The sequence below is a fragment of the Rhopalosiphum maidis genome, chromosome 2 (genome assembly GCF_003676215.2).
Source record: "Rhopalosiphum maidis isolate BTI-1 chromosome 2, ASM367621v3, whole genome shotgun sequence".
Classification (NCBI taxonomy): Eukaryota; Metazoa; Arthropoda; class Insecta; order Hemiptera; family Aphididae; genus Rhopalosiphum; species Rhopalosiphum maidis.
The window spans coordinates 71,290,743-71,434,921 of record NC_040878.1 but is presented as its reverse complement, the minus strand read 5'-3'; the positions used below and the strand labels follow the sequence as shown (position 1 = coordinate 71,434,921).

Sequence of the window (144,179 nt, the reverse complement as noted above, 5' to 3'; positions counted from 1 at the left end):
ATAATAGGAATAACAGAATAAGTATATATTTTATAAACCTAAAAATCATAATTATTTGTATCGAAATGGAAAAGCTTCATTATTGTAATCAAATTATTTATTACACAAATTTTCAATATAGGTATGTATATTTAATCATTATAATTTATTAATAATTTACTAATAATATAAGTAATATTAAAACAATTAAATTTCTACACTTTGAAATTCTAAGTTTAACAGTAATAATTAATATAATGTAATACTGTTTTACAGTGAAGATATGATAAAATATGTTAATTCATTGGAAAAAGTATACATTCGTGGGGGATACATTTTTAACAAAAAGGCAAAAACGAAGTAATAAAATAAATATGATCTACATTTAAAATTCTAACGACTAAAACAGAGTAACTGGTTATTAGGCTCTTATCTTGCGGCGCTCACCTCGAAATAGAATGATAGTGATCTGTTTTGATATTAAATTGCAAAGCAATAATAAATCATCACATTAGAAAAATGAATCCAAGCTCGGCTAAAACCACACTTGCTGACATTTTTCAATAATTTTTGTCGCTTATTGTTTCAAGTGATTGTTCATGCTAACAGAAACTTTTGAAACAATTGAAAAATTATCTGCAAAGTACCATCTACGCTCGATTTCCGATCAATAAAACCATTTTATAAAACTTTTGAGCACTCAGAAAAACATAGGTAATTAAATTATTTAAAATAAAAACATATAATACACTAATACCAAATGCATTACTTGTTTTATACAAAACCTAAAGTGACACATTAATATAATGCATATTTTTGAAAGTTTTGAACATCCATAATATTTTGGGTTACATAGATAGGATACAAATTTAAAATCAATACTCGCAATATCATATTATAAAAGTACTACATTTAAACATTGTTTATAAATAACTTAAAAGATATTTAAAACTTTATATGATTTAAAAATTATGATAATTCTGGTTTTTAAAATTTTAATGAAAAAAAAAAGTTAAAATAGATAATCACTCTGTGGAATAATATGTAATGAATGCACGATGCACCTACCTCATAATAATTGAGCAGTAAGTAAATATGATGTATATGTTAAATTTGAATTAAATGTTAAATCATTGCACATGAAAAACAATTCTTAGCGAAGATGGTCTATCAGCTTATATTAAGAATGTCGTATAATATATTTACATTGATATGCGTAATTTAATTTACTATTAGTAAATAATAGTACAAAATGTGTAATTTTTTTAACGTCTATAAAAAGACAAAAAGAGTCAAAATATTTTGAAAAGTTTACAATGTATAAAAATGATAATATAAATATTAAGTTAACATTTGAACTATCCATTGTTTTGTCAAATACTAGTTTTGGGTAAAAAATTCCATTTTCTTTCATTTTTATTTTTGTTTTTCCTGGTTATTTTGAAAAGTACTGATCGCTTAAAGTACCAACTAAATCCAATTTTCTATCAGAAACAAAAACACACACAATGATAAAATCACAACATACATAATTCGCTCAGAATTTAAAAAAAAAACAATTACTTCATTTGGCTGTATCAACTACTCAATATTTCAAAATTTACCAGTCATTTCCCATTAAAATAATTTTCTAAGAGAATAATTATATTTTTTTAAACATTTTTTTTCCCCAAAAACGTTTTACAAATATTTATTGAATATTTTATTACTATAGTACTATAGTAACTTAATAAAAAAAATGTGTTACACAGTTTAAAAAAATAAACAAATCCATATGTTTGAGGTTATTGAATACTATGGAATGAATTCGATGAAAGTTTAATTTATAACAATAATCATTTTTAGAGACTATTTTATACTAAAACCCAATAATTTTTAATTATATTATGATAATATTAGTTTATCATTATACTATATAGATAAGAGTCTTATCATAAGACTTGGTCAGTCAAAAGACTATCAATAAATAGATACTTTAGTCATATATTGGTTGTACTACGATTACTTCATTATAATAATTGATATTTCTAATAAGCGTAAAACTAAAGCATAATATTATAAACAATTGTAACAAGTTATAATATATAATAGAATAAACATAAAAAAAAAACATTTATCAGCCTACTTAGAAATTTAGAATTGATTAAATTGAATAAAAATAAATAGATAAACACAAAACTTTTTTTTATAAATTCGACAACATCTGGTATACGAAAAAACTAAATTAGTTTTCACAGCATAATGAAAACTGAAGAAAATAAGAGTCGTCTTATGTGAGTACCAGTTTTTGCACTTCCGCAGTATTCTTTTTTTCCATTATAACATACGAGTATACACGTCAAATGATTAGATAATATTCTGTAGGCTTTATGATAAAAATGTACTGATAATATAATTGTATACGCTATTGTGTTAATTATCCGTGAGGTGTAGTTTCCTCTGCAGTTGTCCCATAATATAGTTATACGTGTGATCAAAACTAAAAAGCATTTACAAATAAATGAAACACAACAGGTGATTTTGTGTTAGTATACAACAAACACAGACAACTAAAGGATAAAAAGAAATTGGAAATAAATTCAACAAAAATTTTAACAATCAATAAAAAAAGTAGGTATCGCTCTAGTATACAATAAGTGTCGAGTGGGTCACTGTAATGCATGTGTTAGAATTGAAATCAATGATAAACCATATTGTCCATTGTAAATGAAAAACGATTATAAACAAAGACGATCTATTAAATTATATAATTAAGTACATTGCATGTTTTTTTAATATTTTTATTAAAGTAAGTAATTAATTTTAGTATTGACTATTGAGTAGTATTACTATAAATTAATTTAATTTTTACCAAGAACATTGTATTTATTATATTAGGATAATAATGTATAATTATAGCAAAATATATTATTGTTATTAATTTTTGTGATAATACTAATCAAAATTTTAAAGAATTTTGACGTGTTTATATTTTTAATTGACATTTATAGAAAAAAAAATAATATATATCTCAATTGTCTAATTGTCTATGAATAACTTAAAAATATCAATATAAAATTAAATCATAAATTCAAAAAAGTACTTGGATTTTTACTTTTGACCCTTGGGGTATGAATTAGATCCAAATTTCTACCAGAAACTTTTACCAAAGTTAAAAAACCAGGCACTTTTTCTATCCCAAAAGGTGATGAATTGATGACAAACACAAAAACATACACACACACGCACATCATCACACTCATAATTTTCATAATAATTATTTATATTTATATTATGATAATCAGATACTATTTTAAACAGTTTATACCCATTTGTAATTACAATTACAAATCCTATAACTGCTATTATAAAACAGCAATTCAATTTAAAAAAAATTTGATCGATTATAATTCTGAAATTTTTATGCAAATTGTATTAGATATATAACTTTATTATAAATATGAATATGTTAACAACAAATATTATGATATTTCAATAATATAAATAAACTCATATTTTCTCATAAAAGATTTTTTAGAATTACGATTAAATATTCATTTTTATTTTTATTGATAAAAGACCCTTCAGCAACGTAGACGATGGGCAAAAATTATATAAATATGTAAATTAACGTTTAATATATTAACTAAATGTTACATATACGATATATTGTATGTTATATATGTATTGTGTAATAAGAGGTTTTCATATTTTGGTATAAAGTTTGGCAGCAGTGATGGAATTAATGATGTTGAAAATTGACTGAAGATAACTTTTTAGTATTTCAGTAACTGATTTGGAAATATTGGAGTTAATTCTGATGTTGAGATATACTTGGCATTTAGTAAGTATGTGTTTATTTGATGGCAACCTGGACACCTTAGAATTATAAAATAAAAAAACTATAGAAGATTATTCTTAGATGTTAGAAGCTGTGAGAGATTTGAATGTAACCATCTATGAATCTTGTTATGATAACTTAAAATAGGCTATGTATCTTAATAGCTTATTCTGTGTTATAGGTCCAATAAAATTATCGATGTTATGTATAATATTACTGAATTTAGTGGTATATCCATTTCTAATGCTATCTAATTGGCATTATTATTGGCATTCATACAACACTTATTTAAGTGATTGCAGTTTTGGCTGCAAGGTCAGTGAGTTCACTTTCTTTTATATTGGAATTTCCAAAAAAGTATTATTTTGTAGAATGTACATTGTATTTTGAATATGTAATACACATTACTATATTAATAATCTTATTGACATCGATACTATTTTAATATTGTTGAGTCTATTATTTTTTTTTAGGATAAATTTTAAATACTTTTTACTGGTAATAATTTATTATTAAGAAGTAGCCTCATAAACTTGTAACCACAAAATATATTATTTAAAATAAATTTTACTCATTATAATGATATTAAAAATATCGCCAGTTCACCTTATCTAAAATGTTAATTACTGTAAGTAACGTAAAAAAATTTCTATAATATATACAATGTTAATTTGAGAAACTCAAGACCTAATCAACCAAAATGGGGGAGGGGCAACTGCACAATCCTAGTCTGTTTAGTGTATATTTACATTATTTTAAAGTAATTTATAAATAACGCCCCTTTTTTCAAATAATCTTCAACACTGTTCATCCAGTATCTTAACGCTACTTATAGAATTTTTTGAAATACTTAATTATACTTCACAAAAATATTAATTCTTAACTTCATTTTTATTAATAATACGCCCTGATTAGAGTTCGATTTTTTTTAAATACGCGCCTGAGTGTTTTTATTAATAAACCATTGACAAGTATTAATTATATGAATATTAAAATTAAAAAAAATATAATCTTTTTTTTATTAAAACATTAGCTTAGATGCATTAACGATATTAACCTACAGGAACACATTAATATCATATTTAATTTTACGCATATGTTTCTGGTTTCATTTTTTGGTGGAAAATATTTCAATGACTTCATCAAAGTTGTTGAAGTAATATCATATCAAATGAAAATTAGAAACGATTCATATGAAAATAATTGGGGGCATGGGCAATAATTCTGAGGGCCATGTTAGGCCAGTACATTTTTGGAGTCAAATTTACGTACACCGTCTGTACTTCTAGACAATAGTTGAGGACACAAAAACTAGCGTATTACCGCCGCAATCCTAGTGGTAAAATTATATATAGGAATTATAGAACTATGAACTCAAAATGCACATTTTTTGCACATATCTTACACATAACTTGCTTGCGAGCGAACAATGCCACTGGTTGAGAACCCTTGTTATAGACTAGATGTGTATCACGATACAAGGGGAGGTCACACTCCAGTTTTCGTGTCCCCGGCTATAACGTTAAGTTAGGCCTGAAAAACATCTATCTAGTTAGAGTGTATAGAAAGTAAAACATTAACAAGTCATGGGTATTACAAATATAAGTTTATTAACGACAGATCATTTAAAATCTGTGCTCAAATTGAAATTGAAGCAAAATATTTACTTTTAGTAAGTAGGTCAATTTAATTAGCTAGTTATTTGACGAAGTTGAAATAACCGTAAAAGTATGCAGTAGAAATTAACATAAATTAAATTTATAATACTTCAATACTCAAGAATACTGATAAACTTATAAATATATAGTTCTGAAAGTTTTCCTGATTTAAAAATCGGGTATTTCGAATTTTGAAATGGATACTATTTATTTACTTTGATATAAGTATGTGTACATAAAGTATGAATAATACACACTATAGAGCGTGATTCACCAAGCATGCTTATTCCATTTTTCTTCTTCAATAATGTAGATATTATTTTATATCTATTTTTTTGAAATTTTTATGTTTATTTAAAGAAAATATTTTAAAATTCTTAAGATTTTTTTAACTATTTAAGTAGTACTCGTGGTAATATAAACATGTTTCTCAATTGAAAAACCAGCTTAAATACAGTAAATCATTTGGTAAAAAACTTTTCTAAAATATTGAAATATTAAAATTAAAATTCGAAGAATAGTATTAGAATTAATAAACTTAATGTACAAAGAACAATAGATTCGTGATATCGTATTTAGAAAAAAAGGAATGATGGTAGTAATTTGAAAATTTTAGTAATTTATAATAATTTATAAAAATGGTCCAAGTATAATAAATGCTAAATCCTATATTACATATAGATTATTTCTATATTTTATCAAATACCTATAATAAATATCTTGGTTGGATTATTGTGAATCGAATTATTTTTTTTTTTTAGGCACGACAATAATTATTTATTTATACACACTTAATTCTAATAGTGAAACCTTTACAATTTTGTAAATTTTACTAGGAAAAATTCTATACTTAAAAAAATAAGACTAAAACTAACGACTTTACTCGAATAAGATCTTTGAGTTGATATTATTTATTGTAGTAATGATATTTTTATAACTAATTTATTCATATCAATAAAAAGCAAGTAATTATTTAAAATTTGAATAATCAAAAAATAAATTTACCTATTACTACAAAAAAAAAAAAATAAGTTTGAAAATATGATGCTAAATAAAATGTTACCACGGGTTGTAACTTTTCTCAATACGCTTCTGGACTTCTGATTATATGGTTCATACAACTTCATCTATCCTAAAAATATAAACTCTTTTGAATTTAAATATTTTTTTCTGGTTTAAAATTCAATATAAGATAATATTGTTGTATTATTATCTAATTTATCAAGTCAATTAAAATTGGATTAAACGTATGTTAATAATTCAGTGTATTGACAACAAGTGTTTAAAAAATTTAATTTATAATAATAAATTGATGATATATTTAAATTACACATATTCAATGACTATATGATTACAATGGTATATAGTAAAGACGATTACAGCCACTGTGGTAGTAGATGGAATTGTTTCATTCACTCGGGAGTAGTTGTTTTCCTTTTCCGGTTTGGCCATTGTATTCGAACAGTTCCCTTCTCTTTTCCTAATTGACACGGGTCACACTTCTTTTTGTTGTCATCCACCCCGGACACCTTCTCACACACGTTTGTGCAATATATTTTTGTTTAAAAATAAGTATAAATGCGTTTTCCCCTCAGCCCCGTGGGAATGACTGTGGGTGGTGTGAATACGTGTGCGTGCGCGTGGGGCACAAGCGAAGAGAAAAGCTCTTTCGGTTATGTTTTCTCACCCTCGAACCATTCCCACACTATTTGTCTGGGTCTTTTTTTTATTACTCTCCCAACCCAAATCGACAGTGCACGCGATCACAACATGCGCATCAATCTTGTTATTTTCGCCTTCTCCTTTATATTTACCTATATTCCACCCCTCCATGAAAAATAAACGATGAGATGTGACACAACAGATATCTGGCCAAACCTATAGGTAACTACATATATAATGGAGTCAGTCACTAAGGTTCTTGTGCAGACGTACCAATTATAAAATATCATATAATAACTTCGTAGAATAAAATATATATCATTATATAAATAAACGATTATTTAAATACACGAATAACCTAAAAACTATTCCTTACAAAGAATTATTAAAATAATTTAACAAAATGGATAAAGATTAAAAAAAAATTTTAATTAGTTAAATAATATTTCATCCATTTAACTACTTATTCCGGAACTATTTAAGTATACAATTTAAGAATATATATTTAAAATTAAAAAGCATATTTTAGGTACATTTTATAATCAAATAAATACTGCAATCAAATGATAATCGTTAACTGGTATTAATGATAATGTATTTATGTATTAGTGAATGACATAACAGCCATATCATAGAGTCTAGGGGTCACCAGTTAATATTGTTGAAGAGCCACATTAGGAATCTGAAAACTTTTAGTGGGCCATCAAAATTCTAAGTACATATTTACATTATTTAAAAACCAATAATGTTTAACAAAAATAATAATTTATAACAATAACACATATTATGTTGTCTTAATATGCGTTATTTATTTTTTGTCTGCGGGTCAGATAAAATTTATTCGCGGACTGTACGACCAATGATTTTTAACCTTTTTAACAATGCGACATACTTAATATCCTATACAATTTTTGTAGCGTATAAATCCATGTAATATATAAAATATTAGAAACACGGCACACATTAAGAATACTAGCGCTCGCTGGTTGGCTATCACTAGCGTATAAACTATGGTGTATGGTCTATACAACACTTAAATACAAAAACTTAAAATAATTAATACTAATGAAGTCTACAAATCATTATTAAAAATATTTACCTAAATGTACTAGAGGTATATAATTATAATATGTAAATAAGAACTATTGAGCTAATAGTATATTATAACCTGAATAATAATTTTTTTCTAACAATGTGCATTATTTAAAAAGCTTATAATTGTTTTTAAAATAATTTCCAGTCGAAATAAAACAAAATCAAAACTAAAAATAAAACTTAAATAATTATAACAATGATATATATTTAAAAATATAATTTTTTTAATTGTTTTTTTTTGAATGACAACATATATTTTAAATTTCATAGCAGAATATTTTTTCAATTATTTATTGATAAAAATTGAAACTAAGACCAGAAGATTATGAGTTATAAGTATTTAAATTTTATGTAAGCAAAGTGGAAAGGTACGGAGATACCCGCAAAATTTTAGTCTACTACTCAGTTTACTTAAATATTAAATACTTATAACTAGTTACAACTCATAAACTACTTGTCCTGTGAATTTCGATTTGAATGTATCAAGATGAAAATACTCCGAAAAATATTCTGATTTAGAATATAAAATTAATAGTGTATAATGTCATTCAAAAAAGTGAAAAACTTAAAATTATAACGATAAATTTTTTATTATTATATTTAATCTTTTTAAATAATGTTTTATTTTGACTGGAAATTATATAAAAACATATTTTTGAAAAATTTATCAGATAATGAAATAATGAGTGTTGTTTGATAATAGAATCACCCTAAGGTTAGTTTAGGTTAAGTATGTGTAATATCAGGCAGCTAAAATATCGTAACCATAGACACCCACTAAACCACCGTGAATAGCACAGCCTCAGAAGCTACGGCTGCAAACGCTCAGTATAACCAAAGACGAGATAAAGCACCAACTTAACCGTCGACAATCACACCTGCAAATCATCGGAGGTATCACCGACCACATACTTTATCTTTACCTCCACGGGACACCACGAAAGGACGACGATTATAGCAACGAAAACGCATGAAAAATCCAAGACGACGGGCTACGGCTGGCCCGAGAAAGTCAATACAAACGACTAAGACGAAGTAACTTAATTGTGAGGGAGTAAAACGGGTTATATTGCGTTTACCTTCATTAAAAACTAAATATTTGTTTATGTTCATATATTGTTATCAATAAACAATGGCGGCCAGTAATGCAAAAGTAGTTCCTGTGGCATCGTCGGTTCAAACTAGAAAAAAAAGAAGGTATATATTATTATATATGTATAATATTATATACTATATATTTTGACAAATTTCCTAAACATACACAAGTATGATTATTTAAACTATGTATTTTAACAACTTTTAAAAAAATGTACTTTTACTTGTTATATACAATATTTAATTTTAGTTTTGAAAACCCAAGTTTTGACACCAAATATTCAAAATCTATTCTAAAAAAAAGTTAGAATAGTTTTTTACATCAATATCATTAATTACAATAATGCTATATGATATATTTGCAACAGCTTACTACCAAAAATAACGAAATGCATAAGTGATCAGTGATCACCAATGGCTTTTAATATAAGTATTGTGTAGTTGGAGAAACTAGGTTACCATGGTTCAAATCCATTATAAGCTATAATTTTACACATTTATACATATCAAATGTAATTTTGTATATTGATAATCATAACAATAGAATATTATGATACATAGTGTTAGTGATCAGATGAATTATTTGGTAGATAATGTCAATAATAGGAATTCTATGAAGCGTTTGCATTTATAGTGTCGACCTAAAGTTCATTCGATGTGACAGGTGGCAAAATATTAAACTCTCTATAATTGTTTCAAACTATCAATGTCAATTATTTATCATTTTGTAACAACATAGATCATGTATTCATATTATCAATCTATATGTAAAAATACAAATGAGTATTTTTAATCAAAAATCTGTAAAATATGAACAAATTATTTAACCAAACTAATTAAGTGTACTATAAGTTGTAATATTTGAAGGACTAAAAAATGATTTGTTTTAATATCAAATAAATAAATAAATTATTATGCTGAATAACATAAATTAAATGTAAAAATAAAATAAATGCAAATAGTTACTTCCAAAAATATTAACTTAAACTAAACTTTGAACAAATCGAGTAAGTGGTAATTTCCATTACTTATAACACATGATAAATCATTTAAAAATAAACAATGAATAATTAATTCAATAAAATAATATAAATAAAAGGTATCAGAATATTTTTAAATTACTTTCAGTTCGTACTTACTATAGCCAAAAATAACTATTTTTATAAAAATTAGTAAATGTCATAGTAAAACTGTATTATAATTTTTATTTATTTTTTAAATTGCCAATGAAAAGTTCACTTAATATAATATTAATAATTCATCATTATCACTATGATATATTAAGTATTAACATACTCATAATTAGTTTGAAATTTAAGTCCATTACTAATAATAAAAAAAAAAGTTATCAATAAATAATTGAAACGAAATAAATTTAAATACTTTAAATTGATAAACTTTATAGTAATTTAATGTATTTAGGTATATAAACTATTTTTCATAACATTTTGATGGATATTTAAATCAGAAAAATATGAGAAGTATAGTAAATTTAATTTAATACTATTAGTCATTAGTCATTACTAATCAAAAATTGTGAACAGTTTTAGATATACCTATGTATAGTCTTTTTTTATTCAAAAAATTAAAAATAATAGTAATAAAATATGTCGTATAGGTACATATTTGAATCAAATTTAACATTTGATATCAATATGACACCAATCTACTGTTTTGATCACAATATAAAAAAATATATTTTAATCATTGTCTAGAAAACCATTAATTTTATTACAAGCACGTTCATTATAAATTGAAATGTCATTTGCTTAAAACAAACTATAATATTATAGCTTTATAATATTAATCATTCATCTTATATATCTTTTTATATAAAATAAGACATATACCTACATCAAATAAATATTGAACAAGACAAATGAATAAAAAAATAAAAATACCCAATAAGTACTTATACTATAATAGGTGTTAGATACTATTCATTCATCTCGAGACAAAATAATAATGTATACTACCAATTATTTTTAATTCCATAAATAAAAATACTTTTATTACAGAATGAAATACATTTCATACAAAATCATTACATTTGATTCAGAAAGCAAATCTTAACGTAGGTTGCACTAATATAAGGTTATAAAAACTTTTAACAGTAATTCATAATAATTTTAAATGCTAAAAATTATTCATAAGTTTAGGTTCTATCTAATTCAATGACTACTAAATTAAATTATTCAATACTTATTTAAATTTCACTTTTTTAAATATTTTTAACATATTATTTAATATTTATGACACTAGCCCAAATCATGATAGGTACATCAATATTTAAATTAAAATAATGAACTGATCATAAATATATTAGGTAGTATATTTTTTTTATTTATTTATTAAATTAGTAATGATTGTTTTAAAATTTAATTTCATCTTTAGCTAAACAAATGATTCGTATGAAATCAGTACATTATAACCACATGGTAACAATAATTGGTGGAGCAGAAAGGTAATTTGTAACTTAATAAGTAACAAAAAAGTGAATAGTACGACTTAAAAATCTAAAACTAATACTATCCAACAAGACTACAGAAGCAGTAACGTATTTAAGTGAGTTAGTGGATAAGCTCGATGAGCACTTTTCAGAAACAGAAATCATATTGTATAAATCGTGATACTTGATTTAATAAAAACATTTTATTTTATTATTTTGTTTCATAATGCTAGCTTATTAGTTATTATTAATTGAGACATTTTGTATATAATTATTCGTTACAATAATATAATATTTATAATAACCTATTTATAAATATATAAGGATTAGAGATTAAAAAGTGTAAAATTGTTCGAAAACGTTTAATGTTTATAGGTATTGTTATAAAATATGTAACAAAGACAAGGTTAGATTAGTTTAAGTACGGAAATGACATACGAATCAATAACACGATAAATCTGGATAAGAAACTTAAATAATTATAAGCACGCTTCCACTCAGAAAAGTTGACCGAATCTAAATGGAATACAACTATAAAATAATAATAGTCAGGATCATTTGTTTTTATTATCATTTTTCTATTTTTTTGGAAAAGTTCTTGAAACTAAAAAAATATACATCACTGCATTTTAAAATGAATTAAAAACAAGAAATACTAGTTTTAAATATTTTTGATAAAGAGTATCAATGGCAGAAATAATCTATTATTCTAAGCATTCATTTTGTCACAATTATTATAATATTATTTCCAAGTTATAATTGTAATTACTTCTGTTATTTTAACTTTATTTGTTGAGTTCTATAATTATATCACTGAATGATCTTCCTTATAATATTATATGATTGTTATTTTTTATTATATATAATACATATTTTAAAAATATCGTATTTGCTCATTTTGCTGAAGCATAAATTACAAATATTAATTCATGTAATAAATAAAATAAAAATAAACTTTACTTAATTAATTTAACCTCAATCAGATCTCAGGATCTAAAACTACTTTAATTAATTTTGTTTGTTTATTCTATATTATTTAAATAATTACTTTATTATAGTCAATAAAACTCATCTAAAAGAATCGTATTGTGTGGGAGATAAAACAAACAGAAATATATGGCGTTACTGAACACCAAATACTTCACTATTCATCCTATTTTATTTTATTTTTAATCACTTGTTTATCTTTATCCTATTTATATATTTTAAATAACAATAATTTGCTACTAAATTAAACTAAAGGCTATACAATACACAATTATTTAAAATAAATTATTCGATGCTAATCTAACTCCATATGCCACTCGATCTTACTTATTATTTTGAGGGAATTTTAATAGGAGCTAAAAAATAAGCGGCGAGAATTACAAATGGAAAATAAAAATAAATTGTGACTATGTATTTTAAATATAACTGTATAATAATATCTATAAAAACAACTTATGTGGAATCTTATATTAATCAAGCAACAAAAAATTGCAAATTGAAAATGTCTATAAATAACTCAAAAAAAACCAAAATATCATTTTATAAATCATTTCAAATAACAACGTATATAACCTCAATAGTAAACAATATACCTACCTACTATAATATCAATTTATATATTATGTAGAAATCATTTATAATAATACTAATCACGTACTAAATTATGATATTTTAAATTAATTAGTCAATACGTAGCCTGGGGTCTGTACGAATATCATTTGTTTTATGGAAAAAAATGATTTACTTCTAAATATTAATAAATTTTAAGTAATTTATTTTACCCCCTAAAACTGATTCAGTTTTATAACAACATATAATCAATGAATGTTTTTTTATCGAGATTGAATTCGATTAAAGATTTAAGAATTTATTTTTTAAATGATCCTGGTATTGAAATTAATCATAAAATAATTCTCAACAAATCATATAAAATGGTAGGTTTAATTAATATAAATGTAAAAGAATTCAGAAATCCTCTATGCATAAAAAAAACACTGTATACTGCGTTAGTGAGATCTAAGCTTGAATTTGGTAACTTGTTTGGTCTCAAAATCTGTCCACTTATTATTCTGAACTGGGTAATGTTCAAGATAAGTTTTTGAAAATGTTATCTTATAAATTAAATTGTTCTTTCTCTAGAAACTAAATTAATTGGGAACATGTAAACTTCACCAGTAGTATACCATAAAATATATATAATTTACATATGCCAATAAGGTAATCCAAAAACTTAATTACTCTTAATTATTACATCATCATGGAAATTACTGTTTTTAGGTATTACGAGGATAAAATTATTTTTAAATTAAACGATACATTAAACTAATATCAACTTTTGTAATTTCGATGTACTATATCATCGTAACGGATGTTAATGTATTTAATGTGGGAGGGCCTTAACACTGGCTGATTTTCCATTCACCCATTTCAAGTAAGAAAATAAAACTGGCAAAGTTTACATAAGACCTTTTCATTACATTTTACAATCGCCCCAATAAATCTATTACAGGGATCCATGGGTCATGACAGTCTCTCCTAAAGACGGAATCTGGCAGATATAATGTTTATTTTTGATATTCTAAATGGGTATATTCTTTATCCTCATTTATTAGCGATGATAGGTTTCTGAATTCCTCGTTTATATACGCGCAATCTTGATTTATTTGTTATTCCATATTATAGGACAAATAGTGGAGCATGGCTCTCTTTTCTTCCCAGAGCTCTTCGATTAGCCATTAACATCTTCTACTCAATTGATTTTTTTCAAAAACGTGATAATTTTAAATTTAATACTTTATTATTTCTAAAAAAATCTTATTAGTTCAGTTATCATTATACTCTATTTTTTAGTCTTATTGAATTCAATTACAAATCTATTACACTCATTACCTACTGTACAGCAGAGCAGTTACAAATTATACTTGTTTACTTGTATATATATTATTATTCCAGATAACTATTAAATTAAGTATTTAAAAATTACATATGAAAACATATTTTAATTTAATAACATTCTACGTTGAAAGTATAATAATATTATTATTACATTGTCCAACATGGTTTCTTATTCATATTTTTACATGAATATTTTATTATCGTGATTATGGATTCTAAATTACCACTAAATTGTAAATTTTAATATATTTTCAAAACTTTCAGTGAGTACAAACCATACAGTACCAACTAACTTCACATACTTGATAATTGTTAAACGTAACCTTGATTAGAATTTAATTGTGACAGGGGTTAGGTCATGCAAAATTGAGGTTAAAATTAAACTGTAACAGAAAATCTCCCACACATCCTTTTTATAATTTATAAAAGTCTTATATGAAATGTCAAACGTAAAATATAAGTAATAAATAATAATATACTACTTGTCTACGTATTGACCATATGAAAACAAAATATTCAAAAATATAATATAATTATTAATTATTAACAAAACGACTTCAATGAATGGATATTTAAAGATAATACATATTAGTACGCAACCGTTTTTTGAGATGCATTGAAAAATAAAATCGTGTTGTAAAGAACTTTTGACTTGGTTAAACAGTATAATGTGATAATTGGACAATAAATAAAAATAATCATTTTAGACTTTAGTAACATTATAAGACTAATGACTATAGTATGAGTTATGACATATTTACTCATAAAATTATAAACGTTTTCTATAATAATATTTTACAGTCTATATTTCGAGGACGATTGAAGTAAATAATTATTGTAATAACTATAAAAACTGCTAATGCAAAAAATAAATATTATAAAATATTAGATTCTGAGCGAAACTCAATAAATGTATTCTCCTGATAATTACGGGGACTTAGTAAAATTACAAATGAACTAAGAAAATATTTATGTATCTTTAGCTAATGTTACGCCATTCACACTGGTATGTGTATTGCAACTTATAATATATGATTAACTTGGTTTTAATAGTAAATTGTTTGAAACAATACATTCATTTACTAGTCATATTTATTATCATACCTACATAAATTAATATGATAAAAATAAACTTGTATTACTATTTAATAATTTAATAATGAAGTATATGCAATGTACTGTATATGATAGGAACAAGTATATACAGTATATCGAGAAAAAGCCAAATTTCATATTCAATTTTTGATCATAGTACTACAGGAAAATTAAACTTTAACTATTATGGTACATAATAGTAGTATATTGTGTTCTCGTGTAAGCTATAACTAATAATCATTGTTAGAAATTGTTTATATATTAATATACTATATAAATTATATTTATGAGAAAAAAAATATAATAATAGTTATACTATAACTTATAACTTAAATACAATTACTTTTCATCTAAAACTGCACAGACCGGTTACAGATATATAATTTCAAACAACACAATAGCTCAGAGACCTTATAATGAACAATATTTGTATATACCGTGGAACATAGTAATATTTTTTAAAACGGGATAAAAAAGCTTCGGCAGTAAGAAAATCGCAAAGTTATCCGGAACATAAAAATTTGATTATTTTAACGTATTATTAAACCAGAACAAAACGCTTTTAATTTGCAGTTAGACATTAATAACCTTATTTTGTGGTGTAATGAGAATAATCTATTTTTAAATATACAAAAATGTAAATTTATGAAATTTTACCTAATTAAAAATCCCGTTAACTCTCAATACTCAATTTCTGGCACAAATGTCGAGCTTGTTAATCAATTTAAAGATTTGGTTATAGTTTTTGATCGTAAATTAAATTTTTCTCTACATACTGAAATGATTAAAAATAAAGCTTTTCGTAACTTAGGGTTTATTAAACGTACTTGTGCTGCATTTTCAGATCCTATTCCCTTAAAAATCCTCTACTTCTCTCTTGTCCGTTCTAATCTAGAGTACTGCCCTTCATCTGGATAAATAGTACGTCAAAACAAGTTCTTACGCTGGAATCTGTTCAAAATAATTTTTTACGTTTTATCTCTTTTAAATTTAACAGACCTGTCCACGGCACATATAATAATGTTTTAAATTTTCTTAATATTTCTTTACTCTCTGACCGTCGTACACTTTTACTCTCTAAATTTTTACAAAAACCAATATTAGGTTCAATAAATTGTCCTGAAATTTTCTCTTTAATCCGTTTTAAAATTAATTACCATAATTCTAGAAATCCAAAACCCTTTTATCCACTTTCTTCAACAAAAAATTATAGCTTGAACTCTCCTGCTAGCCTTTTTATGACTGCAGGTAATACTTTTGTCTTTGATTATATTTGATTAATAATTTCTATATTTGATTTGTATTCTATATCTACTTTAGCATTATTATCTTATTCATTCTCTGATGTTTTAATTAGAAACTATAAATTATGTTTTACGTATTAATGTGTTATTTCACACACAATGTTAATGTTAATATTATTATGTTTTAGGACTCACGTCCATTTATATTAAATAAATAAATAAATAAATAAGTATGTATTCGATGAATATGGCAATCAGAATTTTACCAAACATTTATTTATCGTATTTTACAGTAACTCAGTCCTCAGTCCTTAAATTTTTATATTTAATCACCACCACTGAATAATGAATACGAATTTTATCTTCTATCGTTTAGTCGTATTGTAATAATTTATAATATTATAATAGTGGAGAACGACGCATTTGTCGTTGTCGTGTATAGTAAACGCTCGTTTTTCTTTCATCTCGTCGCGAAAGGAGTAAAAGAACAAAGGTACCGGATAGCTCTTACCTAATCACACCACCGTGTGTTTTTACAGGTGATGACATTCGATCCATCAACACCGTTGACAGTGTATTATTAATATAGGTAAGTCATATTATTATTATTATATTTTAATTCGAACACGACCTAAAGAGTTTCACCTGTCTGCAGTGAATACTATTCTAAATAGTAAAAATAGGTATAACTCGTACATAATATATAGAATACCCAACACGAATCTTATGGAGATTGTGTTTTATACATGTTTTCATTTCATTATTAATCATGATGCGTGTAAAACTTCGTGTCTACTAGGATTATTGTTCTAACCTCAGAGTACAAAAATTAAAATTAGGTGCGCATGAAGTATGATCAAATATACAAAATAATGACGATGGACAAACTTTTTTTCATGTATATACGATATCCTCAAAGTTCCAAAAAGGTTTTTTTATATAAAGCAAAAGCAGTGTCTGAAATATGGTGATTAAAATCAATACAACAATACAGATATGAGACATTAATAACTAGATTTGTTCTCTAAATTGTATTGAACACGATAGTTAACTAACTATAATACACATGTTTTAGATATTATAACCACTAGAGACGTTTTATTTTACACGATTCGATACAGGATAACCTAATATTATTTATTTTATAATCTTATAATATAACCATACTCAATATTGATCTTAAAATATTTTAATTTAAATTATATGATTGTGTATAAATATCCTCAATTATATTCTCTAGGGATGGTCCAGTATCCGCAGTTAAAGTATGACGTAATACACATTTGTCATGACATTTTATTGTATAACTAGGTAAAATACTCGTCTCCAGAAAATGTTGTATGGTATACTGGTATGCACTTTGGGATGCCAGATCTAAAGGGACTAGAATTGACATTTTTATTATTTATATTTACTGAGAATGTTAAGAAATGAAAATAGACCAAAGATTTGAACAAATGGTCTTGGACACATTTCACGTTTCCACACAGACATTAATCTATATTGAAAGGAGAAAAAATAGTGTTTGGTTTACGAATACTAGATAAAACCTGGTAACATATTTAAGAATACTTAGTTCCGTTGGTTAGATTTATATATGTTATAGTTTATTTAATAAATAATATATAAAAAAAAAACTAATAATATACGTAATTTAATTTATATAATTTTAACGAAATTAATTATAGGTAAGTATCATATAAACATAGTCTAACGTGTGTGACGAATGTTACAATTTATATAATACATAAATTTTGATTTTAATTTTAGTTTAGATATAATATATAAACAATTACAATAAAATGTTTAACGCATATTATCTCTCAAACTTATCATGGATTATTTGATAACTTAACTATAAACGTATTCATTTGCAGAAAATAGGTAGGTACACAATTTTAATTTTGCCATCAAAGTTCAATTGTTATTAAAAACACTGAACACATAGACAATTATTCGTATCTATTTATAGACCACTAATTTAATTTAAATGTTAGAGAATTAACTAATAAGTAATCATATATATTCATATACCTGAAAACTACCAATTTTTATGTCCATTCATTTATTTTAAAATCAAATTTTTATACTTATGAGGAAGCTACACTCACATGTGTTGTCTCCATATCACAGACGTACAACATTGTAACAATCATTTCACGCGGGCAAAAACCACTATAAGGTTGTATTGCCTGTATTCCAATTTAAACAGCCCAATTTTCACACTATAAAAAGGAAAACATTAACTATACAACATAATTTTTAATTTTTTGATATCACATATATGAAAAAACTTCTTATTTTTTCAAAATCCATTATTCTTGTTATTTTTTGTTATTTTTGTAAAAATTTGTTTGCTTAACTTGGACTACAGCCTGAGTGGTCCTTGCCTACGTGAAACGAGTCTTACTATGCAGTACATTTTTAAGACGGAGACATCGCCTGCGAATGAAGCGTCCTCTTATATTTCGATAATTCATACTTAATATAAATTATTAATTCATAAATCATAAAGGTGCTTATTGGCATTATTTATCAATCTATTAATTATATTTATCTATTAAATTATAATATGTATAATAAAATACTGAATAAGTATATAATATATTATGTAAATATATTTTTATAAAATGTTTTATTATTTCATAGTAAAATGTTAAAACGGTTTAGCCATTAGCACTTTGGTAGTAATTAGGTTTATATTATTAAAAGGAATACTTTTTTTACATTTTTAATTTAGAATTAAAATCAAATGAAAATTATTTTTAATGATTTTAGTCATTATCAAAATAAAAAAGTATGTATATAAAATACCATTTTACTACTGCAAGTATTCTTATGTTTATTTTAAAGTTTTTTTGGTAAATTTCCGTCGTTATTCTTCAATTAAATTTGATTCTTCAAAAATATACAACATTATTATTATCGTATAACTTTAATTTAGTCAGGGATTTAATCTAATAACTATATTTAAGCAATCGTAAATAATATTATAATTAAACAACATTTTATAATTTTTCAAAATTATTGAAAAATTACTATAGATTTTGAATGAGGAAAATATAAATTAGTTTTATTATAATTAAGTGATATAACATATAGATGTACTTTTTGTTGGTATGAAAACAAAGTTATGAGCAAAAAGAGGTATAAAAAATTCATAAGTTTAATAGTGTTTTCGATAAAAGAACAATATTTTCAAAATAATAATTAATTAATCTAACTTAAGTTTAAATTAAAAAAACATTTTCCATCAGGTATCTCACCTTAAAAAAAAGTATTCTTTTTATTAATATTATTATCATACTAGCTACATGCATTTTATATTATAACTTTATAAAAAATATTTTATATTAATAGCTAATAGAGATACGTATACTTAAAAATTATTTATTATATAGCATATAGTTATATTATAACTAGTAAAGAAAAATAGTATATTAATAAATTCCATAGCATTCCAAATGTTAATTTTTTAATTTTCAATCCAATCGCTTGTCCATAAAGTAAAGATTTTTTGTCAACTAAAATGTATTTAGTTCATTTTTATTACAGAAAGCCAGAAAATGAAAATAAAACTATTCTATCAATTGGATCAAAAATAACATTTTTCTATAAATATTTTAATGTTAAATCGATCATTTTTTAAAACTTATAAATACTATGAAACAACTTAAAATTTCAATATCTTAATAAAAACCATTTATAAATACTATAGAAGTATAGAAGTAAAATAAATAAACCATCAATATTAAAAGTTTTTATTAGTATAAAAATGTATTAATTTATTTATTTCCAAATTGTCCAAAATATTGGATCGATGTATTTTTTAAAAATTACACCACAACTATCCAACTATAGAATAAAAACATTTATCAATGTTTATCTCTTTATTTGCATGCTGTATGTCAATTTTTTTTTATTTTCTATATATATGTACATTTTTTGTTAGTTAAGTATTTGAATTAATTCTTAAAAAGGTACTCAAGTACTCATATCTAAGGTAGGATGATAGAAAAGTCCAAACATTTCATATCACATTGTTTATTTATTTATTCACAACTTTTAATTTTCTTTGAAACTTCTTTAAATGACTGTAGTTTGTAAACCACTAATTAAATTATATTATGATGTAAGTACACTAAAATATTTACAAAGAATAATATAAACTAAATATTTAAATTAACAATTTAAACCTCCAATAACGTTTTTTATTTTAGTATTCATAATATTATTAAAAAATAACAATAACAAACCATTTTATATGTTATAGTTGTTATGTTATTTACATATGTCTACTAGTAAATTTCTTTTCAAACATAATATTTATTGCCAAATTAGTATTAATTAAATTAAAAAAAAATCTTAATTGGAAAGTTTGTTACTGGATTATTCATATATTTTCATAAATTCAATTCAATAAGTCAAAATATAATACAATATATTATATACATTTTGTATTGCAAATTAATATAATATGATATCTAAAAAATTGAAGCTATTATCACTAATTATATATGTATGCTATAAACTATTTATATTTATTGTTACATCAATAAATTTAAATTTAAGACGTAATTATTTATTACAATATTGTTTTCATCAAATATTTCTCATCGATTTCATTAAAATTATTATTAATTATTTTTTTTTATCAATTGTAAATGTATTATAATAAAAAATTAAATTCTTAGGATACTTATATCTTCCAGAATTTCATATCCCGGGGTACAAAGGGGTTTGTCCTATGAAAATTGTGTACCCGATAATACATTTTTTAAATACTTATATCCCTTGGATCATCCAAGTTAGATGATATTTTGGAAGGTATATGTAGATACCTTAAGAATAAACGGTGGTATAATTTGCCGGATTCGGTCATAGAATATTGTAACATCTATATGGATCGTATAAATATGTTATCACTTAATACTATGATCTATAATCATGATGTACTTATAAATATAATTTATTGACAGTCTACAGTTACTGCACACGCTTTATAAGTTATAATCACCCAGCACTTATAGACAGCCAACGGATGATTTTTGTGATAAATTATAAACTTTAAATGGTTATAACTTTGGTATGAAGTACGAACTCTGAACGAAAATTTCCAATTACAACATTGTTCTCAGTAAAATAAATACATAAGTTCCAAAAATTTTTTTTAAATTTCCTGAGAGGCATAGTAAAGTAAACTTTAGCCAATACTATTTTATTTGATATACTCACTAATAATCTAAGAACGTCGAATAAGGTCTGTTTCACAGTCACGAGTAGCACGAGTGTGCTCATGGCTGTGAAACCTGACTATTTTATCGAGGGTTGTATTTGGATTGTATAATATACATTATACTTTTATGGATTTGTACATAATAATATGTATCAATAATGGCATCAATTTAATAGTTGTGTGTAAACTATCTATTCCTCCAAAAGACAATGCGAATAATATAAATGACATGATTTGCAACTCACCTTAACACGTCGACCTCGGCTTGTCAAACTCGGGAAATAGGCGACGCGGTTCGTTGAAAAGGAAATGATGCAGTTCGAAAATATTTAATGATATAATATATAAAATAAAAAATAATACATACATGACTTTTCCAGATTAAATTTCTTTGCGCTACAACAAAATATGGTACTATATAACGCATATAATAAGTACTTGTGGACGTCGACACGGATACAGTTTGATTGATTCTCACTCAGATTTTATACCATGGTCATGGTGGCAGATTTAATTTTATACCACTGTCCATGTAGTTTACGTTATTCGCAATCTGATAATCTTATTATTTTACGTTGGTCCAATATAAAATGGTAGCCATCAAATGTTTTTTTATTTATCTCCGAGCTCATCGCGTCGTCTGATTATCAAGGATTCTCGATCAAACCTTTTTCACATTGCGTTCACGAAACTATAAACTATATGAAGTATTGTACAATGCGATTATATTCTAATGAAACAAGTTTTACGTACTATGTTGTTTATATTTGTAACTCTGCGAGCCTAATCACACTCGGTCCGGCGAAACGCGTCCCTTCAGTTTCCAGATGATTACGAATCAATGGCGGCGTTATAAAGTAAGGTGCACATCAGTCATCTATGAATCTTATTCGTCGTACTGGGATGAATGTGCATCTATATTTAAAATAGGTATACTATAATATTACACAACGTATAAATACGTAATACAAATGTATAGGTTTGTAAAATTCAAATAAAACACCGTGATAAAATAGTCGAATGATCGCTTATTTCATCCTTAAATGCCGTAAAAAATTATATTTTTAAAGTGATTCAACGATTTTGAAATTCTAATATATGATTATTAATATAATTATTTAGCGTTCTTAAAAAATCATCCAGTAAACATACAAAACTATTCAACATAGTAACCCAAAACGCATTTAGGTGGTGGGGGGAGAGTGTTCGTACTAATTTGATACATGGGAATATTTGCATTTATATATTTTTATAATACACGCTGTTGGAAAATTATTATTTTTTTTTAATAATAATGTAATTAAAATATGCCTGGTGTTATTATATACAGGTTTTTACAGTGGTCATTGTGAACCTTTCCAACTCTATAAGTTATAAGTTTATAACATAATATTATGATGTAGGTATCTCTGTAGAAATTCGATACAATCCAATACAATTATCTTAATCTATCCCAAGAGAAGATATGTCTATGAGACTAAAGAGAAAACAAAACCGTTCTTATAAAATAACTGTATTTCTTTTATATAAAAATTATTCAGGTTGCCATGTTGCAATCATTTTTATTTAAGGTACTTTATGACAAAAGTAATTTTATTATATTAAGGCACAAAGTGTTAAATTTCCTTGTAATATAGGATTTGTATAAAAGATTATTTATTTTATTTTAAATGAAAACTTCGTAAATAAATTAATTTAACTAAAATACTGTTATAATATTAGTGTAATAATATTGATATGTATAAATTATTATTATGATACGTACACGGAGAGAAAATGTTGATGTAACAACTATGATTATTAGGGCTGTGAATTTAATGCACTAAAAAACCTTAAAATATGCACTTAAAATGGCAAAAATTGTAGTATAAAATGCACTTGAAATGGATTTTAAATTAATTTTTATAATTATATAGATATTAGTATATTATATGCATAAACATTTATTTATTTAATAAAAAAAATTGATTCAATAATTTGGTGTACTCTGACGCAGATTCTCATTAAATGGTTGATACATATTTTTCTAAGTTATAAATTAGCCAATTATTTAAATATGGGTCTCCTATTCATCCAAATAATAATAAATGTAACTTTGTACGTGGATCAACATAAGAGTGCAAAGCTACTATAAAAATCGCTAGTTGTTAAAAAAATTATAAAACCAAAACAAACTTGAAAGAATTAATTTTATAAATTCCAGTTCAACCAAAAATTATAACATAATATCGAATTATAAGTAAATTAATAACTTAATATAATTCAATATTAATTATATAACTATAATAATAATCTAATTATACATAATCTGAATGAAAAAACGTTAACATACATATAATAGTAATAATCGATTATTCTTATAATCTCAAATATAGACTTAATTTTAAATTTTAAATTTCAGTTGTTCAATTTAATAATTAAATAAGGATTTTTAAATACTTAAATTTAAATTGTTTTGTATTAGTACTATTATACTTTAAAAAATAAAAACGTGCGTTCAATTTTAAACTTCAATTCAAAACGTCAAATTCTAAGGTATTTTTAGTTCTCAATTCACAGCCAATATTCACTGTCTTTATTAACAACAAAAACGATATTTAAATTTCCAAAAACGTTCAAATTTAACTTGTGCAGACAATTTTTACATTTCTCAATGACGCAATGAAATTATTTAGCTATTACCTAAATGTGTGGTAGAAATTGTATCTTATTACGATTTAAGTCAACAATTAATGTCAATTAAAATAAAATCCAATTTACTGATCATATTATTAATTAATAATAACCAATATTTTACACAAAAAATAATACTATTTATTAAGTACCTATTTAATTTAGTTTAGTTTACCAATAAAAAATGTAAATTATGTATTTTGTTATAGGGGATTTTACACCTATATATTTTAACCTAATCTAACTTAAAAGGATTCAAAGCCAGTTCATATAAGCAATTTTTATAGCGTATTGTAGGGGCTGTGAAATGCGTGCTTAGTAAGTAATTATTATCTGTTTGTGTGTATAACTGGTTGTAAAAGAAATAGCGGAATGCTCCTGCAGTGCACGTACACTGCAGCATCGCGTACATGAACGGTAAGTAATGTAGGAATAGTAGCTATACATATTTGTATGTAGGTATGTATTTATTTTTTGTCAATCCTATCGATGTATCTTAAAAATGGAATTACACTTCTGAAAACTGATTGAACATCGTTAATATGTCTATGTTTATCTACTTTAGACTACATTTTAAATTTTTTAATTAAAATTCCAAATAATCAAAATGTTAAATATCATACATTTTAAATATTCAAACCAAATTTTTTAAGAGTTGAAAAACCAAATTTTAAAAAGTGACCAGATTAAACTTAAGTAGATTGCACTTTTGTTGAAAAAATTGATCATTTGCTAACTTTTTTACTTTTTAGTTCTTCGATGATCCTTATTAATTTATGTTGGGGAGGCTTATAATTATGATATAAGGTTTATTTTTATTTTTATTTTTTAACAAAAGCACTGCTGTTAACCTGTTTATTGAGAGTTTAATAAATATGTCATGGTAGGTACATAAGTCAATAAATCTTTGTATAATATCGGCTTTGGGTGGTAGTTTCTGTCTTTTGAAAGGTTATAAAAATACTGAAAAGATAAAGTTTTCCCTCGACGAGTTCCAAAGGGATTTGCTAGTGGTGGCAGAGGAGACGGACGTGCCATTAATTTATTTGTTTAAGATGAACGATAAGAAGCCTGGGGAAAGACATATATGGAAAACTGATGTACAAATAACTCGGTATTTTCTCATTACTTCGTGGCTCTTTGTGTATGTGTGTGTGTATTTCTACCTAAATAACCCACTAAGAAACATTTTATTTACACACTATTGCAGTCAGATAAAGCAAACTTCTGCGTATGCTGAAATAAATTGTATGTCCTAGCACTCCTCCATGCGTCTCAATTTAAGATCCACTTAACGATCTAAAACGCGGGTGATAGACATTAAGGCAATCTCAAACAGTATATTTATGTCTATGAATGTTTTATTTTACTTGGATAAGTGTGATAACTTATGATATATCTAATGATAACAAAGAACTTAAATTTAAATTTCCATTGCACAATATAAATTAAATGAAAGGATTCGCGTAATTAAATTACAAAATACGTATATAGGCACTGATAATCTGTAATCCTAAAAATGTTGGAAATTAAATAAATACATTTATATTACAATATTTAGAATATGAAATTTTTAAATTATGATTATTACTTTATTCCTCAAGATTTTTTTAAATCATGATTGTAACAACTATATTATGTTTAAATATTTTATACTTCGATAAAGTAAATACCAAATAGACTATTACACTGTAATATTTTACATGTATTTAAAAACATTTAAGTTACTTCGAACAAAAGACAAATATTAATGTTATGTAATATATATATTTTTTCAATAACAATTCTTCAGTTATAAATAAATACAATGATTTAAGTATACATAAACAAAACACGCAAACGCAATTTATGCCATATTTATTAATATATGTTTTCATTAGTATTTGTCAATTTCGTTATTTTTCTCAAATACAAACTCATAAATTTAAAATTATCAAAGGAAGCCGGGAATTATTTTTTTTTTTTAATTCAAGGATTTGAATTAGAGTAATAAAGGACATCCCTTTTTATATCTCATATATTAATCATTATTTTGGATAACAGTATAATAAATCTAGATCTTATATAATTTAATGTTAACTATACCATTACATTTAAATATTGAATGATATTCATTATTATTTCATACTATAATAATGGTTATTTATAATTATAATACAATACCTAAAATATGCTTACTTGTTTTTTATTATATTTTATATTTTAATAAAATTTTATTTTAATGAGTAATTAATAAATAAATGAAATAGTCATTTTATCATTATCTTCTATCTTATATAAAAAAATATTATACATAATAACATCAAAATTATCATAAGACTATAAAAATAGTAGGCTATAATAAAATTTAATAAAACCTGATGGAAATACAAGGTTGTTTCTTTTGAAAATTCTATATGAAAAACACGAATTTTCAGTAGTTGTCATTTACAAAGTTTTGAAAGTTTCTGTAATTAGTTGACTATTTTGACTAAAAGTTTTTAATGAAGTTAAAACTAAAGGTATTGAAAAATTTAAAACACTTCTATATTTAAAAAAATACTTTTATCTAGGTTTTTACGAGTATGTAAGATATAAGTGATACTTCATTTTAATGTATGTAGAAATAATTAAAATTTTAAACTGTTATAAACCTAAACTGGAAAAAATACTCATAACTTATTTTATTTTATAAAAGAAATATCGTTATTATCTTGTAAGAAAAGATGTCAATTTCAGAATAATATAATATTATTAATCAATACAATGTCAAATAATTAAAAATAAATCAGATATCCTCAGCAATCAGCACTCTTCAAAAAGTAAAGCAATGACTTAAACATTTTTTTTTTAAATAACTAAATTACTTTATAATATACATAGTTCATACCAATTTTATGATTAATAGTTTAAAATTTGTCTATAAAATCGGTAAAATGTAAAATAACTTAATTAGTGATTTAGAATTAAAGACTTAAGGAAATTGCTTTTAAAAATGGTATTATGTACACTATAATCTAAAGTGCCTAACCACCCTAACCTATAAATATAATTTGTAAGCTTATATTATAGTTATTCATTTTTTAAAATGTAATATCTAGTTTTTGTCCATCTATTATTTTTGTATTATACTGTAACATTCATTACACACTATATATATATATATATATATATATTACAATAAACACACACTATAGAATTGACTAATATAAAATATACACACTAGGCACTTTCCGACACGTCCAAATTATTACTAAATATATTCATTTTTTTATATTTACGTAGTATATTAAAATGACACACGGCAGACAGTTAGACACTAACCATCGACACGAGCAAACTCAACAATACACTTGTTAACAGCCATCTTCCAAGACAGTAAAAATGCTATTTTAAATATAATAATTACTAATTAGGTACTATAGATTTATAAACCAAACATGTTTTATTATTGATAAAAAAAAAACCCCATATATAATAATCTAACCCCCAGCTATGGAAAACTAATCCATAAGGAATAGAAAACCTTCTCTGTATAATTAATATCATAACAAGGTTCCCTGATCACGTTACAATACAAATCAATATTATTTAGTTTAAAATAATTAAAGTTTTATTACAATTAATACTTTTTATGAAAAATCACTTTTATACACATGATTTTATTATGTTTTAAGAGATCCGATTTTTGATATACATAAGCATATAACTTTGTATCAATATATGTAATATTGCATATTGTATATTCTTAATATTATAATAAACCTATATTATATACGTAAAAATAGTCATTAAAATAGTTTAAATTTACGTTCCCAATTTGTGCAAGTTCATTTAATTATAAAAAAATATTGTCGGTTATATTTTTTAAAAGTTGTATACAAACCATATTGTAAGATTGATCTACAAATATGCCAGAGACATTTTTAAAAAATCTTTCTTGAACAGGTAATGTTCTTGGATTATAAGCACAAACGGGTTCCCCAAAAGATTGCAGTATAATGACAATATTATAGGATATTATCTCAAGTAACTTAAAATTTATCAGCCAAAAACACAACTTCCAATAGAATTACCGATGGATACATGTGTTTTAAAATAAATACAAATAAATTAACTTCTTAAAATAAAATGGATACAACTTTCTTGCTACAACTTACAACCTAATACTTTAATGCAATATAATCAAATATACATGTTTCCCAAATAAATAAAAATACAAAAAATTCAACATACATTTAAAAAATTAAAAACTTCAGAGTGTAACCTCAATAATCCATGGTCTCTGTTCCTATTATTTGACATAAATGATCTGTGATAGTTTTGAGAGTAGTTTGGATATCATTTATAGGAGGGTGAAAAATAACACGTTGCTTTGTAGGGCATTATTTAAACACGACGAGTTTCTCAGATTAATTGAATGTGGAATGTCATTTGGGGTTAAAATGCATTATTATTATTATTATTATTATTTTGAATGTGAGGGGAACAACACTGAGGACGACTTTTATACAAACACACTGTAGATTTGTGTTATCGGTTAGTCGTTGTGTTAAAGCCATTATGATAATGGCAGACATAATAATAATAAAAAATATATATAACAATACAACTAGTTGTATGGTAAAACGTTTGATTTTAACAGATGGTAAGGGGTTCTACATTTTTAGTAAAACGCGCATATGCATCAAAAAGATCCTAACAAACGCTTAGCGTAAGCAAAATTAAATTATATTTGACTTATACAAGTAAAATAAAACAATTCTATGCCCTCTTTATGACTAAAATATTAAACACCTACTTCTACTCTATGTATATGTGTAATTATTAATTTATGTATAATAATCATGAACTAAGATATATCTCAGTTCATGAAAATAATTAAGGCATTATTCAACTATCAAAAATATAAAAGCTTATTATTATTTTATTTATTACAATTAATGTAATCTATTTTAATATATAAATTAATATTATAATTTGTATATAACATACCCACGCAAAAGTGACTTATTCATTGGAAAGTTTCTTCACTTATGTATGTATAAAAACTACTTAATTCTCATACAACACTTACAACTCTTGTAAAAATGTATTTATAGATTGTATAATAAAAAATTAATTTAAAAAAAATATGAAAATATAATACACAGTGCATTAATAATGTATTATCTGCTAAAATAAGTTATTAAATGTGTATATTTGTTATACATTTTTCTGAACTATTATATTTTTTTTAAACATACTTAAATTTTTAATTTTTCTTTTTCAAAAAATCAAAAATATCATTACTCCTAATTTTAAGTGATTACTTAACTATTGTCTATGTAACAGATTTATAACTTCATAATATTAGTTATATTATAAAATAAAGGGTTTTTCAAAAAACATATTTTTGAGACTATTTTTATATATTTTTAGTAATATTATCATATAATTTAATAAAATACTTATTTTTAATGTTATAGTTTAGTTATTTTAATATTACTATACACATAGTATAATACAATATCAATACTAAATCTCATATTATATTATAATACCTATTTATGATAGTCAAAGAACAATTCGATAAAATATCTGTCAAAATATTACGTGGAACTAATTTTTAGTATTTAAATTAGTTCCTCATCTTATTTTTAAAAGAAATATTCAGAAAATCGATACTTTTAAATATTTGTTTTGTTAGGCTTGATTCAAAATTTGTCAATCATTATAATATGTGTTGAAACATTTTTTGTTGTATATACTATACATACAACACCTATAGATTCTTCAAATCACCAAAGAAAAGAAAGTTTACATTATATGCATTTGCATTTAATTAAATCATAGTAATTATACAATTAATTATTTATAATAAAATAATACTATACTACTAATATCTATTAATATGAGTTAACTGTAATCTTTACTCATTATCCATTAGTTATTAATAACTAATAATATACAGTATATTATTCGTGTATAATATTATGACGATCAAACTTGTCTATTAAAAGTTAAATATTTAGTATTTAAGTTATTAAACATTTACCGTGAAAATTAATATTATTTATTGATCAAGTCAACATAGAATTTAAATATTGAAAAATCATTATTTATTCTTTGTTTATACTTTATACTTAAATAAATATCTACAATCTACAATAAACAATTTTTTTAACTTAACATGTAACTTATAGCTAAAAGTAAATATAAGCTAAAAAAAATACATTATACGTTAATCTGTATACAAATAAACTTGATATTTATCTTAAAAACTTTCTGAAAAAGGTGAGCATTTGTATAATATACTATAATATTAATATGATTATATAAGGAAATAATGTTTTATTTTTTATAAATTACATACAAAATCAGATATCATAACTAAGTGTACACTTTAATATAATTTTATGTAATACGTTGAAATATATTTAATATCCGTTTAAACATCATGTACATATTTATAGTATGTATATTGTATACAATTAACTTACCATTATTGTTTTATCCAAAATTTCAAAACATTTTATGAATAAGTACCTATTATTTCTAATAAATATATGAATAGCTAAACAAATTAAAATAGTACTATTATGACATAGCATAATAAATTAGAGGAAAAATCCTTTGTTAAAAATTTTTTTTCATAAATTACGTCTTAATCAACTTTAATTACTATGAAGTATCTAATTATATATTTAAAGGCACACTCGCATACTACATAATATATATAGTTATGCACTATTTTATTTAAAAGTATTATTATATATTTTTTAACTTAGTTACTCATAAGCCACGAGTAATTTTTTTGTTGTCTAACAGTTAAATTAGTATTATTGAGAATTTAACCAGGACAATACACATACATTTATTAAAATTACTATAGGTACTAATGTTATTAAAACGTAACAATAATTGTATTAGGTACCATGTAAGCCTACCTGGCTACCTACATTTACCAACATGATTATATTTTCTTCTGTACAAATACCTATATCGGCTATACCAATGGACTAACAACAAGTTGAATGCATTTTAATTTTAATTTTTTTTTTAAATTAAGCAATGTACTTGAGCAAAGTTTGAGGGGGTATTTTCATTGAATAAAACAAATGTGAAATCGTTTTCCGGAAATAAGTTTATTATGTTTCATAAAATTGCATTAAAAGCACTACTGCCTTAAGCCTTCCGACAACATTCATTATTATACACGACAGCAACGAGCGGCAGAAAGAGTTTATTGTGGCAACGTTGTTTTTATTTTATTAGTAGTAATACCTATATAATAATATAAACATGAATAAAATATAACTATATTTTAATATATATACACATATCAGAAGTATAATATAAGTATAATATATGCTCCACAGACCACAGTATATCATACATTGCATACAATATGAACTATACTGCAGTCTAGGCCTTTATATGTGACCTATTATGACGTATACTACACTGTGATTAATTTAATAAGCATTTTCAAGGGGAAAAGTATAGTTATACAATTAATATACATGTAACAGATAACAGACTCAAACCGGAATACAGTTGTAGTAGGTATGTATTTTAATTGCAATTTTAATTTGAAATATCGGGACATCATATATGTTTTCAATGTATGAATTATACACTGATATAATATTACAATGTACAATAATTATACTATACATGCGTAAGTAGTCATTATCATATATATTAGTACCTATCGAAAAAATGATAAAGGTGTTGCCACCCAAATTGTCTCTGCGTTTTATATATATAGTCTATACTAATCTATTATGTTATTATATGTTATAGATGTTTTTCTTTACGGTACATAGAAAAATATATAATTTAATTTTTAATTTTAATTTATATATATTACACAACTCTGTAATTGAAGAAAAATCCTTGACACATCCTGTAAGATAAAGGATATTATATTCTTATATTCTCACATTATCTGGATGGTTCTAAGAAAAAACTGTCGTTAAGTTAGTTGTTTTTTAATTGTTTTTTTTTTTTTTTGTAATTGCTTGATATGGAGATATTAGGCTTAGTATTTTATTGTGACGTAAATTTCCTCAATCACCTAAAACTTTATTTCACTTATCTACAAATACATTTAATGATAATATTATCCCTATCTTGTCTGTTTAATTTATTAATCTATCTCTCATACAAAGCAAACATATAGTTTATTAAATTATTCTATTAATATTTTATACAATTCAAATAATTTTAATTTTATTGGTATTTATCAAGTTATTCAATGTACTATTTGCTATTAGTAACACTTACTATAAACTAAGACCTTTTATAGTATATATTTACAATCTTTACACAAAGTATGATAAATAAGATTTATAATTAAAATTAAGTAATTCATAACTTACTGTTTACAAATGTAATCTTAATTTTATAATTGGTACCTGGCCAGTAACACCCAATAATTTCTAAAAACTAAAATTAAAATATTAATCATTTTTTTTACATATTTAATTAAAGGTTGAATGTTTTAGAAACTTTTGAATAGTTTTCATAACTATATAAGCACGCCAGGCTCGTCATGTCACGCGTTGTGTAAAACCACCATAAGTTTTAGTTCCTTCCACATTATTTTAATACGTCAAATCTAATTTTATCTATACAGAAAAGTTAACTTTCTAATTACCACAATGTTTATTAAACATCAATATAAATACTGAATAGGTAGCTAAACAAAAAATTAAATTTTGCTTGCAACATTATTCATAATACCTTAACTTTTGTTCTCCCATTGTTTTCACATTGGTCAGTTAACTGTTATGCTAGGTATACCTATAGAATAAATGTGTAACTAGCAAGTACATTTTAATATCAGTGGTGGATCTAGGATATTTTTTTTGAGGGGAGGGGCAAAATTTTCCATATTGATATATATCATACCATATGATTACATGTTTAAATTTATTGCTCTACTTTGTCATACGAAATATATATATCATATAATTTTGTAAACATAATATTTAAGATTTGACGTTAGGTCTAATAAATATAATAAAATTGTTTTGAATCCGCCACTATTAATAATCATAAAACTTGTACTTTTATTATACATTATATTTAAATAGAATTTCGTACAACATAATATTTGAAAAAATTGAGATTTATAAACTTTAATATAGCATCACAAAGTTAGTGGCGGATTTAACGGAACAAAATACATAGACATTTTTGGACATGACTCTTACCCACGAGAGTTCCTAGACTTGGCCTTTAACAATTATTTTAACTATACAAATAACAGAAAGGCAAATAATTAACTCAATATTTCCAGGAATGATGTATCATAAGTGCATCGACTGTGATAATAACTAATAATTACAGCTCAAACGCGTACTCGCATATTGACAATCTATACACACATATTTATTTTCAAGTATAATTTATTGTCCACGATTATATTTACTACAAATAATACTAAAATAGAAAATTTAGAAGAATAAAAAGCAAAGAGAAGCTTTACGACCGATTACTTATACTTATTAGTATCTACATAACTTTTTCTTTATATCCGCATATTTTTTTTAAAAGTTTTATTTCAATATGAATAAAGTAATTTTTTTATTTTGCTCAAATAAAAATATTTATAGTTTCAATGATGGTGTTGTATTTTATAAATAGGTGCCTCATTAATTCATAGTATTTATTATTAAATTATAGTTAAAATAATTGAACATATTTATTGAATAATGAAAATGTTGCCCTACATCTGAATAATATTTTATCGGATTCTTTGTATATTCTTTATAATGTTTGCGAGCTAAGTATTTATCCTAAGTTTAACACTGTATAAAGTATGTCACATAAAACAGTTTATCTAAAATTAAGAATTATAATAACATAAAGGATTCGGCATAAATCAAAACCTAGGGTACAAAAATATATAGAAACAGATATTGTGTTCCATACTTGTGCTGGTGATACCTATACATGCATTAGTGGTTAACTAGTTATATAATTTAATAAATCAGTAATCACTATTATTATTAAGAGTGATCTGCAGATTTTTGTATGCCATGATGATTATGAAAATTGATATGCTATAGTAATATACGTATTGTTGACTTTTGTATTATCGACATACTTTGAACCGAAATTCTTAGTACAATGTTGTAAGTAATTTTATTTTATTATTTATAGATAAATAACTTTAGAATTTTGTTTGTTAATAACTAATTTTATTTAATTTATTATTTATTTTTGAATAGAATAGGTATTTATACTAATCAACCAGCCATTATCTTTACTTTTTATTGTTACTACGTTTATGTATTTATTTATGATCATTGCTGTATGGTAAACTGCTGTTTGTACATTATAATATCCATATTATATTTGTATCAAATATAAGAATTAAATTAAATAATATAAAATCAAATAATTAAAAAAAAAAATACCAATGAAAAAAAAAAGAAAGATCAAAAATATTTGCCAAACTTTTCAACCACGAAAATATATAATCACGTACGCAAATTATTCAAGAAAATGTTGAAGAAAAGTTATAGGGAACCTTGTGCTGGAGTTTTTAACCTAAGGTATAAATTATAAAAATTTTATGAATTTTTAACTTCAAAATTCCTTTTCAAAAATTCCCGCAAATTTTCCCGAATTTGACATATTTCGTAAACATTTGAACTTTAAATACTTATAAATAAAAATCGTTGGTCACGATTTTTTATTTTTTTTTATTACGATAAGTAAAACTTATAATAAACCTTGTATTAAATTTTAAAGATTTTTTTGGAAAGCCAAAATTTTTTTAACGACATTTCAAGAAAAAAAATTTATAAAAATTGAAATTTTCAATTGTCTGCAAATAGCTTAAAAAAAGTCAAAATATTTTGAAAATTTAATTGTAAATAGATAACGCTAATATAAACATTTAGTGAACATTTCAAGTATTTACAATGATTAGTTTTTTTATCGAAAACTGATTACCCGTTTTCCCATTACTTTTTAGGGTTTTCCCTGATGTATTTGAAAAATTACTAAACATTTTTTACTTTTGACCTCCCCCCCAACAAAAAAAAAGTATCAACTAGATTAATTTTCCTTTTCAAATATAGGCTGAAGTTAAAAATCAAAGCACTATTACTACTTTATCACTCCGTTCAGAATCTAAAACAAATAAAAATATAAATCAATCTTGATTTATTTTGTATATTATAAATGTATACTTATCAGTTATTATTTTTGACAGATAAATAATTCATAAAAACATAACTTAAGGTAAATATTAGATACTAATTATGCAATTCTTCAATAGTATTTAAAGTAAATAATGTATTAAACTTTAAACTGAATTTTCTTAATGATAAAAGTATAGTACTTAGTACTTACTAATTTAGTATTTTATCTAGTATTATATAATATTTCACTAATTACTATTTTTATATTTTAACTACAATAAAAATAATAAATCTAGTAGGTATTTAACCCTTAAAATGAATTAAAAATTTTCAAATAAAAGAAGTATTAATTTTGTTTACAAAAATCCTTTCTATATTAATAATATTCCTTGAAATGCGCATCTAATCCTTGTTTTATTAGTTCCTATATAATCCAGCGTTATCTTATTTTATACTTTATAATAATTTATTAGACAGAGGATGTTAATTATTAAACTATAAGTTATACATATTATTATTACGTAAATATAAATTATTGATAACCCTTCAAATTATAATAGAATCTACAAAATTATAAATATTTTTTTATGGATACATCATTCAAAATAAATTATACGCTCAGTTCAGCATACGTACTTAATACTTATAATTTATATTACAAACTGTCTATACTTAAACTATGAGCAAAAAGGAATAATATTCAATGCAAATACTTATTATTTCGTGATTAAATTATTTTCAAATTATTTGATTTAACTTGAACCGATAATCAACAGTCATAAAATTACTACAAAGTTACTTCATAAAATCACGTTCAGGATCTCTCTATATTTGAACATAAGAATGTATATTTAAACAAAGGTACATTTACAGTAAAAATATATTTCGAATAACTTTTTAACTACTGTAGACAAGCAAATAAAAATTACGAAATTAGTATAGGTTTTTTTATTTATTCTATTCAGACATTAACAACCACATTAATGTAAAATTTCACGTCAGAAGTACTTTTGATAAATTTTGTTTAAAAATGTTTCCAGGATTTTTTTATATTCTATGTATGGACTATATGGGCCAATTTAGAATAGAAGAGATTTTTTTTTACTTTCTACGTGTACAAACATCGTTTACGCACAAAGGTGATCAAAGACTGTTCTTTTATGTTGCTTCGTTTATGCTTAGAACTTTTTGTTTTCGTTTTATTTTTTAACCTCTCACTGTTTTTTTTTTTTTTTGCAATTACGATGCGTGACAGTTTAGGGGAAATCGTTAGGCAAACGAAACGTGAATAAGGAGTTAACAAACAAATTATTATTATTATTTTCTTTTTTAAGTCCAAAAAATATAAAATAAAAAGCTTACAATAAAGGTGTAAAAGAATAAAACATATGAAAATAACAATTTAGTGTTAGATTCTTTTATTTCTTTATTTTAGACCGACACTCCATAGGGTCCTGTAGTCCTCTAATGTTTTTATCCCTTCCATTTTCTATTTTGAACAAGAAAAAAATCTCTATGAAATAAGTAAAATCCACTTTAAAGTGTAAACATAACCTTTGTAACCGTAAGTATATAACTAGATATTGTATAACATATTGTATACAATCTTTACTATATAGTAATATATTTGTTCTTATCATATTTACCCATTTGTTATAAATCCGAGATTTATTATTTTTTTAACAAAATATTACATGCAATCAAATATTAAAAACTGCAAAATATAAGTGGTTATAATATTTATTTACACCACTTAATATCTATAATGATCGATTATTATTATTTTCATCGTTAAAATATAATATTTTTACGATATTATCACTGTATCTATTTAACAAATTACTTATTATCGTTTGCTATTAATTAATTTTCAATTATTTTTAAATTAGGGTTGATAACAAAAATGTGGTTATTTAATCCTTTAAAAATTGTCAAAATTGGAAAACACCCCTAATTTTCATGTTTTCTTAATTTTTGAGAAAAAGAAATATTTACCCAACATACCCATATATTATATAGATTATACGCAGTAAGTATTTCACAAAATCAATATAAGTGGTATTTTTAATTAAAAAAAGATAATCGTAGAATTCAAATATTTAGATAAAACTATTAAGAAAAACTATTAAAAAGTAATGTTTAAATAAATATTTTGAAGACATATTGAACAGTTTTGATTTGATAAGCTATACTACGTTTAGAATATTTTTTTTAACACAGAGTTTTTTCATTGATTTTAAATTTATAATATATACATTACATTTTATATATATGTGTACAAAACAAAATATTTGTTAATGAGCTATCTAGCTCTGAGATAAACGAAGTAAAACAAGTTCAAACATGCGGTTACTTTATTTAGCTTTATATGGATAAATACATTAAAATGTCTAATTTTCAATTAGCATACACTACTTTTTATATGATATCTTTTTTTGTTCACAGTTTAATATGAAATTACATATTAGGTTGATAAACAAATAAATAATTATAAGATATAGGTATAAAAAAAATATACAAATAGACTCATATTATTATAACTATCGCAAAAATAAAAAAATCTTGACCTTAAAAGGTATTAAACACTAAAAAATGTATAGATATAAATAACAAATTTTTGTTTTCCGTACCTAAAATATAATTTCACTCAAATTTACTGAATTTCAAACATTTTGTTTTTGAATAATTACAATTTGAAATTCATAATTTTTCTATAATGATTTATAAGCCACATAAAAATAAATAATTTTACAAAACCACTTAAATTTAGAAGTATATCATAGAAATAATCTCTTTTTATTTGTCAAATTTATAAAATATATTAAATACAATATAATATTATTCCTACATTAAATACATAATATTAAATTAGTATTATATTTTATTATATTATGTATTATTTATAGAAGGTTATTACCTATATAATATTATGTATTATTAGTTGTTGTACTATAATATATTTTTTATTTGTTATAAATATGTATTTATGTATTAAAAATCAGATGTGTATCTATTACATATCTATAGAAAATATTTTTAATTGTAGCTATTATTTTTTTGAAAACCTAAATGTTTTTTATTCTTTGTAATGAATTTTCAAATTGGTTACTATGGATAAACAGTTACATTTTCCAGTTATCTGTGATAACTAAATAGATACAATACTAATATCACTACAATTTATGTATATGAAATACAACTTATACAACTATACATTTTTTTGGTTCTTAAATGATTCTAATTTCTTTATTTTTAAAATTTCAATTAAGTTGCCTATATAAGCCCCTTAAAATATTTTTATTTTGTATTATTGATAAATAGGTTGTTAATATAAAATGCATATATAATTATATTAATTAATAACATTTCATACATTATTTTAATATTTTACATAAATTATTTACGTGCAATAAAAAAATATGTTTAGTTTACCTACGATTATATTTTAATAATTTAAGTGTACTTAATATAACTTCTGTGATAACATACTCTTTACTCTTTAAAAATATATCTTTATAATCATCAATATAATTTATTTATGTTTACATTTAATCATTTAAGGTATTTAATAAAGGAAACACTGTATTAATTTTACAATTATATTTATTATTTTTTTATTTTGTCGATCTTCGTATTCTATCCTACTTATTAAATTTATATTTAGTATTTTTTTTTAATTTGCATTGACATTTTGAATTGTTTTGTGTGTGTAAGTATGGTGAAAGACGTGAACTACTTTTTATACATTTTACGTAGCAGGTTGTAGTATTAATTTATGCAGGTCCTATTTTTTGTTTACTCTTTTGTAATTGTGTTTACTATTTTTTTTCTTATTAAAAATGGGTTAAGATATGATGGATTTACACATGTGAAAATTATGTAAGTACATATTTTTTTTTTTTTTTTTGTAAACATATCTATATTTGTTATATCAATCAATCCACTAAGTCTTGTTTATCTTATCGACTGTATACTTGGAAATATTTCCACTGTATCTACTTCTTTATTTTTATTTATTAAATTAACTAATGACCATTTACTATTTTTTTTAAATATTTAATATAACTAAACACTTATTTACTTTAACTAGAAAAAAATGGTAAGAGCAATTTGGGTAAATTTGACTGTTTTTGAGATTTTTTATTATTTTATTGTCAATACAATAATTAAGTTTTCAGTTGCATATATTCCTAATATAGTTCCTAATATTTAAAATGTATTATAATTATATCATTTATATCTGCTATTTAAAGGTTGAAACTTTTATAAATATTTTATTTCAAAATTATTTAAATGATTTAATATTTATTTTTTATTTACATTAGAATATTATAAATTATAACTTAAGCAATAATTTATATCGGGATGAGAAATAGTTTTCAATTGTCTTAAAATATTAGTGTACCTCTTAATTAGAAAAAAACAAATTACAAAGATTCACCATAATATTAAGCTTTTATTTGCTTAACCTAAACACCGAATAATATTAATTTTAAAATATATTTCACCATTTGTTTTATACGATATAAAGAAAATGAAATTACTTTAAAACATTTAATAACTTCATTCTTGATATGATGATGAATTGATGTAGGTAATGTCTTCAGATAACAATATACTATTATGATTACCCAATTTGTCCTTGACACTCAATGCGATGACAATAGTCTACAGCTATGTTAATATGTTATAGTTTTAAAGTTGTAAAATTTGAATAACCAAGTGCTATAAGTTATAACTTATTACTTCATGTTGTATAAAATAGAAATCGATGACATTGTGATGACGTTTTTTGTTAAACTCGTGGTGGTAGGATAAATAACAGCAGCGGAATGGCGTAACAAAAAAAGACGTATTGGCGTCTGCGTTGAAGTATCCTAAAATTAATCGTAATTATTAATGTCCCTTTTGAAGTTCGTAACTGTCTGAAGGGTTGTATATTCAAATTCAAGTGTCGGTAAACGTTTCGGAAACACATGGCTCTCGACGGTTTGCTTTAGAAGTGCTCTGCTATTATATGCATAATATTTCGAAATGGTGCCATTCCACGTGACCAATGATTCGGTATAAAATGTATATTTGTATATATTGTATATGTATACACATGCATATTGCGCATTATAATACCTATGACTGGGGCCAGATTTATAAGAGGGTGTCATGTATAATCCAGGGCCTGATTTAAACCCTTTAAAATATTGAAATACCTGGGCCTCTATAGACATTTTTTCTCTTCGCTAAGAAACATTTCATAAATTTTTTTTTGTACATCAAAATATTTTATTTTTAAATTTGTTAGTTTTAACAATAACAAATTGAGGAGACATCCCACTAACCCAGTGGAAATACTTCGTTAAGAGATAATAGTCTTTATTTAATATTTACATACTTTTATATATATATTTTTTTAGTAAATTAAATAATCAAATAATCAGTGACATACATTGATTAATGGCTTGTATTGATATTATTTTAATGTCGTTGTTTCAACATAAATATGTTATAATAATAAAATCGGTTTTTACTACGAAGTAATTATACTATTTTTGTACCTGTCTTAGCAATCTATAGTAGTTAGTCAAAATTTATTTTCAAAGCGATGAGATAAATAATAAATAAAGAATATATATTAGACTTAAAATAATATGTGTAAATATAATAGTATACATTTTTACTATCTTTGACGATCTCCGTTTTAGAGTCCCTGTTTGTATTTTTATAATATCCACTGAAAAAACATTCCGTCAAATTTTCATTGTGTAGACGGAGTGTTTTTATATTTTATTTAATATTTATCTATTGTATTTTACTAATCGTATATTTTTAAAACACTAAAATCCGATATAGTTCTATAAATTAATCTAAAATATATTATATCGTATTATATTATAAGTAATATTATCATATTAAACACGCTACACTTGGCACATAAATAAAAGGTTACTGGTCATACACTTGTATAAATATTTTAAATATTTTAGTTTAAAATATCTAATGAAAACAGCACCTACTACAAAATTATTCTTTCATTTCAATAACTATTGTTTTTAATAAACATAATGTTTAACTGTTTATAAAATTGAATAACATAAATACATATATTACATAGTATACTAAATGTTTATTTCCATTATGATTAGCTTAAAACATAATGACAATTGTATTATTATAAACTATAACTAGCTTTTCACTTTACTCGCTCTGCTTGTCAATTTTTATTACTAAAATATAAATATTAGAGTATTAATATTTGTTAAATTTTTCAATAGTTATAGCCTTGACTGTCATTTATTTTAAATTATTATTCATTAATTTAGTTGACAATTATACTTACTGAAATAAACACAATTATTTATAATACTTAGTATTGACCACGGGCGTATGTAAATATTTACAATACTTTTATATGATAGAGAGATAATAATTATAACTTATATACTTAAATGTACAGGTACTAAGGAAATGACTTATATATATAATAAAAATTATTCTATATCGAATAACCCAGGGACCTTCGCATTGGTAAATTCAGACCTGTATACCTGAGTGATTTTCCAACCATGCTCAGACCCAATTTTTCTTAGTAGTAATTTATTTGTTCAAATTCAGATTTTTGAAATTTTTAAACACAATTAATGATCACATTTTCAATTTCTCGAGTACTACTTAATGAATATCCTATAGTAATACAAATCCCAAATGAGAATTATCCCTAATCATCTCTTTTTACTGTAAATTATTTAAAAGATAATATTTGAAAAATGTTTGTGTTAACACAAACAAAAAATAAAAAAAAGCACACACACACACACATCATTCTAAAATCAATTTATCTATAGCTCCTATTAGAATCTAATACATAACAATAGGTATAGTATAAAAAAATAGTATAATTTATAAAATATATAGGGAACTTGTAAATTAATCATATACCCGTATAGAGAATAGAAATCATCTTAATAATTAATTATAATTAAACACCATTATAAAAAAAATGAAACTAAACACACCGAGACCCATTGTTAATAACCAAATAAAATAGATTCGATGTGCACTCTCAATAGTCAATACAACTATCGAGAGGTACCTGTATTAAATTCGATTAAATTCGATTCATTCAGAAACGTATTCCGAATTTGATTATATTTATCATTGCTTTCGAATTAAAAAACACCGTCCCAAGTGTCCCACCCAACTTGTATACTTATTTTCATACCCGATTAACTCTCTATGAATTTTGTCCTTTGATCAAATGTTTTGTTTATTTCAACATTTTTTTCACCTCCTACCCCTTCATTGTCTAACATTAAAATATTAAATCAATAGTTTGCGATCAAATTTCAAACAATATTGACTTCATACTTGGTAGTATTTCAAAATTTTATAATTATATATTATACAGCAATAAACAACAAGTAGGTTTAATGGCTTTTATCTAATTTGGTAATATAATACATTATAATGTGTTGCATAACATTTGGGTACATTTTATTATTACTATTTTATCATAGCGGCTGCTATTATTGCCTATATTGGAGAGTTTAGGCTACTCGATAATTTTCTTTAGTCGACTGTATATTATTATAATGCTTTGAATGTTTTAGTATTTTTTTTTTTTTTTTTACAAAATATTTCATTTCTATAAGAATAATAATAAAATAATATGACCAAAATACTCAAAATCGTGTACCACACAGAGAACATAACATTACTCGCATTTGAACATTTCTTCATAAGCTGACAACGTTATTGACTACATGGTTAGCATTTTATTATGTCTGTTGATAAGATTATCAAACAAAATGGTTACATAATTTTCTCTATTCGTTTCTTATCGCAAAATTGTATTTTAGAACATAAAATATAAAAATATAGGATTATTTGGGTATTTAACAGTGATAAACATTTCCAGACAAATTAGTTCAGAACTCCTGATTGTAACCTGTAGTAACCATAAAATGTTTTTAATTTTACAAAAATATAATATGTATTATGTATAACGTTATATATATATTATATTATAATTATTAACCAGTGATGTATTCACGCTAGGACCTTCAAACCCCTAAGCTGACTCCGAATCCCCCAGGGCCCAGATACGTCCAAGTTAGGTAGCCTCATTTTTATCATACCATTAAAAATTATTTTATATGAGTAAACAAAAATTCAAAAAGTTAATTTGATGTATACAATTTTAAATATATTTATAAATGCATTAAACGATATTATTATCATTATTGTAATATATTTTTATTAGCTCTAACATTAAATTCTTTCTAGCATCGCTATTTAATAATTTAATTTCTGTATTTAAAGGGACTCTGCTTTTCTAGGACCACCAAATTTTACACTACACCACTGTTATTCATATTTTTATTTTGTAAATCTAATGTTAGTTTTTTTATAACATTTTTCGTTCATCTTGATTCGTCAAACAGCTGTAAAATGGTCAAAAAAAGAAAGTTATTTCTTTGCGGAACAGCTATGTAATGTTGATAAATCAGAAATAAAACTACTACGTCAAATCAGAAAACCAAAAATATTTTTTATTCACACGCGTTACGCAGTTACGATAAATGTTAGCATTAGCCATTAAGAAACTAAATTTAACACTGATACATTTTATAAGGACAACAAAGAAGACAGGGATAACTATAATAGTTTTTATACAAGAATAAAATAGAAACATTTATTTTTATCGTAATAATTAATATTTAATAATATAACTACCACACCATGTTTTACTGGTATAAAATAACATCAGTTTTATACCATAATAATATTTTTATTTTACAAGTAGTGTATATTAATATCTAGTACTTATTATTTTATTTTTAAACTGGTTGCATACTTACGTTACTTTAGATGTTTTCAAATTTAAAAACCATTAGTTGGTAATAGTAAAAATGTACACTGTACAATGTACATTGCTCACTTATTAGTAAAGTTATTACTTATTAATTATTAGTTTATTACTATATAAAATTATTTTATTATGTAGAGTTTATTATTGAAGTTATAATATAATATGTACTGTACTTACATTTTAACTATAAAAATAATATTTAAGTATTATTCAAAACCTATAATATTAGTTAATTTAAATAAGTTTATAATGTTATAGATACCAATTTAATTCAAAGACTTTTCATTCTATAACTTTACTATTGATTATTTCTAATGAACAAAAAATATATAATAAAGCCAATATCGATTAGTAATTAAAAATAAATATATTGTTAATTTATAATTGATGTATTATTAACTATTGTTCTAACTTATTTATAATATGTTGTAATGTTCTGTAATCATTATTGCATTTTACACAAATTATATTTTTTACTATAGTTAGTATTCATAATAATCTTCTTTTACCTACTTGATTTTTAATTTTTGTGTAGGTACTAGGTACCAGTCATGTTCATATTTAATATTATTACAATAATTGTTACAGTTTTTAATGTATGGCTACTTGCCTACTTATTTTTCATGATTTCTGGAGTAGATAATAAAAAAAAATTATAAATATTTTGATGTTCAGTTATAACATATAACTGAATCAAATTATTTTATAAAGATATAAATAAAGATATTTATAATAATAATAAAGAAAGTATAGGTACAATACTTGATAATTATAACACATACTATATAGGTATACGATAACTAATATATTTATAACCAATTTATCAATATTTCATATTAATAAGATACGTATAAAAAACGCGTGAGTTGCTTTGAAACCCACTATTTGTAGACTGTAAGTATTAAAGTAGGTATACAACAACAAATATTGTTTTCAACTGATTATATTCATTCCAATACACATAAAATACTAGCATTACCAGCAACTTTTCCTGTGGTGACGTCATTGCGTCAATAGCCAATAGGATGACGTATATAATAGTATATCGTTAGGTAGTCAATAAATGTTTCCGTTAAAGCCAGTTTACTAACCTAATGACTGTGTAATATAAGTATACATTCACTGTATGCACAATGCACTAACACAACAGATGATTCAGACACAATTTAAAATGCATTACATTATTACTCATTAACGTATTGCATAATATATCTATAAACCTATTGAAATTTAGGGTTTAGGATTTATTATCCTATAATAGTAATATAGTTGTAGAGGTAGGTAAACGCACGAAGCACGATAGTGATTCGCATTCTACATAATATAGACAATCATTTGTGAGCTGACCACGGATTCGAGAAACAATAGTTTAATGCACTTCATGTTGAAACGAAACGATTCATTGTAAACACATACATAAATATTTAGCCTACTCACAAGCCACAATATGCTGATAACTCGCATTATAATTTATAATACACAATATAATATGTATCACTGTTTAAATTTATATACTAAGTATAAATTATGAAAATTTAATAATTAATTATGAATACACCTTTTCATTGACCATTCATGCATGTATCACAATTCTTATAACAAATAAATAGGTTTAACTGTACAAGATATAAATGACTGTAAATATATAATTAAAACAATGTACAATATTATAATATAATATGTATATCTTAAGATGGTATTTATATAATAAAATAAACAACAAATTTGTATTCGGTAGTTTAAAAAACAGTAATAGGTATAACTAATTTATTTTTAAAAGTTTGCATGTTATGACTAAATTTAGATTAGAAGCTTACATATATTTTAATGGCGTATAATGTTGTTATTTATTTTAAAAAAAAGTTATTACCTTTTAACAAGTTGTTTAGTCGTATATAACTGGTAACGCCCTAATTTCCGTACATAACTTACTATGTTTTGTTATCTATATAATATATATTATGAATTTATGACAAACATAAATTGTACTATTCGAAATTAAGAAAAAATAGTTTTCTTTTATGCTAGTCGATAAATTTTAAAATAACTTATGGGATATTTTATTTTCTTGAAAATATTTAAATTCATTGGTTATTACTGTACGTCTGTATCTAAGACTTTTTCTTGAAAAACTACTATTTTAAATACACTCGTTTAATTCAAATGTTTGTAAATGAATTATAAAACTGATTTTATAGTATAAATCTGTATGACATTAGTTTATAAATGTTATAATTTTTTATATAATAATTATTTACATCCCATAAACCATAATAGAAACAGTCACTTGTTCCGAATAGATCTTGACATATTATACAAATAATTATTTATAAATATAATAATTGTTGACGGTTATACCAAACAAGACAGAACCATGAAAAAATTAAGATTCTAAGTACAAATCTAAAACAAAGAATATAATACTTATGCATAAAAAGTTTTGAAGTAAATACTTTGGGTTAGGTTTAAAATATAAACTAATAAAAATATTTATGTACATTTTGCCAATAGTTGTTTAAGATATTGAAAAAAAAAACATCTATGTTTAATATTTACCTGAGAACCTAATATTGACATATCATATATCTACAGACTATATACTATACTATAGTATACTTACTAATCATAAACATTTAATATTATAACACTACTTAAAAAAAAAATGTATAAGCAAAATTTGTGTATTTCAAATAGTAAATTAAACGTTATGTATGGTTAACTTAAATAATTTATTTACTAACTTAATAGTTTGAAGAATTTGTATTCAAATATCTTACATTAAAATTTTAATTATTCTAATAATATATTATTAATAATTCTTGAGAAAAATAATATTATTTTATTATGGCACTAATGCAAATCGTTCATAATTCTTTAATTTTATTTCAAATATTGTCTTATAAAGTTACAACAGTTTTCGTCACTCGTCAGATATATTCACGTTTACTACAAAAAAAAAATAATAATAATAATAATAATAATAATAAAAACGGGACTTCCGTCAATTGAATGACTCAGAAAGTGACTGTGCGTTTATTCACAGATTTAGATGTTGTTTTTTACCTACTACCTAGAACAAAGTGTGCAAGTAACCTATTTCTTTAAAATTGGTAAAAATCAATTTTTATCATCGAATTGGATTATTTAAATTAAACGTAAATACTTTCTATTATTATGTATAAACTACCTAATATATAAGTAAAATATATTAAGAACGGATGTAATTCTGAAACTGAAATTATCAAATCAAGTTATTGATACGAACGAATTGCAAAAATAAAAAATATTTATACAATTAATATTATGATTCCCTTAATAAACAGTAAACACTTGTATTATTTTATACGTATTAAATATTTATTTATAAAAGAATACAATTTAAAAAAAATACATTATAAAACTATATGCAGACATATAACTACTATAAATTATTCGATAATATACTTTTATAATAATTAAATATTGTTTTAATAAATTATAATGCATAAGTACATTTATTCTCTTTACATACTAAGAAACAAAAAAGAAAGAAACAAAAATCATAACATTAAACATTTGATAAAAATGCAGTTTTTGTTTAGATTAAAATATAATACTTAACATTACTTACACACTAAACATGCTAGTACATTTAAATTTAGGAATAAAACGTTTATGGAATTTTTATGTAGGAATATAAATAATTCCTTTATTTTTCGAAAATATTGTAAATATTATGCATCATTTTTCAAATATGAAACGATCGAACTGTACTTTGTACAGACGTACAGTCTATAAACAGTATAAAGTTTATACTAAAAACGAATAGACGTATGTGTATATTGTCAAAGTATACACTGTCGATGTACCTATTACAATACAAAATTTATAAATTTATAATTTTAAATTGATTTATTAAAACAAAATTCAATTCAAATTACACTATAATACCTATAAACATACATCTATTCATTATACAATACAATTCTGATAAGTTAAATCGAATGTCGCGTATTGTCACACGCACGTATTTCGAATTTTTAATTGAGTAATCCGGAATACCATATTATTATAAAATAATATAATATTATGTAGATACAGTACTCATTATTCTACACGGGAAATTCGCGTCGGCTTACTGAAATAGTTGAGGGCATCAAAGAATTCTGTGCGTACATCGACAAAAGTTTTATAATTAACGTTATGAAAGTTTGTGTTCGATGTCGAACGATCACGGAGTTTTACACTGCGAGACCACACTGCACAGTGCACGGTGTTCTGGTTGTGCGATCGAACGGGGGTGTAATTTATTGTCATCGCCGAACCACGGACGAGAAACATTTACCGGAATACTAACGGTTTTAAGTCCACGGGATCCAACCGACAGCCGATCGAGATTCATTACGGCAGAAACACGTCACCGCTACACGGAAAGTATCAACACAAATTATTAATAATAGTATTTAATTATTGTATTATACAATGCCAATTCATACACATACACATATTATGTATGGTCAATTGTACACAATATGTTTTTAAGTTATTTCAAATAATATGTATAGGCACATTTTTGTAATAGGCTATTAACCACAGTTCAATGTGGTTACACGACTATTACTACTATATCATAAACAATCGTCCATGTGGTAGGTATATGGATGATATTATAAGTTCCAATATGCAATATGCCGTGTATGAGAGGATAAGGAGAAGAAGCAGTTATTACAAGTAGAAATGTTTTGAAGGCAAAATAATAGAAACATTTTGAAATTTTCTAATTTACAATAATTTTTACTATTAGCAACTGATAAATATGCATAATGCCTATATATTTTTTGTGTTGGAAATTTCATTGAGGCAATATTGTCTCCATGGCAGTGGCAATAATATAATAAGTATGTATAAAGTGTTTTTATATCATCAATCGTAATTTGTAGTGGGTAAATGGAAAAAAATCTAATTAAGAAAAAACCAAGAAAAATAGGTAGTAAGTACGTTTACAGAGAAAAAATGAATTATTGAACTATTATTATTGAATTATACACAATAATATACAGTATCTAAATAGTGCAGTACTATATTATATATTTGTATATTATAACACATCGCAAACCATAATGATGATATTAATTTTATAAACTTAATTGTGGGTTTTTCGACTAATATCAGATATAGGTTACAATAAATAAAAGTATTAACATTGATTATAAACACTAGTATTTTTAATCAATGGTATTAGTCAGAAATTCAAAAAAAATTAAATGTTTAACATTATTTTGGTTTTATCCCTACAACTACATACCAATACCGCGACAGCGTGTGTAATTCTTGCAAAATCTATAGCGCGCTTGGATAATATTATTGTATTTATACTTTCGTTCCTAATAATATTATCGAATATATAATGGTATGTATATGACATCTGTGTTAGTGTGTTTCATTATATATTGTAAATCGAATTAATGAAATTTATTGGACAACAGTTATTAGTTATCATTTATTATTTAAACATTACCTAGAATATTATTTTAGTACACTTTTAGACGAGTTCATACCTAGAAAACAATAATTGCCGAGACAATGCTGGAGTAACCAAACCGTCATCCAAGACCGATTAACTATAAAAAAAATTAAATGATGCCAATCTAGAATTGATGAAAAAAATATTTTTTTAGAAGGGTAGGTAGTAATAAAGGACCTAATTTTAACGTCTGATTTCAGGCGGCTTCTTTGTTGATTGTATACAAATTTAATATTTTTAGAATAATAATTCGAAAACATAATTTTTAATTTATATGTTATAACAAAATACAATATAGTCAAGACAAATATTTTAAATTTAACTATAATACGTTGTGCAGGAGGAATACGTGGGTAATATTATTTATCGTTATATTTACCTTTTCTTTATTAAAACTATTACAAATAATATATATTCTCGTAGCGTTTATCTTATTATAGACACCGATAATATTAAACTTCGAGATGGGTTTATTCGAACGATGGAGTCGTGGAGACTGGAGATTTTTAATTTGTAGTGCATTTTACAACACATTTATTATGAAGTGTAATATTTGAATAATAGTCACTAAATTGTGAATAGTGTCTTAAGGCCCGCGATTGTTTTAATATCTAATACTAGAAATATTTTAGTTTCTCATCTAAATCAGTAATTATATAAATGTTCAACACGTTTTCAGAAAACTGAATAAACAATACATGTTATATATACAATCATTCAAATGTCAGTCACGGGGGGGGGTAAGAAGTATAATAAATAATACAGGTACTATACAATATACATATTATAGTTTATATAAGATAAAATAATTATTGACATTTGACCTTGTGTTATTATAACTACGTCCAAAATCAACAATTCAGAACGTTACAAGACGATTGTAGTTCGGACTCGCGGGAACTCATTGAGCGACAAATATTTAGTCTGCGAACTTTGTTGACTTTAGTGAATAACCACACCTTGATTATTTTTCAAAATATAGACATTTTATTTATACCCACAATGTTTCTATAGTGAATGTAACAATTTTAATTTTAATCATAGTCCACGGTGATTTGACTCAAAATAGAATTTTTTGAAATCAAGTAGGTATATACTTTTATTGTATTATATACTGTTGTACTTGTTTTTCTAATATTGTTGCTATTTGTAATATCATAATGGTTATTACTGATTAGTAACATTTGTTTTAGAAACACTCTGTAAATTAAATTACAGACATGCAGTTTTTAATTTTTGACATTGTGGTATGTTATATACATAATAGTTGTCACTATATAAATATATACATGGGCTTCCTGCTCCGATATAACATAAACTGCAATAATTTCTTAAAATCTTACTAAACCTAATATTTTAAAAGCAATCTAGGCGTTCATTAGAATGACTTTAATTTCACTTTATTTCATCTTTTTATGTTTTAATATCGTTTAATGGATATTTTTCTTAGATGCTGCAATAGTACAGAGCAACATAAATGAGCAAAAACTCGTATAAAACATTTAACTAAATATTAAATAGATTTCAATATCTTTTTTACATTTAATTAATGTAATATTAGATATGCATTTTGTTTAAACAAAACCTAATTTCTAAAATAAAAATCTTATATATTATTTTTAATACAATTATTAAAAATATCAGTTCAGTTCATATTTAATCATTATTACTTCGTTCAGATTTAGTTAACATATACAAACAAAATATTAATATTATTTTTTCTTCGATTAATTATTGGTTTAATATTTTTTTATATTGAATAATTTATACATAGTTAAAATTTTATATTTGAGATATTTCTGGTATTGTCTGAAAAATGTAAATGAGATTTACAATTTAACGGGAATAAAATGTTTAAAATTTAACTTAGATGACAAATTATTTGTATGTCAAAGAAATGCAAATATTTTGCGTTTCTTAGATTATGAACAGTTTACAATTAAATTTAATTAGCATATTTCATATTTGGTACTTAAGTGCAAATTGTATTATATTTACTGAGCATGATTACGTTTAATATGGTATACACACAATTGTTATAATTTGTAATTCATTATATGACTATAAACAATAAAATATCAATTTTATATACAGACACAAATACTGAAATACCTATAGAATAACTCACTAGTTATGGCTGAGTGACCTCGTTGAGTCATTCCTGGCTAATTGCATGTACCTACATGAGTGGTGTTCTCACGTGGATACCCCACATGCATAAATCCCATTAAAATATATTGAATTTGACATCAAATGACCAAGCTTAATGTAGTAAAATTTAAATTATTTAACCTCTTAAAATTTTAGTTTTGCGAACATCATATTATTATTATGTATACTGTATACACAATACGATATAATATTATATTGAAAAAATAATGGTGATTAAAATGTTTAATTAATTGAATAATAGTTATTAAGCTTGATTGCAAAATGTTAATCTTAGGTTTATTTACATTCATCTCATCATTTTAATTTGTACGGTCAAATGTAACAATAGCTTATGATAAATAAAATTGTGTTGATTAACGACAAGAATTAGCATCGTTATTAAAATTAAAACAATTAGTTTTTATGAAATCTACTTGTGACCTTTGAAAACGTGCGCTCGAAACCAAATTAGTATTCTATGGGGATACTTACCAATAAGGCAATCAGTGTTTAAATGTGTGTTATGTTCAAATTATAATTATTTTATTATTAAAGTAATGAACTAATAAACAATTATAAATGATGTGTATATAAGTTGAAAAAATGTAATAAATGTTTGTATATAAGTAATTAGTAATTATATCTACAAGTTAAAACCTATTCTAAAAAAATTAAATGGTAGTGCATAATGTTCAGTAGAAAAGAAAAAAAACGAACAGATAGGTACGATTTATTTCTTTTTCCCCTATTCAGCTGATATAATATAATAAAATATTATATGGTACCAGTGGCGTGGTGAATATGGTGAGATCATTTCGAGCCCTCCAGGATAAAGTATTTCGAATAATACGAAAATATCCACCCTCTCGTAGACAGTCTATGCTTTGTATACAATATAATAATGTGTTAGCAGCTGCGTAATTCGAAGTTTCCATGTCTGGGACACCGTGTTTTGGTCGAATTAAATAGTAAAAAAAATAAAAATGGCATGAATATTTATCACGTCCGGTAACTGCATATATGATAATATAGTGTTGCACAAATCCGTAAATAAACGACGAAAAAAAAATTATACCCATTACAACGCACAAACACCAGCATAATATAATAATAAATACGGTGTCGGTACGTCACAGAGACGCGATAGTTGGCTTGTCGAGTCTTGTCACAGTCCGCGACGGCGGACAAACGAACGTACACCGGAAGATGACCGTCGTCCAGACTCGCGTCGTGACATTATTACTCACCACTCGCTCACGAGTAAAAACCCGCGTGAGGTGCCGCGGCAATTGTGGTGAATGACGAGTGTATGAAATTCTTGTAAATGATATAACGAGTAACGACGACAATATTATTATGTATCGGCACGACCGTACGAGCGATCGTCGTTCGACACCGGTCGCCGACCGTCGGTTTTTGTCGGTTTAACGGTTTTCGACGCGCACCGCCGCCGCGTCACCGCGCGCGGCACAAGGCACGTCGTCGTCAGTGCGCCCGCCCGTCAGTCGGCATTTCAGCTTCGCACGTTTGGTTCGTGTCGTTCGCGTTGCGTTTTCGCGTTTCCGTGCGCGTCTTCGCCGCGTTGTTTGCAAACCGAAAATAATCATAATCTGGCACGACTCGAGCCGGTGACTTTAGTTTCGGTTTGTTTTAATTTTTCAATTTTATTTTTGCGGATTTTTGGTTCGCGTTTTCCGCCAAAGTGCGACTCGTGTCATGACTGCGTCGGCGGGATTTTCGTAGCCCGCGGACCGCGATTGTTTTCCGTTTTTCGTTAATTTGGTGTTCGCAGTTTTTGCCGTCGCCCGTCTCAATCGGCATTCGCAGACTTCGCTAGTCCAGCAATGCGGTGGAAGGCCCGCAGGTCGCAGTCGGCGCCGGCCCTCATCGCCCTGCTCGTAGCCACCGCCCTGATAACTGCGGTTGTAACATTACCAGAGGGATCACAACCGCAGCAGCAACAGCAACAGCAACAGGAACAAGCATCAGGTAAGACCGCCGCCGCCGCCGCACGACATATATCCCGAGGAGATTTTTTACTTTCCGCAACCTGCAACACTGTCTTACGCGCGCCGTGCGCGCAGCCGACTCGCGACGACGGCCACAACCGGTTTTCCGTGCGTGTGCGTCTACCTGCAGCTCTTTGTTCTGTCGGTGCTTGGCGACCGGTGTAGAGAGGTGTTTCTTCTTTCGTTGCTCCCCCCTTCCTTCGTAACTCTTCCCAGCCATCCACGCCATCGCTTGGTAATAATAATAATAATAATTATTATTCCCGCGCCCCCTCCACCCAAACATTTGCCGCCGCTGATGCAGCAGGTGTTCGCTCCCCCACCCTCCTACCATCAGCCCGTGAAACCACCGGTGTGCTGCCGTTGCTCCGCGGTCGGATAGCTCCGACGACAATAGACTGACACGCTGAACCGCTGTCGTTTTCTTATTTACAATGATATTATTATGATTATTATTACTATTATTATATTCCTTGATACACTTGCCCCAAGGGGGTTGGGCGGAGGTGATTGAGGCATAGAAAATAATTCAAAAACGAGTACTTAGATTAGGTTTTGTAAGTTGGTAGGTAGAAAGTAGAAAAGTAAATTTCAACGACCTATATTATTGTGTGCATTATAATACGTAGTTGCCTACTTATATTGTTTTGTGTCGTGTTTGTTGGTTGAATCCACGTTGTCCTCGTGTGGGACGCAATCGTACAAGATCCGACGCTGTTCGTCGTACCTAGGTTTTTCTTATTTTACCCATAAAATAATAAAACCGTGTACTAGGCGGTGGTTTATCTTTATCACCCTCCCTTAAATGATTTTTTTTTTAATAATACATTTTATTTGTGTATTGTGTACGACTTGCGACGCATACGATACGCTTACTGACCTAAAGTAAATAATTGCAATATTATATAGGTACTCAGATAAAAATGTTGGAAGACATCTGCTACATTCGTACGTTTTACTAACCATCGTGTTCATTTGTCTAATAGGTATGTTCACTATGTCTTTCATCCATATTTTTTTTAAATTCTAAAATTCATCAAATTTGCCGATAAATTTGTTTTTAGAAAAATACCAAGGTATTTTGTTATCATTTGAGCTTTTCTCCCATCAAGTTGGCTAAAGTGTTATAAGGTTCCTGATTTTCGAAATGTATCTATGTATGTGGGTAGGTACTATATACTTCGTCTAATAATGGTATTCACAATAATAGTTAATAACATGTTTTTTTTGTTTAAAAACCTAAATTTGAAAAATAATTCTTGAAATATTACTAACACATATTTTTTGAATAAGATAAATTATGATGTGAAAAAACGAGGAAAAAAGTAGTACCCTTTTAAGAACCCTCCTTCCAATGAATTTTTTTTCTGTGCGTGCTCAATCGTGTATAATATAAATTATAGATAGGAAATAGGAATATAATAGTAGCCCCGTTTATTTTTTCGACCGTCGCTGTGTAATATAAGCTATATTGCGTACTCTTCGACCGTACTACGACATATCGTGATTATTACTATGGAAAGGGCATGGCAATTCATCGTTTGTACTGTTCAAACGAACTCACTGTAAAGAATTTACCACGTGTATGGAAAAAACTATTCCTTGTTTTAAAACTGAGCATTTCTCTGTTATATCAATGAGGTCGTCACACAGTTCTCAGAATTTGTGTTTTAAGCTATGTTTGTCGTTCTGTAAGTCGGTCGATATTTTGAAAAAAAATAAAACCTTGGCAGTTTGTACGATAAAAAAATCTTAGTTTTGATTTCCTCGTTATAATAGAATTTTGTGTATACTGTTAAATAACAAAACCTATTATACAACCAAGAAAAACTGTTAGTTTGCATATTGCTGAACCAAACTCATCATGTTTATTATTCTCAAAATAATGTTGATAAATGTAAAATTATACATTTCGAAAATAACGTGTAAATTCAATATTTCTGCTTAAATTGAAAATTTTAAGACTGATAATAAAAATGTTTCTATTTAAACGTAATTAATTTTTATAAAAGTTATTAATACATTCACCAAAATTATAACAATAATATAATTTATATATATATATATATATATTATTGAATTTCCGTTCGCTCATGATAATTTTATTTGTCGGCGTTTCATATTCTTTGTATTGCTATCCAATATTTGTATGTCCTTCGGGTTATGAATTGAATATCTGTCGTGTATCATATGAAATTTTTGATGTAAAAACTAAATGCGTCGTTTTTCGTCACTTGCATAGCTTAACTCAAGTTTAAAATTTGGAGTTAACGTTGTTATTACGTTAGCGTTTGTTCACCAAAATTACGGCTCGTCGGCGTTTTCCGCTGTAGATGAAAACTCGGTGGATTCCCTGTGGATTACGTTCGTCGCGTTGTGTATTGTGTATAGCAACTTAAATGCAAAATAATAAAAATAAACACCGTGTATCACTTCAGTGACTTTGTAAATTGGAGATATTGTTTATAATTCTCTAATAATTTATATTATTATTTAATAGTCTGTAAAAATGTACCACATTGTATAAGATAATAACTTATCAGTAAACATGTAGGTATGTTAATGTGTAATCACGAAGTAAAAAGTATAAAATACACTGGTATTAATAAAAACAATATAATATCTATTAAAGTTAAAAATATTAACTATTCCTGAATGAATTGTTATAAATGGTAGAGTTATGAGTGTTCATGACTACATAAGTCAGCAAACTGTTGTCGCCGTTGTTATGTGTCAACAAGTGTCTTGGAGCGATAACGAATTCTTATTGTGCATTGCATCATTGATAAAAATAATTATATTGTTATTATCATGACTTCATGACTCATTTGTAATAGTAGGTAATCGTTAATCACTGAGTATTCTGGTTATACTATACCATTTACACTGCAAGATCAATTTTATATTTTGAATTAGTTTCAATAATATCATTTATGTAAGATTAACACTTAGAATATTGGTTTTTATCGAATTTATAATTTTATTTAATAAATACTTGTGTATTTTTATAGCTAAAACATCGATATAGGTTATTGGTAGTTTATTTTTTTTCTATATAAAGAAAATCTATAATACGTTACTAAAATGGTTTTCTGCATTTTTGCTGTACGGTGATATGATCATATTTTGGCGGTAGAGCAAACAAATATAAAATCAAATACTAAGGAAAATTACAGTGAAATAATTCCATTAAGTATCATATTTTTTTTTTTATAAAATTTACAATTTGAAATGTTAGTTTGATTGTGATAATGGTAAGTATGAAGTACGTATTCAATAATTATATCTCGAATTATATTATGTGGAGGTTAATTTCTCAATACTCAAGTTTCAAATAAAATCTTAAAACATTTACAGAACATTAATGTCACGATAGTTTTTTAGTAAATGATTTAGTAACAATTTAAGGCATTCGAATGTATCTAATAATCTTTTAAATTAAACATTTGATTACTGTATTAGCATAAACTGATAAATTCCATTAAAAGATAATTTATTAGGTACCATTAACCTACCTTGGATAAGCGTTGAGCTCTCGGTAAGCTTTTCTCCTGATATAACAGTAGTGGGCTCAGATGTAAGTATTTAGCTCGGCATTTAGTTATTCTAACTTACATTGGCATGGTAAAATGAAAATGAATGATAAATTGTACTTAATTAAGTACCCATTTAAGTATGTATTTTACAAAAAAAAATTAGTGAATATTTAAAGTAAATATTATAATTATAATATTGTATTAGTACAACTGATATGATACCTTAAATACGTTTGTGTGCAGCTATTCTACACTTATTCTATATACTACTACTCAAGCTTATTATTGTCATCAGAGAACATTTCCCTCAAGCTAATGTATGCATTGTTTACTATTCTTTTTACTGTTTGAACAAATTTTTATGTGTTAATTTTCGCATTATTCTATTACTATTGAGTATATTCACTTGGATGCAATACACGAATGATTTTTATGTTGTAAGTTTTTTTATTTATCTTTAAAATTTTTTGTATATATTTTATTTCTGCCGTACATTTCAGTAAATTTGTGTTTATAAATAAAATAAATTAGTTATTTTTAATAATAGTTATGCAAATAAAGCATAATATTGTTCAAATGGTAACGTTTTGTGGAAGTGGATAATTATTAATTGTGCAGATATTTGTATACGAACAGTGTTTGTCGAACACATAATATTAAGGTATGTGTTCTATATCTTGTTCAACGTTTACTAGTTCTGTGTAAATCAATTGAGTATTTTAAAATCTCTAGAATATTTTATTTTATACTTTTTTATTATATTAAAATAGCATAATAATAATTGATAAATATGATTATTATTAATTGTTTTTTTTTATTATTATTTTTTAATATTAGGTTTTTATTATGCAATATATTATTTTTGTTTTTCCATGCACACTATTAGTGTATAGCTTTGCATTGTTCTAAAACTGGATAAAAAACAAAATACAATTATTTTGTTAACTTATATCTGAATTCAAACGTGCGAGACGATTGGTACAAAAGTTTTTCATCTTGTTATTAACTTTCTTGGTCTACAATAATGAATAGTGTAATTATCGTGTCTAATTAAACAAAACGAAAGTTATGAGAAATGTTTTCTAAACAAAATTCACACGTTTTCTTAAGCTGGACTATAATTTAAAATTAAAATAGTGTTACAATTTTGTTTTTTATTCGTTAAATTTGTTATGTTGATTACTTATGTAATTATAGATACGCCTTTAACTGTATTTTTAAATAAATATATAACATTACTAGATTCCAATATTTATAATTACAAGGGGGATAAAAGATTATATTTATATTTTTTGTTTTACTAACTGCGAAAAAAGAAAAGTTTATATTAAATCATGTGTATGTTACAAAGTAATTAGTAGTAATTAAATAGCTCCGTTATCTGTTTTACGCATGTATTGGAATAGGTTAAATGGACTGTAAAATATTGATATATATTAATGAATAATGAGTAATGATATATATATAATAATTTTAATTATTTCGATGATTTTTGTAAGAAATTATAAAATGATCTGCTTAATTTTGACAAGTGGTCATTATAATTCGTTGGATATCAATGTTCGCACAAATCTTGACACAAATGTTCACAAATTATATCTTTACTAAATGTAAAAATCCAATGATTTTTAATTATTTTAGTATGAACAAAAAAATAAAAATAAAATCTCATATCAAGGACCTTAGCATAACTTTCTAGGACTTTATCCAATAACTTAACGTTCAATGATCACATTAAACTGATTTGCAACAAATGAGTAAATATTTGGTTTCTTAAAACGTAACTGTCGAGAATTTAACAGCATCTTAGTTGTTTGAAAACGTTTTATTACTCTTTGATACGTTCTCTATGGTTCTATAAAATGGAGTCCTTATCAATCTGGCCATATTAAACACATTGAAAAAATAAAAAAATGTTTTCTTTGTATAATGGGTTACAAATTAGGGAAGTTGGACACTAAATCTAATATAATAGCTAAAGAACTAAACCTTATATCTCTTTAAGAGGATGCCAGCATAGTATTTGTTATCTCTTTCTAACCCACGCGCAACATAGCAAATTTTACGTTCACAAAAATGATTATAACCATATTAATTTCTCAAATTATAGTGAAATGACCTATTAGAAAATTTAAAGTTAAGAACATTACCTAGGGCACCTCATAGGCGTTTTATTATATTTTTATTTAAAGCGAGTTATGAGTTTTTTAAGTTGTATAAAAAATTTACAATTTTAAAATATGCCAGCGTAGTATTTGTTATCCTTCTCTAACCCACGCGCAACAAGCGAATAATATTTTCATCTTTTGTTTTGTCCAATTATTTCACGTGTTTCGATTGCTTGTATATTATTATATGTTTCTAATAATTACTGTTCTATTTGCCCTTATGTAATTATTACTATTACTATATGGATAAAAACTATTTATTAAGATACTTACTGCTTAATTAAATAACCTATCTATTATTCTAACCCATTCCATGTTAAAATTGCGCTGTTGTAATTATGTTTAATGTACCTATGCATATTAAATATTTTATAATTATCAACAATCGAATCTGAGTCGAAAATTGACCAAAACTCTTCTCCTTGATGAATGATATAATTTAGAAATGCTTCATAATATTTAAGTAAGCATTCTGTAATCCGGAATTTCCGGTATGCATATTTTATTTAGGTACACAGCTAAGACATAGTTGAGTATGAGCATGAAGGTGGACCAATTTACCGGTAACCACTGTGGCCACGCTGTATCGTACCAGCGACGGTGGCGTAGGGAAAGGAAACCGTTATATGGTCTCTTTATTTATTATTATTTTTGCATTGTGTCACGTACATTACGCACATGCAGGATTGCCCAAACTAAGTTGTTTAAATAATGAATAATATATACATGCGTCTTGATAAATATAAAATTATTGTTTTAAATCTTATTTCTTATATCGAATTATCCGTAACAATTTATATTACAATAGTGCTTAATTTTAAAAACTATATTAAATTTGTAAATACTTAAACATTGACATTTTAAATATAACTATAAGGTATATTTATTTCTAATTCTACTATGTTAGACAGTGACATACATTCGATTTTCAATTAAAGAGGCTATAATAGAGATTAATTTCATATTCGATGCCGTTACAAAATTACACTCGTACTCAAACACACCCACTGGCCAAATCACAAAGACAATTTATCATATTGATAAATACTATTTTTTAATATATTTACAAAAATAGTTTTTATGTCAATAAACTTCTATTCATCTTCTGTTCATCTCCTTTGGATGAAAATTTATATTTTCTTGATTCTTTCATAATTAATAAGTACTTTATTTTATAAGTTTAAATTTTGATTATTACATGTATATTTTTCATTTTAATCATTTGAAAACTGAATTTTTTATTATTTTTTTAATGAGGTTAAGTATAGTTAGTTAAAAAGTGGAAGAAACTTAAAAAAAATTTCTTGTTTACTTGGGCTAACAGTGTTACTTTTTGTGTGATTTTTGTTTTAACATAATATTTATCAAAAAAAAATTGATATAGGTAGTATTAAGATATGAAAATTAATGTAGGTACCTATTCATAAGATAGAGACTTATGAGTATGGTTAATTTTTAATTTTTTTGTCAGGGTCTTAATTAAATCACAAACGTTTTATCTGATTTAAAATAATAATAAACGTCACTATAGAAGAAGAAAAGAATACCTAAAATTAATTTTTTCATTTTAGTAATTAATAATTATTTTTGAGACTATCTGTGTCCTTCAACCTAACTCAATAATTAATTTAGTTTTTTTCTCTTATTTCTTTAAAAAGTGACAAATATCTTATTGATAAAAAAATTCAAGTAGAAAATTAATAATTATACATTTATTTTGAAACATTTTTTTTCATAGTTGTTATATTATTATTATGTTTACTTTGTTTAACATTTAGTTAAAATACTAAAGTGAAGCGTGTGTGGACTTATATTGATCATGTAAAAACAAAATTTCTTCACGATTCTTTTACGATGTTCTTTCGTTATTGTAGTGTAAAAATATACCTAATTTTCTAATTTTATTGTTCTATCTATATAAGATATTTATTTAAAAAAAAATGTTTGATTGTAATTTATATTTTAGTTTTCGTTTTTAAACATAAAATACACGTATACTATTATTTTATTAATGTTTACTTATTTATTAACTATTTCTTGTATTATTTTTGGATTCTTTTCGCCATTTTTTTTCATGTTATATATTCAATAACCGTTAATTAGGTATTAGTGGTTAATGATTGGTTTGTTTATTAAACGTTTTTATTATTTTATTATTATAACTTTTTTAAATTTAAGATTGAAAATAACTTTTAATTTACAACAAATGTATTTGTTTTTGTAGGTATTGGGTATAGTTAAATCAATTGTAGACCTTTGAGATGTCTGTTTCACTAACCATCGTACGGACGCGTACTTGTATCTAAAATTGATATAATGTGTACTAATTGCCATCTATCGTCTTTTATTTTAATTTCAAATTGTTCTCGCGAGTGATAAATCAGTTATTCCTAAGTTAATATATTAATTATGTATAATTGTTATTACTTAACGAATTTTAGTCATGGTACTAAAAATCGAACTAAAAATAATATTTCAAGTTATAAATAACTAAACGAGAAAGTTTAAAGCAAAACATGCAATACAAAATAATATAGTTGAAATTTCGGTTAAAATTAATTATATTGTCTGTTATATTTTTTATTAAAAATGCACCGATCATAATAGATTATGTAATGAAAAATACACTATGATAATATACATTTTTTCATGTTTTCTTAATCTCATATCGTATTTTATAATTGACCTTTCGTTAACTTCTAATTTTTTTTTATTTATCGATTCAAGTTACAATAAATCTTTTATATTAGATGAATAGTTACTTAATAATTAAATAAAAATAATTTGTGATATTTTTCACGAAATGTTATATCTTCAGTATTTTTTTTAATCTATTGAAAATGTAAAACTATATTTATATATTTATATTTAAGTTCATATAATTACGCATACCTATCATAGGTTTTCTGCTGGTTATAAAATCCTATGCTTGATTATTAATACATGATTAACATATGATGGTTTCCTCAATATAAATCATGCACAGTGCTAGAATTGGTAAACAATTCTTTTATTTATTATGATTTACTTGCAGAGTACACTAAAATATTTTGAAAAAAAGAAGAGAAGTCTATCCTCTTGTTATCTTCAATTAAAGAATTGCTGATATGAGACCTATCTTGTATTATAATATTAAGATATAATTTATAATTGTTTACAATTTATTTGAAGACAAATGTATATATTATATAATAATACTGTCCATGCTAACATTGCATATAAGTTTCTAATGACTCATTACATACTCATCATATGCATAGTTTTTAAAAAGTATAATGATCATATACTCATTTCGATCGGCATATTCAACGTTTTTATTTATTGCCTATTAATAAAACGAGTTATCTGTTTTCAACTAATTATTCATGTATAGTATTCACTTTATTAATATTTAATGTCTAACTGGTTACTGAAATCTATACGTATATTTATATTATATTATTTTCGAGATTATTTTGTTTTCTTTTTTTTTAAGTGTGAAAATTAAAGTGGATACACATTTGTATTGCTAAAATTTTTTTACGGTGTAATTTTAATATTTTATTTTATATGATAAAAATAATAAATTGAAATCTAAGAAAAATTTTGTTGAATATATTTTATAATTGATTTTGAAATTTACTCTATTAATGGGTATTATTGATCATAAATGAATGCCCATCATCAAGAATTTATTTTAATACCATAAAGTATAAAGTAAATATGGATAACTACGGGGCATTTTATAAATCTGTGTGTTTTATAAATTATTTAAATCTGATGATTTTGTTTTAAAAAATGTTTCATAAATTCTGTTTTTCTATGTTTTTCTTTTGTACCTCCTTCTTTGCTGCTACTATCGTCGTTGTTGTCATCATTATTATAATAATATTATAAATTAATATCGACCCTCCAATCATTTTAAAATAAGTCGTTTTGCGTACTTAGTATGTGAAGATAATAGGCCTACATATGGGGCGTCTGTGGGAATAGGTAAGAGCGGAAAATAACGAACGTATTGAATTCCGTCTAGTAGTGTATAGTTGTATCTTCCTGCAGATTACTGTTGATCTTCAACGAGGCAGTAAGACGAAAAGTATGTGTTCGAAGATAGTTGTCCAATGAGTCATCCTTATTTCCTATAATGTGTGGGCCTGAGTGAAATATCAGGAGAAATGTGCGGTCCTCTTGTCCGGATGGTGTGCAATAAAATTAATAATATTAGGTCCATGAGTATCGCAATCATAATGTCGGTATTTAACCGGAAATCATTGTTCGCTGAAAAACAAAATAAATATATTTAATATACATTTTATATCGGAAATAGTGCTATTGTATAGCTATTACTGTTTGTCATTAGATACCGTGTATAATTCCGGACACGTGAATTTCGGTCAAGTACGTGTTGTTTCATGACGATCAGAGTTCATACGCTCTGCTAATATATATGAGTCGGTGTGATGTGATAGAAATATATCAAATGTATATATATATAAAAAAAAAAACAAATACAACTCGACAAAATAGCACAATATTGGTTATACCACTTAATTAAAAATTTATCAAATGTAAAATGACAAATATCCATTAAAACATAAAAATATAAAAAACTAAAATAAAATTTAAAAAAACTTCACATCATTTAGTAAAATACAAGTTATGATAAAGTAATAATAGGTACCTACCTATAATATTTATATTTTATGTGTAGATAAAAAATTAAAGTATTTGTTGGCTATACTTCAGTTTTAACTCATGACATGTTTCTAATTTTAATTAATTAAGACCATTAAAATCTATCGATTAAAATTATTTACTATAGATATAATATTATTGATGTAAATACGTATACATAGTTTATGAAAGCTATTTATAAATGTTTTAATTTATACTTAAGTATAATTTATTATATAATAAAATATCATCTTAATAGGTCATTATATAATAATAAAAAACAATTTATATATGATATTCCTCAGAAATAGTAGTAACCTCGTGGGACTAGAAACACACCAAATCTAGGTCAGTTTAAACTTGAAAGCTCGTGTGAATCAAGGTATAAATAAGCATTTATTTTCCAGTGTTTTCAATCCCACGATGAACTGTTCAATACAGCATAATATAGATATTCTTATTTTTACTTTGAACAAGTGATTATTATAGTATTTTATTTTTATTTTAGTTGAATTTCAGTTTGTTTAATTTATGTTATACTTTTAAATATTTGTTAGTTATAATTTTTCAATTTCTATACATTTGTTTTAATTTTGGAACTAGGTATGTATATAGTTGTAAAAAAATAGTTATATAATCTACAAATATCCCTTCTACAATTCTACGTGTTATTTATTATTATATTTTAAATAACGTTTTATTTACCTGCTAACTAGTATCAAATATTATAATCATTTTTTTTATAATATAAATATTATAAATAAATTAATGGTATTTGAATAACGGATTTTTTACTTATTCAAATTTCAATATTATTCATATTTTTAACTCGTAAAACGAATGTTTTTTGTATTTTTAGTTTATTAGTTAAATTTTAATTTGACTAGTTAAAATAAGAACAAATTCTTGTCAAAACATTTATGTTAAGAATCAATGGGCGTTGGTTAAAAACGATAGAGGGTCAAATGGGATAATACTTAAAGCTAAGTGATTGTATATCCCGTGATTATGGAATTATAAACGGGCACAAACGCGAGCGCAATGTTTAAACTTTTAAAACATTTCAGTTGTGCAGGAACTTAACAAAAGCCACCACGTTAAAACGTTACGAACTTTCAAATAAATATTTCACGATGGTTGTGACGGTTTTCTGTTATATTATATTTTACGGTCTAATTTGAAGTCACAGTTGATGTAAACGTAGTATGTCATAAACATGAATTCAAATACCGTAACAAGGTTTATCACCACTGAAAGCAATTCTAAATTTGGTTACCAACAGATTTGAATAATCGAATAATAATTACTTGACATTAAAAATAAATGATGAATGTATCTTGTTATTAAAAATATGCCTTTGACGATAAAAAATAATTAGAAAAAAAATTTGGAATTTTAAAATAAATAATTAAGTATTAAGTATATTGATTTATGATATAATAATAATTTTTGATAATTCCTTAAAAATTTTGATTTTAATAATATATTTTAAGATTCTCGTGGATTTATTGATTATATAGCATAAGTAGAATGTAGTTTAAAGGTCCAATTGTTTTAGGTAAATTTTTCTATTTGTGTCAAGTCTGAATAATAACAACACTGATAATATGAGTGACGCAACTGTAGGTATTTTAAACATGAGTGGAATAAGTCACGATTTTCAATAAGTAATGCAAAATGTTATGGCGCAACACAGTGCAACCACGAGTCATTGCATAAATAGGTATCTTAGAATTTTTGTACAGAAATTAAAACAACCATAATATATATAATATATATCACTAATTACAAATTTAAACACTGGTTTGTAATATACATATTTTTATTAATAAAAATATTTAAAATCAATGCATATGTGTATCTAGTTTGTACACTGACGGTATTTTAGTGATTTTATTGTTTATTAATTGTACATTAGAAATCGACAGCAGAATGATCGTGGGCGTAGGTCGTGTATGAATATGAATGGTGTTTATGCTTTAATAATTTATTTATCTAGGTACTGGTTTTATTATAAAGGAAAAAATAGTCTTATAAAGTCCTATATTTCCCCATTTAATAATATTATTTGACCTTATTCAGTATAATATACTATAGTATGTATTAACAGAAGGCCATTCAAAAATTATAAATAGGATTTTTCCTAACTTTCCTTGTTTCATATTTTTTTGTAATTTACAATGATCTTACAAATCTAAAGTATAAACTGATTTATGGATTGTATGTAATTGAGTTGTTTTCAAATAGTACTTTGAGGAAGTAAAATTGCATTGGATGTAACACATAAATTAATAAAATAGATTGGAAATTAAACGTAGGTACGTACACCTAAGTTATGTTAATTTAGGGAAATAATTTTTGATTTTTGAAATAAGTACTTAATAAAAAGTAACTCTTTGCTTAACTGCAAAAAACAATTGAATTCACGGTATATATTTTGTTGTGTATACAAATCTTGAAAATGATTATATCATTTGTGTTCTGTTCAAAACTGTTTTTCAGATGCACTAATTTAGGTACTTATTATGTTTAAAAAATATAAAACACAACCTTGGATTTTAACGTTAATGCAAATGGACTTGATGTATCGTGTTCGTATATCTACTTTCTTTTAAGACCGTATCTCAATAAGTGCTGAAAATGTATATTTTGTTTAAATTTATATTGCAATATTTATTCATCTAGGACTAGCTTTTGATTAACGTACATTATTATTTTAGATTTATTATTTTAAATTTATATAAATATTAATATAATCATAGCAATGAGTATACCTAAAATCTTAAAAAACTATATAAGTAAACCTTTAAAATATAATATAACATATAATAACTAACATAATTAGATATACAAAGATAATATAAAACAATATAATTATTATCACTTAATAATATTTAACTTTTATTATCGATCTTAAGATAATTATTTGTCATTTATTTTAATTGTATTAATCTCAATAGTTAAGCAGTATGAATAATTTATTTAGAGCTCATGTAGCTTAATGGTTTGTATTAAGTTTGATCAAAACTTTTCAGACCACTGTGTATACATTATATAGGAATATTTTAATCTTGAGTCGTGTCAGTTGATCTAAATGCATTTATTTTTACTTTTACCAACAGTTTGATTGTATATCATATATTCATACTAAGTTAAATTAACTCTAGCCTATTTCTGCCCCTCCTAACTATTTAAAAGAACCGGAAATTAATAACTCTTTTACCATACACTTCTCCCATAAATACAATGGTCTGTAAAGGGTATTAACGGATTGTCTTCATCATATAAGTTACAAAATATTGCCGCTGAGGAAGGGATCTGGAAGTGATATTCTCTTTCTATACAGTATAATAGTAGGTATATTCTAATCTACTCAGCAACTGTATTTCTGTGTCAAAGCACACTCGATAAATATCATAGGAAGGACATATAAGTTCAAGGGATAGTCTCCCTTTTGTCCTTAATCTTTAAATAATATGAAATCTTATGATTTTCTATACTTTATTTTAATCGTTCATTCCAGAAAATTATGTTATGTATATAATAGGATTATAGGAAACTTTTGACTACGTATAAAAATGTATTTTACCATTCAACATTTTGAGGAAAAACAAAATATAATGATTTATTAAATATAGTTATTAAGTAGGTAGAAAGATAACTGTAAATTAAATTTTCCTAAAAAAAATTAGGCGATGATGTTGAATAAAAGATTGTACTTTTATCTAGTGTTTATTACATTTATTTAGTAGATATATATTACTTGTAAATAGTTATAAAATAACAATCTTTAAACAGAATAATTATTTTATTATATATATCGAATAGCATGTATACTTAATGCATTACGTCCATATCTTAATGAATTTATTGTTTCTCTACAATCCCTGCATTTATTTTATAATTCTTAAACGCTTGTAATAAATTAGTGACAAATGTACTACCTGTAGTATACTAAATTGAAGTAATGTAATTTTAATTAAAAATGTGTTCGAATTAAAAATAATTTAAAAAATAATATTGCATCTACTATAATAAACAACCTACTTAATATTGTAAGTAAAATAAATTTTATTAACAGCTTTTAGTATTAATTTAATGTTGATACAAATATATTTTAATGCTAACGTTAATATTTAGTCATAGTTTTTAAAATGTTAATTAAAATTCAATTTATTGAACGTTTTGTCCTTAGTTTATCCTTTATATGGTCTAACCTATTTGGGCGTTACGTATACTTCGATTAGCGGGGTCTTATGTCATTCATTAACCCACTGCAACAGATGAGATTTGTTTACCCTTTTGCTCCCTATGTATAGTAAAAGCGCCACCTTCTCCCCCTCCGTATACCCACAAACTCACCCACTCATTCATACATTTATAACGGCACTTGTATAGAAAAATGTCTACTGTGAGGATATTGAGTGAATGCATTTTTAATTTAGGCACTATAATTTTTTATTTAAATATTAACTTTACCAGTTGGTTTTGGACTATGCCTTAGACGATTATTTTGAATCGTAAAAAGAAACAAAAACATTAAAAAGTGTTCAACGGTCGTTAGAAATTTGAAATAGTAACCAATTATAAGAAGTCACGTTAATATATTTAAAAAAATAGTGCTGTCTACATTTAACTGTTTTGTGACGTCGCGCGTTCAGTCCTCGTCATCAACTACGAAAGACAAATGTATTAATACATGTAAAATAACATTAAACGTCGGCACGATTAAATTATTCTTTTTATTCCAATTAAGTACATATTATAACGATTAAAAATAATTTAACGTGTTTAGATAATTGTTTTATTTTAAAAAATGTGTATAGCATAAAACGAACTATAAACTATTAAGTAATAAACTTACTTGAATAATGTATTATTTGAAAATACCTGAGAATTCTTCAATATTATTAATGGTTTAAGAATATTTAGAATTCTAAATGTGTATACTCACCAGTATTTCATTTTACTTTGGATTCATTGATGGGCCAAAAGAATCACTTGTGACATCGGGGTTTTTAATATACGGTTTTTAGATATCTGACAATAAAATAAAGTCTGGAATTTCAAAAACGCAACAAAGCACCATGCGGCGGTAAAGAAACATTATAGGGTAGGGTGACCGCGAGCTATTATCACGTACTACATTCATTGTTAGGAAATCGCGTATGGTTGTTTATTTCGTTTAAAACACAACAGGTGTCCATGTTAGGTATAGTATATTATTATATAATAAGAGGTGTTTTTTTTCCCCAGGAGATACTATTTAAACGACTCGGCGTTTAACATGATGTATGTAATAAATCTTCATTTCGAGTATAAAATGATTTAAACATTTTAAACTGTTTAGTATTACAAAATTTTATTTATTTATAAAACTAATTTTTTTCTTCCAAAAACGTTTTAATATAGTATTTTAAATTTTGTATTAAATAACATTAGGCTTTACTTACTGTATGTATTTATATTAAACATGTTAAGAAGTTGTAGGTCAGTTAAGTATTTAAACTATAAAGTTAGTTTTGATTTAACTAATAACTGTAATTGACGTAAAAATAAATAAATATTTTTTGTTGTCATAGACATTTACCCATCGTTTTTTGGTTGATTCTGGATACATATGAGGTCGATGTATGAGTAATCGCCATAATTTATATTTTTCGTTCCAAAATCTGTCAAGGTCTTATTTTTTACACCGTGACCGATAACTATTGTGTATGCCCGAGAAGACCACGTCGTTAAATGACGTCATCAATCGTTTGAGAATAATCAAAAAACTTTAAATAAATACACACATTATTTGAAATTAATTTTAAATTTCTATTAAATATAAGACAGCCATTATGTTCATTATAGAAATGTGATGCAGTCATTTTTTTTAACTTTTGAAAGTAGTGTGTTGTGACAAATTTGGTTGTGGTGTGGCTTGATTATGTGTTAGTTGGTATTTAATTTTAAACGTTTTTCATCAGTTTTTACTTTTAAATTCTTTTTGAAACTGAAATAAAAAGTTTAGGGTTGTGTAGTATTTATCATAAATAAGGTCAATCTGTAATTATTTTCTTCATTTATTACTAGATCTTTCATCTGTCTTATTAGTTAATACTGACGAATATGAATTAATCTATCTGAAAACTATTTAAATGATCCATAAAAAAAATTAAATTTTCTGTGTAGAGCTTCTTAATACTTTATTAAAGCAACTTCTAGTTTAAAAAGTTTTGATTTTTATTTCGTGTGTTTTGAATTAAAATTAATTCAACAGTTTTCAATTGACTGCAGTAATTAGTTTATAAAAATGTTGTCTAATATTACTCAGTTGTCGTCTGACTCAAAACTAATTAAAAAAAAAAAAAATTATTTTAGTTTCGGTTATAATTTGATTAACTTGCGAGTATGGTGGAGTGAAGTTTAAAATATCTATTCAACAAACTTAATATTTTTCTCGGATCTTTTTCATTGGTTTGTTCTATATGTATTTATGGTAGTATAGAACTAACAATTATTTTTGAATCTTAAAACAGTATCTAAGTTTATAAATTACAATACTGTATAGTATATCAGATATTTTATTGTTTACGTCAAGTATTTTCTTGTATGGTGGATGATTTGCCTAAATCGTCATTATGCACTTACGACCTGATATTCATCTTGTAAGCAGTTTTTGGCTACCAATTATTGCAATATAGGGTTAGATTGAGGGTCATTTAATCTATATTTACTTAGACATTTTCGATTTTCTCGGACTGACTGACGGCAATAATACACCCCAACATGTTCGAATCCTATGCATAAGTAATGAACCATAACTCCGGTCTCCGGTCAGGGTTAAATGGGTTGTTGTATTAAATAATAACTTTAATAAAAAGTAGGTATGATGTATTACATTTCCATATTTATTTTTATAAGTTATATAAGTTATTTACAAGCATGCGACCGAAATAGAATTCTATTAGTTTATAAGTAAAAATAAGACTTCCTGTTAGGTTAGGTTCGGATTTTTTTTGAACTTCTAAAATACTATTTACGAGCTATTTGTAAATCTGAAGTATTAGTTTCGTCATTTTTATAATGATAAATAATAAATTTGGGTTTTTAATTTATTGAAAAATTAATTTTTAATATTTTGTTGTAATCTCGTTGAATTCAATTGTTTTCCATTTAACAACTACAGTAGGTACTCTCTTTTCTAAGAGTAGTACTCTGAATAGTACCTGTTGTACATACATTTTTTTATAATAATGGTATAATTGTATTTTCTTAAAATATGGATTAAAGTCAGTTTAAAAAGGCACTGATTTATAATTACTTGACCCATGCCACTTTGAGTTTGGAATGGAACATGAGCTATTTATGTGTTACACCTGGGATCAGTTGGATTCCAGTATTAATTACCCTCTTGCCTGCAGAACAGTGAAACTCCCTTAAACTCCTATTCTACTCTTTCTCACTTCCAACTGATATTTTAATAAATTAGGTGATCCGTGGGCTGTGATAAATCACTTTGGAGGTTAATAATTTTAAATTGGACACCCTATAGCGCACGAGTTAGGAAGCGAAGAGAATGATCGTGTTAGTACAGTTTAGTTGATTGTCTTGATGAAATGATTCGGTATAGCTAATTTAATTCAAGCTGTTCCTGGACGGTATTTCCAAAAAGATAAAAATGGTTCTTGGTTGCTTCTCTATACTATGTGACGTTCAAATAATTCTTTTTTTTTTTTTTTTGTTGGTTACTTGCTAACAGTAAATATAATTTAATAAAAATATTTGACTTATGTTATTGCAAGTGTACAACAGTACTTACCTATTAGTTACCACTTATTTATTAGAATATAATTACATTATCTAGTTAATTTTTTTCTCGTTGTGTCAAATAGGTGTACTATCAATATTATAACTACCTAGAATAAAATGAATAAATGTTTAGTATAATATATTAATACACTATTACTATGTCATAAACTCATAAATAATTATTAATTTTTATTATGATCATAAAGTTAAAAACAAGATTCAAGATAAATCACTTACTGTATTGTGCCTCTTTTAATCTTGATTTTTAGTTTTATTTTCATATTTTAAATTAAACACAAATAAAGTATAAATTAATTAATAGATATAAAATAGTCTCAGGAAGGGTTTAAAAAACAATAATTTATATACAAATGTTTAGGTAATAATAATAATGATAATAATAGTAATAATAATATAAATACCTAATGTTTGTCATTGTGGGTATTTAAATATTTCTCATTAGGAAGAGTCTTATACTTATGGCTTTTATTTACGAAATGTCATGGTCATCATTTTAATTTGAACTTTAGAAATTATTAGTATTTTAATTTTTAATCAAGAAAATAAATAATTGCGTTTAAATATGTATTCTTGTATATAGTAATGTGCAATTGTAGTAGTATTGCTCATTGATTTTTTCTTTATGAAATATTTTAAATCGATTTCTAAACCATAATTTTATTATTATTATTTATTAAGAATAAAACACATTTTTATCATATTTCTAAAATAGTTTCGATAAGTGTTGAGTTGTAACCCGCGATTATTATATAACCTAAGTATCTAATTAATTTATAAATTTTTAAAATGTTTAAATAATGTTAAAATAACTCAAGATAATTTTAACAATTTTTAACTTTATTTAAATCTTGAGTTATTTTTAAAATTAAATTTAAAACAAAAATCATTATGTTTAAAAAGTAAACGACGGAGTAAACAAAAATGCTATGCATAATTAATTTGATAAAAAAATAATAATAATAATATGCATTTTTGAGCTTTATTTTATTAAAATATAATTTGTTTATTAAGACTATGTAGATACATATTCCATTTTATGATTTACGAATATTTAAATATTTATTTAAAAGCTTTTTGAAGTTGTATTTTGTAGGTTAAATAGGTAGAATCTTGATTTAAGATACTTTAACACAACAATTTGAGGTAGTATAATAAAAGCAATTGATACACATTAGACATATAACTAAATGTAACTAGGTATCAATGTTGGACAACATAATTTTGCCTTAAAATTAATATGTTATTGTTCTACTTATTTATATTTTAGTATGACCTACGCAAATGACATGCTCTATCACCTTGTATAATTTAGGATTGTTGAAGTTAATCCAAAAGATATTAGGTAGTATACCGGTGATTGTAAAAAGTGCGATAGAACATTGACGATAAGACAATGTGTCACTTAAAGGTTAGAAAGTACGGATATTAGTAACCGAAGTGTATACTTGATGTTAGAAAATTTTCTCAGTTTATGTATAGTTTAACTTGATGCATTTATATCATATTGTATTCGTCTTTCTGTCTTTATGTATATTTTTTTATGAATCTCAGTTTCATCTTGATCATTATTTTTTATATCTAATTACCAATGAAACTATTATTAGTCCAATCGTCGAATATAGCTAACGAAAAAGGAGTGATAGTTTTGTCCACTCTACTATCAATAATAATGCAGTTTTAACGACTCCAGTTTAACCCTTGTGAAATAATAAACAACAGGGTCTTATATATATATGTATAAATAAATCATATATATACGGGGTGTTTCACGAAGATCCGACAAATAACTTTTGTTCTAATTAATATTTTTTAAAAAAAATGTTTAAATATAATTTATAGATACTCGCGCTACATTTTTAGTATACATTTTTTATTTTTTATTATGTAAAATTTTATTAACTAGATCGTAATTTACCTAACCAGAATATTGATATTTAAAAAATTGTAAAAATCAGCCACTGGATTTAAAAAAATGTTTTTACTATCTACATTTTTTTAAACATCAGATTTAGAAATTGGCTATTTTGAATATTTTAAATTTTATTTTTAATCAAATTTTAAGTTTTTATTTTCTGTATTAAAAAATAAAAAATGTATTCTAAAAATGTAGCGCAAGTGCCTATGACTTATATTTGAAAGAAATTTTATAAAAATATTATTTAGAACAAAAGTTATTTCATTATTTCATTTGTCAGATCTCTGTGAGACACGGAGAGTACGTGAGATAAAAATAAAGAAGAGAGAATAATTATTTAATATGATAATCAATCTTTTCAGCTTTCAAAAGAAATTAAAAATATATGCTAATTTTACAGAATTTCTTTATAAAAAATTTTTGTGATCATTCTTAATTTATTTTAAATCTGTGTCCTAGTATTGATTTAGTTCAAATGAAATGAGTGTGTATATTATACAGTGCCATTATTATGCGTATAAACCTTGTAAAATATTTAAGTACTATATCAAAATTTTTACTCAAATATTAGCTATTATTGTTTTTGAACACCTTATTTCCATTTGCATACTTGATGCTTGTACTGAAAACAAAACTGCTGATATCTTAAGTATATATGCACAATATGGGTACATATATCAGTTAATGCAACAAAATTCTGTTAAAACTGTAAATATTTGATAATAATTTCTACGAACAATATACTTTTATGTTTAATAGTAAGTTATGTCAGTTGTGACGTTAAAGTGGTAGATCAACCAGCAACGTGCTGGTGCTGTCTTTATTCACGACATATTATGTCTATATATTATTTTACTAATACGGTTTGTTTTTTAGTGGCTGGTGCAATAGAAGTATATAAAAACTATTCAAGTCCTCCTTATCAGTCATCATACTGATATACATTTACATGTCATACACTCAATACAAATTAAACATGCTACAGGCTTTGTAACTAACCTAAATAACGACTGGGTAATTTTGCTAGGACGATTTATTGGTACGATGCTGCTGATTTATGTATGAGGTTGTAGACCGTCAATGTTTTCACTACACAATGGCTTAGCTCCATCCCTCTCCCATCTTTTACCATAACTATATAGACGACCCCTATGCAATTTGTCTGGAACATGTGTTCTCTTTTTGTCTCACCCAATTTAGCATGCAGTCTTTGAGTCCTTAATGGGAGTAATTTTTATTTTATCAAAGCTGGTCTAATCTTATATTTCCGTTTAGTTATGTTTAAACATTTATATGGCTATTTATGAGTAACTGCGGTGATTATACATGCCAGATAAACGACTATATTACTATATCATATTGGCTATTATTGACTCGTAGTCCAGTCGTGGAATTAATACAGCCATCGAAGCCTAAGAAATAACGATGCTTGGATGTACTATTTTATTTCCATTCTAGTATCTATGTATATTTGTTACAATTTATCCGAGTTTCAAGGTACCTACTAACAATTAGATTTTTAATATAAAAATAAGCCATTAATGTGTGACATGAATAATTTATACTTCAACAACTAGCTATTATTATCTTAGATTTTAACTTTTATCATTTCATAAATTTTACATAAAAACACTTTTTTGAATGAGTAGTATAATAAAAAATTATACCTTGGTACCTAATTGTTATGATATTGAAACAACAAGTCGTAAATATTATCGGTTAAAAATTGTATGAGTGGGAAATAGTAATCGATAATTTGGATTATTATTATAGCTTATTGCAACATTTGTACGACTATAAAATTATATTTAAGAAAAATATGAAATATATGATATAGACAAACTGAGGAAAAATCTGTTGAAATTTAAGTGCAGTCTAGTTCAAGGAACAAAACATATTATAGTAAAATTAATGATAATACGTAATATTTGCTTATAATATTAAATATGCTTATATAAAAATTTTCATCAAATATTACTTAATAATAATGTATTTCTGAAGGTCGTGCTCTTAGAGCTGTAATAATAATTGATATATATATATATATATATATATATATATGATAAATTAGTTAACATTTTTTTATCATCTTATAAACTAAGAATAATAACTACAAAGACTTAAAATTAATAAACATTTTAATTTATTTTTTGTTTTAGGTGAGTGAAAATATTCAATATGTAATTCAGTGATTAAATCGTAAGTGGTCATGAATTTAACAATATAATAAATTTATATTATATCACGAAATAAAAATGAATCTTATTTAGAGAAATAATTAAAACTATTAAAAAATAATTAATATTTTCAAATTTATTGAAATAATATAATTTTAATCTTAATAAAATCTATGTGTTTGATAATATAATATAAGTACTTACTTAATTTTATAAAATAAATCAATTCTTTGTATTGGTGGCTATAAAGTTTTTCGATGAACGCGTGTTTAAATTCTAATCGTTAGTCTATCATAACGAGACTATTAAATTATTATAATCACAATTCAATTATATACATTAATTTTATCTAGAAGTTAACTCTAAATAAATACAATATCAAATATTTATTATACATTTATAACATAGATACATACTTTATAGATCGGTATTTTAAATATCTACCCAAATAATAAATGATGTATCATTATATTATTATCTAAGATGATAGGAAAAGTCTCGGGGTAAAAAAAAAGTACAAATTAAAATATTTTAAATAAAACTTATATAATCACACTCAGTATAATATGTTAGTTTGGTGTAAAAAACCAAAAATAAAATGATAAAATTTAGTTTTCCTGATATATATTTTATATAATTTTTGGCTATTATTTATTTTTTTGAATGTTTTGTATATTTGTTAATTATTATAAATGTACTAACCACTAAGTTTTTTTTTTTTTAGAAAACATTAGTGGTTTTACAGTGACTATATAAGTTTAATTTAAAATATTCCAATTCGTACTTTTTTTCCTTCGAGACTTACCGGCACTTTTTTCTATTCCTCATTATCTAAATGCATAATTACAAACATAAGGAAAACAATTTATATTCTATATATATATATTTTAAATATGTCTTAAGGATTTTTAAATTATATTATTGTTATTATTATTATTATTATTATTATATTATTTGATAAAATAATAATATGTATTAAAATAGATAATATATAATTTACATATCGTTAATGAAAATTTTGTTATGTATATTGTATACCTAACCAGGTTTTAATAGTCTAAACAAGGAGTATTTCCTGTTTATCTGCGTAGTACATAATTTCTGGTCTGTTGCTAATTTTACTTCTCCTTTTCCTCCGGTTTTCTGGTCCAATAGAGACAAAATATATATAGAAACTTAATACCCGAAGAGTAAAACCGGAATATTTGTTTAGGTTTCTATCGATCACATTACATTAGGGGTGATTGGATTTTTATTTACATCTCAAAATAGAAAAAAAAACGTTCATTTCGCTGAGATAAAACTGTATTCTTATTTTATCATTAAAATATGCTTAATATGCTCAATTTCTACTAAACTTAAAACAACTGAGGGTACAATAAACATAAATTAATAGAAATAAAATAGGTTCACTATCCTTTATAAACTATTTAAACAATCATAAATATTTAAAACCAAATAAATATAGAGAAGCACAATCGATGAGTTATGCTTGGTTATTGGTCTATACCTATATATTTTTTTATTAGTTGATGTTTTTATAATATTGGAATTAGATGAATTCGTTAAATATTTAATATTTTATATAGTATAAAAAACTAAAACTATTTAGTCATATATTATATATTTAGGTATAACTAAATATTTTATAGGGTCAATTAATAGTAATATTCACAAACACATATTAAAATATTATTTTTTAAATTGTAACAAATTAACTCGCGTAAGCTTCTTTACATTAAATTTGGTTATTGACATTTTCCTATTAAATTATTTAATTATGATTTTTCATTTTAAGCGATAGTGTTTATTTTGCTCAAAATGTTGTATGTTCATCATGTCGAAAAACATATTACAGTTGAATATATATAATGAATCATAACATAAAGATATTACTTATTATTATAAAGCTGAAAGAAAAGAAACCTTTTTCATTTGAAGGGTTACACATTCTCTTTGTCGTAATTGAAGCCATATAATTTCGATAAACCACTTTTTAAGTTTTAATTGATAATCAATGAAGTTTTACTGAATAGTGTCGAATTCGAATAGTAATAAATATTGTACTGTTTTGATTTTTCAGATAGGTATCTAATTTAAAAAAAACTATTAATTCAAATTTATCAATTCATTTTAATTTTTATGATTATGTATTGATTGGTGTTGTAATAGATTTTTATAATCTATATTTATACTATCCATAATTCTTGAAAAACATGTGTTTTGAAAATTTTTAATGAAATCAACCTTAGAGTAAGATTAAATAACTGTAAGTTAAATACCGTATCTGTTTGGTTTATTCAAAGACCTCTACTTCTTGGGCATAAACTATAATGTTTTATTCGTCAAATATCCATTCAATGACTCATGCATTTAGTTATGAGTTTATGACGATGTGTCAAGCTGAGTAGAACCTTCAGAGTAGTACTGTAATAAGTATTAAATTACATAATATGGTACGCGTGTCTTAGGATGGTTTTATAATAAATTCTTATCTATCATTTTAGATGTTTGTTTAAGGAACTGTATTTGATATGTGTTGCATCTAAAAAAAAAACATATATTATATGCTGAGCGAAAGTTTCGTTTAGCTATTGTATAAACTAAAAATCACAGTTCTCGTGTGAAAGGTCGTCGCGTGACAATGCCATCAGTGAATTGTTCTCTAACCGGTTGACAACGAGGGCAAGGTTTGATATAAACATAACGGATGCAACGCATACTTTAATAATTATATGGATATTGAAATTTTCGTGTATTTTTTCTATACACATAAAACCATTGGCACGTATTACACGTATTCAGGAAACACATTTAATCCTTTGCTTATGATGTTAAGTCACATTTAAGGTTAAGGGGCGATTGAAATACGGATGAAGATTTTTTCTCGAAGTATCTACGTGACCATCTATGGTTTGATTTTTAAAATAACATATTTCATTTGAAGTCACGTTCTGGAAAACTGTTTTAATACCTGCGTAAGATTATTTATAACCTCTTTTTAAAAAAGTAAATAAATATGTAAATTTTAAAGATATTTATCGTTTTTATCAGGTGTGTGTAATAAACATAATCAAATATAATTTGTTAATATATTTCAACATTAAATGTTAACTCCTATTATTTCTAACATAAGTATTATTACACCATTTAAGTGATTATAATATTATATACATTATATGATAATGATATTTTTGTTATTGTACAACATTATTCTATTAAAACTGATAAATACAATTTAGATGTTATCGAAAAAAATAGACTCAATTTTATGTTAATGTAGGCATTTGGTCATGATAACATAATATACAAATACAATATTAATAATAGTATAACTTAAGCCTATTCTTTAAATTTCATAAAAAAATGTAATTATACCTTTATTTTTTTAATGTATTTAAAATTATGTATTTTATTCTTAAATTTCTTTTTAAATTTTAAACTTAAATTTTAATTTTAATTAATGTTTTCGTCATGATGGCATTCCTTTTTAATCATCGCCTTTTCAAACGTTTACTGATTACGGGAGCTTCATATCGATTTTGAATACGACTAGCTTGGTCTTTTGTATTTAAAATTAAAAATATGATCGAAAGGATGTACTATGCTATGTTTAAAAAGAGCTCCAACAATTTTATGTCTTATATAAATAAATAGCTGAAATTAAAAAAAAAACAAAGAATAGATGATAATAAATTAATTTTTGTTTTAGTCTACCTGATCGGATAACTTGAAATACGTTTAGATTAAAATTATTTCATATTTATCGTAGAAATATTATTATAAGCTTACTTGAAATTAAAATTAATAAAATGTGTATGTTATATGGTAATTAAATAAATTATTTCATAAAAAATGTACTTATATGTGTATCTGTACTATAATAGGACAAAAACATTATATTAATAATGTACGTTTTCTATTTTTGTTTGTCATAAGCATTTAGGTACTCATAGAATGATAATTATTAGTTATTAAATTTTAGGGTGTATACAAGACTAATATTAATATTATGTAATTTTTGTCTTAGTCACCATTACTCTGATAATAGATACCCATACTATTACATTTTTATGAATATGACTCGAGTATGTTATGCATTATGCAATATGTATTTTAATGTTAGGCAATAATAATGCAATGCACTTATCCCTGCGCTCAAAAATATTAACTCGTGTAATTTAATGTAGCTTTTTAAATATTATTTAAACGAGTTTGATTTTTCAACAAGATTATTAAACTTAGATATTGTAACAAATAGCTAAGGAATCAAAACTTTTCTATTATCACAAACTATCGAGTGTTATAAGTTATATTTGTTATAGATTCAATCAGGCAAGTTCACTGTTATACAATAAAAATATTAAAAAAATCAGTTGGCTATTTCTGTCATAGTTTAAAGTTAATAGACATATATTTTTTTAACTTAAGAAACATTTTCATTAAAACCAGAGTAAAATTTTTTATCCAGCGGCTACAAAATCTAAAATTTCTTTAATGTTTTTATCCATTAAAATGTTTTATAGTTATTACATCATTTATCAAAATATAATTGTATAATTGTTTTATATTAAAAATTGTAGTTAAAACTAGTATTATTATTATTTCTGTTTTATTGTTAAAATTATTTTATATCTATTACTTTATTAATCTCCGATTTTCATATTCATTATATTAGATTCATAAGTATATTTTTTTTATTTATGTATTATAATATACCATATATTTACTATCTAAGTATATATGTTTCTGTTCAGAACAAAAACTAGTATACATTATTTATTGAATTTGAATACATTTGTTACCCTTTTACGTAGCTATAAAAATTTATATGAAAATTAATTTTTATCGAATCAAACAATCAAGAAAATATAGACATGAAGTATTAACATATCTTATAACTATTCAATTTAAAGTTTTAGGCTGAATTTTTTTTTCTATGCATCGACTTTAGATCGTAGTTTAAAACTTATTTTGTTTTTGTTCTAGGTATACATATTTTAGATTATAACTGCACATGTTTTTGACCATCTTTTGTTTTTTACTGTAATTCAATCGGTCTATACTGGTTGTAAATCTCATTGGAGTTCCTCCTTAAAGTTTTGCTACCGTTCCCGGTGGGATATGTTTGCAGGCGGTGAAAGATATTTGCAGATAGTTTTGCCGACGATCAATGCGTTTAACTAGGTTTGGTGGTGTAGTTTTGTGTTCCGTTGTTTAGACCTAGGGAATTAATAAATCACTGCCAAGAAGAATATACGGGGTATTTCCTAAGTCAGCATAGCTTGAAATGAACCCCTTTTCTCTTCAGCATTGTTGACAGAATTGATAACGCGTAATTAATTCAGCAATTGCCATGGGATTCGATAAAGATTTCTGCTAAGAAAGATAATAAGTTGAAACTAAGAAAATGTATTTTTCGTGCTCAATAAGTTCTTTTGTAGTTAAAATAGTATTTAATGATTTGGTGATTGTTTTTCAAATAGTAAGCGATTTTAACGTAGTTTTTTATGTATAAAAATGTAAATACATTTTATTAATTATATTTTTGACACTTACATTTTATAAGGAAAAATATGGAAAATATCGTTTTACTACTATTTAATTTATTAATTTACATCATTTCGTGGTAGATAAACATGTCAATACTCACTATACCTACAAACTCACTTTAAATCAACTTCAACCGTGATATGTATCATTAAATATATAACATATGTCATATTATAATGACGTATACCGTATTATGTGAAATGAGACACTTATATTTTATTTTTTATTAGAATGATAAAAGACAAATGTCTGTTCAGTTTCTGTCTCTATGTTTTGAATATGTATATGGTCTTCAAATTTAATACATATGCAGTGTACTATAATATGATATATTATATTATACTTATCTTTTAAAGGTAATATTTACAATATATAGCTAGCTTATAAAAGAATCGACGGGGTGAATTTCTTTTGCCAAAATAAATTTATAATAAACTTGAATTTCAAAATGAAAATATTGCCAACTGGCTTCGAAAAATAAAAATATATTATAAAAGGGTAAAGAATGTATAGGACAGTGGATAAAGATACAGCAACCCGAACACGATTATACACTCAAAAACGAATTGTCATAACGATATTTCATAGCGGTAGACCTTGGTGTTATTTATTTTTTGGACCCTACGGTTAGTGCTACAGAGAGGGAGTGAATAGGAGATAAATTGCCACTTCCCCTTTCTCCGTCACTGGCGATATTAATTCGACATTAAAACCATCCGATTAAGCGGTCATCAGTCATCCTATTTCACTCCGCCAGTCGACAGATTCAATAACATCGTTGCATTTAACTACTGGTTACGTGCGATTAATTATTATATTTCTGTCACAACATTGTCCAGATAATTGTCCGGGCCAATCAAGGGCTAAAATGAACTGTTATAACATACTTCGATTTGTTCTGGTATAATCTGTCGATTGAAACGGTGAGTTTACACTGCATTATATAATGATCATGTTAATATTGTGAAGAGACGCGTGTGTATTTTTATAGGTGCTACATGATTTCCATGTAAATTAATTTTCCTAGTTTTTAAAATTAAATTTGTCTTATTTAATATTTATTTAATAAATATTCCAAATAGCAAAAATGCTAATAAAGCATTGTATATTGTACTATGGTAACTATAGTATAGTTAATGCATCATTTTAAATTAAGCTATTACATTTTATTATTTTTGAATAATAATTGTATTTATCAGAATTTATGTCAACAATGAAATTATTTAATATTGGTTTTACCATAACTCAGAGTCAAATTCTCCGTTAGAAAAAAATCTATTGACAAGTTTGTCCGTATTCCCCATGAATTTAATTCCATTACGTTACTCCGGGTTTCATTCTGAGAGGTCATAATCTCTGGACACGACGGACTGACGGATCGCAATTAATCACCTGGCATCAAGATACCGCCTTTTTTATATTTGTCTAAACCCCAACCCTTTGAGCTATCAATCATTCTGGTGTGTGTTCGACCCGTCCACACGAAATGTCCTGCTGACATCTGTGAGAAACATATACGGATCGATGCACGACGTCGATTAGCGTGCGATTCAAAAACACGTGACCCAATACATAGGGTGTTTTGTTAGGCGAGGGTTGAAAACAACAGAAGATTATACACATATCTTAGTAATTTGATTGGCACATTCAATGTTCTTGTCCGTAGGGGATTTCAGGATATCATTTAAATACTACATGTAGTGCGTGTTTATGATAGACGTGTGCTACGATGTTTGGTTTTGACGTATGGAGCTTAATGATTTTATTCATTTAATTTGATATTGTCTTTGAGAGATTTATAAAGTTTTAGATTTTTAAATGCATTTGTGATATTGATTTTGACAAATCTTCTATTCTCTTATCTTCATTAATATATATATATATATATTTATATATATTAAGCATTAAAATATTTTATTTATTTTTATTGATGAATTTTAATATTTTTCTGCTTAATAAAGAATGTTGACATGCAATCTTCTGTATATGTATTCATATTATGTAGTATACAGACGAAAAACAATAGGGAAATAAGCAAAAAGTTAATTAATAAATTTTAAATTTAAGTACATATATCTAACATATTTTGTTGTTCGTGTTACATAAACATAATAATAACCTTGATGTAAGTTTCATATTTTAAATTATTTTATTCATAATGTATTTAGATAACGAGTGTGTAATGTATATTTGAAGAAGGTTTTCTCATGAATTTTAGTTTATCAATAATGTATAATACGTTAATACTTGTACGGTGTTGTACTGTGTCATTTAATGTCGATAAATACAAAGTTCAATTAAAACAAAAACAAATTAAAGAAAACTACTGACGCATTATTTTATATAACACGAAATTAAGTTAATGGACTTTGCGTGTTTGAGACCATAATATATATACTTTTTGATCTCTAAGAATGGCTGAATCGCTGAATCAAATGTGATCCAGTATGCACGTATATGAAGGAAATGTGTGTTGCTTTATATTGTTGTGATATACCATGTACACGTGATAGAGCGATACATAAGATGTATTGCATGCTGCATATAAATGCGGTTTTCATTAGCTTTCGTTGGTCTAACCGTTAGACTTAAACGTTTGAGTGGAAACTTGTATTATAATGGTTATATTAAACGTTTCTGAATAACTTAATATTTGTTAGTCTACATTTTTATTTCTTGGATGCTAAACATTATACAGCTATTTTTCTACATTGTTTTACCGAAATATAATCCCAGTATAAAATGTATTATTTCTCAGATGTCTTTAGGTCTTGCGAATGGTTTTCAAATTGTTCATAGTAAAGATATTATATGTTAATATGATTATTGCCTTTATAAATATTATGTACTATTGTATTACTATAATGAAATACCTCAAACGTGAAAATATTTAACAGGAACCGTTCAAATCTCTTAAATAAAAATGATCTGTTGATATTAGCCAACACTTATATATTTGTTATATTGGCTGCAAGCATAGTTGACGATTTAAGTATCATAATTTTAGAATTTCAATCATTTAGTTAATCTTTTTCAAACCTGTCTTGTCATCTCTGTGATAATAATGTGAATAATAGAAATGGGGAAAGAAACATAGTGCGTCATTGCTCGTTCCCAGGTGTCGAGAAACGTATCAACGAGTACGTAGTACGTACCTCTATGTTATTTGTGTGCGTACGAAATGTCATCAGCGATCGCGACGACTGTTGGCGACAATACTTCTTCGGGGCGTAACCGGTTGCCGCCGCGAAGTCCGTTGAACTCTACGTCGACGGAGTACTCAGCTGCTGTCGGACGACGGTGATAATAACGTATGGAAGTGCTTTGTCGACGTGGAGAGGAGTCAGCGGCGGTGGTAGTGTCCGTCGACCGCGTGAGCCAGCGGTTCAAGGGCGTCCTCTGCGATATTGTTCGAAACGGTAGCCAGAAAAAAAATTGAAAACAACAGATGGACGGTGTTAGGTGTTCGATATTATTGTTTCCCAATAATACATCGTGTGGTATGCAGTTATTGACTGCCGAGGGTTGGTGATGGAAGCGGGTTTCCTACTATTGTTTTAAAACTTTTTATTTATTATTTTTAAACATTGTCAGACACTTCTAGTCTTTAGTGGACTTATATCATCATAAGTGCTTGAATTTTATGCTATAAAAGTCGAAAAAAACTTATTAATACAGAAATTAATAAAACAAGTATAGGTAATAGTATTTCAATTAGTTATTTACGGTTTAAAGAGTAAAATAAAAAGTATATATTTTTGTATTTTTGATAATAAATTACAAATAACGTTAAAATTAAAAACGTAAAACTGAAATAAAAGTTATCTTTAATTTTTAGCAGTATTATCGCTCAAAATAACATCTAAAATATCCGTTTTCCATTTATTTTTTTTTTTCCATTTTTTTTTCCATTTACTAAATCAAGTATTTTTTGTTTATGTTCCCCAACATGAAATTTCATCAAAACTATTATTTATGTCATAATCCAAAAGAAAGCAACACGCTAAGGTGTTTGTAAGTTTATAAGATAAATCTTGTTTACTCGCTAAATCGTTAGCGAATTTTGTAATGTATTGTTATCAGTTAATATAAGTGATTTAAAGATGTTAATATGGAAAATGCTGTTACATATTAACAATCAAACATATGTCTTTAAATCATTTCTATAATTATTTAAAAATCTTATGATATACTATTTATTAAGTGCCACAATAAATTACATATATTATTTATTGTAGTACGATGTTGAAGGAACTCAAGTCTCGACATATAGTAATTAAAAGTTAATGTAAATTTTTATTATTATATATTCTTTTAGGTAAAGTGTTCAACGAAATAAAATGCAAAATTTCTAACAGTATTGGGGATTGAATAAATTAGTGTGCGACTCAACCGCACTCATTGTCACTGTCTTATTTATATTTCAAACCGTCAGTAAACATGAACACTTAGGCTCATAATGATTTAATGAACAGGGTGAGATATATCATAGTGTGATAATCATATAATAATGTTGTAATTTCGATGACTAGGATCCACTTGCACATAGCGTTGGAACTTGGAAAGCTATCGTAGACGTTTGGGAACATTCCAACGAGCTTGAAAGCAAAAAATTTAGTTTTGACCGACAATGTTACTGATTAATACGATTCATTGAGAATGTTTGAACAAAAATTTTAATCAAAATAATAGTCTTAATACGCAGCATAATTAGAATACAATTTAATGCACTGATTTTATATGTGAAGTCGAATTTATCGACACAATATTTTAATATTTTGGTCGTGTTAAAAGAGACAATGACGAATACCATACCAGATTCAAAAAGAATAAATCAAGGAACGTAAATATATGGTTTCAAAATAGCACACAGTGAAAAAAGTATAATTCATTCATTTTTAAATATATGGATGTTTAATGATAATAATAAAAAAGTATCTGACAATAAAACAACAATATGAACAACTCGTTAAAATTGAATTTCCATCGTTAGTAATACAAATATGATAATATATTCAAAATAAAAACAAAAGTCGTGATGTGATGGTGCTTATATATAATAAAATGTTTAAATTCTGACAAGTTTAGACTGACTAAGAAAAATTATATTCAATAATATTAAACAGTATAATGATATAATACGAGGTTTCGCTGTAAGAATGAACTATTTCGTAATTTGCTATTCTTTACTATTTTGTGTAATAATAACTATTAAAAGTTCAAGTTAACATTTATTATACTTTGCCTACTAGAATTATACAGTGGTATTCCAAATTAAGAAACATACATGAGCGAATGATGAATTCCAACCACGCATATGCCTTTTGAATTTGAACACTTCTTATCGTTTTTTTGTATTTTTGATAATTTACATAATTTGTATATAATTATTAAATTAATAATTTTTTCGTATAAAAAAAGTAAAAACTGTTGAAACCATTTCAGTTGTTCATGATTATACATCATATTATTTTATTCATCGATTTATAGCCAGTACAATAATACTCTTTTAAGATTACTATTGTTTATGCTCTATGTATACCAATAATACAATATCTACATGAGCTCATAACCTATTTAAATTGTTTTATTTAGTGTTATTATTGCAAATCATGAACGAATTATTCAAACCAATTTGTAATAATTATCTAGTTTAGGCTAAGAAACAAATCCGTAATCAAGTTAAATTGTATCATTATTACAATATTACATTAATTGAGTTAAATTTTAGTAGCTTTTTGAGAAAATGCTAAAATTATTGCAATAATAATAATGCGAATGAACTGCTAACAGATAAAATAATACTCTTGAAAAGCTAGATTATATACCTACAGTAAATTGCTCTTAATTTGTGAGCACACAATGCGGGAGTTTCCTTCCGGGTTTTCCACCTCTGGATGATTTACCGAAACTGTTTAGAAGCCACTCAGTAGGGTCCAATTAAACCATACTAATTAGTTATTTTCTAGTAAATAACCCATACCCATACATATGGGTTATTCTATAATTTTATCTTTTTTTTATCTTAAAATTTGTTATGTGTATGAAAAATGTTAATAACTAGCCTTTAAAAAGCTTGAATATAATATTTTGCAAATAATTGGTATGTTGTAAAATTAATTGTATTTAATACAAATGTTTTGTTTGTTTTTAAGTATATTAAATAGAAAGTATTCAAATGGTATTGACGTGAGGGTATGGTGACGAGACATTTTCATTTCTATTGAGGCATAAATGTCAATAAATTATATTATTTTTTTATTCTCTGATAATTTCATATTTTTTAAACAACCTGTTGAATAAGCGAAAACCAATTGTGATTTTAGTATTATTTTTAATTGTATGTGTGAATATGTCATGACATATAAAATACAAATTTGCATAATACCTAACATAAAAAAAATAAAACACTATATAAATTATATATCCGTCAAAATTTTGTCACACTATCGCATTTACCACTTAATTAATATTGTAATTTATCAAATATGATTAGATACAATTTGTTTTAACAAAAATACAAGATGTACAAATACTAAAACGAATATGGTTATAAATAATTATTATCGAATTAAACTTTATCCTCCTGATTAAGAATCAACTTTTAATAAAATTCTATTTAAAGTTTTATTTAGCCGATAAAAAAAACTACTGGTATATATGAAATCCAAATTTCATTAAAGACTTTTATAAAAATACTTTATTAAAATATTAATAATTTTAACGGGCATCGACTTTCGAGTCAAATTAATCATAACTATTTATAATTGACACGAGAGTAGGAGAGGTTTATGAAGACAAGCTCTAAAGGTTATGTTCATTGAAGTGTATTTCAACTGCAGCCGAGTGAACGACGATGATATGGAAGAAAAACACCCGTTAGTACGATAAAAGTTTATTTTTATTTCGTCTCGCAAATAAACTCCGGATGGTTAGACTTTGAATTGAGAAAAACAATGAAAAAAATAAATCTCAACTCGTAGGTACATATATTAAATTTAAATCTAAAAAACTATTTTTTCTACATTATTTACCTTTGTTGTTTTTAACTATTTATGATTATTAAATTATTGTGTAAAAAATACACACAAATCAAGAAAATTATCATTCCTGAATTTCCCTCCTCATTAAATACCTCTTCTTTTGGCGATAAAAACGATTTTAATTAATTCTATGATACACCTTAGTGTATAAAATACGTCAATACATATAGAAAAAAACTGATTAGGTATGTATGGTAGATATCGTAATCATTTTATCCTTACTATCTTGTTTTATTCGATCTAAAAGAATTCATCCAATGTCAATTGCGTCTCACGATAATCTGTTTAAAGAAAATACATTTTATTCATTATTGTTAGCACTATAGTATAAATAAACCCGAAAGTTACAAAATGGATGTTGAGTTGGTGAACAAATCTCTTTTATCAGATTTTTTTTATTTATTTAATTTTAAGCATATTGTATTATTCAAAAAGTTTTCATTGCCTAATTATTAGTTTCAAATGTTTCAATAATCTTGCATGTATTAATTTTATTATTTTTAATATATAATATAGAACCAGCATTTACGATTTTATTAAGTATGTAAATAATGTTAATTTGTGTGAATAGTTGACAAAAAATCTCCATACACTTTTAAAAAACGAATTCAAACGAATACATTAGGAAAATAAAAAGTTGCCTCTCTATTTTTGAATATAAAAATAAAATGTGCCAACTATAAGTGTTCGGCTGAGCAGTTATCACACGAAAATTCGTGACCGAAAACTAAACGATATTATTGAACCGACTATGTGTAAATTATGTACTGATAATTTAGACACAAAGGTAACCTTCTTTTTACATTTTAAAAGTTATTATTTTTTTTTTTTTTTTATCAGCATTAGTCAAGTCTGTTGTAATATTTTAATGCTTGTGTTATTAAGAACGTCTACGGCTTGTAAGTACATATTTTCAATAAAACATTTTTGTCATTGAAATGGATTTTTTTTTTAATGTAAGTGTCTAATTTAAATCATATGATGGCATATTAACTACTTACTTTTCACTCTAATATGATTAATTTATTTGTTATTTTTAAATGCGTTTGGACTTCTATATTTTATTGCACTAAAATAATTTTATGATTTTATATTTATCCAGGTCATTATGTTTGGGAAAAAAAAATTATTAACAAAATAATATAAAAGTATTTATTATTTTCTCGAATTACATATTAAATATATATTATTTTAAATAATAGAAAAACACCAAATATTTGAAGATAAATCATTAAATGATAACTAATGATTTGCAAACTTAATGATAGTCTCCGGTACTTTGTACTTATACCTACCATTAATATTAGGATGTTTAATTTAAACATGTTACCTTTATCTCTCTCTCTGTGATTCGCCACTTACAAAACATGACAAATTTATAGGTATTGACAATAATAGAGCCATTTTTAAATATCTTTGAAAGTGTACATTAATGAGCATTTTGGATGATATTATATCAATACATCATGAAACAATTATTACTGATGTTTCCTCGTCGTTTTATTTAACTAGTTATACCTACTAGTTCATAGCACATTATTATGATTATTATGAAAAAACCAAGTACTTACAAACTGTACTTACCTAATAATAATGATAATTTATTTAAGTTATTATACATATGATGTTAAGTAAAAAAATAAACCGTATTTATATAATATCAATAAAATTAAGAAATTTTAATAAAAACATTAATTTATAAATAAATGTGTTAGTTTCACTAATGGGTTTAAATGTAATTTAAATCGCTGTACATTTTTGTCGGCACAAACATTTTGTTACATAAAATCGTGTAATTGTTTCTCTCTTTTATTTATATTCGTATTGCATAGTTTTGATCTAAATTCCACACATACGCTATAAATTGCACTATTGTTTCATGGATCTTGTCTCGGAATTTCGAAGGCTATATACATTATATGTTCAATAATGTCACAAGGTTGGTTGGTTCGGTATGAGATTTTTTTTCTCTCCTCCTTACTGTGTTTTTGTGTTACTTCTTACAAAAAGACAACGTAGAATTTATGTGCTGAAAGAGGTTTTCACAAACCACCCCATACACCAAAACCATATTTAACTCTTATTATATTATTGTATAGATGTTTATTGTAATTTAGAATTTTTGTTTTGCAAGAATTCAGAAACCATCTGTCGATCAAACATAATCATATCAAAATTCGCAGAGGCTTTTGAATTAGCAATTTAATGTTTGTGTAGTATAAATTTGGTTAATCCTATATGGAACTTGTAAATGTAATGCCCGCCATTACTGCTGTGGAGGATCAGTATCTTAGTATGGCTAATTTGTATGGACGTCGATTACATAAGCATTAGAGTTCCGTGCTTGGGAGCATACAAAATGTAAAAATTTATAACAATAAAAAATTTAGTTAAACAAAAAAAAAAAAATTATGTCTTATTTAGACTTGAAATTATGTAGGTACTTACACATAATTTTTTTCTAAAACGTTTTTATATTTTGAAATAATGATTGTTGTTTGATAATAGAATCACTCAATAATACAGTATTATATTGAATATTTAAGCACATATATTTTTGTGTTTTTGATAACCATATTAGATACCGTTTGATATATATTATACTCTTCGTTCTTTTTTAAATAAAATAAAATAATTATTAATTTTCTGAGTTTGTAACTCAAACAAACACGCATTTAAAAAAACTTAATCACAATCTATAATTCATTATATAATATACCAGCTAGTAGAACAAATGTTTTGTATAAATAATGTCTAAGTTTTAAAACAGAGTAAGTGATTAAGTTATTAAATCAGATAGGTTAAAATAAATCGTATTGATTATTTTGTGTTTTAAATTATTATTAACTGCAATATATATATGTAAATGTTTTTTTTTGTAATGACATTTAAAAATAATATAGGTATGCAAAAAAAGTCTATTCCAAAAATATTAGTAAAAAACTAATGAAACAAATATTTTTTAAAAATGTTTAGAATATTATAAATGCACTAATTCTAACTAAACTTAGTATTAATAAAAACAATACAATTAAGAATAATTTATTTTATTCCCAAAATATTGTCAAGCGTACTTTATTGATATTTGAGTTTGAAATTATTTATTCTATTTTAATATATATATATGTATAATGAAAATATGTGATTAGTCAAATGTAGGTACAAACAATTTTGTTTTATAAACTTAATTTACTAATTTGCATTTTATTTATGTATTATATATATTTAGTATTTACTGTATTAAAATCATTATTCAATAATAACAATTAAAATAAGCAAATATTTGACTATTAACTAAATTACTTTACTGAGATCGTTTACAGTACTTTTTAATGTCTATATTTTGTTCACTGTAAATTTGTCGTTTCTCATTAGGTAATTTACTGTATATAGTATACACCTCTTATACTATTATCTTTCAAGTTTAATAGAATTTTGTATAATATATAAACCTCCACATAAACTTAATCTACCACTATCTACCATATTATATAAAGCAATTTATACTACTTCATAAATATATAAATGGATGTGAATACTTGTTTTGGTCGTTAAACGTTAAGGAAATAATTATTGATAGTTAGTATATAAAACTACCCAATGAAAAAAATATCAAAAAAATATACCATCAAAAATGTTTTTGGTTGTCACATATTGTTTAATTTCCTGTATATAGTTATAATATACTAATTGATAACCGCTAATAATACTTATGTGTAATGTCACATTGTACAGCGTGATTCATCAACCATGCTCGTCCACTTTTACCCTTTAATAAAACGTCAATTCTAAACTTTGATTTTTATAATTTATATCTAGGTACTTAAATTGTTTATAAATATAATTTTTACTCAAATGTGAATTAAACTTCTACTGTTAAGCAAATGATTTAAATGAAAATGGTAATGTATCCAAATCGAAATTATAATTAGTAGTTTCTAAGTTATTAAATATGCATGATGTACTTAGAATAAAAGTACTTATAATATCTAATAGTCTCACATATATTATATAAAATAGATGTATAAGACTTAGTTTTATAGTTATTACTTAGAAAATATTTACAAATTATAAGATATTTATAGATTAATAAATAACTAGTTTTCAAGTGAAATCATTGACTATAACTTCTAACCAATCATACCGTTAGAACACAAAGTTAAACTAAAAAATTATTCGCTTAAATTTGAATTTATATAAATATTTTCAAAAAGATCATCTAAACCATTAAAAGTGACAATGAGTGGTTTTATTAAAAAAAAAAAAAAAAAAAAAAATGAAATTTGTATCGCCACAGGACACATTTTAATTGATATAAAAAAAAAAGTATTTGAAAATATGGTTTTTAAGAATACTTAAAAATCAGAATGAGAATATTTGCATTATTAAAAGAAGCAATCTGGGGAGTATGCTTGGTGAATCTCTCTATGTATGCTATGCAGCAGCATGCCCAATAAACCTATTTTTTACAAATTGCTTTTAATATAAATCAATTTTTAGGTACAAATAAATTATGATATATTTTATAGTAGTTGGCATTTTATGTTCACCATTCTCTTTATTTAAAATGTTTTTATTATATGGTTGGGCTATTCAAAAATTCATACTGTGGTCGTGGGAACATTTTACGCCTAATACTGTATTTGACCGTCATATGTGTACACGGAGACAAAGAAATACTAAATACGGTTTTTCTCATTTTTTTTCGTGTTTTTATTTGTAATTTTACGGTCTGCGGGATACACTTACATTATGTTCATTTCATTAAAAGAGTTTATCGCCTTCCTCTGTAGTCATACTGTAGAAAGACCTATAGTATGTTGTTTACGCAGACAAACCATGATGTAAAAAGAAATATATAGCATACCAGATTTTGTTTTTTTTTGTCAATCTGCGTACATAGTACCTTAAGTCGTACTAGAAGACGTAATATAAATAAAAAAATCTGTTTTATCGGAACTAAGACTTAAATTAAATTTTAAAAGATTAAGAAAATCGGTAAACATATACTAATACTATAACTAGAGATATGCCATGGGTAAATACCCGGTGGGTAGATAAATATTTTGTGTTTACCGGGCAAGAATTTTTACCTAGTCAAAATTTGGTTAAATATTTTTTACATGGTTGTCATTATTATCAATTTATCGTGTTTGTAATAGTTCTACCATGATCATAAAACACACAACCTATGATGTAGTCGTGGTTCTATTTATTTGCATTTTGTTATCAATAGCCATACAAATATATTTTCTGATACTTTCTATTATTTATGTTATCGATTTTTAAAAGTTTTTAGCAATTTTTAATTTACTTGCCACTTACTTTAAGTTTCCTATAAAATTTAGTATACCTAAGGCATGGGTCGTAATAAAGACAATATTTGAAAATATTATCTTAATGCTAACAATCATGAAGACGGAAAAAGTGTATTTTGTGATTATTCCAATAAATGTTATAAGTTTGCAAATGTTAATAAAATGAAAGATAACATAAAAAAAATACCCAGATAGGTACAATATTTAATATTCTTTGTTGTTTAGATTAAACAATGAAATTATATCGTTAAATCTGTCTTGTGTATCTTTATTAAAATTGTTTATTGCTCTTTGTTACCTGTTTGGACTGAAAATGAAATCTTTTATTTATTCACAGTATAATTATAAGTATTTTAATGAGTATGCAATGTGGATTATCACCCACCTGCTGCTTGACGACTGACTATTCTATATTTAAGTTCTAAGAATTTATGCTAGATTGACGATTGTTAAATGTTCATTGTTATCCTTGTACATTATTTATTTATATTAATATGTAATAGGTACTTTATTTGTTCTAATAATGACTATGATTTTAAATATCAACTATTTAAAACTATGTATACATTATTTATATTAACTGTATTTTATAATGTGTATAGATACTAAATATGTAGTATAAATCTTATTTTATAGTTCTACAAAATCAAAATTCAAAAATACCAAATTTACCCAACATACTGTATAAATTTACTCAGTAAATATTCATTATTTACCAAAAATTGTATTAATCGGGTTTTAGTGTTATCACTGACTATATTATAAATTTATAACTATTAGTAGTTGTTAAATGGAAAGTGAACTATAGTGATTATTTTAATCACATTTTATCTTCATTAAAATTGTTTACGATAAGAACTTTTCGTTCATATGTAGATATAAAAACAGTGTCTTGAAAGTTTTAATAGTAAATAAATTAAGTAAAATAATAATTCAGTATTTTTGACCACCCAGATACTGTGTTTGTTGACAATTCATCGTTATTTTTATGTGATTATGCCTAATCTTTAAGTACTCGTAATTACGAGTCGTAATATAAATATAAATAAATTTTCTTATGTAAAAATTATATAAAATTTTATTATATTGGTAAAAAAGTTGTGTTTGTATTGCGTGATTTTGAACTTAAAATACGGTCGAATCACAACAGTGGTCGACGAGCCCGCACAACTTCGATTCGTGTGTGAATTTGTTGAATTTCGAACGTGCGCGTATTCGTGCTGTGCACATGACGGCGCCCGCAGCTTATCGGACCGAATCTCATCGCAGTAAATGATATACCTTTCGTTTCCGTGTCTGCAGTCACACACATTGCATTTTGTGTTGTGTGTGTAGCTTATCCAAAGGAAGATTGAATGATGAACACACACACCGCTTTTACTCTCTCGGGTCAAGTTTATACGGGCAACAATAGCCAGTAACCATCCCCTAAATATGGATTGCCTTAATTAATACCCCTCATCAACTACCCATATGTTAATATATTATTATGTTGGTTAAATGATTGTGTATTTTATCTGTTACAGGTATGATTTGCGTGCATTACGTATTCGTTTATTCAGCGTAGACCGGCTTAAACGGAAGTGCCAATCGCCGTTACTCAGTGGGGTGTACTCGTGGCCACCACATTAACCGTAACGTTATAATGTATCGTTTATAATATGGTTGTCGTAATGCTGTATTCATATAGTTGAATTATTTTATAATATTTTGTTGAGATCTAAACTTCAATTATAATATTTTTCATGTACTTATAAAATACATTTTTACACTCCAATTGCCCTTTCTATCCTTTGAGATATATATGCCGGATGTTATATTATATTAACAACTATAAACTGTGACTAATATACTAATTGATATAGTGAAATGATAATAACTGAAAACAAATTTGAATTTTTCGTTAAGTCTACTTGACATCAACTTTCTCACATTTTTTATTAAAAATTAAACCTAAAAATGATTATATTAAATTAATAGAAATTAAAAATTGTCATATTTCAATTTTCGAAGAAGTTAGAAACATGCGAAAGTCGATCTCAAGTAGACTTAACAACAAATTAAAATCTGTTTTCAGGTTTCTTGTAACTTAATTAGATAAATCGGTAGAATTACAATGACAAATGGGGGGGGGTCTGTATCCAATCCCCTTAATAATACTTAATACATATTATATACTTACACATATAAATATTAAAGTGAGAAACTACAACAAAATATACCCTTATATATATAATATATTATGCGTATATTGCATATATTTAGTTATATTAATATTATGTTTATTATTTTATTTTATTTTAATCACATAAGAAACTTATTACGTTTTATACCGATAAAGTATATACACATTTTGTAAGTTATATTGTTAAGAACCTTTGACTTCAAAAATAGTTACTGATAATAGTAATCGTTTAAATTATCTATGACGTGATTTTGTGGGTGAAGCAACGACAATTTATCACCATATCACACAAAACGATTTGGAGGTTAATGTGCTGTGTAAAAATAGTTGAGATATTTTTATTAAGACGAACGTATCATAACTTTTTTATTTTTCTAAATAACTGCGAATAAAAAACATCCAATCTTTAAACTATTTATTTTTAGTTTTTAATTTATAAGTATATTATAGGACTGCGAATCTGTTGAATTAAAATTGTTGTCCAACTAAAAGTTTTCAGATACTTCAAAATTTAATATAATAGTATTTTATTATATCCATTAATCGCATGTTTTGTTAAGATTACTACAACATTGTAGTTTCAGTAAATTTATTTCGTAGAAAATATTATAAGTATTTATTTTGTTAATTTTAATGCCTCAATAGTTGGCTTGTGGTTTATTTTCTTAATTATTACATATTTTTCAATATTTTATTTTTATTTTTTATAATTATTATTATAAACTTATGTTAAACATTAACTAATTTGTACAAATTTATATGTTTGGTGAATAATATCACTATTTTTTTATACTTTCTTTATCGGGACCAAAAGAGTCGTAAATGTGTTTTGGTATGTTAATCTTTTTTTCCTGGCTTCTTGTGTGTCTTTACATTCCGTGAATATATGTTTTGATAGAAAATATGATTGATATTGGGGTAGCTGCATGTTGATACGACATTTATCATTGGGGGATATTATAGATATAAGGAACAAGAAATAATTATTTTTTTTTTATAATTGCGTATATGCTATTGTTGTTTTTGATTCAACCACGGATAAGTGTTAGGTAATAAAATCCATTTTAGATTAAATTTAAGTTAAAAAACACAGTAAAATAGCATAAAAAATTGTTTTTGGTTGTATATTACATTATTGCATATTGCATATTATATTCGGATTGATAGCTTGATAAGGGATACGTATATTATAATATATTTCTATTTGATTTTTAAATTTAGATAACATATTTTTATTATATATAAATATACGTATGGCTTTTCCAGTTAATAGATATTTTTTAGTACAAAGAAAAATAAAAAACTATTCAAACGTGTTTTCCAGTCTTTAGTATACCTACTCTATCTTGTGATTTCTTTTTTGTGCTTTGAAGAAATCTAATTTTGTTCCTTTTATGCTTAACAAATTTACTAATGCATTAATACAAGTAGGTTGCGTTATGATATACACATGGACCCTAGTTTTGTTCGTTTGCATGTAGCCTATTTCACTGGGATATAATTGCAAGTTTTTTTTTATATATATAACTCAATATTTTTTTGAAATGGTAAATTTCAATAACATACAATACGTGTAATTTTATGTGAAAAATAAAAACAAAATTGATTAATAGTTGATTTTGATGTTTGTTTAGAAATGGAACAAATTAATGAAATAAATTATACTACTTCTCCTTTTTCTGTAACGTCTAGGGATCAAAGAAACATTAATTTTCTCCTTTTTCTGAGTTGGTTAATTTCACGGGTGGTCAATTATTTCATTAAAAAAAAAAAAAAAAAAATACCGAAATACATAGAAGAAATTGTAGAAATAATACAAGCACATGATAAAAAATTCGGCATAATCATCATCAATAATTATCTATGAACTTAGTAACAATCGTCAGAATTTATACTGTGAAAAATTTGCTTATATTTTTTTATATGCTTAAAAAGTGTATAATACAATATTACGATTATCACAATTGATTTAACACAATATTTGTATTATCTTAGATTATATTGATACCTATCACATTTTAAATAGATAATGATTATTTATTTGTACCGTACATTTCTGACTTAAATTTTATTATTCACACTATATTATAACTTATTCGGGTGTAGTGCATAAAAGTACAAAATATATATAGATTTTCCGGATCCCTATTTGTTTGTTTTTTTGTGTCGCCGTTAGCTAAGTATATTATCAGTGAGTTACTGTTGCGAGGTCATATAATATATATTTAAGTCAATAGAGTTAGCGAATTTGTTAACTTAAATCTTTGATTATAATTGACGTTATAATATTTCTCCTTACATAATATCTCTGGCTGTCTATCGCATGTACATAGGATAATACGCAAACCGCCCTTCGGCTGCTTGCAGCAAACAGTTAGTTGTTTCAAAATGTCTAATAGCTATATACGCTACTAAGAGGTAAATTAATATTTTAGTATTAAATATATTAGTACAGAAATACATAATTGGCAAGAAATCAATCAATTTCACAGATTTCGAAAATTCCTTCCATTCCATATCATTTAGTGCCTAGACTAGCAGTTTGATTCTATGTAAGTATATACATAATAGCACGGTATATAATATACATACTGGATCAGAGGTGAAAACCCCTTTGTACATGATTTCTATGCGAATATTCTGGAAACATAATCCAGGCAGTCCATAAAACTCCTTGGTTAGATTAGATTATGTTAGATTAGGTTAGGGGAAGCAGGCTGAAATAAAAGTTTCATATTTCAGTTTCCACTCCCGCAGAGCCGATGTGAGAAAATGTAAATAATCTTGCTCCACTAAGTTTTCTATAATAAAGTTCATATTATACTTTATGCCCTATGACTGTGCTGCTGAATATTTTCGTCAACAATTCAACCCCGTGTATTTTTAATTTAATTTTAATATTACGTGTATTATTTTATTTTTAAATTGACCAACGAAAAATAATATTTTTGTTCAGTTTTTATATTCTCATGGTCCGTTTATACTATTATATTGTTTTAAATCCACGTTTGATGAAAGTTAAATGGTAGCTCAAAATAAACATTTTTTGTAAATATGATGTGTAGGTACTCTTTAATCTATTACTACCACTGATTACTGTTATTATTGTGTTCTACTGCGGACCAATATCGAATCAAACAGACCTGTTAATTGTTCGATTGTTTTTATATTATTATGGCAATTGAGTATACCTAACCAATTTTTTCATTTTTGTTTAGCAAAATGTTGTTGATTTAACTGTAGTTTTAATTATAATATAATATTATATTTTTGAATTTCGATTAACATGGAGTTTTTTTATATTGTGTGGAAATTGCTAAGTTTGTATATAATATTATATTATAATATACAGATGTGCATGTATATTTGTACGTATATAGGCGTAGTTAATATGTGTAGGTATATTTAATGTCGTGTATAAATAATCCCACCTACCTATGTATTTGTGTACACGACGATCGGCTTCAATGTGTGTTTAGTGATGTCATCCACATACTCTGTGTATACATTATGCTAATGCTCGGCCAAATGTCATCACGGAGTCCATTGTATAGAGTGCGGGGTTCGAAAATTCACCAGAACACGACTTCAACATACATGCATGTTATTCAATCAGTGTTTCTTTACTCCATCTCGAGTCAATAAATATTTCATTGTTGTATCCAAAAATGTATTTTAAAGTTATATTACTGCATCCATTAGATATTAAAATCGTGATGGTTATACCTAATACAATTAAAGAATTCGGTTTATAGGAAAATAAAAATAAAATATAATCTCCAAAGACCAGATCATATTATTTATGTGTACATAGGCCTGCAGTAGTGATAAATGTATTAGTAGAAATATTATATTTTTATGTTTAATTCTATATTGTCTGGCAGAGCTAATATATATTATAATATATTATATAGCTATACTAAAAATATTTAGCCTTCCTCTGTGATATTTAAAAAGAAAATAATAGGTACGTCTCGTAGGTATAGATAATTTATAGTCTTTTTACATACATTTACTGTAAACTATATGTACGTATTCCATTTTCTATACCATGACCACTTGACTACTTGGTATACTTAAGGTATTTTTAAGATACTATAAATACTCAAATAAATATTCTTATACACAATGTGTATACCTTCAGTAGAACGTTTCGGAGTAGTTTTAAACTGTTTTTTCCTTGAAATTCATTAATGGACGCAAAAACTTTCGAGTACCGTAGAAAGGTTTTTTTACTTTCAATATTTTAGTACTTAACCACTCAGGATACCAGTATACTTATATAATATACACAACTATATACAAGAGTGTAATATTTAATATTATTATCTTTAAAGAAATAAATATATTACCTTTATATTTGAAAGCATAGTATATAATATACCTATATTTAGATTGAGTACTAATTATCTCAACACTACAACGATTTCCACACAGTGTTGATTAACTTACGCATATGTGATTTAATAAAATACAATTTAAGTTTGGATTGCTTGTACTTATGTACTTATTATTGTACCAATATGGATAACGAAATAAAAAATACTATAAAACTCGACAAATAATTTTATTTAAAATATAAATGATATATTATTCGTTGTAAGTTTATTGTACCATTATACGTTAAATAATTTATGGTACATTCTCGAGATATTCAAAATAATATTTTAAAGTTATAATTTAAAAATGAAAAAAATTATGTGATATTTATTTTATACATGATATTTACAAACCAATGTCTAATACATGCAAATATTTAAATAGAATTCTTATCTGTATTAAAATAAGTACTTTTTTTTTTTTTTAATATGCTAAAACAACTATTGACACTAAGTATATAGCACATGTCTATATTTTATTGTTCTGTTTAAATCATTCTTATTTTCATTAAACAATGCCACAAATTCATTATGCTCGTTAAAAGAAGTACATCCTCACTACACAAAGGGATTGCTTGTTGACTTGTTTGTTATATCAAGTACTGTTTTGACTTAGTCATTTGCCAATGTATTTGTATACTGATATAATACTCGCATTCATCTACGTTCAAAAGTATGAACCCTTTAAATGCGTTATTTTTATTTTCAAAGAGCCTCAAAATTTATATTTAAATTATACTTAGTAATATTTAAAATTACTTGTTTTGGTAACTAAACTTTTATGTATAATCAATAATCATAAAAACAAAAATTCTTTATTTTTATTTTCAAACATATTGTGTAAATGAAACTATTTTTTATTACATAATATAATACACATTAAATTATGGACCTTGATGAGTAGATAAATTTCTTCATTTCGGCATCAAAGATACCAACGAATTGATTAAATGTTAACGAATATTGTGTAACAGTGCACTGTTATAACCATGCACTGTAACCAGTGGTATACCTAAGAGGGATTAAAGGGTGCGGGTTAGTTTAGGTTAGGTCAGACCTATATCACCTGGGCCCATTCCGCTTGGATGGCCGTAAGTAATACGATGTTTTTCTTTTAACAATATATCATAAACGATTAAACTATTATTTTTTTTTAATAATTCAAAATTATTATACAATTTTGGAAGGTGAGTGCACTTTCCTCTTCAGACCGTCTTACGTTAAGTTAGGTTAGGTTGTCGTGAATGTAATACAAAAGCTGTCTCCACGGCGTCGTCGGTTTCAAACTGATTAAAATAAGTTAGGTTATGTTAGCTAATAATACATATAATACATGGATGAGGAGTGTAGCGTTGAATATTTCATTTGGGCCCAAATTTTAAAGTTACTATATAATAGCTATATCCATATTATACATCGTTTATCATATTGGGATTCGTTTTACATACAAAAAAAAAAAATGATTTTAATAAGTCCCAATCTGTATTTTATTATTGCATATGTGCGATGTATTTATACATACTATAAGAAGTTGATTATAACAACATAGAGATGTAGCGGATAAACATAAGCCTATATATCGTGTTTCGTAATTCATCATAACTTTTAGGTGAATGTATGAGAACATTCGGGAATTTAAATATTTATGTTATTTAACTTTGGGTAATTGGTTATTGTACCAACAGTGAATGCGCGTGTTTACATGCATTCAATTGGTTATTGTGAGCTTGACATGTTATTGAAATCTTATATGCACATTCAAAGAAATTCCTATCTTTTTACCACAGAAATATTATATATACACTTGTAAGTAGATTTATTACACGATGCGTGCGTATATGTTATATTATTTTTGGTTAATATGTCATAAATTTAGTTGATGGTAAAAAATATAAAAAAATAAAATAAAAGAAATCGCGTGATTTTTTTTAACTTGCTACGAATATTGTAGTAATTCACAGTGAATGCACCAGGAGGTACGTTGCACATTGTAGTACGCATTATAAGCGTTGAGAACGAGTTAATTCAGATTTTTCATCGGAAAAACAAAAAGACCTTCAGTGAGGACGACACGCGCGTATATCGTTGTTGCGTTTGACACGCACATCATCAATCCGTCCTGCTTGAAATTGTTATTCGGATGACTGTTGTGCTGGAAATATAAATCGAAATATTTCGCATATCATATTATTTTATATACAATTAAATCACTCGTTTATTCCACTCTGCTTAATTATACTACACAGTGTCCATTCGACACGGCCAGATGTGATCTTTTTTATGTATTATTCCGTGCGATCCGCGATCGTTCGTCGACCATGTATTATAGGTACGCATTGTAGTAGGATAACAAAATAATATATTTATCATCGTATTTACGACGACCTACTAACAAATAATGTAACATAATGTATAATATATTTATTATAATTAAGTTGTATGAACTTAATAGTGTATTTCTGGGGGTACTTCTACTAGGGCTATTTCTCTCTGCGTATAATAATATGCGAATATACATCATTATCGCCTTCGATTCTATCTCGCCATTTGTTTACAACGATTCTCGAGGTCCGTCTGGGATTCGGTTCAACACGTATCAATCGAATACCTACCTGATGCAACCTGCAGTTGTTTAAAATTGTATTAGTTATTATAAAAAAAAGAACGATTTTGATCGCAAAAATGATTAATTTTAACTAGGTATAACTTATGAGTACGAATATAGTATATCTGCAGCAGACTGAAAGATAATTATTATTTAAGCTTTGTGTATATTCGCAATATCATTATTTCATTAAGACTTATCATATGAGAGTGCATATAGTTCATAATTCGTACTTTGAGTGCGATAAAGTCTTAACTCAAAAATAAATATTTTTTCATAGAACAATTAAAAATTATTATATAAAATAAACAAATCAATCAAATGTGTGTTTGAATACAACAAATGCACAAGAAAAGCGCGTAAGAAATATTCTATTTAATAAATTTGTAATTTTTGTACGGATGCTAAAAAGCTTAAAATTGTATTTACTTTTACTTAAACTTTATTGAGTCCCGAGTTCATGACGTAAATAATAATGAATATGTTTATTCATTATAACTATTATTTTTTGTTTATTTATTTTTATTCTCAAGACTTATAATAGGTATATTGAGTATTTATTATTTTCTTGGAACTGATGGTAATAACCATAAGGCTCACTTTTCTAGTATTACATGAGTTCTTATGGGGAATAGATTTGCTATACCTATTATCATATTGAACAATAAAATCTTTTTGCAATCAATATATCAGGAGTTGAAGATTTTGGTGGATGTTTGAATTCTGGCTACACTTGTAAACCGAAAATCTTTCACCGATTTTCGAGTTCTCATTAAGTGAGTTAATTATTCCGTGGTAATAATGTAATGTTTTGATAATCGGTTTAAAGTTTGTGTTATAGTATATCGAATGTAGGAAATAGTGTAATATAATTTGAACGGTTTCTTGGTATTGTTTAAAAGTATTGCTATATTTGTAAGATAAAATACTATTTTATACGGACGGTTTTATTAATGATTAATCACCTGATGATATTTTCTCATAAATTCAACCTAGCTTTAAATAGACATTTTTGACAATAATGCATCCATATCTGTAACAAAATTGTAACATTACTATCAAAACAAAATCGAATTTCTTCAGTTGTTGTAACATCCCTTAGTGTTTTCTTATATCCGTATAAACCACTGTTTAATGGCGGTCTGCCAACTTTTATTCCCTTTACCATGTTTCTTCGATTACTACAGCTGTATAATATATATATTTAAAAACCATTATTAGATTGTAATGAAATGTCTTGGTTGGTTATTTTCCGCCTAAAAATATTTACTCGTGGATTTCATCACATCTATATAGAGCAATATTTAAATTGTTTACGATATTTAATTTCAATATTTCATTAATTGTTTTAATAATTTCACCTATAACGTTGCATACACTCGCATTTGATAATAATGAATAACAACTGAAAAAGACATAATTTAATTTTAGCGTTTAAATTTCGTTTAAAAAGGCATGTTCTGTGATAAATTTGATTTGTCAAGAAATTGTGTTTTTCATGTATATAATAATTGTCCAAGTGTTATACTATATTATACAAAAAAGACATACGCGTGTGTTGTTTGTTGAGTATTCGTATTATTATTTTTTGACTTGAATATTCGCATGATGTAAGAAATTATATAACACAACAAAAACATAAAAAAAATTGTTTAATTTTTTGCCAGTTTAACTATTGATAGGTTGAGTGATATACTTATAATATCCTCGCTATGAAGTGCGTGCGCACGCGCACATACACACACTAGCCTTATTTAATATTTGTATATAACGATATAATATATTATTATCATATCTGCTCGAAACGGAGAGGGTCGTGACGAAATATGTTTGGCCACACGATGATAATAGAATTTTCATACACGTTGTTTGTACAGTTTTCTTCCCACCACCTGCAACCCCTATGAGAATACGCTTTTTCTCGTCCTCGTGCTTTTATTGCGGATGATTCGGTCACGTTTGTCGTTCAGAAAAAAAAGAATTGTGCGCCGTGAATATCGATGAGTTCCGAGGGAAATTCCTGAGCGTTTCAATTTGGCGTATCGGACGTTTTTATCGAAACCGGCAGGCTTTTGGGTACACACATCATATATATTTTAATACACATACATGGTCGTGTACAGTGTTCCGAAATGACCTTGTTAGGTTCTGTATGGGTATGAGTGATTATTATTATATTACCTATACCTACCTATACGCACGTTCGTAGGATCGACAGAAAATCCGCCGCTTGCATGTCGATAATTTTTTACGGTCTTATCGCATTTTTACTTTGCACTTCTCTTTTGCTTGGGTTTTATTTTTTTATTGGTTAGAATATTTTTTTAAACCACCAAGTTGTTTGAAATAATTAATTCGTTTTTATGTGAAAAAAAAATCCACACTATATATACACACACACCCCACCTTCTCGCGCGTTTTTTGTTCAACCTCCATTGATTTTATTTATAAATCAATCATTATCATTACAGAGCTAAAATTTATTATACATTGTGTTCTTGCATTTAGATTTAAAATTAGAATAAGTTATCTTATAGTGAAACGTAAATTAGAGAAATGTTAACATAAATAATGACAACTCAACAAGAAATTTACGTCAGAAAATGTTGGGAGAAAAAGATTACGCAAAACCTATTTTATTAGCGAAACTTTAAATAATAATACAATAATATATATATATATATATATATGAGTATATATAAAAATTGGCTTGTGAATTATTAAAACCACCGCACTCTTGCTTTAAGTCATTATAAATATATACATTTCACGAAAGTATTAGCAAAATTTTAAAGTCGTAGGATTTAATATTTTGTGATTAAACTCGGTTCGTTTCAAGGTTCAAATGAAAAATTAACCACATCATAATATAAACCAGTGGCTTATGGACCGTACTAGTTTTCCGTGAATGGTCGCGTACGCTGAAAAAGAACAAAACGACACCGTTCCGTGTCGGCTGTTTTTTTGATTTTCGTTTATGCATCATTTATTACACCTATATAATAATATATTGTACAGCGTGTATAATATTATTTAGTGCGTGTGTTTCGTGTAATCGGGTCTGAACTCTGCTATAGAGTTGTAATATAAATAATATTTACTATTCGTCCACGCCTATTTCCCAGATATCTGTTTACAAGCTGCTCGTGTTCTAGCCCGATGTGTCACATGCGTTAGACAATTATATTATTACATAATTAAATTAGTATCGTTGTCACAGTAATACAATCTAGCGGACTAACGTTTATGTGTTCATAAAAAACGACATAGCACCACAAACATAAATACGAGTATCATTATTCAATATTATCGGCCACTCTTATTAAACATACGTTTATCGTGGTAAGTAATATTAGTATGTATAATACTTTATAAATTGTATTAACGATAAACGTATAGAACGTCAAATGTAATGCATTGGTAATACAATAGACTGATAAATATATAATAGAAATAAAATAAACATTATAAATTCTATTTCTGCGAACATACATAATATTATTAACCAATGTTGAAGTAGTAATGATTGTTAAAACTTGGTAGGAAGTATGGTGTGCGTTTTCATGCACATGACAATGCAATGACCAGGCGTAGAATACAGAAAGAATAATATTCTTCTGAATGGTTTTCGGCTTTTGTCATGCGATGACGCGAGTATAATATATATAATGTGATCGGTAGGTAGTAGGTACCTATTATAAAATATTATACAAGACCATCTGCCTTATATTTTCGCCAACGTTTGGGCTATATAGAGGAATTTGCTCTTCACAATAGAAATACCTTAGACATTTTTTTTATAATTTTGAATGCCCCCTCTTCTAATCAAAAACTATAGACTGCAAATTTCAAAAATAAAAATACTAAAATATTAAAGAAGATATTTAATTTTATTCAAAACTAAAAGTATGTATTTTTCTATGAATTTTTAACCTAATGGTCGTTTTGTATTTCATACACTGTAATATAGCTGCATACTCTGACGAATTTTTTATTATTTTCCGTAAATGCGTTTAAATACGTTAATTAAATTTTGAGAGGTCAAATTAGTAAATAATGTATACTAAGTAAAATTTTGGCATCAATATTATGACATACAAACCATTAACCAATGTAAGAATTAGCCCTAAATAATATATATATTATATTGATTTTCCACAAACCATAATTAATTAAATTGGTGTAATAGTATTATTACCTAAAAGGTTAAAAAATTTAATTTATGATTCAATCAAACAATTTAAAATAATTACATTAAATAGGCTTATTATATTATTATTTTTTAAAAGAACTTCCTTTTAAATACGTTTTTTTAAATATATAGTTTATCGTTGTTTAATTATATAATATATGTGTATATTTTCATTTTTAAAAATGTATTATTTAATTAATAATACGATTTAAAAAAAAAAAAAACAGTCATCAATTATTTTTAGTAGAATACCCATTTTTTGTTTGAACTAAGGGGCATATTTTATATTAAATTTTTTTTTTTTTTAATAATAATAACCCTATATTTATATTTTTAAATATTTTATTTAAGTATTGCTTAGTATTCCATGGTTAAAGGTTCTATAATAATTAACTATTTTATTATGAAATTTAAAAATAAGTTTTATTACAATATATAAATATATATTTAGAATATTTTACTATTTTTGATGTGTGTTGTTATTATAGTCTAATATCATCGCGCGTTATCGTTTTGTCTCGGAAACGTGTGTACAACTACGAATTTTATCCATCAATTTAAATATCAGAAATAAATCTAAGACCTTCCGTCAGATAAACCAAAATATGATGATTCTCCAGAGAAAAGGAAAGCATATCGCGTGATAAACAAGATGAGCTTGGAATTTTGTTGAAATAATTTCATTCCTCGTTATCTTAGTGAATAATTTAAAAAATACCAAAGTTGGACATTGTTTATATACAATCTGTGTTTCTACTTTCTTAATTAAAACCATCGTTCTGTGATAAGTTTAAAACTCGATTCAAGCTGTGACGGAAAACTGTCTTTAAGCTGTAGGTACTTGCATATATATGTATATTACATATTATATATTATGTCATTTAATATAATACGCAACATTATGATTTATTTATATTATTATTATCATTATATTCTACAAAATTTTAGGAATTATTAACTAAATATGTTATTAATTAGCCATATTAATTAAGAAGCTCATTTTTAGACATCCATTTATTATTAGCGCTTATATACATATGTATATATACACATATTAATTTCTTTAGTTGATCACATTTTCCTAAACAAATAGTATTTTGTTTATCTGTTAATCAATTAGTTGGAAATCCTTATTTGGATTACATTTACATACCAATATAAATTTAAATACTACAAAAACTTTTAATTTGATTTTTCTTATTTGTTATCTTCCTCGTGAAATTGTTGTTTATTGACATTTAATCCAAAACGCAAACAATAAACAGTTCATAAAAAACGTTATAAAATTATTAAAAAAGTATCAGAAGCAGCATGTGTTAGGTAAAAATATTAAAATGTGTTGCTTGCGTAAACATGTTTAAAAATCATATAAAAAATTATTTTGCAATCGTTTGACTAATAAGCATTATGTAATGACTTATATAATGTAGAATCATAAAAGTTCATTTGTTTGAATTTATACTTTAATCTGAAAACAATACTATAATATCTATATGCGTCTATTGATATATTTGTATAACAATGATATATGTATACTTTACTAATCATAGTATAACGAGGCGTATGTCGTCTCAGTAACGTTGTTTCGGATGAATATCCACTAAAATATACATTTTTATATTGCTGGTATAATGTATTCATTTTATATCATATTGGTTTAGGTATAAGATACGATGTTTACTCCTTTATCGTATCTCCTTGTTATTTTTCTATTACGTTGGAAGGAGAGCAGGATTTTTTCGACTTGTGTACACACAAACTAACGACTTTATAGTAGGTAAATATACAATAAGTTTATTCCGGATAACATGGTGTACGTACCATATTGTAACATGTGTCATGTGTGCGCATGATTCAATAATTTTAAACGATTTTAACATTATACAATGCGTATACTGTAATTTAAACATTCATAATATTATTTTGAGACACCAAAATGTTGCTAATATTAATAAGAAAAGCTACATAGGAATACTATACTTGTCGAGTATAAACCTAAAAATCCTAGCAGAGAGAAATAATGGAAATATATTATTATATTATTTGATAACAGTGTTACTACTTTGTTTAAGAACACCGCTAACTTATCAACTATGAATTCATTAGTCGATAAACTAGATTTTGTTTAAAGTCTTATAAAGTTATAAGGTATAACTTATAACCATTGCAATAGTTTTGAATTAAAATTTTCAGCGTAATATGTGTTTTATATGTTTATACACTTAATGTGTTGTACTCGTTGTCGCCGTGCTGATTAATTTGAATATTAATTATTGACCGATCTCGTGTTTGAGTTGACATTTTATTAATTGGTGTATTAATATATATTCTTGAACAACTTGTTTCCCGAACATATTCGTTTATAATAATATCCATATAATATTGTGTAAAATTGAATTATTTTTTACATATTTTATATTTAAAATCTAAATTATCTTTATTTTCTCATTAAGTTGTACATTTATATGTTACTTTTTTATGTATTTATAAATATTATTTTTTTTGTTATTTATTCATTATAAAATATCAATTAAATTGGCATGTGTGGTATCGTAAAATATTAAAACTACAAACACCGATTCTTTTCTATATTTGTGTAGAAGATTAGGATTTATAACTTAAATATTTTTTGCGTATGTTTATATTTATTAAAATTCAAATATACACACTACGTAAGCAATTAACTACACATTATTAAAACAAAATTATAATAAACAAATAAGCCGCCAATGTACAGAATCCGATAGATAATAATTAATTTGTCATTGTTTTAATAACTTAGACCGATGTTATATGTGAAATATGGAATAGGTAAAAATTACTTTTTGTGTAACTACGAGAAATGAAATATGGTAAGACTTATTGGCTTGTAGAAATTGCTTTGTATATAGTATGTATATCGTGTGTGTGTTATTTGTATAATATGTATTATGAAGTAGAAATCACAAGTAGGACAAACTTATATATTTTAAATTACCTCGATGAACGGCTGATTGGTACACTAAACAAACGCATGACAAATGTTAAAAGTTTGACTACAACGATTTTACATAAATACAAATAATAAATGTGTAGTAGATATATAGTGCAATTAACGGTTTTCTTATTTTCAATAATACGCACGTTTTATAGACACAACTGATGAATAATCTAAACAATTATTATAGTAGTTGTATATTGCGTACTATAATTTTAACAATTTGAACAGTTGTCAATCGCCATCAAAAAAATACTACCTATATGCATTATCCATTATATTTACTATCTAAACGTTTGTACATGTGTTGTTTATTTGGATAACAATACATATCAACGGCGTACAACGCGATATGTGTAATATGAATGGTCAGCGTCATTGCACTGGTGAACGCAGTCCTAAAACGAAAATAATTATCGAGAAATGTTAACGTTTACGGTTTATGCGGTAAGCTTACTAAATCAATTTTTAGTGATAAACTGATAAGTATTATAACTATATTATTATGTAGGTTATTACATTTACTATTTAAACAGATTTGAAAATAAAATGGATAAATTATTAACATTACGAATACATTGGATATTTTCGGAAAATAGTTTTTATTTTTGTACCTACGTTATCTAAAATATTAATCCTACAATAGAATTTTTTTTAAATACCACGTTTTTTTATTAAGCAATAAGTCATGATATCTCATAATATTTAATTTTTTAGACGAATTTAACTAAAATATATTTATTCATGAATTATTGGTGCATCAATAACATAAAGTCTTATCAGACTCATTAAATTTTAGAAATGTGTTAAATTACCTAATTACTGGATTAAAATATATTCGGTTTTGTTTGAATCGCATTTGCTGTCAGATTAATGTTTTTACTAGGCATATGTATTAGGCATCATATTAACTTTTCAATACATTAAAATCTGAAGTTTATAAATAGTTTTCTTAAGTAACTTAATTGAATCGGAATATTTTTATTTTATTTTTGTTTCTAGTTAAAGATTTCGAACTTATCTGCTTTTTCGAAAAAAAGTTTTACTAAAAAAACTCTAAATATTTTAGATAATTGACACACCATAACCCATTCTAATAAAATCTAATCCAATAATTTTTTATTCATGCTATGTTTTTAATTTATTGTTAATTGAATAATACGAATTGAATACAATTTTTCATGACCCGTAAAATTTTTAAATTATAATTTTCTTTTGGATAATATGTAGTTATGTATAACTAAGAGAGAGAGAGAGAGAGAGAGAGAAATACAGAGAGAGACAAACTATAAAGTGCTTATATGTATATTAACGAATTTGAAGGAAATTTAAAAATTATTTATATATTTTTTGTTATGTAAATATTAAATAGTAAGTACCTAACGAATAAATTATAACATGTATTTATAAAGCTCAAGAAAACGTTTAATAATATATTTAAAAAAATAAAATCAATATAGCCAAATTTTGCTGTCCTGAATCTATAATTTATTATACGCCTAAGGAGAGAAGTGAGCCATGTCCTTCAGGATTATCATTTTTATAATCCTACAGTAACTTCTTTGTAAACATTTCATAAAATATCAATATTGATGATAATCAAATGTATTATGTTACGCATTCATTAATATTCTCATCATTACGAATAATTCTTTGTCTTTTTTTTGTTTTTCTAATAAAAGTTTTCATTGCTTCATTTTATTACAGCATTATGTTTTGTTGTTGAATAAATCAACTTAAAATGTTTTATTTTATTTTTTGTCTTTGATTTTTGGAATATATTATGTATCACACTGTATGTAATTTTCCGCCTTTCTTTTTTATGGCCCTTTTATAGTCGTATAATAAACTTTTTGAGACTTAAATTGCACGACTCTCTTACCACATGAATTATTTTTACAAGTTTATAATTACATATAAATATGTAATATTATTGTTTGCAATTAATGCAAACAATGATATAGTATGTACCTAGTACTTATAAGTATATTTGTATGGATATTATTATTCAACAGATTAGCTTTTATAGAATTTTTTTCACAATTTTCCACGACAATAATAATACATACTATACTAATATTATTTTTATTTAATACTTTTATTTGTAGTGGTGTAAGTAGAAAAGATAAAATTCTTCCAATTATTATTTTTATTATATTTTTTTTCTACGCGAAAAAAATATTATTAAATTAATTATAGCAATCAAAGAAATTTCTCTGGGTATACACTTATGTGAATTATCGGGCTATCGTCGTATTGGACATATAATATAAAGTCGTTAAAAAGAGTTCTTATACACTGTATCAGCTGCATCGTTAATTAATTAAAATACCGTTTGTTCGTCATCTCCGTATATTATGATAAGTTTGGATAGACCTATCGACGTGAGTTTTAAGACAATAATAAAAAAATTTCCCTTTCTTCGTTGGTTCGATCGTCGTTCTTGTAGGTGGTGATAGCTGTGACTGTGACGGTGACGGCGATCGAGCAACCGGATGAGGTCGGTCCTGCGGGAATGTTCGAGAAATCCGTTTCAGAAATGATGGCTCGCAACCAGAATATAACGAGGGATGTTGCGGAGATGTTAGTGGCAGCCGAGTCAATGGGTAATGCAAAAGCGGCGGAAAATGTGGATTCTGACACTGTGGCGGCGATGACTGAGAAACTTAACCGAGCACTGACAGCCATGGACGAAGTTCAAAAAACCGCGGCTGACGTTTACGACCGGAGTTACGATGACTTCCTGGACCTGTATCCGGCGTGGCGTATGTACCTGCTTTGCGACGACCCTAAGCACAAGAAAGCTCTGTTGCGAAGCTACAAATCGTTATTGGCCCGGTACAATACGGGCCGGAAAGCGCTCATCCAGGATCTAGGTGTGCTCGTGGCACTCGAGAAGGCACTGCTACCGTCTAACGCATACGTCGACCCCGACAATCGAATCTCGCCATCAGACGACATAGCAGCGGTGCTTGAAAATTTTTGATCGAGTTTTCAGTTTCCGGTTTTGTTTTTTTATGCTTTTTATTTTATGTATACGATTATTTTATAAACACCATAATCGATGTACGACGTATGTACGCCAATTTACGTGACGTTGTTATGATATTATACGCATTTTGAACGTCGTGAGTAAGCTGATATTGTAACATTATATTATTAAATATATATTTATAAATATTGTGCGTAATATAATACGCGTTGACGGTACTTACCTATTAATATATTATATTTATATATATTTTGTGGTACCTATATATGTATATATTATATCATTATACACACAGGTGTATCTGAAATATTGTCTTTATCATTTGTCCAATTCACCTATTGTTATTTCCATCACATTCCCTTCTTCTTCCCGCAGTATCGACAGACCCTAGTACGACAATACTTAAGTAATTTTTTCTTTCTCATTTTTTTGTCATTTTGCCGAACTCGTTGCATTTTTTATCAGACTTTCAGCGAAATACCGATAATTATTATATACTACCTTTAGCATATATACCAAGTAGGTACTATATTTTTTTCTTTTTTTAATGACTTTAAACTTTTATAAACTTTTCTTTTGGAGCGCGGCGTGGCAGCAGAAAGAAAATGGTATAAGCGATTCAATTCACCGGGCGGAGACGTTGAGAAGATTTACGACAAATGCCGTAGCTGCGAGTACAAATAGAAAAAAATAAATAAAAAAATACGGCAATATTTCGTTATCATTGGTTACAAAATATTGTATACGCATAGGTACCCTCTGTAAGTTACGGTATAATACGATATGTAAGTCTCCGACGACGTACACATATTAAATATTAAGCCCGTCGATGTATGATGTTTTATAGATTCCTTTAGCTAGGATTGCAGTGTATTGATTTTACTATATGACGGTTTTTTTTTTTTTTATCCGAACACTTTTTTTCTGATGGAAGAATTACCGTACAGAGAAGTTTCACTCCGCGCATTTAACCATCGGAAATCGTGTTTGGGTGGTACTTTGAAGAGGTAATTTTTCAATTTTCCCAAGCACAATGAAGACATTTCGATGACCCATTGTAATCGATTTTCGATTGCCATGAGCTTTTTCAGAATTAAATATTACACTACACCCAGTATATAGGAGACGAAATATATTATACGAAATATCTGATTTTGCGTACTCTGTATCTTGCTCTGTTTTTTTCTTTTCGCACTTTCGTGAACTTAAATGTACCTTGCTTGATATGAAAAAAATTATATATATATTAACGTTTAATCCGATTCCGAGTACAATGCACAGGGAAGTATGCTAGTCGTTCGCATATAATACATACAGAAATCTTTATAACAACGTGACGTGCCCGAGCGTTTTTCCGCCAATTTACCTAATTATTACGCACATTAAACAAACGTGCACCCGTCCTGGATTTGCCGTACCGTAAATAATATAGGACACGTAATAATACGCGACCCGTGTGAATGTCATAGGAACGTCTGTGACGAGAATCCTCGAGTAACCATGTACCTGACTACTACGGTTTACAGGTCGATCCGGTTAACGCCCCGCGTTTTGATTTTGTTGTTTTTTTTCTTTTTTTTTTACACTGCTTGCACGAGTGCAGCCATTACTTGAACCCGGGCCCTAATATTTACATAACATTATATATATATATATTTATGTGTACGCGTAATATATTATTAAAAATGGTGTCTAATAAATGTCTAACCCGACCTCCTACTAGTTTATGAAATCGTTAACGTTTTGGTGAATATTTCTCGTAATTTGACGCGTGATGTGCACCCATCAAGATATTGAAATCGAGAATTGATAATCGATTGACGGCAAGTTTTCTAATCGAGATTCGACGCCAATAGTTTCTAAATTACTGATTTTTGTACTAAGGATATCATAGAGCTTTAATAATAAAGAGATTTTAATGATTTGAAAATTATTTATATGAATAGTTACTAAATATTCATACAATTTGGATAATTGATAAAAAAAAGTAGTATTTTTCATGAGTACGTGACTGAATATTGTATTTTTTTATATTTTATGTAAAATCATTAAGAATTGTTATCCTAAAAAGGTTATGCTATAATTTATAATTTATTACTTAACTTCTACTCATTTGAATTTTTATTTAAATGCGTCAACATTTTCAAAAAAGTCTTCTGATTTAAAATGAATATTAAAAATAGTGATTTTATTTTCTAAAAATGTTTTTATAAACCTAACCTTATAGAACACTCCTTATGTGGTTCATCAATTTAAGTATTTAAAAAAATGATCTTTTGTTATATTAAAAATTAAAAAAAATTAAATGTTGAATAAATTTTTTATAAAATAAAAAAAAAATAGAGGCAATCTTTTAAAATGCTCGATGAATCACTCTGTATATACGCTTACATCTGATAACTCGTTTGTTTGGTTGTCCGTGATATACGATACATCAGTAAAACAGATAATGGTACGCACACTATCTATACACGACATCGTTGATGTATTTACATTTCTGAATGTAATATGAACAGAAAATGACTGCTTTTTTTTTTAAATATAATTACAATCACTGTTATAACAAGGTGTTTCTTCTATACTCTGTAATCATGACGGATTTTTTTTTTTTTTTTGCTTTAGATTTTTTGTTTGTCTAACAGTTGTATTGTGGTTTTGTTATCTGCCTGTTGTGTATTCTATATTATAAAGGCAAAAAAAAAAAATACTAGCTTGTGTGCGCAAATATTTTATTGAAATAATAATAATAATAATAATAATAATACAATGACATGGTTCGCATGCCTATGTATTCTATTTTTCGTTTACGTTCAAATCGTTTGTCAAACTTTTAAACACTACTTGTAAATATTGGTATTTCAGTATTCTCTCAGTCGTACCGTCAATATAACACCTTTTGTATTTTTCTTTGGATGTATTAATAACTTTAATACTGTGTGTGTGCGTGTACACAGATGTTTTATAGTTGTGTGGGTGTAGTGGCTTTTAACGGATAGAATTCCGTCAAAATTACTGAAAGTAATTGCATCGATATTTAAGTATAATATTAAATGGATATAAAATATAATTTGTTTTCGTGTGCCTTTCGACTCTCGAATTTAAAGTAGACTAATATTGTGCTACCCACTTTAAAAATTCAATCTTGTCATAATTTAATATCATTGGATGATATTTAATAAACTATACCGTTGTCAATGGTCTAGGTTTGTGGTACTAACACTTAAAAATCGATAAACGTGTACATAAAATAATAATATACTACGCCATGTGATAGTAGATCGGAGGAAGGTGATTTTCGGCTTTATACGTTTCGCAGTTGGCGTATATCAGACCACTTGATTCACACACTTCCAACTACTATATATAACTAGGTCTTACAAGAAGAGTTTTGCGGTGAAACTGGTGGAGTCGGAATGAGCAGTTTCGATGATTTAAATATAATATATACCTATACTATATACGTACACATTTTCCACGCCGATAATCTGAGGGAAATGCCAGTTTTCCGCCAAAGTCCATCATACGCTCTTGTAATCGTTATTATACGTTGTCATACAGAATAATATTATAATACATAATATACCGCCTTGACAATTATTATGATTCTGCATCGGACACGGACGGAATATCAATAAGTGAGATATGCATTATTTTGCAGTGAATTTTATCTCTATACCTATATTATAGTATATAATATATAATATTAATACCTGTACACGCCTATGCATTTTAGACGGTCGTGATTAGCGATCACACCTTAATAGATGACACGAATAAAATGTAGTAGTTGTAATATTATGCATATTGTATAGTATATTAAACGCACCATATTACGACGAAAGTATTTCATCATCTCACGCATTTTTTATGAATATTACATAATATTATTATATTATATCATTTTATGTATTATACATGTTTAATACTCGTAGTGGTATCTAAATACTGATTTAGCTACATGCCTATGAACCATGCATTCCACATTGAAAATGGCAATTCGATGATTGTAATTTGATGGCGGTGCGCAGGTAAATTAAATTACATTTTAAATAAAAATAAAAAACCGTCTCATTTCTGTGTCGACTGCTAAACTATTTTCATTCTTGATAACCAAGTTAAGATGTAAATTATACAAAAATAATTTGTCCGTTTGTCGGAATAGTACACCGACATATACCAATTTAAAATATTGCACATAAAAATACTCGGTAGAATGTGATAATGATAATTGAAAATTGACAAAATCGATGTACCAATTTCCTTTTTCTCTCACTTTGTCTATAGTAGTACCTATATATAATATTTCTTTTAATAATAATATTATATTATATAGTATTATATTTAGTGTAGATGAAAATCAAAAACTGTTCTTACTGAATATATATACTTAAGGACGTGCGTCAGTTATACCATTGAACGTACGTAAATAATTTACGAAATACAAATCTCAGTTGACGTGATTTTTAACAAAACTATTTTTTTTTTTTTTTTTTTGTAAATATAAGAATGCTCGACATTTGAAAGCGCAGCGAGTTAATGATTTTAATGAAACGTTCCCGTCACTTTAACCTTCAGGAGGAGACGTGAGATGTCTCATTTCTAGTTGTCTATCGTCCCTGTTCCATAGTACATAAGTTTAATTTTATTTGTGAATTCGTGATTATATTATATAGGTATGTATGTATAATATTATAGAACGCATTTGCACTTAGTTTTTATAATTCTTCAGGCACCTACAATTGTACAGCTATCATTTATAAACTTATAACTAATATTATATAGGCGATGGATAAATAAAATTACATAGAACTTTACCCGCATTTAATATATCATATAGTATTTGTACATTTATAGTATACGATAAATTTACATGCGTTTAATATGCATAACAAAAAAAAAATATTACGGAATATGAAAGATTCGATTACTACACCTACCTCACCCGCGTTGGTGCTCGGAATACGCTGTAATAGTTTAACCATTTGGCCCAAAACAAAAAGCAATTATTATTAGCGGTGGACTTACCGTCATCTCCCACCCCCTCCCACATGCTTCACCACGATATTACACACCCCCTCGAGAACAGTCGGTCGGTAACTGTACTGCAATATAATATAATGCTTTAGGCGAAAAAGCACAGTAAAGTTATGTACACGTTATTATTATGGTACCGTACGGTGTGCGTCGTGTATAACTAATAAAATAATAATAAATTTGACAACGATTAGTTATTATATCGTAGAAAGTGTAGTATACGTATATAGTTACAGAACGAAATATTTTGTTGACAACTCGTGCTTGCTTTGCGAAATGTGATGTCCGAAGGCCGAGGGGTATTTTTTTAATTATTTTGTTTTTGACCCACCTTTACGATGCCAGTAAGTAGTGTTCATAGTGTAATAATTAATAACACAGGCAGTGTAATAATGTCTAACCACCTGTAAAAATATTTTTCCTCGCTTATTGTTTTTTAAATCCGATTTTTTGGGAAAATATTTTTACTCTTCCATGGATGATTGAGCGAATAGAAATTCACATTTATTATTTCGAAAAATGGAAAATAGGAAAAAGTTATCGACTATGATAAACGTTGTGAGATACTCACCTATGTATATATAAGTATGCTGTCTTCACGAATTTAAATAATATATTTTTATTGTATTGTGCTTTATATAATATAGCGTATTTATAGTATCACGACGAGAATTGAAAAACGGACCTGTATGTAATACTGGATTTGACAATTTCATTTAGGTTAAAGCAGTAAGAAGCCCTTTATGTATTATATTTTGTTCAAAGTAATTTCGACTCTACTGTTTTGTTTGATTACAAAGAGCTATAAACTGAAAAAGACTAGTATAAGCGTCTTAACGATTTTATAAAATGGTTAAACATAGATAATGTAACATTATAATGACCACTGTTTAGAATTTAATTAATTTTATTTAATGTCTGGTTTTCAATATCAAAACAAGTATAGTATACTACTGTGAGAAAAAACGTAATGATTACACAAATCAGGTGTAAGAACGATACTAACACGTATACTTGTCACTGCATAGCTTATAATTTTTGTATTAAATTATTCTGCACGTATATCAGGAATTAGTGACGAAAAATATAATATAAGTAAGTGTGGAACATTGCATGTATGCGTCCACAAGGACATTACAGATGATAAGAATGATTATATTAATAATAATTATTGTTAATTGCACGCATACTTATATTTTGTACATTGATGACTATATTATCGTTTGGATTATTGAAAATATCATTTTGATATATCTAGTTATTATAACTATGTAAATGTAACATTGGACTACTAATTATTATGTTGCGGCGGCGAGTATACGCCCAATTTCCGACTTTAATGTTAGCGCTCAAAACCGCTGTGCCGAAATCGAATTTAGCTACACATAAAAATTTGGTTTCGGCAACAACGATATTCGGCCTCTGCCAGCAAGGGAGAATCGTTCGTGTTTTTGTATGTCTCTTTATAAGGGCATTACATTTATTTTCCGTTATCCTTTACGGAGTGACGTTTACTATAAATGGACACATGTGTTGATCGTCCTGTAAAAAGAGAACATTGTACCCGCATGTGTTGTCTTCGCCTTACTACGGCATAGTTGACACTATAGACCACTAGAGTATTAGATGCAGTATTTAAAGTAGGGATACTACTACCTACCTACTAACATTTATTTCAGAATAATCCATTTTACAATTGAAAATATTATAATACCCATAATTTCATAATTTAAATATATATATAAAAAAAAGCTTTTACGGGAAGACAATATTATTACGTTTCGGTTATATTATAATAGGTTAATAATCCACTCAATCTAACTATTAAAAAAAAAAACAGTGAGGAATGGATTATTCCACTTAAAAATCAAGTATGGTGTTATGCATTAGTAAGACGAAAATATTATCATTTATCACATACAGACATCCTGTCCTTTTAAATTGTTTAGGTAACAGGTACATTATAATTATATATTGCGGTGCCATTATTATCGCTCCTCGCATCAGATGTTTATACTATTTACCTTGTCGTTGGGGGTTGAGGGATGTGTAGGTTTTTACTACTTAGGTGGATATGAAACCTCTTGGTGAATATCAAATTGTAAGATTAAAAATAACCAAATAAAATTATTCATAATATAATATAATATATATAACAACAGTTATATAATATTATCCAGTAAAGCTGGTACTACATACACATTCTGTATTTCTGTTGTAGGCCATCAGCGAGTGTTCAAATTTATGTATGTAAGCGTTGTAAGCAATGGTGACGGGACGTGGACGATTGCACGTTCCTGACCGTTTTCTGCCGCCCGTATAATTTCGTTTAATTCGATGTATTATAATATTGTAAGCCTACATCAAACCGCCGTGGTGGAGGCCTCGCCGTATTTAATATTCGGAAAAGGGACACACGACCCCAACGTTATTTATACATATATAGCATGCTTTATTTATAATATCTAACTGTAATATTGTATACATAGAGCCTATAACGGTAATACAACAATTTAGTGGCAAAAACATACTTTTTGCGCTGACGATTATTAATCATCTATACGCCTATGTACAGCGTGTCCGTGTGTTATAATAGATAGTATATCCGTAATATAATATCACGATAATTATCGATTATACATAGCAATTAAATCGGTAAAAATGTATTTTATAAGCGTGTAGACACTTTGTCTACGTAGGTGAGGTCAGATTGTTCAAGTTTTTTTTTTTTTTATATATATATATATTCCCTTTAAAATTCCCTTGTGTTGTTACTATAATATATTATTTTATAATACCACCATCGGTTTATAAGTGTGTTGCACTGCCGTATGATATATTACAGCCAATATGTCTCGCTGCGTTTCACCTACGTCGGTTGAACATATTATATCGTTACTCGTACCTACTTACGTATTATATTATACTCATGTGTGTTTCGATTTTGTGTTTGCCTATAGGTATAGTTCCGGCCAATAACCTGTGGAGCGCAAGACTAAGACACCAAAGACATCTGTTGGACAAGACACCACTCGCAGAACCATACATATCCAATGAATATAGCACGAATCCGGTAAGTGTGCGAATCTGTTGCTTTGCTTTTAACTTCAACATCAAATAAATATATATAGAATATGTTAGAAGCAAGCCGCGAGAATAAGTTTTGGGAAAAGTTAAATTATAATATAACCCGTGACACTCAGAACCGCGCAATTTCTTGCTATGGCAGGTGTATATGTGGATAGAATTAATAAATTATTGTACAATTTCGCACATCGACTCGTAGGTATATGGCATTTTAATCATAAATTTACTTTTCAATTCGTTCGCCGAACGTGCATTTAAATGTATTATACATCGCGTTATTCGTTTATTGCGCCGATTGTTGATTAATTTTGGGCACTTGATATAATTCTCAATGGATTGGTTTGGTATATGTTACTATCATTACATCTTCGCATTTGTTTTGTGCTCGTTCCAAAAATTTAAACGTTATCATTTACAACTTTAAAAAAGAGATGAAAAATGATATTTTGATTTGTATTCGATGCTAACAACAATAGAGACTTATCTTAATTTATGTAGTAAATGTGCTCATCGCTTATGCTAAATTGAAATTAAACTTGTTTAAAATTTGGCAACATATGAACTTAAATAAAACAGTATCGACTGTTTGTTTACTTCTTCCAAAACCACAACTATATCTCTTGCCTACAAAATTAACAAAGCATAATAATATTTTTGTTTATCGCGTGTTTGGATTATTGCCAAACCGCGACCGTATTGTAGATGGGAAAAATTAACATTTCTATACGACAATTTCGAACTTGATGCACAATGTAAATTATTCAAATTTGAAAGTGGTTATTTTTCATTACCACAATGTTATTATTTTTCGTTCAAATAAATTTATATATTGTTCGGAAAATCGGTTAGTTAAAATTTCAGAATTACGTATCTTTACAAATTAGTAATATTCAAATGATGCATTAACACAAATTATCGAACTAAACATTTTATTCACGTACCGTTAAAATAATTCTACCACACTCCATTCTATATTAAATTATTATTATTATTATTATTTCCATGCAAAATACTACGTATCAATTAATTTTACGTTATGACTTGTCGTGCAATGATGTATATTTTGTCTTTAATAGTATTTAATTTCGTTCAAAAACAAAAAACCAATCTTGATTTCATTCCGGAACAAAGGACCTTGTTGAATTTTATTTTTATCAAAAATGTTATGTAAACATATTTTTATTGTAATCCAATAATGTATATACTATACCCTAAGTCTCAAAGAACGATAATACTAATGATACTTAAAAACAATTTAGTATACTAGGAAGTATTAAAATTCACTTATAAAAATCGTTACAAATACTCAACTACACATTATTGTTGCCGTGTATATGCTGCAGTTATGAGTATAGGCTGCTGTTGTATTAAATTATGATTTGAAAATTATCGTTTTGCAAATTCACAGCCGATTTTATATACGCTGGTCACCGATGAAAAAAATATTATTAGAAGTTTGAAAGTAGGCGTTATAACAAAATATAATAACAATGAGAGTGGTGGGACTGTATCAGATATTTGGTTTACGTTCGAAAAAATCGTACTATTTCGTATAAATTTGTTTCGATTTTGCGATATTATCTCTGTGTATAACGATCTGATGCAGTATATTATGTGTATTATTATAGCTTCAGCGTACGATAATAAAACTATGTGTACCGTGGCTTTTTTAAATTGAAAAACATTGCCAAGGCGCAGCCTACTCGTCTGCCATCGATTCAACACATTTCCATTGGTAAAAATATATATTTTTATTATTATTATTATTATGTGAAAATGCATTTCGAGTAGTGTAATACAGTATCGCATATATATATATATAGGACGCAAGTATCCGCTGTGCGCGTATATCATTTTTTTTTTTTACTCGACAGGCGTGTATATATTATATATATTTATTATACGAACGTGCGTGTGTATTTTCTGTTTGGGTTTGTTTTGTATATAATATGATACAACGACGGAGATAGTATACTTATGTATAATACTGTATATACGGAAGGCAGTAGCGTGCCGTACCTATGAGTTGAACAGAAGTTTTTTCTCTCATTCGATTTACTGGAAAGCGCGTATTGTTGCACACCAGTAGTGTCGCGGTACGGATATCGTTTTACGTTCATAATAGCATTTACGGTGGACACATAGATGGATATGGAGATGGCGATGATAATAGATAGTGATAGGGAGAGGGAGATAGATAGAGTGAAAGGCGAAACTTTTCACGCGTATACTGTCTGATGTATAGTGACGCGTTCGTGGAATTAAAATTAAAAAAGTGTATTTATATATAAATAAATAGAAGTTGATAATCCATGTTCTGCAAATTATGGCAGAAGTACCCATCTTGCATACATAGCACGCATACACTATACACTCATATAGGAGGTATATACGTATTTTCTTTTTTCGCGTGACTGACTAAACCGTTTTCTATATATATATATAAATACACGCATAGTTTTCCCCAGTATAGTATAATAATACGTAGGTATGTATTTAATATATATAATAATACATAATATTATTATGTGGTGTGTTCATTTTATAACTTTTTTTTACTCCAAGTGCATTCGGTTAGCCCAAAATGACCGTATCAATTACACGAAAATTACCCAGAGGATTGCGTGTCACTTTTGATGTTATATATATGCTCGTCGTGGTTGTACGTTGTATACACCATTTATGTATGTACTTACCAAATCAAAATAATAACACGTAACAATCGTATTGCCACCATACATATAATGCATACCTTCGTATATCTGTTTGGTAACGGATTTAATTAAAACAATAATAAATGGCAACATGAGTGTAATATTGTTCGCGTGTGCTCGTGAGAGTGATGGAAAATAATAAAACATAATAAGTGATAGGTAATAATAAAACAATTTTAATGGTCCTATATTATAGATTTAACAATATTTTTGTACGCGTATTTTCTTGCCAATTGTTGTTTTAATATATTTTATTGTTTTTGTGTCGTCTGGCGCCCGATCAAATTAAGCACAACGGTTATCGTCTATATCATTACGACGACTGTTGGCGTAGAAAGAATCTAAATGGAGTATCATTAATGCTCGTGTTGTTCATTTCACTCGTTTCATCGACATACCTAGTAGTTTACATACCTTTCATGAATCACAATTTTCGGAAAACGTCTGAACTGCTGTGTCGTACCTATGTATAACACGCTTGGTGTTATAAAATTTAGTTTGATGCAGACGTTTATAACGTTTTAAGTGGCTAAATAATATTATATATTTTGAATAACGATTTTACGATTTATTTTTATTTTGAATCACAAAATGATCAAATCAATTTGTAGTAAATGTATAGTAAAAAGGTCGTTTAGCACGTTATAATCTGAGGTTATACAATTTTTCGTGACGTTATCATTAAGGTAGTGATTTCCGAAAGCTTTTATCAATCTTTCGAAAAATGCTACATCCCTGCAACCCAACGCCACTTCACTTGAAGTATATATAATCTTGTTGTATATAATGTCTTGTATTGGTGTTAAATTTCTATTATTACTATATTATTATTATTATTATTACTATTATTATCATTCTACCCGAATATGTGATTATAGCGTTTATGATCGTACGTAAGTCCAAAAGATAGCAGTACCATAAAATTATTCATTTTATGACGTCTAAATACCTTATGAAAGGTACAATCGTTTTCGTGACGTCTTTTCTTGCAAATAACAGCGTGGCATTTCTTAAGAATAGTTTAGTCAAAAATTATAACATTTAAATAGATTTAATGGATGAACGGAATATAAAAATTGAATAGGACGAGCTGTAGGTAGAATTGCTTTTGGCATAGAAAGTCTCCGAATAATATTTAATTTATCCTCGGCACTTATATATAGTGTTTATGATGATATGTGTGGTGTCATCGAAGGGCGTTCGTCTCTTCGACTTTAAAGATTTTGTATTTTACTGTCCGCGTTGAAGACATTGTCGGTACAATAATATAATATATTAATAAAGACACGTTTTCTTATAATAAGTCTACTTGTTATTTCATGTGTTATTGTTTATGATGTTTTGTCTATACAAAATTCACTAAGAAAGATTTGAAATCGATCGGATGCTGAACAGTTCACCCACCGTTTCGATGTGTGTATGTGTGTGTGTGTATATATATATATATATATATAAAAATATATTTACGAGCGGGCAGAGGTTCGTTCCAGTTCGTTACGTTCTTTTCCGGCGCGCACGTTCGACTCGAGGGTTCAAGGATTACTCGTTTAATCAGCTGCTTTATAGACTGTCAAAATGTCTATCTCCGCTGGAGTTTTGTTGTTGTATACTATATACACAAAACGTCGAAGTATATCCGTCGCGTAAATATTGTTGATGGAATTTTTTATCATTATTTATTGTGCAACGTATGTGGGTGGGGGTATACGATTTTTGTCGTTCACAATCGATATATAGAGAAAATAAAAATACGAGTATATAACATTGTATTTTATACATCTGATGTTAGTCGTGAAATAAAAATTCCCACTAATAACATATTATGCTGTCCGATTTCCTAGATACAATCTAACAAAACCAAACCAGGTTAGGCTATGACATTTGATCGTGAACTCAGACGCAGTAATTATTGATTATTTTTTTTTTTTTTTTGTCTATCTACTGGATAAAGCTTGCTAACTTAATAGTCTTATTATAAAATATAACACGTAAATGCCGTAATATTAATAGCTATTAAACCACGTAAATATATATTTTTTTTTAAATATAGGTAAATAAAACAAATCTGGAGTCACAAAAAAGGTTAAATTGAATAAGAATACAATTTTTTTTTTATAATATAAAATACTTAGAGAATATATTATACAATAATAATTTACCTTTGGGTGTAATTAAATACACGGAGTTATACATCATAATAGTGGTTTAAAACATTAATTGAAAGCGGTTATTGTGTGTATAATTTTTCGTCTATTGTATTAATTCTTAAAGACCGGTCAACCATTAAAATTCCATTTAGGTCTTAAAATCCCTTTTAAGCCCAAGTCGTACATTTAAAATGCACTTGGTATATATTATAATAGTGTATTAAAAAAAAAAAAAAAAAAAAAAACACTCATTAAAAATCGTTTAAAATCAGTAGACAGTCGGTCGCTTTAATATTCTTTCCGCCGACTTTCCCGACAGATGACTAATTGCTTTAGAAGACTTTTTTCGCTTCTTATTCACACCTCGGGACATTACTATTATTTATTCGTTATTATTACTTTTAATCTCGCTGTACGGCGTGACTCTTACAGTGGTAGTAGTGAATATTTAATTACAATTCGACGAAAATCACTGCGTTTGAAGATTTTTTTTTTTATCGATCCGTCCGCATTTGCCAAAAAAAAAGTATGTATATTATTACAAGATTTAACTCCGTCTATCGATGTTTGAAGGTCCGCAACAGATATTCCATAATAATAATCGATCTATAAAGGCGTTGACGGATTACTGAGTTATGTAGCTCATCCTATTCGCTATCCTATTCAGAACGCCGCTACCATCCGCGTTTATTTTATATTCATTCATTTTTCACCCAACCTGCTTTATGGTCTACATTTTATCAACCATGCATTGTTTATTACGAGTATATTATATTATATTATATTATATTATATATAAGTGTTTACGCGTGAACCTGAGTCATTATGAGCGTGCATGGATTGAGTCGACTATCTATATCTGTGCACAGATAGTGGATACCGCATCGGATCATCTGCCGAGGTCGTCCTACACGCAATGTATTCAAAATATTCAAAAGCTCGTCCGTGTAATTGATATCAGCAAATTTTCGATAAAAACACGTGCCGAGGGTATAGTGTGTGTGCGCAAACATAATTACGTGTTTAAACTCGTACCTATGTATTTTTGTATAACGGCCTAATCCAATGCTGCAGTGTGCAGGAAATCATATGTTTATATAATATAATAATGGATATTCCCCCTCCTTAATTTCTCGTCACACGATCATATCAATAATTATTTGTTTGTGTTACAGTTCCAGGACAGCAGAGGATCGGGCCCAAAACTTGGATTGACGGTACAGGACAATCACAAGCCGGTATTTACGGACTGCTTAAATTACCAGCCTACCGTCAAGGAAGAACAACCAACCAACACTTATGTATTTACCGTAAGTATATTATAATACGGTTTCTTTACGTTTATTTATTTGTTTATAAAATAAAATAATTGAGCAGATATAACTTGTTATATGGCTTGTTCACGTAAGTGCAGTGCTGAGAAATGATGAAAATATTCAAAAAAAATATATATATTGATAAGATTGAAAAAGATAGATACCGAACATCGTCATATCAAACATTAACCAACTATAAAAAAGCTTCTTCGAAATTTCTACTTTTATCATATATCACTGTTGAGCACTAGTTTAGCACTTTCCTTAATAGTATTGATATTATAAAAAAATATCGTTGTGTTAATAATATAGTATTACTATAATATCCGCGGACTTATCTTCTGCACTGGCGAATTAACTACTTATGTACACATTATACCCATCAGATCTATCTAACTAACTTGTGCATTATTATATTGGATCCGCTTTCTTACTATACATTATACTTACATCCTACGTCTGTGATTTCGAAAACTACACGCAAAGTACAAAACCGTACTGAATAAAATATTTACCCGAGCAATTTGTGAACGTATAATATAATACGATCGTGTCGTATGTAACCCGGCATTAACGTCGTGGTTACGTAATAAATGTGTAGGTATGCTATATTTTGCGAGTAAATTATTACATAACTGTACTTAAAATATAACAATAATTAAACCTTTTTAAGTAACCCTATTGTTATAGACTGATTGTTTTAAGACTATTATATTGCAATTAATTAACGATTAACGATTAACTTTCCAAGATATTTTTGTGACTTGTTTATCATTGATATAAATTTTTTGTAAAAATTAATATCGAATGTCCGTTACATAATAATAATTAAATTGATGGGTTAATTTTTTTTAGTCCAATACACAGATTATTAATTAATATAGTGTTATATTATAATATTATCTTATACCTAATACAGTTATTGCTCTCATTGAAATATAACCATTTAACTCTGTATCTGAAAATATTAATAAAGACTGATGAAAAAATAAATTGGTACAACGCTCAACAACAAAACTAATTTTCTTCTTCTATTACATCTCATAATATCTACATACTCTGATCATTACTGCCTTCTCAAGTGAACTTATCTTCAATTCTTCGATATTTTTTTTTTTTGTGTGTTTACGTCGTGTAATATTGTTACACACATCAAAATAACTAACTTTAGTACTATACAATCGTAGTGTAGCTAAATTGCCTATCCAAGACGCCGCGCTTTTATGATATTGTATTATTGAAAAACATAAGAATACAATGATAAAAATACAACTACAATCTACCAAAAATAAATGATTTACGACATCGATTGTGTACTTGAATTTATAACACCCTGTTAGTATAATTGTATTAAAGTACTTATTACCCCGTGTCTAGTCTAATGTTTTAAAATTGAAAAATCATTTATATATTTATTCTATGTAAAAACTTAATTATTTATACATCTAATACAATATCTATCTATAATTCGAATACCATCTACCTAATTAACCAACACTAAGTCTCAACAATAATTCATTATAGGTATTCAAATTGTAATATTATTAATTAAACATAAATATTTTTCGGAATAAACTATGCAGTATTAACAAAGTCCAATAACGTATTTGTTTTTGTATATTCAATATTCATGTTATTACTCTTCTTAAATTATATACGCGCACTCTTTAAAATAATAATAATCAACACTTTTGAGATGCCAATTAATTTTATATCCGCCAGGCATCCTTTCACACTAAAATTTGAAAAGATCACTTATTTGACGACAAAACAATTTAAATTAGTGGCTTGGTGTGATGCGAGCGTACACTCAACTGCGGAAACGCTCCGAGTGTACGTATCGGCTGATGTTGCTAGCTCCCGGATCGGTGACCCCCCTGGATTTTAGTGATAAATCCTTGCCACACATACAAAAAACGTGTTTCAACGTACCGTTCATCCCTCCTACAAATGAATAAAAACCATTCAATGGCCTTTGTTGCCTCGAATTAATTAATAAAAAAAAAAATTTAATTAATTTTTATAAATAACTGGCGGGTAAATAGTTGAACTACTGCTGCAGTCTTAAAATATTACATTGTTATAATTACAATAAGACATACATAAAGAAAACATTTGATTGATATCATTAACAATATTGTAATTACTACATTTATCGAGGTATATATTGTAACTATGATATTAATATATGTTATACGAATCAAAAAATTATTCTAAAAATGTACACCGTTTCATTTTTTCGTTTATCGATGTATAATTAAAACGAATCGTAATTAGGACCATATATATTTATACATGTATGTGTATACATAGGTGCACATAAGAATATTAAATGATAGGATTAAAAATTGATTTGCTATGTCAATAATAGAGAACAATCCTACTTTAATAATTAAACAGACATGCTGCGCGTCTACCATTTATACATTAAACAAACTGTTATAAAATATTTCGCAACGTCGGTTGTGGTTTATATAGGTACTACCACACAACCGCCATTCGACCTACACCACTGCTATTATATATTATCACTACTACAACGGCAAATGTATTTAAAAGGTTCAAAACTGCTCGTGGGTAAACATATTATAATCATTGTTGTTAAATTGAATTACTATACATATAATATTATACCATACCTCGATTGTTATACGTTTGCATCAAGTCGTCGTCAGCTCTATACGGTGAAAACCCGGTGACTGTCAATACTCAATTCGATTATGTATTATTATATCTATTGTAAAACCGTATGAAATTAAAAAAAATATTATATATATAAATAAATATATATTATCGTCACTAGTGATAATTACTGTACCTACTGGTATTTACTGCAAGTCTCACACTGAGAATGTTCTCAATCTGATTATAATTTTGTTTCAGTTTTAATTATAGAGAAAAGTCAATTTTTTTCTACAATTTATAAACCCATACAATTTTTTTTCTTTGGTATAAGTTATTTTGTAATATACTACCCTGGCTTATGGCAATAAAGGGACATTAAATTAAGTAATTAATTTTCTATTATTATAATATTGTATTATTATTGAAAAAAATAAATTAAGTTAAAAGGTTAGAACTAACTATATAATTAATGTATACGCCCATTTAAAACGTGCAAAAAATTCTGTATTATATTATGCACGTATATTTAGTTTTTTCTTTATCGAATGTATATATATATATATAAAATAATTACAATATATTATATCCAATTTGATTTCGATTAGGTAATATGTAACCCTATTATTAGATACGCCCCTTCTAATAAATTTACTTATAAAATAATTATTCGTGCGAATTATGATAATAATCTCTAAAAATCTGCGTTTACTATAAAAACAGTTCACTATAATAATGATGATAACGACGATAATAATAATAATAATGTACGTTTCACGCTCCGATAAATCTCACACGTGTCTGTCTTATCATTGACAGGTCAAAGCGTTCGACAAGGACCCACCGGACAATGGAGGTACAATCACATACACATTTGTCAGCGCGCCCGGCGAACGTCCAAAATTTTCCATCGACGCACAAACCGGAGATATCACCACTCGACACGTAAGTATAACATTGATATTATTATGTGTTTAGAAACAGACGATTAGTGGCGTACTATCAATATTTGTATGGTTGGGCGGAGAGGAAAAGAAATGGTTTAAATTTTTATTTTTAGAATTCTGTTTTTGTTGTAGTAGTTAATTTAACTATTTTGTAAAGGGATATTTGTAAATTATCAAACAATAATGTATTGATTTTAAATTTAAAATGGGGTACGTAATATCTTAATGAAATTATGATAATATTAAATTAAAATAATTTTAAACACACACACAGGGGTATGTATAATTATTTAAAATAATTTTGGTTGTCTAACAAAAAAAAATAGGAATGCAGAAAATTGCTGCGATTGTCTGTAACAAGATTGATTGGTTATGTTATCATCGATCAATCTTCTAATCTAAATACCTCTTTACTATTTGTTGTTCACAGATGTTCGACCGGGACGAACCGACCCGCGAAAAAGAAGTGTACCTGTCGGTAAGGGCCACCGATAACGGAAAACCGCATCTGGACGATGTGTGCACTATCAAAGTGACCATCGAGGACGAGAACGACAACTCACCAGTTTTTGACAAAGTGGTGAGTTTATTATTCTTTCGAAATGATATGATATCGTGTGGGGTTGTATACATTTACGTATCGTTGCGGGAGTGGTGCGATAAACGTGACAATAAGCCTCCGGCTGTTCTCGTACGCCCATCATTGCAATCGTAAACCGTATGCGCATCTGCATTAATACCGCCTTGCAGCAGTCTACTAACTGCATCTTTTATTGCATATACTAACAAATCATCAACACGATATAATAACATTGTTATTACTACTATTTTATTTTTATATATTACCTGTATTGTATACATACATCGAATCCAGGTCTATCGAGGATTCAACTACAAGGTACAACGTGTTTCTGCAGCATGCATCTCGCCAAAATATGATATAATTTGTTTTTTTTTTTATTTTATTTTTTTATTTGCATGGATTCTGATCACAGACGGACTTGTGTTATAATATTTATGTGTTTGATATTTATAATATATATTATGTATTGACATTTTTTTATGAACACGTTTCTCATCGTGTTTTAGTCGTTCAAAATCAGCTGGTTTTTTTAAAAACTTTTCTATTCATCGTTTTACACAAATTTTTAAAAAAAAAGCATTTTAAATGCATGCCGCATGTTGTTTTATTTTTATAGTATTTTTTACTATCAATTCGTTGCTTCTAAACGGTTTTAACAATTATAATACCTGATCCATGTGCAGTTGTTTATTATTTTTATTTCATTTTTAAGAACTATGTTGAATCTGTACCCCAAGACTTACTGGCCAAAAGCGAAGTGATGAGAATATCGGCCACTGATATCGACGATGGTAAAAATAGTGCCATACAATACGATCTATCACCTAGAATGCCGCAAGACTCGAATTATTTTCGTATCGATCAAAACACGGGCGTCATTTATTTGGATCGCGCAATCGACGTACGTATAATGTCGTAATTAAATCGATTATATTCTGTGTACATTGATTTTTCTATTTACAACAGATTTATAAATTATTATTATTAATATTTTTTTTTAGCGAGATCCCGGCTACAAGTTCAAAATGCGAGCTACTGCCACCGATCAAGGCGTGGTTCCCAAATCGGCTACGATGGATCTAGAGATTTTGGTGGTCGAATCGCACAAAAAAGCACCCACGTTCATATCCGTCCAGCCCGACGACGTTATCCGTCTGCCGGAAAACCTAACTAATTTCAGTTTTGACATTGCCACCATCATCGCGGCGTAAGTTGTGTTTACCAAACATGATATAATCTATAACTTTATAAACCAACTCCAAAATAACAATCCCCGCGTTTGTGAATCGTTGTTATAATAATGTGTATTGTCGGGTTTGGCCCGGTCTCTTTAAACGTATATTATTTAGATCGAACACGGATGAAAAATCTCCGGTTTTTGAATTGGTGCCTGGCCGCACAGAACAATCAAACAAATTGAACACTTTCCGATTGGAATCTGAAGGAAACACTGCTCATATCAGATTGTCGAGACACATGGACTACGAATCGATCTCCGAGTACATTCTTAACATTCGAATACAGGTAAAAAGTTTGTGTTGCTTACATAATAGTATAATCCATCGATAATATTAATGTATATATATAAGATGACTGTCAACACTGCCCATGTATGTGTAGTATTTTATTTTTTAATAATAATATGCAACACAATATCTGAATGTATATGTGAATTATACCACAGCCCTGACTGCGGTAAGATATTTCACACGCAAGTGTTATGTGTCTCAGTCTTACAAACGCACAACATAACAAATTTTTGTTGAACAGAATCCTGTATCGAGTATTTTAAATTTAAGGGTGGAATTGACCTATTATCAAACTTTAAAATAAGAACGAGTTATGAGCATCTAAAAATTATGTTATTTACACAGTTATAACTCGCTTTTAAAAAAATGTATTAAAAGCTTGTAGAGATTCCAATATAATATACATTATGTTTACTTTAAATTTAATAATTATAGACCAATTCACTAATATTAAAGCTAACAACAAAAAATGGATTTTTCTGAACATTAATTTGATGAATGTACGTTAATAAAACGGAGACAAAATACATTATGCGGGTGTACAGGTCGGAGTTTCGTCTTTGTGCTGAACCTCAACAATTTTAATCACTGACTATTGTTAATTAAAATGTATTATTCTACTTTAAAATATTATGGACTTAAATTAAATTGTCTCGTAAACCGACTATAATCTAGATTATAGATTGAATAATAACCCGAAAATTAAAATTATTATTTTTTATTTCATTGAAAAAAATTATATAATACCTAAACAATTTGTTTTTATATATAATTATATGAAACGATTGAATTGAGTTTTATTTAAAAATATAATGTGTGCTATTTCGCAGATAGTTCATGATTTATAATAAAAATTTGGTGTGTGTAAGTAATCCTATTATGAATACGTAATATTATGAAAGCGCGTGGGTAATGAGAATAAGTCAAAAAGTCTCATTTCTGTATTGATTGACACATAGCATTTTCATTATTTATGGTCAAATAATTTAACAAAACGATACAAGGTTTAAAAATCTAAATTTGTTTTAATAACATAAAATGTGTAGGTAGAACCTCTAAATTTTAAAATCGAATTTTTTTAATACTCCCGTTAAAGGCCTCTCGAAAAGTGGACGTTACACAATATTGTGCAAAGCCACTAGTATTGTAGGTACATATATTGCATGTTTTCTATAATTTATATAAGATATATTTCTTTATTAATTTTGAGAATACGTATACGTACTTGTGGTAGACTGCGATAAACGCTTAATAATTTAATATTATTGTATTGCGCGTAAATAAATAATACATTTTTTATGTTATCAGAACAAGCACAATCTGGCAGCGGAACACCAATTGAATATCCAAGTACTAGATGTCAACGACAACATACCGGTGTTTACCGAAGTCGTATCTGGTTCCGTGCTGGAAAACGAACCAGCTGGCACAGCCGTGATGCAGGTCCGGGCAATCGACGCTGACTCGAGCATTGCCAATAACCGCGTTACGTATGAGTTGGCCGATAACCGCGAGTACTTCACCATCGACCCGTACACCGGCAACATCACAACATTAGTAATGTTTGACCGCGAGAAACAGGACGTGTACAACGTCAAGGTAATCGCTACGGATAATGCGCCGTCGGCGCTGTACTCGACTGGTGAACACAACAAGGGTGAGTACAAGGGTGTTGAGGAAGACTTCTCTAAAATAAACGCTAAATTAGTGTATAATAAACTGTCAGTGACGAGGTTGATTACTTATGTCGGTGAATGGGGGAGGGGGCACTCGCCTAGATTCATCTTAAAACTTCGATTTTGTTTGACAATAATATTGGTGACTATCTACCATGGGGCAAAAATACTGAATATTTTAAACTAAAATTTTTGAGGATCGGTATATTCTTTATAATAAATAAAAACAAATGATAGCAAATTTACTGGTTTAAAATTAAACTGTTCGCTTATTATTGTATATTTTAATTTAAGAAACGTAGAAATTATCGTGCGTATATTATGACTAAATTTATCGAAAAAAAGTTCTAATTAAAGTTTTGAAGCGTCTTTTTTTATTACTATGTTATGACCTACATAATACGCTAGTTTTGCACGCCGAATGTTGTATTTTAAATTATTTGAATACCAAATCAAATAATGGGAGGGGTTGATGAAATAGGATTGCGAATGCTTGATAATAATAATATATTCGTAGAAAACAATAAATATAAAATCCCTCTCCAAAACAAATTTCTAATTATGTTCACTGGCTTAATTTAACTGTTATAAACATAGACTCGTTATATTAGAACGATAATTATTAGTAACCCTCTGTGCGGACGTTCGACCAAATAAACAGCTTTTACCGTCACGCCCACGGGCGTTACTAAAGCTCCATAACTATTTACTGTGGTTTTGTATATTTATTATTTATATATATATATATATATGTATAAATGTTATACAGGCGAACAAGTGTTCCGGATCGAGATCGCCGACAAAAACGACCATCCTCCTCATTTCACCCAGGCCATCTACGAAGCGGAAGAGATACCGGAAGACGCCAACTTAAACGCTCTGGTCACGGAAGTGAAGGCCCTGGACGACGACACCGCGTCTCCAGTCACGTACAGCATCGTGGAAGGCAACATCTACAACGCTTTCCTAATCGAAAACACGACCGGAAAAATCAAAGTCAATAGTCAGCTGGATTACGAAAACATCACCGACGTAAGTGCCTCCTATTTATCACACGTGCCGACAAGCGTTGTTTGCCAATGCCTTTATAATTATATGTGTATATGTATGAAATTTCGCAGTATGTGTTGAGAGTGAGAGCGTTTGACGGAGCGTTCGAGGACTATTGTACCGTCCAGATAAAAATATCCAACGTCAACGACAACCCACCAGTGTTCCAACCGTACGATGGAAATATAACTATCACCGAAGAAGAACTCGTGCCGGGCTGTATCACTAAGGTAAGCGATTACAAAATACTATTTTATGCGTGTGTGTGTGTACGAATGCGTGCATTTTATTTGAATAGAATTTTTTGACGATGATTGTAATGTCTGTTTCCTTCTGTAGTTGGAAGCTTACGATCCAGATATTCAGGACCGATCAATGGATCAGCGTATCGTATACTCTGTGGTGAAAGATGATCAACGTAAGTTAATGACCATTAACAAAAATGGATGTCTATCGCTCATAAAACCACTTGATCGCGATCCACCAAACGGTTATGCTACCTGGCAAGTGATCATACAAGCGAGCGACGAAGGCGGTGGCCCAAAGAGCTTGCAACAAACCACAGAAGTCATCATTGCACTCAGAGATATCAACGACAATGCACCATATTTAGATATGGTAAGTTATTCAACAATAATAATAACTGAACTGAGTTTATTTTTTTTTTTTTAAAAAAAAGATAACTGTGTATGCTTAAAACAAATACAATTTTTTTATTCCATTTATTTTAATTGTTTTTATAGTACACTTTTTATACTGATTAATCAATTTATCTGGCAATGAAGTAAAATTGATCCTGATAGCCTATTAGTGGAATCCTTAATTGAATTTCTTCTTAAAAGATAGCAAACTATAATTAAAAAAATATATATATTTATAACATTTATTTACAAAAAAAAATCTTTGTGGAAAGTGGTTCAATTATGAAAAGTAATCATTTTTTTTGTAATTCATTTATTTGTTTTTTTTTTCAGCCCCAACCTGTAGTTTGGCGCGAGAATCAATTATCTGGAACAATAACACGATTGTCTGCTAAAGATAATGATGGGCCTGAAAACGGTGCACCATTTGAATATTTTATCTCATCTGATGCTTCTTACGAAATTAAAACAAAATTTGGAATTTCCGGTTTGTCAAATTAAAGGATAAAAAATTAACTTATTTTTTGTGATTGTACTAATATGCTTTTTATATGATTCTCAGGAGTTGAACTTCAGGCATTAACTACATTTGATCGTGAAGAGAAAAAGTTTTATAATATACCTATCACAATAACTGATAGTGGAATACCTAGTTTAACTGGAACAAGTACACTCCAAGTAGTAATTGGTGATGAGAACGACAATGCCATGAAACCTGGCAGGAGCTCTATATTTGTATATACATATAAAGGCGAATCTCCAGACATGGAAATAGGACGTGTTTATGTTGATGACCTAGACGATTGGGACTTGCCCGACAAAAAGTTCAAGTGGCTACTTGGGCCACATGAACGCTTTGACCTTAAATCAGAAACTGGAATGATTACTATGCTTCAAAACACCAAAGAACAGACTTTTGTCTTGGAGTTTGAAATCACTGAACATGGAGCAAAGATTCCCAAACATACAGTGAATTCGACTGTTGTTGTTACTGTTAAAGAAATACCCGAAGAAGCTGTTGATAAGTCAGGATCGGTTAGATTAGCCGGAATTTCAGCTGAAGAATTTATTACCCCTGGTCCGGTACGTATTATCTTAATGAAACCATGAAAGAAATTTATAATTATTATACTTTTTATGTTCATTTAGGACAACATAAGTAAGGCAACTATATTAAAAAAACGGTTGGCTTCGATTTTAAACGCCACTGTTGAAAATGTTGATGTATTCACTATTCTGCATTCTCCTCACAATCCCAACACCACCCAATTGGATGTACGTTTTTCCGCTCATGGTTCCCCATATTATCAGCCTGAAAGGATCAATGCTGCCATTGATAAACATCAAGCAGAGGTGAGGTTCAAAAATTATTTTACGCATTACATAACAAATTAGATAATTGTTTTTATAATATATTTTATAGCTTGAAAAAGAGTTAGGTGTCATTTTTCTTATGGTCAATATTGATGAATGTCTTGTCGAAAAGCTTTATTGTGAATCATCTTGTACAAATTTCTTGAACAAAAGCAACGAACCAGCTGCTGTATACACAAATACAACTTCTTTTGTTGGAATACGTGCTGTGATAGATCCATTTTGCCAGTGTGAACAGAGAGCAACTACTAAAATCACATGTCATAACGGCGGTAGTCCTACATCAGACGGGTAAGTTATTCACATGCAATTTTCATTTTATTTAAATAGTTTGGTTAATGATACTGTTTTTATACTATTAGTACTGGATGTCAGTGTCCTTCTGGTTTTGAAGGACCTCGATGCGAAATTCTCAGCATTGGTTTTTACGGTGAAGGTTATGCCTTGTATCCGCCCTTACAATCGTGTATGGAGTCTCATATGTCATTGGAAGTGCGCACCTCTGTCGACAATGGTCTATTATTTTATGCTGGGCCCAGCAGTGTTAAACCTTCTCCACTGTCCGTACAAGGTATTTGGGACAAATTAAATTAATTTCAAATGTCTTATTAAATATAATTATATTCTGCAGATTTCATGTCACTGGAACTTAAAGATGGTTATCCTGTACTTTTGGTAGACTATGGCTCAGGAACACTAAAAATAGGACAAAAGCAAATTAAAATTTCTGATGGAGAACCACATCGCATTGAGATCATTTGGACCAAAACTGTACTTATAATTATTTATTTTTATCACCATATCTAAATTATTAATTATAAATTTGTTTCAGAGCATTGAAATGAAAGTAGATAGTTGCAATCTTCCATCTTGCTTAAGTCTTAGTCCTCCAATAGGACTCAATGAGTATTTGAACGTAAATGGACCTTTACAACTCGGTGGATCGTTTGTCGACCTAAGAGCAATAGCTGCTACACGGAATTGGACCCATAAACCATTTACCAACGGATTCAATGGTTGTATACGTAATTTAACTTTCAACGGTCATCTATACAACTTGGGTGCTCCTAGTATGTCTCGCAATGTTGATTTTTCATGTACACACGGTACAGCAGTTGCTGTGTCATTTGGTATTGATGCTAGCTTCTTGATAGCCATTTTTGTGTGCCTAGCTGTTTTATTGAGTAAGTTAATACTCAGAAATATTAATATTCAACATTACTAAAATAAAACTTTGTACTTGTTTAGTATTGCTGCTAGCAGTAGTGGTGCATAGAAGAAAGTCTGATGATTTGTATAAAGACACTGATGATATTAGAGAAAACATAATCAACTATGAAGATGAAGGTGGCGGCGAGGGAGATATGACTGGTTATGATTTGAACGTTCTGCGACTTATGTATGATGGCTCAGAACCTGTACAAGGATTTGACGATGCTGGAAATCTATTACAAAAACGTGGTATGCCTTTATAATAATCATGTTTAATAGTAATACATTGAAATTGGAACATTATATTTGATCAGAAATTATTCCTGTAGGCACAAATTAATTATTTTATTTTATTTTCATATTGAATTATATTTAAATTACATTATATGTTTAATATGTTAAACATTTGGATATATATACTAAAAACACATTGTAAAACTAATATTTTCACCTTTGTTCATAATTTAAATAATATACTAAGAATTAACTCAAAGTTACACATCTGTTAGTTTTATACTAAACCACCAATATACAATAACTCATTTAATATTTAAACTTTATAAATTTAACTGCTGAAGTTTTCACCTGCATTATGCAAAATGTTTCTAAATATTAAATAATTAGAGTAATTAATTCATCACTAGTAAATGATTCAAATAAGCACGAGCCATTTTTTATTTCTAATATATTTTTGCATATAACAAACAATAATTTTTATTTTCAACATAGTTTCCATTGTATGCAGTATAATATTTTATACTTCATATTATATTATTTATAATATTCAATAGTTTGTTATAATAATTTTATTTTTCAGCTCCAGATGAAGTTCCTGATATTTGTGGCTTCCTCGGTGACAAACTGAATTCAGTAGATAATGATCCAGATTTAGGTCCATATGACGACGTCCGTAATTATATGTATGAAGGTGAAGGCAATTCAGTTGGATCACTTTCGTCATTAGCTTCAGGTTTGTTTAAGTTTAACAATTCAACAGAAGTACAATTATATAATATAGAACAACTTTTTTTTTTTTTTAATATTTTAACTTTAATTTACATATTATAATGTGTATATAGGTACGGATGATGGGGACTTAAACTTTGATTACCTTTCTAACTTTGGACCACGATTCCGCAAACTGGCTGATATGTACGGAGAAGATCCAAGTGACGAAGAAAGTGAAACGTACCGTAATACTCATCCTGAGTCGTGGTGCTAACACTCATTTGAAATTCGCTCTAAATAATCAGTTACCGGTGCATATGTTATCTGTAAGGTTATATAGCGATTACATACCTAGACTTAAGTACCGACTACATAAAACATTAAAAACGAATCATTTGTACAGAGAGTTGACTGTACTCTAATGACAATTATCTAATAACAATATTTATTACAAATATTTTTATTTTCATTTACTATTAATTGTTTTGTGTATTATTGACAGTAACGAAGTCAAATTTTTGTATATGAATTCAAAAATTGATTCGTGATCTCAACAACAGACTGCTTTAGTCTAATTATATTATTTTCAATTTTTTTTTTTTTTTTTTTGTAACAAAAACACAAATCTTTGTAGGCGTCAACATAAAACTATGTATAATATTTGTTTCGCTTACGCAATGTTTATAATTTAAGTTAAATCGCTTCCCAATAATTACTTGCATATTTTTCTATAGAATTTCATGAAATTCTCAGTTTTCTAATTTGCCGGGGAAAGGGTTTTTCCCTTCAACATGGTGTCAATAAATTTGATCCAAAATTGTTGTTACTCAATGTGTTATTGGCGATTGATGTTTATTTTTTTAGATACTTAAATGTTTTTAATAATATTTGTATACTGCCATTGGATCATTTTGAACTAACAACTTTTTAAACGCGTTGTACTTATTTGTAAATATATGAAAAATCAATCAGGGTTAATTATTATGCACAGATTGGCATACAGAATTTAATTGACTAAGAAATAACCGTAAAATATTATGTTTAAAAATCAAAATATTTTTAACTCCATTCCATATTATTTTAATCATAGTTTATATTTTACTACTATACTTTTTGCTTGAACACTATAATACTTAAATAATTTATTATTACAACATTCGACTACAGTTCATAATAACTTAGGAGAAACCCACATGTTAATTATAATATTATATACAATATTCAATTTTTTATTATTATTATTATTGTAGATTATTACTTCGTTAAATCAAAGATTTTGTTGATTTTTTTTTTTTTGTGTGTTTGTATCCTCAACAAATAATTATATTATTATTTTATATTTATATACTATAAAAATGTAGTTTCTTTTATCCTCATCTTAGAAGCTATGTAGTAAGTTCATTAAAATTATTTTTTTTCCTCTAAAAATATTTGTTAGTTGGTATGAATTATTATTTTGTATTGTTGCCATTTGTGATATGTACTTTATTATTTTGAAAAACTTGTAAAGGATAGACAAACATTTTATTTATATTATATTTAAAGAAAAGAAAAAACATTCCATTTGAAAATAATGTTGTTGATGCGCATATCTGTGCTTACAAACGACTGAAAACTTAAGATAATATTAGTTTTAAAATAAGAATTTTTTTATTAATTTTATCATATTATGTCTTATATAAGCTATACATATTGTATTTGTTAAGTTGTATTAATTAAGGTGTATATTTAGGGTAAAAAATTTAAATCCTTATAATTTAATCACCCTTTTTTTGTACCTACCGTCATGTATTATTTATTATACACCTATACATTTATAAATGAAATTGATCAAGAACTATGCATTTTAGTACCTTCTGTTTTATTTCTTTAATAAATGTATTTTCCCTAAGTTATCCTAATTCCTATTTCATATATTTTCCATTTAAATTATTAAGTATAATTAATTCACTAAAGCTACAGTGTATTGTGCTAATTGGATTTCCTAAGCTAACACATTTTGTATCTAAAACTGATAATAATAGTAGGAATGTTTAATAAAATGTGTCACTTCTACCTTCAGTTTGCTATTATGTTCCAAAATTTGTTTTTAAATGGAAAACTGTATTAAAAATTAGAGATGTGAGGAGGTTGAACATCCTAACTCCCTAAGTATGCGAAGAAAAGACATTATTTCTCCTCAAACAATTTTTGTTTTCTGTTGTAAATTGTAATTCTAAAACAAATAACCATAAATACTTTACGTATTCTTTAGTACAGTTTTTGGCAAAATCAAAACTGCCATACAAGACATTGAACTTTTTTATGGCTTTGGCATGTTAAACGTGGCTATGGTCAACGGTAATCGGATTATAGGTAAAGTGGGCTTTGCGTGTTATGTGCGTTTATTGCGAATAAGTATAAATAAAAAAAAGACTAACTTATTGAAAAGGCACTGACATAAATTAGGAAGATAATGTCCTTGAAATAATAATATTTTTTGTATGTGTTATACCTACCAACCTACCTCGTACATATGTTATAAAATCTACCTGTATAATAGATAGATTATTATATTATATAATTAATTAAAGTAAATAAAAGTTTTTTCTTTATAAAAAATATATCATGAAAAATTACCTTTGCCCACCCTTGAGCTGTAAAAATATCTTAAAACCCATTCATTTTTTTTCTACATCTAAAAAACAAAAATAATATTTTAAGAGATGATAAAATTGTAATTACATATTATTATTTACTCGAGTTTTAATATAAAAGCAAATTAAAAGTATTTTATTTTTTAATATATTATTCTGGTTTCAGTTGATTTAAATATACTTATAACTAGGACTGTGAATTTGTAGGAAAATAAACTTATTTTGGTAATTGTGAAACGTGGCTTTGTATGTACATAATTTAAATGTAACAACAAATCCATTTATGAAATTTTTATTTTGTATTTTTTTTAGTTCATTTTCCAGTATATTCAATCTAATTACGTCAATTAACATCTTTGGAAACTCTTTAAAAACAAATTTTAAAATTTTTTTAAAGAATGTTTCAGTTGAAAAGTATTATTAAAGAATCAATCAACTTCAAAATCAAATTTAAAATCCATTTTGAGTGTATATTTTTTTGACATTTTAAATGTATTTTTTAATGTTTTTTTAATGCAATAAATTCAGAGCCCTATTTATAACTTATAATTATACAGTTTTTCACATTTTGCTTATTAAAGATGAACATTACTCTGTGTAAACAAAATTTT

At 26.5% G+C, this 144,179-nt stretch overlaps 2 protein-coding genes across 3 annotated transcripts; both read left to right on the top strand.

Moving 5' to 3' along the window:
• The first annotated feature begins 54,032 nt into the window (after positions 1-54,032).
• Positions 54,033-142,659, top strand: LOC113551215 (DE-cadherin). 2 transcript variants are annotated; one of them, XM_026953322.1, is made up of 23 exons: positions 54,033-54,521; positions 122,047-122,159; positions 128,210-128,344; positions 131,792-131,917; positions 132,350-132,499; positions 132,794-132,817; positions 133,215-133,403; positions 133,504-133,709; positions 133,852-134,026; positions 135,340-135,688; positions 136,477-136,739; positions 136,829-136,987; positions 137,097-137,375; positions 137,732-137,885; positions 137,961-138,481; positions 138,548-138,751; positions 138,822-139,063; positions 139,135-139,343; positions 139,404-139,543; positions 139,605-139,956; positions 140,021-140,233; positions 140,802-140,954; positions 141,064-142,659. In XM_026953322.1, the coding sequence occupies exons 1-23, from the start codon at positions 54,377-54,379 to the stop codon at positions 141,204-141,206; spliced, it is 4,644 nt and encodes a 1,547-aa protein (XP_026809123.1). In that variant the 5' UTR covers positions 54,033-54,376; the 3' UTR covers positions 141,207-142,659. The 2 variants fall into 2 exon arrangements, with proteins under 2 accessions (XP_026809123.1, XP_026809124.1); XM_026953323.1 differs by lacking the exon at positions 132,794-132,817 and having other exon boundaries at positions 141,064-141,206.
• Positions 111,399-114,359, top strand: LOC113551216. Its single transcript, XM_026953324.1, has 2 exons — positions 111,399-111,507; positions 113,510-114,359. Exons 1-2 carry the CDS (start codon positions 111,484-111,486, stop codon positions 114,044-114,046), a joined length of 561 nt encoding a protein of 186 aa, XP_026809125.1. The 5' UTR covers positions 111,399-111,483; the 3' UTR covers positions 114,047-114,359.
• Positions 142,660-144,179: the final 1,520 nt, after the last annotated feature.

What these genes read in the sequence shown, in the direction of transcription:
- LOC113551215 (XM_026953322.1), top strand. Translation starts at nt 54,377, where the DNA reads ATGCGGTGGAAGGCCCGCAGGTCGCAGTCGGCGCCGGCCCTCATCGCC. An exon ending in CCAACACTTATGTATTTACC is followed by an intron (nt 128,345 to 131,791) that starts GTAAGTATATTA and finishes TATCATTGACAG; the next exon opens with GTCAAAGCGTTCGACAAGGA. An exon ending in AAATCTATTACAAAAACGTG is followed by an intron (nt 140,234 to 140,801) that starts GTATGCCTTTAT and finishes TTTATTTTTCAG; the next exon opens with CTCCAGATGAAGTTCCTGAT.
- LOC113551216 (XM_026953324.1), top strand. Translation starts at nt 111,484, where the DNA reads ATGTTAACGTTTACGGTTTATGCG. An exon ending in TAACGTTTACGGTTTATGCG is followed by an intron (nt 111,508 to 113,509) that starts GTAAGCTTACTA and finishes TCGTTCTTGTAG; the next exon opens with GTGGTGATAGCTGTGACTGT.